This window comes from Pygocentrus nattereri, chromosome 15 (genome assembly GCF_015220715.1).
Source record: "Pygocentrus nattereri isolate fPygNat1 chromosome 15, fPygNat1.pri, whole genome shotgun sequence".
NCBI classification, from domain to species: Eukaryota; Metazoa; Chordata; class Actinopteri; order Characiformes; family Serrasalmidae; genus Pygocentrus; species Pygocentrus nattereri.
Genome location: NC_051225.1, coordinates 18,577,812 through 18,718,706, shown reverse-complemented (window position 1 = coordinate 18,718,706; position 140,895 = coordinate 18,577,812). Strand labels below are relative to the sequence as shown.

General features: G+C 40.4%; 5 protein-coding genes across 11 annotated transcripts; 2 read left to right on the top strand and 3 right to left on the bottom strand.

Moving 5' to 3' along the window:
• Positions 1-20,737: 20,737 nt before the first annotated feature.
• LOC108439433 (glutathione hydrolase-like YwrD proenzyme) lies at positions 20,738-33,735 on the bottom strand. 4 transcript variants are annotated; one of them, XM_037545044.1, is made up of 12 exons: positions 33,095-33,735; positions 32,933-32,992; positions 32,580-32,733; positions 32,334-32,487; positions 30,643-30,849; positions 29,143-29,295; positions 28,882-28,969; positions 26,928-27,099; positions 25,946-26,102; positions 25,479-25,649; positions 22,959-23,043; positions 20,738-21,570 (listed from the first exon to the last, which is right to left on the bottom strand). In XM_037545044.1, the coding sequence occupies exons 1-12, from the start codon at positions 33,099-33,101 to the stop codon at positions 21,329-21,331; spliced, it is 1,650 nt and encodes a 549-aa protein (XP_037400941.1). In that variant the 5' UTR covers positions 33,102-33,735; the 3' UTR covers positions 20,738-21,328. The 4 variants fall into 4 exon arrangements, with proteins under 4 accessions (XP_037400941.1, XP_017573340.1, XP_017573341.1 ...); XM_017717851.2 differs by having other exon boundaries at positions 32,933-33,045; positions 33,296-33,735; XM_017717852.2 differs by having other exon boundaries at positions 32,933-33,045; positions 33,649-33,735.
• Positions 33,736-35,159: 1,424 nt separating this feature from the next.
• On the top strand, positions 35,160-37,485 carry tm4sf4 (transmembrane 4 L six family member 4). The gene is made up of 5 exons (XM_017717871.2): positions 35,160-35,445; positions 35,765-35,854; positions 36,130-36,269; positions 36,513-36,696; positions 37,024-37,485. Exons 1-5 carry the CDS (start codon positions 35,272-35,274, stop codon positions 37,033-37,035), a joined length of 600 nt encoding a protein of 199 aa, XP_017573360.1. The 5' UTR covers positions 35,160-35,271; the 3' UTR covers positions 37,036-37,485.
• Positions 37,486-38,877: 1,392 nt separating this feature from the next.
• Positions 38,878-80,545, bottom strand: wwtr1 (WW domain containing transcription regulator 1). 3 transcript variants are annotated; one of them, XM_017717855.2, is made up of 7 exons: positions 79,804-80,545; positions 61,286-61,428; positions 57,392-57,505; positions 48,671-48,933; positions 44,433-44,557; positions 42,961-43,073; positions 38,878-41,268 (listed from the first exon to the last, which is right to left on the bottom strand). In XM_017717855.2, the coding sequence occupies exons 1-7, from the start codon at positions 80,214-80,216 to the stop codon at positions 41,087-41,089; spliced, it is 1,353 nt and encodes a 450-aa protein (XP_017573344.2). In that variant the 5' UTR covers positions 80,217-80,545; the 3' UTR covers positions 38,878-41,086. The 3 variants fall into 3 exon arrangements, with proteins under 3 accessions (XP_017573344.2, XP_017573342.2, XP_017573345.2); XM_017717853.2 differs by having other exon boundaries at positions 44,433-44,560; positions 79,804-80,216; XM_017717856.2 differs by lacking the exon at positions 57,392-57,505 and having other exon boundaries at positions 41,087-41,268; positions 44,433-44,560; positions 79,804-80,216.
• Positions 80,546-88,435: 7,890 nt separating this feature from the next.
• On the bottom strand, positions 88,436-91,970 carry commd2 (COMM domain containing 2). Of its 2 annotated transcripts, none has more exons than XM_017717858.2 (5): positions 91,873-91,970; positions 91,177-91,254; positions 90,985-91,067; positions 90,685-90,858; positions 88,436-90,182 (listed from the first exon to the last, which is right to left on the bottom strand). In XM_017717858.2, exons 1-5 carry the CDS (start codon positions 91,895-91,897, stop codon positions 89,985-89,987), a joined length of 558 nt encoding a protein of 185 aa, XP_017573347.1. In that variant the 5' UTR covers positions 91,898-91,970; the 3' UTR covers positions 88,436-89,984. The 2 variants fall into 2 exon arrangements, with proteins under 2 accessions (XP_017573347.1, XP_017573346.1); XM_017717857.2 differs by lacking the exon at positions 91,873-91,970 and adding an exon at positions 91,462-91,692.
• Positions 91,971-101,909: 9,939 nt separating this feature from the next.
• On the top strand, positions 101,910-120,022 carry pex6 (peroxisomal biogenesis factor 6). The gene is made up of 17 exons (XM_017717859.2): positions 101,910-103,157; positions 103,240-103,409; positions 103,514-103,597; positions 103,801-103,906; positions 105,102-105,238; positions 105,417-105,528; positions 105,844-106,046; positions 106,288-106,474; positions 106,623-106,699; positions 108,113-108,245; positions 113,183-113,388; positions 113,660-113,721; positions 113,904-114,012; positions 115,131-115,247; positions 115,351-115,428; positions 117,111-117,250; positions 118,273-120,022. Exons 1-17 carry the CDS (start codon positions 101,928-101,930, stop codon positions 118,407-118,409), a joined length of 3,288 nt encoding a protein of 1,095 aa, XP_017573348.1. The 5' UTR covers positions 101,910-101,927; the 3' UTR covers positions 118,410-120,022.
• The last annotated feature ends 20,873 nt before the right edge of the window (positions 120,023-140,895 follow it).

The following is a 140,895-nucleotide window of genomic DNA, read 5'->3' as shown; positions in this document are numbered from 1 at the left end:
ATTTTTCTGACAGTTTTCTGACAGACATTACCCGCTGATTTATCTCACAGATTCTTTTTCTTTTTGACCTGAATGACCTTGTTAATCTCACTGACACACAAGTACTTTTGTATCTTAATTCCACTACACAGTGCAGCCCAGAGGAGAATAACTGTTTCCCTTTCAGGTTTCTTCCATGAGTTTCTAGGGCTTCAGCATTGCCTTTGGTTTGCTCATTAAGGATATGGGCATGGATTTCTGCCCAATTTTTCTGTTGAAAAATTCATATATAAATAAAACTGAACTGAACTGAATGAAACAGTTCATTACTGTGACTGCAGATGGCATCAGCTTCTTGCACAAGTCGCAAGTCACCTATTTACCTGTCCTAAAGCCATGGAAAGCCACAGACAGATTCATAGCATGAGCACAGCTCAATAAATTGCCACTCACTTACTAAATATTTTTGGGCAAAATGGTCGGTTGGCTGTCATCATTACTCTAGAATCAGGTCCAGCCCCACAGCATTAATGTATTTGTCAATAACCCCTGCTTCTAGATCTGCCAAAAAAACAGATGTAAATCTCATAGCCTTGCTGGACAAACACTTGAGAATGCTGAAGAACTGAGTGAGATTTGCTTGTGTCATCTGGGATTAACCTTTGGTATAATCTGGTATTATGAAGAAAGCCGTGGTTTGAACTGAGTGAGTAGCACGATTACTGACTGCCTTACGTAACAGAGCGTTTTTTCCCCAGTGGAAAATATATCCAACTATCCCTACATTTGCTGCCTGCTAGGTCTGAGGGGATCTAAGAAACAAAACTACACTTGTGTCCTGAGAAATGTCTCTAATATGAAATTAAAAACAAGAGCAATACTCAACCATTCTGTAGTCATAGATTCATGTAGAACAAACACATTTTCTTGGAGAAATGCCCAAAAACATACTAAATGTCTCTAAAAATGTTTTGGGGGGAAAAAACAGCACAAATCAAATTATATCACATAGGGTTATATTTTAGCCACACTTCAATGGATTAAAAAGACATTTCCTGATGGATATGTCAAAAGACTTAAAGACTAAAGCAAGTTTCAGATTTCATATATGGACCTAAATGGGATAAATCATTCAGAACTTAATTAAATAAAATACAAAACACTGTCAACTATATATATATATATAAAAAATCCATGATGACAGCAAATGACCTAGAATTAGACTTAATAGTAAAATAAAATAAAATGCAAAACAGTGGCATTCAACAAACCAAAGACCAAAACTTGCATCTAACAAACTACACTAAAATTCTGTATCTGTTATCTGTGGTTTATGGTATGTCTGGGGTTTTTATATCTAAAAATAAGGCCAGATACCACACCAGGTTTTAACTCTCCAGTTGCCTCATCTAAGTGTGTTGCTTATTTGAAATTTAGTCAGGATAATGAAGAAGAGAACTCTCACTGAGCAGCAGGTTTCCTCTTGAAAAGCTTCGGATGTGACACTGATTTTCCTCTATTATAATTCATGTGGCATTTCCCACAGCATAACTCATACGAGCGACCACATCCCCCACACCCCTTCACACACATGGACACATACAAAACACACAGTCCTCCACCACGGATTTCCCTCCTTAAAAGTGGTGGGCAAATTCCAATGCGCTGATACACACTCCACTGAGACAATGACAATAGAAAAAGGTTCATAACACACTGACATAAAATAAGTTAGAAATTCATAAATCCAAACACGAACAAAAATACCTTAATTATCGTATAATTTTCTATTATCTAATATCTAATATCTCCAATATTTTTTCACCTTTTCATGAAATAATACCATTTTATTACTTTAATGAGAATCATGTCTAATGAGCATATAAAAGTCCTTATTCTCATTTTTCAAGTGCTTACAAATAAAAAAGCAGATGTGAAAGAAACCTCACGAAAAAGGAAGTATGCAACAACTGGTCTACACTAGGCAGGGTACAGCTACGGACATAAAAAGATACAGCGGAAAAGTCCCCAGTAAGCCTGTACTCTAGAAGTGTCTACTTACACTTTTAATGTGAAAAAAAAAATGTAAAATTCACAATACTGTGACTCCCATCTGATAAACACGCTCCTATGTCTGTTACTGTGAGTTATGATTCAATATAATCTTTAAGTTTGCAAAAGTATTCACTCAGCCATCCAAATTATTGATTTCAGGTGTTCCAATCACTTTCATGGTCACAGGTGTATAAAGCCAAGGCCTGCTCATTGCTTCTACAAACATTAGTGAATTCCACCGTAGTACTGTGATAGGATGCCACCTGTTCAAAACCAGTCGTGAAATGTCCTCATTACTAAATATTCCACAGTCAACTGTCAGTGGTATTATAACAAAGTGGAAGCGATTGGGAATGACAACAACTCAGCCACGAAGTGGTTGGCCACATAAAATGACAGAGATGCTGAGGTGCATAGTGCGCGGAGTTCGCCAACTTTCTGCAGAGTCAATCACTACAGACCTCCAAACTTCATGTGGCCTTCAGATTAGCTCAAGAACAGCGTAGAGCGCTTCACGGAATGGACTTCCATGGCTGAGCAGCTGCATCCAAGCCTTACATCACCAAGCGCAATGCAAAGCATGGAATGCAGTGGTGTAAAACGCCGCCACTGGACTCTAGAGCAGTGGAGTCGTGTTCTCTGGAGTGACCAATCACGCTTCTTTGTCTGGCAATCTGATGGACAAGTCTGGGTTTGGCGGTTGCCAGAAGAACGGTACTTGTCTGACTGCATTGTGCCAAGTGTAAAGTTTGGTGGAGGGGCGATTATGGTGTGGGGCATGTTTTCAGGAGTTGGGCTTGGCCCCTTAGTTCCAGTGAAAGGAACTCTTAAAGCTTCAGCACCAAGAGATTTTGGACAATTTCATGCTCCCAACTTTGTGGGAACAGTTTGGGGATGGTCCCTTCCTGTTCCAACATGACTGCACACCAGTGCACAAAGCAAGGTCCATAAAGACATGGATGAACGAGTTTGCTGTGGAAGAACTTGACTGGGCTGCATAGGATCCCACACCTTTGGGATGAATTAGAGCAGAGACTGCAAGCCAGGCCTTCTCATCCAACATCAGTGTCTGACCTCACAAATGCGCTTCTGGATGAAGGTCAAAATTTCCCAAAAACACACTCCTAAACCTTGTGGAAAGCCTTCCCAGAAGAGCTGAAGCTGTTATAGTTGCAAAGGGTTGGCCGACATCACATTAAAACCTATGGATTAAGAATGGGATGTCACTCAAGTTCATATAAGCCAGACGACCGAATACTTTTGGCAACATAGTGTATGTCCATGTTGAGGGACTGGCATAATCAAATAACAAAGCCACCATTAAAATGTTCCTGAGTTCGAGTGGAAATCCCCTTGACACCTACTGATTTATCAAATCCTATGATATAACAAACCTTCCGCTGTTTTACAAATACAAACCTAAATGATAGATTTCCAGTATTTAACCCCCACAACTCCCTATCTATTACTTATTACAAAAAATGCTGTAATAAATGCCAAACATAATTGCAATTACAGAGTCACCATAGGCAAATCATACAACTGGGCCGTTGTCATTCTTGTGGGCTTCTTCTGACCTTCTCTCTTCTTCCGCCAGGATCTTCAGGGGAACGGGTAGACTGTGTAACAGAGCTCTCGTCCGTTCCATGTGGAGAACTAGTGTAATGGACAAAAACACAAGACAACCTCAAAGTTTTAAAGCCTCTTTTATTGTTACCCATATGGCTGCCGTGGCAAACACCAGTCGGACCTTTTTGAGACTCTGCAAAACAAATAAAAACAATTGCGATTATCTTGCACTGTTCAGGGTGGCCAACTGATGGTGTAGATAATGACCAATTTATCTATGATACCCTATTTATTTGAAATAACTTTGTTTTGAAATGAGTTTGACTTACCTGCTTGTTCCAGCATGGCAGCCTAGGGGGGTCATGGGTTATGTAGTCTTGGGGTTGTACTACAAGTGGAGTGTTCCATCTCCCATGCTTGAGCAGGGGGAGGGGGACCAGCTTTCATGGTTCCAAATGGTATTGTTGCAGTATGAATGTTTTAATATTAAATGTTTTATATTTATATTAAAATATTGATTAAATAATAAAACAGTTTAACTAAAGTAAAATGTATAAATATAATTTGAATTTGTACATTTTAAAACTTACCTGCAAACTTACCTGTGGTTGGTTGAATCCAATAGGTTAAGGGGTTTGTAAAATGGAGAACTCTGCGATGTTTTGTTAGTCAGGGGGAAGCTGGCTTGGCATGCAGATGTGTTTGTATGGCCATGGTTGAAGGCATTTTTTGATATGAGTTGATCATTTTGTTTTGTTTTCCCTTTATTTTCATTTTTCTTTTTCTAATTATTTATTTTTGGGATTTTGGAACACCGTGCACTTTTTACTGTGGACTTAATAAACCTTCCTGCATCGAAACTTCCAGTTTTCCAGTTTTTTTAAACCTCCATTCAGTTATCCTGTAACATTTTGGTGTCAGAAGTGGGATCGGCCTCAGCTGAGAATAACAGGAAGTAAAGATGCCACCCAAGTCCAAGCAAGACAGAGGAGCAGTAGAAAGACGGGAGCTGGAACAGGCAGAGCTCTTCAGAAGACCAAGCAACCGCTGCAGCGCAGGACTCCATGCAAAGTGAGGCAGCAGCAAGACCAGCAACCTGCACAGAGGGGATAATTGCAGAACTGGCAAGTATGATAAAAGTGCTGGTTCAGTCCCAGGTGGCACGGGATGAAAGGATGTCACAAGTGGAGGCAAGGCATGAGCAGCGGTGGAGAAGTGTCCAGCACCAGTTCCAGCAGCTCCAGGGCCACATGGAGAGTAGCATCCCAGCCTCTAGTGAACGAGGAAGTGAGGCGGCTTGTAGTAGACCAGTCTCACCACAGAGAATGCTGCCAATGGGGGACTTTAAGGAACCGAAGCTCCACCCATTGACTGAAGGTGATGTGGAACATTTTTTAGCAACATTTGAAAGAATTACAACTGCATGTCGCTGGTCAAGAGAGAACTGGGCAATACGTCTGGTGTCCCGGCTGACAGGCAAGGTGTGGCCATGGACATTAGTTATACAAATGACTATAAAAAAGTGGAGGTGATTTTAAAGAAATATGAGATCAGTGCAGAGACTTATAGGCAAAGGTTCCGAGCGACTGACATTTGGCCTGATGAGACACCATGGTTGTATGTAAGACTCAAGGAACTGATTGCAAAATGGACCAAGCCAGAGGAACACTCCGTTCAACAAATGTCAGAAATCCTCATCCTAGAGCAATTCATGAGGATGGTGAGCCCAGACATGGCAGTGTGGATCAAGGAGCATGACCCTGGAACAGCAGAGGAGGCAGCCAGACTGGCAGAGGTCTACATCTCGGCCAGTGGACTCCAAGACCTCAAAGTAAGTCTTTTGGGGATGGTGGGGTTCATGGTCATGCCCAAAGTAAAAGTAATGCATTTAGCAGGCAGTGTGGAATTATTAGCCTTAGTATTGTTCATATTACTCTTTTAAGATGTATTATGTTTTGCATTGAAAGCTTAATGGTCATATTGTACAATTCTAAGAGCTAAGAGTCAGCACATAAGGCTGTGTGCTGACTAATGGTGGAATACACAAGGACGTTAGATAACAGGAAATACCTCGAAGCTAATAGTAGTAGACCCTGGGATTAGCACACCACACATGTGGTTCATCTGGTCAGATAAGCAGAGCCATTGTCTGGAAAACGGGGGGAGTTGGTAAACACAGGGAATACCTTAAGCTGACCTTGCAGACGCACTCACGTCTCGAGCGCTTCCTTAAACTTTTATGATGTGGATTAGTGAGATGGCCTAACGCACACATTGGAGGCTGGGGTAAGGAAGGAGCGGTCATGCGACTATAAAGAGGGAGTCAGATGAGAAGGGGTCAGAGCTTACTTGGGAGATACATGATGCATGTTCTCTGTTTGTAACCTCTCCAGAATTCTGTAATAAAACCGTTTGTTTCACTTCAGTCTGATCTACTCGTCTCATTTATTTTGCATCAACAAACACGCAGGACTGGTTTCGTCCACAATTTGGTGACCCCGACGTGATGCAAAGGAGACCATTGGAAAAACAGGCTTGATCTTTCTCCTCCATTACTCATCACAGGCGCGCCATTTACTCAGGTTGGCAGAAACCTATTTAAATAAATTCTGCATATTGACAACTGCTAAATTATGGATGGGTAAAAGAGGTTGGATCAGGTGATTAAATTTAAAGGACTGAATTGGAACAAACATAAGGTAAAAATATACTGAGTGATTAATAAGGTATTGGGTCTGTGGTTTTTTGCCGGGAATTGGTGAACCCCTCCCGTCATCTGACGAGTGAATGGGATAAGGACTGGGTTGAAAGTCCCTGGGATTGGCTCTCCCTAAAACAGGGTTGGAGTCCCTGAGGTTCAAGTCCTCTAAAGTACCAGGTTGGAGACCCTGAGGTTCAAGTCCTCTAAAAGTATCAGGTTGGAGTCCTTGAGGTTTGAGTCCTCTAAAGTACCGGGTTGGAGTCCCTGAGGGTGGTCCTCTAAAGTACCAGGTTGGAGTCCCTGAGGGTGGTCCTCTAAAGCGCCCATTCGTAATAAGTTTGAAGTTCCTCACATGCAGCAAACCTAACGGTGACAACTGAGCATTGTGAGTCGAGCAAGTAAAACTTCGAAGACGTCTTGGTGAGTACCAGTTTTTGATCAACATGGCTGAATACAGTAAAAGAGATTTAGAAAAGAATTGGATAATACAGTTAGGGTGGGGAATTGGCAATGGAAAACATTGGAGAGACAGATAATCATTTTGGCTAAAGCGGTTTATGACTTAGAGATAGACCCAAAAAAAAAAAAGTGGAAAAAAGTGAAGGCAGAAACGGAGAAACTGTTGAGAAAATGGATGTTGGATAAAGAACTGTCTCCCCATGACCAGATTTCTTTGGGACAGGCGTTAAATGATTTTACAGCTAGAGCAATAAAGGAATTAGACGAGGCTAAGGCAGAACATGAAAAGGCAGGAATGTTTAAGAAGGGAAAAGCCAGGAAGAGGTTATCAGATGCAGAACAGGAAATAGCTAAGGTCAAAAGGTTGAAGTGCACATATAATGGCAACCTGGATAGAATGGTAAGTATCCCCAAGTATCCCCACCCTCCTATGATAGCCTAACGCCAGGCATTTTGACATGGACACCTGAGCTAGAGCAGGCGTTCATTGAACTAAAACAGGAACTAGTGCATGCGGCTGACCTTGCTAGACCAGACTACACCATGAAAGGAGACAGGTTATCTCACCAGTGCGGGCAAACCCATAAAACACAAGGAAGAGTTCTTAGCACTAGAGAAAGCGATACAACTACCAAAACAGGTTGCCATCATAAAGTGCAAGGGACATCAGAAAGGGGACTCATTGGTGGAAAGAGGTAATGAGGCAGCAGACAAGGCAGCAAAGGAAGCAGCAGGTTATAAAAGAACGAAGTTGGAAGATGGTGTTGAAGGAAGGTGAACCATGGGAACCAATTCCGACAGGAGAAAAGCTCAGGCAAGTGCAGGACCAGGCTAGCCCAGAAGAAAAGACTATTTGGCTGGATAAAGGTGGTAGAAAGAGTGAATTAGTCTGGGAAGGTCCCAATGGACTTTGGTAAAAGCAGGGCTGGGAGAAGCTCATGGGTTGGCACAAGTAGGAAAGGTACAGATGAAGGAAAACTTGAAAGGATGGTGGCATCCATTTCTAACCGCTATGATAGCCACACATGTAAAAGAATGTGAAGTATGTAATGTAAATAATTTGGCAAAAAACTTGCAAACCAGGGGTAGGAAAATGCATTCAGATAGATTATACAGATATGATTCAGACAGTCAGGAAGTACAGGTATCTGTTAATGTTCATGGACGTATTTTTGGATTGGGTGGAAGCGTTCCCCACTATGAGGAAAGATAGCAAATCAGTCTGTAAAATGTTGATCAATCACTGGATTCCCCAACACGTGTTTCCCAAAAGAATTCACTCAGATAATGTTACTCACTTAATAAGTAACGCCTTGGCATGGGTAGAACAATTATTAGGCCTATAGCTTCTTAAATGGTAAGATATCTGTACATTAGTCACGGCGTGAAAATTGGCTTTGAGAAATAGTCGGATTTGGCTTGATAAAATTTGGGGAACACCCCGGCCCAGGGAATTTGGTAGATAAAGTTAATAAAGAAAAGTGAATGGTGGCAAAAGCATGCTATAGTAATGTATGAATGAGTCGACTTTAAGGAAAATGCTGAGCTCGTTCTGTGTGTGTGTGTGTGTGTGTACACGAAGCTGGACTTCGTCTGTGTGTCAGACCCTCCTTTTCTGAGTAAGACGTGTGTGTGTGCAGATATGGGTCTGTGTGTGTGTCTGAGCGCCACCCCTCCCTCTTCTCTTTCTGGGGGTGAAGCGTTTATGTTCTCTGACCTGCTGTGTGTCTATAGAGTAACTTTATGAGAGTTGAGGATTGACAAGGAATGATATTTGCTTTATTTAGTTAAAACTTAAGGAGCCTTTGTAGGGGACTTTGCTGAAAAATTAAAATAAATAAATAAATAGATTTATGAGCGTCTTATATGGAGGACAATTAAACTTAAAATCACTAGTTAAAGTAAGTAATGTTTATAAAATTTGAATATTATTAATGTGAGGAGGAAAAGTCGTATAGATGAGGAGTCCTATGTTTTGTTTTACCTTTATATGGTTATAAACAACAATGAGTCTTCTTTGGGAGACAAAAGAGGACCTTTGATTATATCGTGGACATCTAAGAGTTAAGTAAAATCTATGAACCTCTTTTCAGAGACGTCGATAAAATATATATATAAATGAGATGAGCTCCCAAGAAAGGACAGAATAGTTGAGGAAGTAAATAACCACTGTCCTGACAGATAAGTGTATAAATGTGTGCATTGTTAAAAGAATGGATTGGGATTAACTCTTTGTTGTGTCATATTCGCTTTTGTTTGAATAAGCAGGAGAGAGCCAGATGACTGTGGGCGGAGAACCAGTGCATTACCTAACCTGAGCTCCATTGAAGACATCTGTGGGTGACTAAGAGGCTACTGTTTTATCCACAAACTCTTTCACAAACTTAGAAATTAGTATTTAGATGTAAGTGCATTTAATTCTAGCTAGCACTGTTTATAAATCTTCAGTGTGTGTTCATTTATTGATGAATAAAGAAATTTGTAATTAACAGTAAGGGTTAATAAGGGAACTGTTAAAAAAGACAAAAAGCAAACTAAGGTGTCAAATGTAATTACTCCGGTTGATGTTGTGCGGAAGAGTTTATGGTGGGAACACAGCCTGCCATAGGAGGTATCAGGAGACTTTTAGCTAATCTAAAGAGATTCTACAGAAAGCTGGACTAAATTGATATGTGGGGACTGCTGAGAATGATCCAGAGCTGTTTTCTGCAGTTTGAGGTCGAATGTAGAGAGCATTGAGTGATACATTTCCAACAAATGCGCATCCTGATAATATTCTGATTGAGCCACTGGGACTGAAAGAAAACCCGAGAGCTTATGTTTCAAGAGCCCTTTAAGTGTGGAGAAATTTTACAGGAAATGATCCGGATTTGAATCAAATGGAACAGTCCATTTTGCGAGCCAAAATACAGAAGAGGTTGCCCCTACCAGTGACGAGCAAACTGGCAGAGGTGGTTGGCCTTGGAAGTATGGCAAAAGGTGTGAATACAGATCATATAGCCAACCAGGTGGGGATGACAAGAAGAAGGAGAAGAAGCAGGCTTTGGTCAAATAGAGTCAGTCTCTGCTAAATCAGCTATCATCACAACAATAGCTGAGTCAGGTTCAGCTCTAACTATCTCAGCTATCATTGATACCTCCAGCTGTTGCATGCTCTGATGAAGCACATGGGTTAGCTTATGTTGCAAGAGGGGAAGTTAGAAGTAAAATCACAAAGGCGTATGGGTTTTGGGCACCATACTTACTTGAGCAGATTGATTATGTCATAGGTAGGTGCACAATCTGTTGGAGAAATAATGTTCGGAAGGGTATGATAGTTCCTCCTGGTCACATTCCGACTCCAAGGGGTCCTATGCATGAGTTGTTGTGGATTTTTGTTGGCATCATAAAACCAGTTGAAGGGAAAAGATATTTATTAGTGGTAATAGCTTTATCAGTACCTAAATTTTGTGTAAAGAAGTCATAGGTAGATAGGGACTTCCAGATCTCCTCAGATCATGGGAAAGAGGTTGTGGATAAGGTAGTAAGAATGATTTTGCAAAATTGGGGATTAGACAACATCTTGGAGCAGTTTACCACCCATAAAGTCATTTGTGAAAAAAATGAATGCTAGTTTGAAAAATCGCATTGCCAAAATCTGTCAGCAGACATGTTTAAATTGGGTAGCAGCACTCCCATTAACATTAATGATGAAGACGAGGATGAGGTGGAAGAAGGTGAACTGGTGGAGGAATATTCGTTTTGAATATTTAATCATTTTATATTCATTCTTAGTGGATCTGGCATTATCTTATGGAGTTGTGATTCGCATATGATGTGTCTGTTGTTTTTGCCAAAGACTCGCTGTTGTTTTCTTTCCCTTTTAGAAAGAAAGGGGGGAGGTTTAGTGTTTGGAGATCGGGAAGAGTTGAAGGGGTGCACACCTTCACGGATGGACGATAAAAATGGACTGAGAGACTCTGAATAAGAAGGTCTACACCCAACACCATCAACACCACTTGGGGAGTCGACATGTGGAAGAGTTTCAGTCTGATACACTGATGTGTTCATATGTCTTTGTTTGAATACGTTGGGACCTCAGATGTCTTATGTTTTCTTTTCTTTTCTTTTCTTTTCACGCGTTAGGGAAATGGGTTTTAGGTTTGTTATCGGGTCCGATAGGTCGACTAGCCCGCTAACGAACATTATTTTAATTTGTTTATTTTTGGGGTTCCATATGTATTAGCTTAAGTCAACTGCATACATATTGAATTTTTCTTTTAACGTTGGACTGGAGTTCCATAAAGGAGGTTGCTTGTGGCAGGAGAACCGTGAGAGAATTTTTCCTGTCCAAATTGTTTGATGGAAATTTCAGGAAAGTTGGCTGCCTGACAGGTTTTTTCGCTCTCACACTCCAGACAATGTCCAGTTGTTAAGCAAATATAATGTGTTATATGTGTAGTCGCACTCATGTTCATCTTTTGTTTTTTGAGGCCCTGTATAGCCACGAAGGGGGGAATATGAGGTGTATAGACGATCAACTACGAACAAAGACCGTTGTATTAGTAGATATGGGGGAATACAATTAGACTACACCCTAGGCAGCTCCACAGCATGGATATTTGATTTGTCATTAACTGCGCAGGTCAGAACTCAACATATAGAGGTTACGATGTTATGTCTGAATGTTGACCTTTCGGGTGAAAGGTCAAAAGGGGGAATTGTGGAATTATTAGCCTTAGTATTGTTCATATTACTCTTTTAAGATGTATTATGTTTTGCATTGAAAGCTTAATGGTCATATTGTACAATTCTAAGAGCTAAGAGTCAGCACATAAGGCTGTGTGCTGACTAATGGTGGAATACACAAGGACGTTAGATAACAGGAAATACCTCGAAGCTAATAGTAGTAGACCCTGGGATTAGCACACCACACATGTGGTTCATCTGGTCAGAGAAGCAGAGCCATTGTCTGGAAAACGGGGGGAGTTGGTAAACACAGGGAATACCTTAAGCTGACCTTGCAGACGCACTCACGTCTCGAGCGCTTCCTTAAACTTTTATGATGTGGATTATTGAGATGGCCTAACGCACACATTGGAGGCTGGGGTAAGGAAGGAGCGGTCATGCGACTATAAAGAGGGAGTCAGATGAGAAGGGGTCAGAGCTTACTTGGGAGATACATGATGCATGTTCTCTGTTTGTAACCTCTCCAGAATTCTGTAATAAAACCGTTTGTTTCACTTCAGTCTGATCTACTCGTCTCATTTATTTTGCATTAACGAACACGCAGGACTGGTTTCGTCCACAGCAGCTAGATAAGTCTAGTAAACAGGAGGTGAAATGTTACTATTGTGGGGAAAAGGGACACACCAAGCCATATTGTCAGGCTAGGAAAGCTAAAAACAATGCTATAGGTTATGTGCCAAGACCATCCTTGCCACACTCTGCTCAGGTGACACCCGAGAATGTTGTTCAGGTCCTTGTTAATGGGCAGGCAGCCCAGGCCCTAGTAGATACAGGAAGTACACAAACTTTGGTCCTAGAGAGCCTAGTTCCTGAGGCGGAAGGGAGTGAGCAGGTACCAGTTAAAGTTTGTTGTGTACATGGGGATGTTAAGGTTTACAACACAGAAGTTTTTCTAACAGTCAATGGTCAAACCTTTTTTTTTGCCAGTTGCATTAGCCGCCAATTTACCTCATCCAGTGGTGTTGGGCCAGGACCTTCCCATTTTGGGTGATTTGATTTCACAGGTAAAAATATGTAATGTAGTAACAAGAGCCCTTTTGCTGACTCTGTGATTGAGAGTGAGCCAGTAAAATTCCCTAAGTCCATAAGAGAGAGGTGCAGAGAAAAAGTCAGGGACACTGAATTGAGCGGTGAGGATGTTTTGCCAGCACCACCTGTTACTATAGATATGCAAATTCCAGAAGACATAGTCCAGTTGCAGAAGGTAGATCCTACACTGCATGGTTGGTTTCAAAAAGTGTCAGAGGTTGATGGAGTGAGGCAGGGAAAGCCACAGGTTTTAGCCGATGAAAAGTATGTCTTGAAAAAGGGCATTCTGTACCACGTAAAGGGTGGGATTGAGTCCTTAGCTGTGCCAGTACCTCTCAGGCGGACAGTAATGACACTAGCACACTCGGTTCCATGGGGTGGACATCTGGGCAAATACAAAACACTAGCCAGAATTGGTAGCCGTTTTAGTTGGCCATTATTGTATACTGATGTGTGTGAATTCTGTAAAACCTGTCCAGAGTGCCAGCTTACCTCGGGGAGAGGGGTTGCCCATGCTCAGCTACAAAATTTTCCGGTAATTGATCCACCATTTGAAAGAATAGGGTTGGACATAGTGGGGGCCCTTAGAGAGGAGTAAGAGTGGGAATAGGTACATCCTTGTGATCTGTGATTATGCCACAAGATACCCTGAGGCTTTTCCTCTCAGAGATATAAAGGCGAGACAGATTGCTAACTGCCTAGTTCAGTTGTTCTCACGAGTCGGGGTACCCAGAGAAATTATTACAGATCAGGGCACCAATTTTCTCTCTGAACTTCTTAAACAGGTCTATCAGTTGCTGGGTATTAAAGGCATTAAGACCACACCCTACCATCGTCAAACAGACGGTTTAGTGGAAAGATTTAACCGAACTCTGAAGACTATGCTTCGCAGGTTCATCTCTCAGTCGGGAAAGGACTGGGACCAGTGGTTGCCATATCTGCTGTTTGCATACAGGGAGGTACCCCAAGGGTCCACATGGTGAACAAAAGAATGTGGTCCAGTATGTAATCCAGATGCGGGAACGTCTAGAGCAGATGACATCACTGGCTCAGGAGAACATGACAAAGGCTCAAAAGAACCAGAAAGCCTGGTATGACTGTAATGCCAGTGAGAGATCCTTGTCTCCAGGCCAGCAGGTGCTGTTACTTTTGCCGACCAGTGAAAATAAGCTCTTGGCCAAGTGGCATGGGCCATATGAGGTACTTCGCAAGACTGGCAAAGTGACTTATGAGATCTGTATGCCTGAGCAGTCTAAGCAGAAGCAGATCTTTCATGTGAGTCTCCTTAAAGAGCTCCATCCAAGATCAGAGTTGGAGGAGGTGCACCTGTATGTGCGAGCTGTGGGGGAAGAGGAGGAACCAACAGAGCAGTACTTTCCTACCGGTAGCAGCTCACAGGCAGTGGATGTGTTTCATCTACAGCCATTCCAGCAACAGCAGCTGAAGGAGCTCCTGGACCCAGATCTGTTTCAGGAAAAACCAGGATATACTAATGTGGTCCACCATGACATTACTCTCATCGAAAATGCCCCCGCACGAAAAAAGAGCTATCGCATTCCTGAACGTTTGCTCCCTGCTCTGAAACAAGAACTGGACATTATGCTCTCCATGGGTATTATTGAACCTTCTACAAGTGAGTGGTGTAGCCCAGTAGTGCTAGTACCAAAAAAGGCTATATATCTACTCTGGCTATAGACATCTGTCCCTCATGTCCCTTACACTTCACAATTGACACCCTCTCTGGTAGTGAGATTACTTCTGCCAATTCTTCCATTTCAGTTTTATGCTTAATCTGCTTGCTCCCTGCTGTCACAAATCCTCTCTGCCACTGCTTAAGTTCTATGTGTACTGCCCCCACCGCGTATGCTGAGTCTGTAATGATGTTCACTGTCTGCCCCGTTCCTATTTTGAGTGCCTCTATCAGCCCCATCACTTCCGCTCTCTGTGCTGACTGCTGTCCTTTCAATCTTTCTGCTTTCACTGTCTCAAACTCATCTCAGTCACCTCTTACCACTCCGTATCCAGCCAACAGGTTCCCTTTGTCGTCCCTGAAACAACACCCATAAGTAAACAAATTAACTGCCCCTGGTATGATTTCTGTTCCCAGATCTGGTCTTATTTTCTCGGTTTCTAAAACTATCCTCTCACACTCATGTGACTCTCCTTCTCCCATCCTTTCTGCCATATTAACCCCTACATGTGTGAATGTGAGGTTTGGGGCTTCGAGTGTTTTACAGTCTCTGTTGCCTCAGAGTGGTGAGTGTGAAGGTTTGAGATTTCACATATGCCACTACACTGTGTGTTGTGAGGTTAAATGGATGTCTCATGACTGTGTGCTGTTTTCTGAATGATTTTTGCGAGTCCTGCTGCGTGTTGTGTGCATTCTGGGTGGCGTTTTTCCATGGCATCTAATAAAATGCTCAAATACAGGAGTACCTGTCTCTCTCCCCATTTTTTCTGGAACAAAACTCCGTTAACCACACCATTTGTTCCAGAAACGTCCAAATAAGTCTCTAGTGTGATCTGGTAAGGCTAAATCTGCCACCTGTGCCAAAGTTTGCTTCAACAGTATGAATGAGCGCTCCACCTCAGTGTCCCACTCGAGTTTGCCCTTCAGTCCTAGAAAGGCTAGGGTCTGACAGTGTCTGGTTTTGGGTGGTGTAAAATGGTCGTCCTATGTTCAGCTGAAATATTAGTGCGGGTGCCTGAGATACTTGTTTGCGTGCTACCTGTAATTTGTCCTTAGAAACTTTGTACCCCTTGTAACTCAATCGCAGTAAGACTCGTCTGGTGGCCTCTAAGCAGTCTGCTGCGTTGGCTGACGCGATCAGGACATCATCCACGTACTGGATGACTGTTTTGGTTGGGCAGTTCTAAACCCTGCAAAGAGAAAAACCCTGCGGAAGCCTGGTATACTGGATCTGGTAGCCTCGGAATATAAAGGAGACGCAGTCACGGCATTCTGGTGCTAAAGGCAAACAGAAAAAAAGCATTAGCCAGGTCAAGACATGAAAACCAAGTCTGCGAGGGCGATAACATGGTAAGCTTCAGGCTTATGCGGATATTGAGGGACCCAAACGGGTTGTTTGTCAATTCAAAAGTGACTGGCTTGCACCTTACCCTGCCCACGTCCACGTGAAAAATTGGCATCTGTAGCGATGCCAGGGTTGCCGTAGGAGTTGGAGGTGTACTATGTTCGGACTGCAGTGTGTATGCTGGTGGGTTATTTAATTCTGTTGCATGACCTGCTTCTTGTGTTTTTCTGACCCCATGTTTAAATCTGCCGCACTCCTCGTGTCTGTATTCAGATGCGTGCCTGCTTGCCAATTCACTGCATCCTGATACCGTTGTGCTCTTATTTTTTTGCTTTTTGCCCTTTGTTTGTTTAATTTCTAGTCAGTATCTAGTATTTAGTCAGTATCGCTGCCTCCTTAATTTACTCATCTAACGCATCAATCTCCTTCTTAATCTTACGTTCCTGGTTTCAAATGTACGTAAGTAATTTCTTGTGGCCATCTAAGGTTAAACCTGAATCTTTAACTAAGGTTTCTAGCCTTTTTCACGTTTTATTTTTCTGTTCTCAAGTTTTTTCATCCGCCTTTCCCTGCGCCTGTGCCTTGAGGATGTGTTGAATTTGCTTTTCAATCACACATTTGACCTCCTGGCCTTTCTCTCTTCCCTCTGTTTTATTCTCACTGTCCATGTTTTTATGTCACTGTCTGTAAGTCTTTTATATGTCAAGTGAACACTATAGAGATATAGAGATATAGAGATATCATTTTTTTTTATTGTTTATTTTTTTACAAAACATGCACTACCTTTTTCTGTGTTCGGACTCTAACCGACACTACCTTTTTCACCTCACTTAAATTTGCATGTCCTGCCCTTACACTACGGGTTAGCTTTGTGCCAATCTGTATTTTTCTGTGGATTCACAGTCCCAAGGAAAATACCAAAACCTGACTACCGCATTCAATGGACTGTTACTGCATCCGATAAAGGGCTTGTCACACCCGGATACCATACCTTTATTTCCTATTCCTTCCTTATTTCTTTACCATATAAACCTTTTTTTTGGTCCAAAAATTCACTTTTACTGCATACAATCACAAATTTACATGGAACACACAGTTACAATCATTCCTGCCTTAATTTAGTATACTCAATGGCAGAATTTTGTAAAAAAAGGCTTCTGCTTACCTTTCAAGTTGACTGGCCAGTGGCAGGAAGATTGTCACGCAGTGTCACCCTTATCCCAGTTGATCCTTTCCAGATCACGTCAGGGTCCCCAAATTGTCGAGTGCGGTCTACTACCCCTCACTTGACAGCACTCGCGTTTTCGTTGAATCTGGTTACAAGGATCAAAAAAACAGACTATATTCACTAGAGTTGAAGTTCCAGCAGTTTTATTATTATAAGAGCTCTGGGAGCTTCATCTGGCATTCACAAAGTCTGCCAGACAAGGTCTCAGTCCAGGTGTGCAGAAATACATTTTATAATCAACCCCCCCCCTTCATCATGTGGGTGGGAGGACAACCGAACCTGAGCCACAACAATTTGCTCTTAACACTCTACCCCCCCGCATATTCCCGTGACACTTGCCTTTTTAGATTTCTGATGCTGTGGTTTTGATGTGCTTGTCACTTCCCTATAGTCTGTTTCCTGTACAGACGCTGAACATAATTTTTAGAACTTTTAGAACAAACTGTCATAGACCAAAAGGTTACATGAGGATCTCTTGTGCAGCTATGCACGTACACACTTGAGCGAAGCGGCCTACTCTAATATGCTGGTCCCTATAAGCATATTCAGTATACTATTACCCAGGAGTAAATAATACTCTTCTTCTTCTTCTTCTTCTTCTGCTTCTGCTTCTTCCAGCTGCTCCCTTTAGGGGTCGCCACAGCGGATCATCTGCCTCCATCTTGCCCTATCCAATGCCTCCTCTACTTTCACACCAACCATCTCCATGTCCAACTTCACTACATCCATAAACCTTCTCTGAGATCTACCTCTTCTCCTTCTACCCGGCAGCTCCATCTCCAACATTCTTTGACCAATATATCCACTATTCCTCCTCAACCTGGCCTCTCTGGCTTTATCTCCAAACTGCTCCACCTTCACTGTCCCTCTGATCTACTCATTTCTAATCTTGTCCATCCTTGTCACTCCCTACGAAAATCTCAGCATCTTCATCTCCGCCACCTCCAGCTCAGCCTCCTGTCTTTTAGACAGAGCCACAGTCTCCAAACCATACATCATAGCAGGACGGACTACTGTCTTGTAAACCTTCCCTTTCGCTCTTGCTGCTATCCTTCTGTGACACATCAGCCCTGACATCTGTCTCCACCCACTCCATCCTGCCTGCACCCTCTTCTTCACCTCTTTTCTACACTGTCCATTGCTCTGGATGGTTGAGCCAAGATATTTGAAGTCATCCACCTTACAACCTCTACTCCTTGCATTTTCACCTTTCCACCTGCCTCCCTCTCATTCACACACATGTATTCCGTCTTATCTCTACTGACCTTCATTCCGTTCCTCTCCAGTGCAAACCTCCACCTCTCCAGATTCTCTTCCACCTGCTCTCTACTCTCACCACAGATTACAATGTCATCTGCAAACATGGTCCATGGAGCCTCCTGCCTGACCTCATCTGTCAACCTGTCCATCACCATTGCAAACAAGAAAGGGCTCAAAGCTGATCCCTGATGTAACCCTACCTTCACCTTGAAACCATTTGTCACTCCAACCTCACCACTATCTCGCTATCCTCATACATGTCCTGCACCACCCTAACATACGTTTCAGCTACACCTGACTTCCTCATACAGTACCACAGTTCCTGTCTTAGCACCCTATCATATGCCTTCTCTAGATCCACAAAGACACAATGTAGCTCCTTCTGACCTTCTCTGTACTTCTCTACCAACACTCTCAATGCAAAAATTGCATCTGTGGTACTCTTTCTGGGCATGAAACCAAACTGCTGCTCACTGATCTGGATCTCTCGCCTTAGCCTTGCTTCAACAGCTTTTTCCCATACCTTCATGGTGTGGCTCATCAACTTTATACCTCTGTAGTTACTGCAGCTCTGCACATCACCCTTGTTCTTAAAAATGGGGAGCAATACACAGCTTCTCCACTCATCAGGCATCCTCTCACTATCCAGGATCTTGTTAAACAACCTGGTTAAAAAGTCCACTGCCTTCTCTCCTAAACATCTCCATACCTCCACAGGTATGTCATCTGGACCAGCTGCCTTTCCATTCTTGATCCTTTTTAAAGCTGCCCTCACTTCCACCTTACTAATTCTCTGCACTTCCTGATCCACTATCTCTCCCCCCGTTGTCCTCCTCTCTCTTGTTTTCCTCATTCATTAGTTCTTCAAAGTACTCCTTCCATCTACTCAACACTCTCTGTTCACTCACTAGTACACTTCCTTCTCTATCCTTTATCAGCATAACCTGCTGTACATCCTTTCCAGCTCTATCTCTCTGTTTAGCCAAATGATACAAATCCTTTACTCCTTCTTTACTGTCCAGCCTGTCATACAGCTCATCATAGGCCTGAGCCTTTGCCTTTGCCATCATTCTTTTTGCTATGCGACTAGCCTCACAGTACTCCTGCCTACTTCCTTCATCTCTCTGGTTATCCCACTTTTTCTTAGCTGCCTTCTTCTTCTGAATACTCTCCTGGACTTCCTCATTCCACCACCAACTTTCCTTGTCTTCTTTCCTCTGACCAGACGAAACACCCAACACATTTTTGCCAGTTTCTCTCACCACCTTAGCTGTAGTTTCCCAGTCCTCAGTTAGCTCCTCACTGCCCCCAAGGGCCTGTTACAATTTTTTCCCTGAACTGCCTGCAACCATCCTCCTCCTTCAGCTTCCACCATCTAATCTTTGGCTCTGTCTTCACGGTCTTTCTCTTCTTTGTTTCTAATCTCATTCTACAGACAACCACTCTATGCTGCCTTGCTACACTTTCCCCTGGCACCTCTTCCCATCACCTCTTCATCCCCTCTGTTCCCTTCACCAACATGTCCATTGAAGTCTGCACCAATCACTAATCTCTCCTCTCTAGGGACACCATCTACCACTTCATCTATCTTACTCCAAAATTCCTCTTTCTCCTCTAACTGACAACCAACCTCATTCATAATCACACCAACCGCCAACTTCAGGCTCATGATCCTGTCTGACACTCTCTTTACATCCAGAACACTTTTCCCAAGCTGTTCCTTTAGGATTATCCCTACTCCATTTCTCTTCCTCTCTACACCATGATAGAACAGTTTGAATCCACCTCCAATGTTCCTGGCCTTGCTTCCTTTCCATCTGGTCTCCTGGACACACAGAATATCTACCTTCCTTCTCACCATCATGTCTGCAAGCTCTCTGCCTTTACCAGTCATTGTCCCTATGTTCAGAGTCCCTACTCTAACCTGCACACTCCTGCCTTTGTTTCTCTCTCGTTGCTGTCTAACCCGCCTTCCTCCTCTCCTCTTTGATGGTCTTCGACCTACAGTAGTCCAATTTCCACCGGCACCCTGCTCCGATCCGGTATGGCAATCATATTTGTGATCCGCATGATAGTTTTGGTGCAAGTTTTACACTGGATGCCCTTCCTGATGCAATCCTCACCATTTATCCGGGCTTGGGACCGGCACCAGAAATATACAAAGTACACCCCTAATGGCTGGTTTGAGTAAATAATGCTATACGAGAGTAAATAATGCTAAGCATGAGTACATAATGCTAAACAGGAGTAAATGATGCTAAATAATTATATTTCCACACTATCTAAGGCAGGCCTACATATTTGAAGATGTACTGTAAGTAGAAAATCATTCCCATAGTTATGGTGTAAACTAACGAGAAGGATCTGTAAGCAGATAATTATCTGTTTTTACAATAAGTATAATACATTTACAAAAAAATACCTTGGGTAATTCAACAATCATGAGTACGGTCAGAAATGTCTTCAGAGTGTTCGTTTCATTTTAATCAAATACAAATCTCTCTTCTTTTATAAGCTCCCCATTCATCTTGTATAATTCCACCATTCCCTCATATCTTTAGATGAATTCCCCATTCATCTCCTTCAATACATGTCCACTGTTTTAGTGAATCACTGATGCTGTTGTTTACAACCAAAAGAAGGAAGTCTAAATGTCACCCTTAAAATAGTACTAAAGACAAAACACACAGAAAATGGTTCAGCTGGGAAGAACAGTTTAATGCTCGAAATACTCAACAAGAAACGATGATGTATATTTTATCAAATATGAAAGAAATGTTAAAATTCATTATCATTATCACTTAGAATAGTCAATACTGATCAATCCAACATTGATGCTCTTACTAGTTTGTACATGTAGTATATAGTGGCTCCTGAATGTAACCAGTCATGTGTATATTAGTACACATGACTGGTAACATTCCCAGAAAGCATAAAAAGCTTCCACGTTAAGTAGCAGCATGTGAGATGGCATGTTGCAACCACTCAGTATTGCTATTGTTCACTGCACCAGCCTCACTGCTGAACTCTAACAATGGATTATCCAATGGCCCAGATTCAAAACAGTTCTCCACAACAGATGCCACCAAATATTAACAATTTATTACAATAAAAACATTTGGGATTTGAAGATAAAGTGTGTGACAAATTAACCCTGATATCAGACATTAGAGATTCTTTTAGACCAGACTTCCTATTCTCTAACTAAAGACCTTCCAGGAGAATTTAAATCACAGGATCTATGTCCATCCACTTGTGGCACTTTTCATCACATCATTAATATGGTTAATATCCCAAAGCACATCCATCTGCTCTAGGGTCTGACCCAGCCCACAGTACCCTCTCTGACCCTTCTGGTTTTTCGTTGGTTGGGTCCCACCACGTTCCTACACTGATGACTTGCCCCCGTCCAAACTGTGCCCGTTCATGACCTTCTATTGGCCAGTTGACCACATGGCCCCGACCTCTGAGATCTTCAGCCACTCGTTGCTCCACGCCATCCTCCAAATTAAGGTGCCACTTCTGTGCTGCACAAACAGTTAAAGCTTCTAAATGATGTATGAATTTTTAGAAACAGTATTTATATAAAACACAGTAATGAAAAAAAATGCAATATGCAGCAGCTGTAGATATTTATATATACACATACACATACACACATCACTTTTTTTGGAAGAAAACCCAGTACCTCCAAACAGCAACTTCACAGGAGAAGAAATAACCTACTTTACTTTTAATGTAAGTCAGTGGAACCAGATTTTTTTCCCAGGGCATTTTGAGTCATTTATTTTGATCTATTCTTCATGATGTTTATACACAATGTAAAGAGCAACAGGCATTTTCAAATTATTTGCCAAATAGTGAAAAACAACAAAAATAGAGACTAAACAGGCTTTAATTTGGTCTCATTTCTAGGTGTCTGTGACAAATACAGACTGTTACACTGAGTTACAATCTTCTTGTTAGATGTGGCAAAATTACAGTTACATAGAGTTAAAAATTACAGTTATATAGAGTTACAACTTCTTACATTATATACTGGGCTAATTAGTATACACAGTTCTTCAGCTTGTGTGATTTATTAGCCCTTAAGTATTTAATTACATGGATGACTACTATCCAAATGTTATGTCATCATATTTTCATGAGGATTAGGATAAGGATCACTGATATAACTGCCATTACAAGAATATCGATGGAGTTGGAACAAACCTTGTATCTCCATTTTTCAGTTTTTGGCCTAAATTGAAAATGCCTGTTGCTCTTCACGTTGCGTGTAAATCTCAAAATAAAAGCACCAAGACAAATGGTTCAAAATTAACTGGGAAAAAATTCTGGTTCCATTGACTTACATTAAAAGTAAAGTATGTATTTTCCTTTTCATGTAAAGTTACCATTTTGGAGAGGTTTTGTTCCATTCAGCAGCGATATAATTCTTAGACAAGCTTAATATAAATTAGGACCCTTGGCTGCAAACAAAATGGTTTGTCAGTTCAATCTACAAACAATTTCATGTGGTACCAAGCAATTTGAATGGCTTTACTCAGCTCAAATGAATACTGTAATAAAAACAACCAGAAGGAAATTTTTTTGTTTAGATTAAAAAAAAAATGTAACATCTGTGCATACATATGCCACAATATGCAACATCTGTCCCTGTTCCACTTTTTACAGTCTTTGTTCTGCAGGTTCAATATCATGAACCACTAACACAACAGTCTGATTTATATTTCCACATAAATAACTAGGTCAAATGACTAGGAGGGTCTTTCCATGTATTAACACTGCTTATCATTTTCAGAGAGAGACCACCATCACAAATTAGCCTTGTGGAGTGTAAAAAGTGGATCAGAGATGTCTGTGAAGCACTGAGCTTAAGTCTAACAGCAGTACCTTCCACCTCGGAGAAACTTACCAGCCTGGTCAAGGTGTACAAACACACGTGGGGCATCAAGTGCAACCTGAGGATTCATGCCAAACTCCAACATATTGAGCAATACCTGAACAGGGAATATTCATTTTATCTTATCTTTTAATCAGAGGTAGTAATATAATTTAATGATCATTTTAGCCATCGTTTGCTACACACATTTAACCTGATTCAACCTCAGCACTGACACCAAAAGTCTGTTGTAACATAAATTTACTATAGACTGTTCTAATAATAATATTCAAGTATAATAAACTCATGAATATGGTTTCACTCAGTTTTATGATTATCTATATTACTATGGTCTAAATATAGAATTTCTCAGAATAAGCAGTAGTTCTGGACTGCAGATCCAAAAACCAGCCTCGCTCATTATATAGTGTACTAAGCTGGGAGGCCTGCCACCTGCTTAACTAGTAGCATTAACTGGTGAACAAGTTCAGGTATCTGGTGAGCTATTTTCTACACAGCAAAAACTATGAAAAGGACTGATCTGTGAGACAAGAGTCTTTCATGCTCACTCACTTACCCTTTCAACATTGTGTGTTAGTATACACAATCAGAATACATGGTACATTTTATTCCCCCATATTACAAACAATGTAAATTTACTTTAAAAGGTATGAAACTGTCCTTAAGACCCAACTGTGCACTTTAAATGACTTTTAAAGGTACATTCACTTTCAGGGTAAACAAGCATTTTTTACGTTTTCATAAACTACATAAAATACTGAGAATGCACACTTGAGGGTGGCCACCCCAGCAAAATGAGGTGCTGACTTTAACTTTAGTTTTTAGACTGACTTTTTAATCCTTTTGCTCTGAATGACCCTAAACCTTAATTATGTTTGTATCAACAAATAATTCAATATTCCATTTAGTCACTGGCAAAACAAGCATAACTTCCTGCTCTAAAATGCATAATTGTGGCCAAAATAAGGGTTTCAGCTAATTTAGACTATAAGTCAAAAGTGGTAGGCAGTACATGACTAGCAAACACAGCTTCGAAGAGTTTTACACACATAAAATCACAATGTTTTTCATTAAAACATATTTTACTTGCAGAAAATATATGTAGAGTAGTGAAAGGTGGCACATTGCCTTTCAGACTTTGGGACTTCAAAACAATGGGATCTAACTGCTCATCATGTGGCCATGAGGGACAGGGATGCAGCCTCACTTCCTGCTCTAAAATTGTGGCCAAAATAAGGGTCTGCCTATGAACTAAAACATTTTGTGTCTATAGCACCATTAAAACATGGGAGAGGTTTTTACTTAAAAGGTAAACTCATTATAAATCAAAATCTTTCATATAATCTTTACATGTACTTCTTTTTCTAAGTATTATTTTCACAAGTTGAAATTTAGGAGTTTAGGGTTTGGGACAGCTGTGTCTCAATAGAAATACCTTATAAATAATAATTTTGCATATATTCGGCTCATTAAAATCTCAACTAATGTGTATATATCTATGGTCTGAAATCTTAATTGCTTTTTAAAGTATTTTTTGTTATTTTATTTAACTGTGATACCACAGTTTAAAATTGGTCTAGATAAATTTGTATTACAAAAAAATAATTTGGCTGAGTCTATTCCAGAAACAGAAACTGGGGAAGCGTCCTATATAAGGAACAGTCTCATTGCTCCTGAGCCTTTGCAAGAAGTAAGGTTGGATCACCCCTCACAGTGTAAAAGGAAGCCAGTCTCATGGTGAAATGACTGGAGAACCAGTAATGACATCAGAAGTAAAAATAAACTGTCACAGAGCAAATGCACTGAATTGTAAAATATCTTGGTTAATATATCTGCCATTTATGTGGCATCTGACACCTGTGTCATTCAAATAACTGATGCACATTGGAATGGAGAAGGAATGATGAATGAAATGAAAGAAAATAGTGTGAGGAATATTTACAGTACTGTGCAAAAGTCGTAGGCTGTGTAAGAAAATTATATGAAAAGCTATTTATTTTGACAGTGTAAACAAAATGTTAATATTAAAAGAATATACATAAATAACATAGTTATTTTATGTCTGCCAGTGTGTTAGCATAAACAAGTCCAGTATTTACAGTTATCATCAAATACCTGCTTCAGTTCATCAATATTCATAAAGTTAAATCAGGTGTGCTGGTGATGGAACTTAATACATCCATGCAATGGCTGGAGTGCACCAAGGATCAGGAACCAATCTTGTGATTCATTTGATCTTACACTGTAACTATGGTAATGTCTATTTACATGTTATTGTGTTTTACAGGTACAAATTCACTTCCTGTCAAGATAAATAATTAAAAACAATTTTCATGGTAAAAATTTACGAACAGATAATATTAATATCACAATGAACAGACATGTCTAACACAAGTAAAATTCTAATGGTTCCATATCCTAGCGTCTTTGGAAAAGGTTAAACTCTAAGCCTAACCTTATGATTAAGACACAAACAGTCATAAAATCCGTTCTTTATAATGGTTGAATGTGTCTATGGTAAGGTAGCTTTACCTGCACATGACCCTGAGGCTGCATGAAGCCTCCCATTACCCCATAGGAACACAGAAGGCGGCCAGAGGAAGCCTCAGTAAGCATGGCTGGGATTATAGTGTGGTAGGGCCTTTTCTTAGGACCTACACAGTTCACATGATCAGGGTCCAGAGAGAAGTTAGCACCTCTGTTCTACTCAGCAAAGAGAAAGAAAGGAAGAAAGAAGGAAAGAAATGCACTTGACATTGGACTATAAATCTTACTGTGGGGTAATGACCTCACTGTTATTCTTTGGTGAACTAGTGTTTTTCCCTATAAAAATCTGACTCATTTACTGCACATAAGTGGTGCAGCATATGACACAGTGCATATTGGTATTGTTAGATATTACAAAAGACATATCAAGTTCAAACAGGGTCCTTCACTGTCCTTTTACAGACCAAGACATAATCTGGACACAATACACGTAGTTTCAACATGCAACCTACTTGAAGTGAAAATCCACAGTTTCGGGGGACAAGGCCAGTGCCAAATCCCATGTAGTTGCTGTTAACAAAGGAGCAGGCGTTCCCCTCTCGATCCACCACAGTGAAATACACCGTGTCACTTCCTGTGGGAATCCCACGCTCACACACACTGTTGGCTCTGTGGTGAGTGAGAACTATTCAGGGTCATTCACTTCTACAAGTGCCAAATTCTTAAGCAGGAAAACAAGCAAATCTTAAATGAGGATTACTGTCAGCAATTGTGATTGAGAAATTTGTGATTCTGAAACGCCACAGGAACAGTATGAGTTATGTAAGGAAGCAAAAAAAAAAACTTGCAGAAAACTTGACCTCACTGTTATTCTTTGGTGAACTAATGTTTCTCTCTATAAAAAAACGGACTTAATTACTGCCAAGTGAGTGGTGCAGCATATAACACAGTGCATATCAGTACTGTTAGATATTACAAAAGACATATCAAGTTATTTAAACACTGTCCTCCATTGTCCTTTTACAAACTACTTTTTACAGATAAAGACTTCATCTGAAAACACACACATGTAAAAAAGTATTTGAAATTTAATCGATTCATTCGTTGTTGTGTTTTCTTACACCTGTAAACAACTGCCAGCTCAGAGTATAAAGTAAAATAGAATCTCTTACTCAATTAGTGTACAGGTTGTAAGTACATGCCCTGTTCTACACACCCACACTAATGTCAGTTTAGATTTCCTGTGGCCAACCGAAAGTCTAAAGTCTGCAGTTTATGATCCCCACCTCAGCATCCTATCACAGCGTCATGGCAGGGCGACAGAAAGGAGGGACAGACCAAAGGGGAAGGGATGTGTCAACAATACTATCTAAAGTAAGCACAGTGCATGGCACTAGCTGGTACTAGAGAATGAGAGGGACAGAGAGGAGGGGGGGTGGGTTGGGGGTCGAGAGATACTCTCAATAAAGTAGATTCTAAGTGTTCTAGTCTTACTTGTTCATTTGAATGGACTGGGCTCGCTGCTGAGCGTAATCCTTGGACAAAAGCCCCTCTATAGGCACTTTCACCTGGTCAGGGTCAGAGCTGAAGTGCATGGTGTCAGTCATGCTCAGTTTCAGTGCTTCAACCAGGACATGCAGGTAGTCAGGACTCATGTGGCCCATATCTGCAACATAAAATGGTCTTCAGATCATTTCTGTTGTAAAGAGCCTGCATTGAAAAATGGAAAACGGCGAAGACTGATTTGAAATGTTCATGAAGAAGTTTCTTCTCAAATTTCATAATGTTTTTTAAAGAATTGTTTGCACTTTTGTGTTCTTGGGTGCACAAATCCTAAATAAGTTAAGTGATACATTTTAAATCCCACAACCGGGGAAATTCCACCTCCACATTTAACCCATCCGTGAAGTGAGACACCATATACACACTAGTGAATACACACACACTAGGGGGCAGTGAGCACACTTGCCCGGAGCAGTGGGCAGCCCTATCCACGACGACTGTGAAGCAGTTGGGGGTTAGGTGTCTTGCTCAAGGACACCTCAGTCATGGACTGTCGGTGCTGGGGATCATTTCCCTAACCTCCAGCCCATGACTGCCCCTAGAAAACAATAAGAAAACACTGGTAATATCAGAATCTTTGTAAAAACTGCATTAGAGGGCTTTAAAACAGTTGGTGAATGAGGCTTATAGTCGTTATTAATCTAAACTGTTGTGTTGCTTTATTGTCATCTGCTTTAACACATTTTGTTAAACATTTCTTTAACACATTTTGCCCAAAAATGAACATTTTCACCTTATGAGCTATTAAAAGTTAAAAGCATTAAAATTATTTTATGTTAGCTTACTTTACTGAACACTTTTTAAGTCTGTAGGCCTTTAAAAAATCTATATATATATATATATATATATATATATATATATATATATATATATATATATATATATATATATATATATATATTTTTTTTTTTTTTTTAGTATATGTTATACAGTACATCTCATAGAACTTATATGAAATCTAATAATGAGGCTTTGTGAATCAATTCACAATCTTTCAGGAGAGAAATCCGATGCAATTAATAATCACCCCCCCCCCCCCCCGCAACACACACAAACACCCACACACAAAATTCATTATACATTCAAAAGACATATTTTGCTTTTTCGTAATTTTTAACTAGAATACAGTGCCTTTGTGCACACCTTTGTTTGGCTACATCACCATGTACCAGCGGGGAGGGAAAAATTATATAAGACAACAATATCATGTTTTACTCTCCTCTCCTATCACTCCTACTTATAATTAAGAGTAAAAATGCTCTACGAGCTCAGAGACCCTCCCTGATATAGTGTTTCACTTGCAGACAAAACACAATGCAGAATAAAAAGGTTATGATTTCAGGTTCGCAATAATTCTTAATATAAAATGTTGCGTCAATTAAAGACACAATTTGTTTATAACATTTATCAGTTGAACAACAAAATAAATTCTCACAATAAAAGGTACTTGACTGTTACTGGGGTGGTACCATCGTGTTTTCAGTATCTTTAGTTAAAGAATGGATTTGTACTATATTTTGCTGTTGTGTTTAATTTTTTTTGTTTTTGTTTTATTTTGTTTCTTTATTGCATTGACTTCAAACAACCTCTCCTGACTTTAAATACAGAACAGTAATGAAAAGGTAAAAATATTTATTTTTTCCCTGGAAAAAAAAAAGCAGTGAACCTTTAAATTCGTTTAAGGAACACAGAACAGTCCCCATGTTCTGACTGTGTAAGTTTTCAGTGTATATTTACACTTTTTATGGACATTTTAAAGTGCTTCTCAAATTTTGCAAATATACAAAAAGGGTCAAAAGAGATAAAAGCCCTCAACATTCCACAATGACGTGTTTTTCCACATGAAAAGAAAAGGCTGAAAACTCTTTTAGAACACTCTTTGTACCTTTGATGGGAAAATTTTCAAGGATATTAAGGGCGATGAGAGCTGCCATTCCCTGACTGTTTGGAGGAACCTCCCAAAGTCGCACCATCTGTGGGAAGAATAAATGAGTGCCATTATTCAAAATCACTATGCTTTGCTTGCTGTTCAGCATGTGTTCAGCAACTGATAACAGAGTGGGCTAATAAAAAGGCTGGGCTGCAGTAGGAGAATAGCACAGTCAGAGCTGATTGCCCTCTCTGCCTCTTTTTCTCTCTCACCTACTTTATAATCAGCATAAATCGGTGTGATCTCAACAGTGACGTGGTTCTTCATGTCATCCAAGCTCAACACCCCACCGTTTTCCTTCACGACATCAACCACCGCCTCAGCAATTCTTCCCTCATAGAAGCCTGCTTTGCCCTGCAGGGCAAGCTCCTGAACATACACAGAATACACAAACAATACGGCACGACAACTACCATAAAAACCATGTAGGGGTATATGTCAAATGCTATATGTCATTAAGAACAATAAGAAAAGGTTAAAGGAGTGCTTTCTAGACAATAAGTGTATGTTATCATTTTATTAATAGACTACTGATTAATCCATTTCTAGTATTAATAATTAATACAGTTCATTAACCTTGGCTACATTCAAATCTGTTCAAATGTGAAATATCTAGATCATTAAAAAGACTGGAGTTCTTGAATTTGTTTAATAAATTGGATTTCAAGATCAGGCTCTTACAGACAGGAAGGGACATCCCTGTGTGTTGGCAGTTCTTAATAGTTAATCATAGGATCTGAGTAGAACTGATCAATTATATAATCCAAGGTGTGGTTTGATTGCGCATTCCTCTGAAAACGTTTTTACATGTTGGACATTGAACTGTCCTCTGATAAGTGGAAATGAATAACTTGTCAGTTGAAAAAGTGTTAAACTATTAACACCTAAACTTAGCTATTTTCACTAAGGTTAAACAAACAGAGACAATACTGTAAAGAGAAGTGGTTTAGCTCACACTTATCGCCACCAATAACAAAAGCACATTGTATTTTCAAAGAATTCTTTCAAAATTCAAAATTCTGTCAAAAGAGAAGATCCTAATCTTTCAGTCAATACGACATTTATGTTTATAAGTTTTGACGTGCATATATATATATATATATATATATATATATATATATATATATATATATATATATATATATATATTTTTTTTTTTTTTTTTTTATATATTTTTTTTTTAAATAGAACAATAAGTAAAAGCATTTTTTTGTTGAGACAGAATGAAAATGTACAGGTAAATGGTCATTTATATTTACAGGTAATTTATGATATTACTATGTAATAATTTTATTACTAAGTTTATTAATTACTTTTCAAAATGTATGTAAATCTTTGGAATAATTCATCATTTGTCTTATTTTTTAGAAAATAATAACTTGTACAATGTAGCCTTAAATCTTACAAATTAAAAACTTACAAACCTGTCAATGTACTGTATATTACACTCTTACATCTAGCAAGATTTGATGATTTCTTTTTAAGTATGAAATTAATTATTGAAAAGCTATGAAATCGCACAGGAGAAGCACACTAAGTTAATTTTATACATTTATCTGCAGTGGGACATTTTTTATACATCCTGAAAACATTGATGCCAAACTTATGAGTGATAGTTTTCAAGAACTTTGCAACATACTTTAATTATTACAATGCATTGAGCACATTTCACATCATGTGATAACTGATAATATTAAATTGATTGATTGAGCATACCTGAAGGGTACATGCGAGGCTGGGATTGGTCATGATTTGCCCGTGTTTGGGCGGCTGGTTGTTAATGAGAAAATCTGCACCCAGTTCCCTCCCAGCTGCTCTCAGGGTTTCAGTACCCCTGGCCCAATGGTATGCTGCAATTTTGGCCACAGGGAACCCCCTCTGAGCCAGACCTATTGCTGGCTGCAGGAGGTCAGCTAAAGACAACTACCAAGTTCACAAAGCATAACATGCAATTAAAAACATTTCCTGATTCAAGAACATGATGTATTCTTGTAATACCACAAGAACATGTTAAATAGCTACATACTCAGAATGATGAGAGGTTAAAGGGCACAGTGTGTCCATGCAAACCATAACAAAAAGAAATCCATAAAAATAAATTGGAACTCTTCCATTGATGAAGACATGGAAACTCTGACTCACACTAGAGACTTTGGAAATTCTGCAAAGTACAGCCTTCTGCTGTTGTGAATATGTCTAAAATTAAAAACATGGGCGTGGGGGCCATTTGTTGTTTCACTAGGAGCTTTATTTAAAACTCATTGTGTTGTGAAGCACTAGGGTATTTCAAATAGCAGGCATTCCTTTTAAGCACTGACACATGGGCATGGGTGGGGTCATCCAGAGTTAGTTAACTTAGATGAACTTCATAAAGATAATTTGCACAAAACTGAACTGTAAAAATAACTACAGTACAGTTTCCAGCAAGTTACTGTATTTTTTAGGCACACTCTATAATTTCCATTTCCAGAATAATGTTTTTTTAGGCTGAATATTAGTGAGGCAGGACAAACTGAAAACCTGGGACATTTATCAGCTTGAGCCTCTGTATCTTCATTGTAAGCCCTTTTCCCTCTGTCCCACATGACTAATAACATACTGGGGGACAGCTACTCAGGAGGCTTAAGGGTGAATACTTTTTTGTGTTTTGTTGTGTTCATTATTTACTCGTACATCAACAATACTAATTACAATTATCAATAGTATGTCCTGGTCAGTGGACATTTACCAACCCATCACAAGGAGATTCAGAGGCTTAATTGTGTTACATTTCTCTGAAACAAATAACCTGATTGTTTTTTCAAGAGCCTTAAACCAGACTGGACAGTTTTGGCTTGAAAATTTGAATATTTCAGCGCAGGATCATCCTGCCTGTGTTAGGATTTCCTGAGTTTTGCTTCTGAATAGTTCTAAGGGAGATTTTAAGCTTTTTAAAAAATGTATCATGTTAGATTTTGACATGGAGATCATGCTAAAAAGCGGTGAAGAATGCAACATTTCTGAAAGTGTCTCGGTTTAGCAGTATTCACTCTACATTATACAGTAGTCTATAACAGATATTAGAACCCTATCAAAAACAGGAATAAAATCAGTTTTGTTTTTAAAAAAGTGACCAAGTGATGATAATAATAGCCTACAACTGTGAGTCTAACCTGGCCACACCATTGTAAACATTCTGACCCCTGCCCCCCAGACTACATCTGTCATATTGACTATTGTCACACAACTGTTATTATACAGTTTCAAAAAGCACAAGAAAAAAATCTTTACTCCAAAAAGAGATAAGCTTCTGGAGTGGTCATGCAGTGTGACAGTAGACTATGTTTCATCAACTTCTCATAACACACTATAATACAATATTAGAATATGATGGGCAATATTAAGACTGAATATTATGGATGGAGTACCTTTTTACTACCAAACAATGCCACCGTGTCACACCAACATGCCGCAGCTCCAGGTACCGTGACGTTGAGTGCATGGAAGGTGGGAGGGGGGTTACTCTGACTGAAACCATGCCTCTCCATCAGCTCCAGGGTTTGAGCTGTGGGGCTCCTGCCACTGACACACAAAAGAAATTTTCAGCAACCATTTGTGTTAGAGATAGGCTGCTGCCAACTACAGCTGCTTTCTCGTTGTACTCTTTTTCTCACCTTCCATTAAGCCCTCGCACCTGCCTGGTAACAGCATCATAGAAGAGGCAGAAAGCATCTCCACCGAGGCCAGTGCTCATAGGCTCTGTCACACTCAAGGCAGCTGCCACGGCCACAGCAGCATCGGCAGCGTTGCCGCCTCTCTTTAGGATGTCTGTGATGGAGAGAGTTATTTTAGCGGGCCAGACTACTTCTTAAAATCCTAGCTCTTAGTACACCTAAGGACTAGATGTCCCGGAGAGCTCTGGTGGGACCCTCTTAAGCAGAGCCCCTCTGAGGTCTCCCTCTGAATCTTACGTAATCAGTGCCACATTAGCTATATGACAACATTCACAGATATGTGGAGAGCTCACCTAGTCCAATGTTAGATGCAAGAGGCTGACTGGAGGCAACGCAGCCATTTAAGCAGATGACTGGTGAGCGGTGAGAGGAGAACACCAGACGGTCTTTCATTTTCATTTATTTACTTCAGAAGAAGAAAAAAAAGTCTTGTTGAAAAAGTCAAGTTGACTGACCATCCATTCTTTTACAGTATAGCACACTCTGCTCAGCCGTTGGTAGGTACTGGATGTTAAAAACACACAATAAACTGACTTTAAAAGTAGGGATATGTCGTGGGGCACTCTTTAGCTGTTACTCCATGCTAAGGAGCCTTAATCGAAGAAATCGGTGTCATGTAACGAACACTGAGGCACCCATACACTGATTTGACAGACCTGTCTATAGTGGCTGATGTGAGGAGTACTGCTGTTTGAATACAGTAATAGTAAATAAATATAGTTATAATTGGCTGGCGTAAAAAAAAGCCCTGCCGTTTATCTTTGAACGCCACCCTGCGCAAACCTGCTCCTTCAACAAACACGTCCTGAATCGATGTGATCGGTGTTCGATTCAAGAAGGCCAGCAAGCTCCTTTACTAGCAAGGCTGCATTAAAATGCAAACAAAACAACATTTTCGTTCAGTATGTAACGAAAAATTGCATTGTTGTTAAATATACCAGTCGAGATGAAGTGAACAGGCAAAAATAAAGGTTTAAGAAAGCAATTATTATCCTGATCCACGTCTTACCTTGCACTCAGTTCCTGCAAAGTACGAAGTCTACTTACACAACAGCGCAATAAATGAATGTGAGCTGCTGCAGTGTAACCCGGCTATGGCGTTCGTAAGCTGGGACTAAGTAGAATATTGTTTTCTGAACCTACAGAAATCTGTTTCAGCAGAACCACCACACAGATGCTTATTGATCACATTGCTTGTTCAAATACTAGTTCAGATACTTGACTAGATCTACGTTCTAAAAGAAACAGCCCTGCTAAAAAATCAGAGACCATTAAACGTTTCTATTGGCTTCTTCCAATAGCTACTAATGGTATTTTATGTTTTCCCGATGGATTGATATCACAGTGTAAAGGATTCTAATGGTTTAACAGGTGTTCTGGGGATGTATTTTGATAGTGCCCTAATGGGATCAAAAGGTATTCTTTAGGAAACTAGTGATTTCTAATAATAACTCCTAAACCATTAGAATGGTGTTTTTCAGCAGGGAGACAGTGTGTATCTGTATGAGAAACAGAGATAAGGACTCCTTATGGCATGTTAGAGCATAAAATTAATCAATATGATCGAAAGATATTATAACATGTGAACCAAATGACAACAGCGATGATCATGCTATTTATTTTGTGTAATTCCATTAAACAAAACAAATAATACTGTAGTTGACTGATATTACAGATGGTGCCAGTAACTTTGTAATGCTTTATTGTGTTTTCATCTATAAAGACAGTTTTAACCAGTGGTGGACTGTAACGAAGTAAATGTAATCTGTTACTGTACTTGTTTAGTTTTTTTTTTCATGTATCTATACTTTACTGAAGTTTTTCCATTTTTGATGAGTTTTTACTTTCATGCCACTACATTTCACTTAAATTTCATTTAAACTGTCTGCCTTTAGTGTTTTGTGCTTATGATCATTTTAATAGACATCAGCGTCACCTATTAAAGACATTCTATTAAAAGATTGGTTTACCAAGAGAGGCACTAGAGTATTTTCACCTAAAATGAGTTCATGAAGTTAGTCTTATTACAAAAATGATAACAGGACATTAGAGCCATAATTAATCTTTTAGTACTTTTACTTTCAATACTGAAGTACATTTGAAGGTAAATACTTTAGTACTTTTACTCAAGTGGAAGTCTAAATGCAGGAACTTCTACTTTTACTGGAGTAATATTTTAACTCTACTTTAACTCAAATACATGGTTTGTGTATTTCGTCCACCACTAGATTTAAGGCCTGCATTTGTCACCTTGAACAACTGCTATCTGTGCCAATAAGAATTATGGGCTAACTCCGTATCTCTCACCCCAAAAGGAATTTTGCTAAATGAGTGTCAAACAGTCTTAAAGTTGAGATGAGCACCCACTAAAATAGCAGAACAAAGCAGAGTGACCAGTGAGAGGGCAGGGACCCACAGTGGTAGAACATTAACAGACAGATCGTTGTCATAGTGCAACGGTAAATCTCTCATGGAAGTGGTGACATCACACTGCGATGGTATATATATTCACACAAGCATACAACATACCTCAGACAAACAGGTACCAGAAACTGAAGAGGACCCTGGGATAGAACAGACATTTGGACAATCTTGGACTGTCATTGATTACAGCTTGAAAAAAAACTGAAACATGTGTTCTGGGAGTTTTGCTAGGTGCTTGGGGATCACCCTAATTCCTCTGGCTATCCTTTGTGTCCTCTGCAACATCCTGCTCTTCTTCCCTGGAGGCAAACCTGCTGCAAAGAATGAAAACATTACGGATGAGGTCTGGTACTTTGGAGGAATACTGGGCTCTGGTGTACTGGTGAGTGAGCTGATCTGTTAAAAAAAAAATGTTGGGATTTGCTGTAAAAGTATTAGCAAACAGGTCTTTTCCAGTCATATAAATCTGCATGAAGAAAAAGTGCATAGTAGATAAATGATAATTATCAAATTGTACAGTTTTTAGGAAAAAAAAGAAAAACAAAATTACATTCTGTCTGAAGCCAGTGTTAACTTGAATGATTTCAAAATGTTGTGTTTATTCTCTTTTTTTACTTTCTATCTTTTCTACTTTCTACTTTTTCTACTCTTTCTACTTTCTACTTTTTTACTTTCTATCTTCTATCTTTTTTTATTTAAAGATGATCTTTCCAGCGCTAGTCTTCCTGGGCATGAAGAACAATGACTGCTGTGGCTGCTGTGGCAATGAGAGCTGTGGAAAAAGATTTGCGGTGAGGAGTCTCTCACTCTCTCTATCTCCCTGACAAACCCACTTCTCACCATCACTTGCCCACTCACTCAGCTGCGAAAAACCACACTTAGGCAAAACTACTCAGATGCCAAGGGTTCACTGTTCACATGATGCTTTAGAAATCACCATTATTAACTCTGTTAAGTGCAGGCTTAGGCTTAATTTAGGTCTGGAGAAACTGACACACAAAGCTTTTCTGTCATCAATGACTGGCTTTTCTGGTAGCTTATTGTCTGTTTTTTAATTTCTCTCTAGATGTTCTTTTCTGTCATCTTTGCTGGAGTGGGGCTTCTGGGAGCTGGTTATTCTTTCATTGTGTCAGCGGCTGCCATCAATCGGGGACCCAAGTGTTTAACACTTATCAATGGCTCATATGTGTACCCATTCGTTGACGGGTAAGTACATTAAACAGTAACAGTAGTAATGTAGGGTAACAGGTAGTTTCAAATGATGTCAAAAACAGAAAAACTGTTTTTACTCTGAATTTTTTAATTCTGAAAATAGTTTGTATTTACTTTAATATTTGTAATTACTATTAATTCATACTGACACCTCTGGCTCAGACATACATAACTGTAAGATATTTTTGGAGAATTTTATTTTCTCTTTTTTTCTAAATGCCTGTTTTATTCTTTTAGTAACTACCTGGGCAACCACACTCTGTGGGAACTGTGCTTGGAGCCTTCAGGAATTGTGACATGGCATTTGACGCTCTTCTCCATGCTGCTGATTATGGGCTTGGTACAGGTGGTGCTGTGTGGGTTCCAGGTCATCAACGGCCTGATTGGAACAGTCTGTGGAGATTGCTGTGGATGCTGTGGGGTAAGATGAAACACTTAGCAATCTGTTACTACTTATGAAGATCTAAAGAGACACACCTGTACCTAAGCCTCTACGCAATGGCACAGGTACACAAAACAGAAAAGTTGCTTTGATTCTCTTGGTTACATACAAGCTTAGAGGTCTTCCTGTATTAGATAGTGTACATTTATCATTAACAGTTACACAGCAAAACCAACAGTATCAAAACAACTTTTTTCAGTTAACTGTACAGGTCATGTACAAGGCTGCTACTGTACAGCCGATAGATTTTTTTGTGACGTTGTTGTGCACTGACTCAAACAGACTTTTTTATCTTTTCTCCCACAGGGTGGAGATTAAAGCCTTCAGAAGTAACAAGATTTAACATGAGAATAATATGTTAATAACAATGTTAAATGTTTTTCTCCCCCACTTTCCCTTCCAAGTCCAGTTTTCTATTTATACTGTTCATATTGTTCATTCTCTTATATCTCCCCTCTATTCATGTGCATATTTTGCTTGAGGCAAAAGAGAAAGCTAATGAAGGCAAAAGAGAATTCTAATATTCATTTTAAATATTTTTTTTAAAATCCCTATCATTTTGATTTTTGTTTGCTTTTTTTTTAAAAACTGCAAAAGTATTTGGAATCTAATTTATACGCTGCTTTTTACACAGAATGACAGCACTTGCTGTATGTGAAATTGCTGTATGTACTGACACTAATATTATAGAATGTGAAAATTATACATTTGTTTGAATACCTGGTACCAAATATATTCTTCAGTAATAAAAATGAATAAAAAGTAAAACATAGAGATTGTCTTCATTTTCACTCATCAAGTCTTGTTCTTCAGGCAAAACAGGAAACAGTAGTGCCAGAGAAGCAGAGTGATAGGACAGGATGTGGTAGTCCCTTTGGGGGATTCCTCCAAAGGCCTGAATTTTGAGAAGAAAAAAAACAACAACAAAAAAAAATCATCTGGCCATCTTCAGTAGATTCTGACTACACAAAAGACACTACTTAGTCTTTAAAAGCTTTGGAAAATCTTATATGTATTACTATGAAATACGCTTTCAAAAATAGAATCTAAGCACGTTCTAATGACCGAGTTACTGGAACTGGGCTTTCTAATTTGATTAATGATTGTAATTTTAAAACTTTGTTCCACACTATTCATATCAATAAGCAAAACACTGTTAGCCAGCTACACTATGTAAATATTGACTTTTTCCCTTGTCCCTTACAGTTAAGCCTTTGTGTTGCTGTTTTATTATTCGATTTTACAAGGGCAATGATGTTCCTCTTTATGACAGAAGGCACACTGCCAGTATTGCACCATAGAAAACATTTATGGGAAGCTCAGCAGCAAAATGTGTGGTCTTCATTAGGCCTTTAATCAATGGCAAGATATTCTTTGTTAGCAGGAGACTGCATAATAATAGACAGCACATGACCTCTCAGCAGATGAAATGGTGAGTTATTCATTGTCTGAACAAAGTGCTTAAACTGCATGTGACAAAAGTAACTATGATAACCGGCCATAAAACAGTATGTTGATTAGACTTTTATGTGCAAACATTCAATGCATTTTACTTTGAGATCCTGTTCAAAAACGCTTTGCTTCAACTTTAATTCACATGGGGACTTCACCGGCATATACATGATTATGGTGCCCTCTGGAGGACAGTAGTATAACAACAGCAATAGAAAATAACTTTGGGGCGGGGCATTATAGAATATATATGCAAAGCATGCTAGTATGAATTAAAGCCCTTTAAATTAAGCACATTAAAGCCTTTGAGCCTGAACAGTAAATAAAGTCAAATGTGAATCAGCAATTTTTCTTCCGTGCTGCTAATCCAGATTGCGTACCGCAACCCTATCTGGAGTAGCTGTTAATGATGTAGATGTTGATGATGACGATGATGACGACTGTAGGGGTGGGATGTGGCCGGGAGGGGGGAGAGGGGTGGTACAAGATATTGTTGGTTAGTATGATTTTCCCCTCAACCCCGTGAAAACGTTTTCGAGTGAACGCATCATTCTCTCATGAAGATTACACGAAAAAACAATCGTCTTTTGGGCAGCATGATAAGGTGAATTGTGCTTAATGTTACTAGGTACATGAACAGCCAAGGTACAAGGTACTGTAGGCATACTTCAGGTTGACTTTAAAACAGCAAAACATACACAAATACAATCCATTTGTGGTAACACCATTTATTTTTTTTTCCTCAAGAAGTTACACGTCATCGTCAGATATTTCTTTGTGAGGTTATAGATCTCAGAATCATCTCCATACTTCCCCCAAATACAGTAAACTGCCATTTTGTTTCAGTGTGTATGTGGGTTTTCCGAGCCACAACATGCTTTTAACCAGCATGCTTTTAATGTCCACATACCCTGGATTCTAACAAAACCTCCCCATGCTACTGTTGCTAAGCAGCGTGCTATACAACCATGTTAAACATAATGCTACAGAAAACTGCCAATTCCATACCACTCAATAAACTACTCAAAAACAACGTGTTCCACACCACGTTTCATGGCCACTCAGACTGTGGCCTTTATTCATTTTCATACCCATGTTCACTCTGAAAGACACATCACGAAAATGTATTGCTTTAACATGGTCAGATGATCAGATGCGAACACCATGCCCATTGATGACCTGTATGCCACAATCTCCCTTAATCCTCAAGCATCCTCTGCTTTAGAGCCCTGGAATAACACCTCATTACTTGGAACTACTTGGAAGCCACTCAGTAGCTGCTCTTTGTTATGAAGGAACTCAACTGCTCAGCTGTTGACCAAAGGCTCAAAACTGTTTCACAAAGTGAGACGCTGAAGAAAGGGGACATCTGGGTTCCTGCATGTACTCACTCTTCTTACCCAGTACTTAACCATTCGATCCTGTCTGAAGGATGTCATGAGCTCAGTTTGACCTACAATTACTCCCTACCAAAACCCCACAGATTCACCTCTCACCCCCCACCCCCCTCACTGTCACCAGTATACAAAATAACAATATGCTGCTTAGTCACTATATGGTGGGTCTACATGCCACCAAAGCTAGGAATAGAAAACAATTTATTTAACATCCAATACAAAAACATTAGGCTGATATAGAAAATGTCACTGGATCAGTTGGGCTTAAGAAACAAAGCAAGATCATCTTTTCACCCATGCTGATCCAGTTTGAGTGTTCTTTCAATCCCCCAAACTCAGACTCAATAATCTCTGGCTTTAGAAAATACTATTTTGTTGCATACTCCCTGCAGATACTATGGAAAACTGTTCACCACTGCACTGGAGGCAGGTCCTACTATGCCAAAGACCATCAGAAAGCCTCACAGTACAGTGAAGACACACAAAGCAGGAACCTTATATGAAAATCTTAACTTCAACATTTAAGATCTAACTCAATCCCTCACTGATTTGTAGTGCTTTGAAATTTCAATTTCATAAAAAAAATCTAAAACTCTAATAAAAATCATAGCTCTTGATAAATACTAAAATGCAAACTCTATATCAAAAGTCATAAAATGCACCAGATGCCAAGTGACACATCTAGGGTATATTACAGTTTAAAAAAGGAATACTGTAGCAGTACATAAAAAGTACATGGTATAAAATGGATGTCTACAAATGCACACTGTCGCATTTCAGAGGCATGAGCTTACTTGATACACTAGCTAACGGTAATCAGCTTGAATACAAACTTGGAAATGCAGACAAATTATTGCTTCTTTAAAAATTTAACTGACTACAAAGTCACAACTTAAAGCTTTTAGAGTCATGATGAATACAGTAGGAAACATATTTGGTATCTGTAAAGAAAAGGAAACCAACTTTGTTCATAAGGCCGCTTAGTTGAACAATAAAGCACCCCAATGTTGAATTGGCTGATGTTTCTGCCAACATCACTGAAGCCTATACACTCTCCATTTTATAGCGGAGACAGTAGCTCCCTCTGCTGGTGGCCATCAAGTGTCACTGAACACCACCTGACAGCCACACTCACTCTATGAATAACCACATTTCCCATTCATGTCCATAGACAGAGGAATGGCATATTTGATCGACCTACACACAGTGGAGGTAAAACTCTACTTTATCCTACAGTATATACAAAACAATCCAACTTTTGTTCTATTAAGCACACTCTACCTGAACAAATTTGATTGACACATGCTCTTTTTTTTGTTGTTCTTAGGCTGAACACTTTGGTTTATATTGCCCTCTTTGCTCAGTATTTCAGAGAAAATTTCAGTGACCAGGAGTGGTCAGAAATGGAGCAAAATAGACATGTTACAAATAAGAGAGCTGGGAGAGACTGATTGAATTAAAATCCATAAAGGTAGCACAGGTGCTAAAAGTCCTTAGCCTTTCTTTGGCCTGGCACAACTTTAGAGCCAGGTGAGAAAGGGCTCATTCTTGTTCAGGACAGACTCCACATCGTTGAGGATGGGCATGAGGTCTGTGCCCTCCAGAGTGCCCAGGTCTACATTTGTGCCTGGCATGGAGTCAAGGAAGTCAGGGAACCGGCTTTGCTGAGGCACGTTCATGTTGACTGGCACCATGCTGTCTCCTACAGATAGAGGTGAAAGCCAGTTTGGTTAGTCTCAAATTCCCTTTGCCTTTGCTTATAAAACCATATGAAATGTCCTAAAACATCAGATTTTCATACAAATCCTAAAAGTAGATAAAGAGAACCCAGTTAAACAAATGACACAAAAATATTATACTTGGTCTTTGGTTCATTGAGGAAAATGATCCAATATTACAATATTACATTTGCGAGAGGCAAAAGTACGTTTCCGCTAACTGTTGATCAGTCCTGCACACCGGCTTGGAGGAATTTTAGCCAATTCCTCGGACCAGAACAGCTTCAACTCTGGGATGTTGGTGGGTTTCCTCACATTAACTGCTCGCTTTAGGTCCTTCCACAACACTTCGATGGGATTAAGGTCAGGACTTTGACTTGGCCATTCCAGAACATTAACTTTATTCTTCATTAACCATTCTTGGGTAGAACGACTTGTGTGCTTAGGGTCATTATCTTGCTGCATGACCCACTTTATCTTGAGATTCATTTCATGGACAGATGTCCTGAAATTTTCCTTTAGAATTCTCTGATATATTTCAGAAATGATTGTTCCATCAATGATGGCAAGCCGTCCTGGCCTAGATGCAGCAAAACATGCAGAAACCATGATACTACCACCACTATGTTTCACAGATGGGATAAGATTCTTATGCAGAAATGCAGTGTTTTTTCTATTTCCAAACATAACACTTCATTTAAACCAAAAGGTTCTATTTTGGTCTCATCTGTCCACAAAACATTCTTCCAATAGCCTTCTGGCTTGTCCACGTGATCTTTAGCAAACTGCAGATGAGCGGCAATGTTCTTTTTGGAGAGCAGTGGCTTTCTCCTTGCAACCCTGCAATGCAAACCATTGTTGTTCAGTGTTCTCCTGATGGTGGACTCATGAACATTAACATTAGCCAATGTGAGAGAGGCCTTCAGTTGCTTAGAAGTTACTCTGGGGTCCTTTGTGACCTTGCCAACTATTACATGCCTTGCTCTTGGAGTGATCTTTGTTGGTCGACCACTCCTGGGGAGGGAAACAATGGTCTTGAATTTCCTCCATTTGTACACAATCTGTCTGACTGGATTGGTGGAGTCCAAACTCTTTAGAGATGGTTCTGTAACCTTTTCCAGCCTGATGAGCATCAACAACTCTTTTTCTGAGGTCCTCAGAAATCTCCTTTGTTCAGGCCATGATACACTTCCTGTTCTTTAAACAAAATAGGTTGCCCACTCACACCTGATTGTCATCCCACCTGACTCCAAATTCACCTTCAAATTAACTGCTAATCCTACAGGTTCACATACTTTTGCCACTCACAAATATGTAATACTGGATCATTTTCCTCAATAAACAAATGATCAAGTATAATATTTTTGTGTCATTTGTTTAACTGGGTTCTCTTCATCTTCTTTTAGGACTTGTGTGAAAATCTGATGATGTTTTAGGTCTATTTATGCAGAAATATAGAAAATTCTAAAGGGTTAACAAAGTTTCAAGTACCACTGTGTGTGTGTGTGTGTGTGTGTGTGTGTGTGTGTGTGTGTGTGTGTGTGTATATATATATATATATATATATTTATATATACACACATACATAAACACATATACATACATGCACACACTTTTCAAATTAACTTATGGTGAGAGACTACATTGATGACTACATTTGATACAATTCACTTTACCTGTGTCCATCTCCTCCATGTTGTTGAGGAAGTCCTCAGGAGTAGTGGGGATGCTATAGCAGCCCAAGCCCAGGCCACTGTCTGTGCTCTGCTCACGTGAGTGGTATGGTCCACTGTGGAGGAGGAAGTGGGGAGAGGGTGGGAGAAGCATTCACTAAACAACAAGAAACAATTGTCATGACCAGTCTCATAGCCACTTGTCCTCTGACAACTACTCCACAGAGCCCTCTCCCCTCGTTAGTATTTCTGCCAAGTCCAGTCAAGCATCAAAACTTCCCCATACACTAGAAAGGCCATGAAAGAGGCTAGTGTGGCTGTAGCAGTGTACACTGAGGAATAGTCCACAGTTTTAAAGCCTGGAGCACAGAGCTAGAAGAAGTAGGCCAGATTCAGCATTAGGTCTGAATGAGAAGCTTTATAGGAAGTGGATGGCTTTCACTGGAACACTCTGACTTGGAACATACTCCGAGAGCACAGAAGAAAATTTGATTCACTGACGATCCCAAAAGACACTTGGGCCCAATCCCATTTCAGCCCTCCCCCTACCCCTTAGCCCTCAGCCCTCTGTTTTGCACATTCGTGTCTAGGGTCAGGGTTTCCCAATTATTGTTAAGATAGAGGGAAACGGCAAAGTGTTAGGGTTACATGGCCCTCCAAACAGAGGTTTTTCAGAGACTCCAAACTGAATGTTATCGAACAAAAAAAGAAAAACTGTCAAGATGGCTGCTCAAGCAACCAGGTAAAAGCCACAAATGTATTTTCTCCATTAAAAAATTACAATAACCATGTATTATCTCAGTTTAATGTCGTTTCAATGCATCATGGTTGTTTTCTTCATAACAAGCACAAAAATCGGTAATAGCATGGTAATGTCTCGGTAGCTAGCTAGCTAACTTTCCCATTACACCTTAAATAGTCCAGCAGTGTTGACGCCTGAAGCGCCAGAACATAACTGCTGCACCATTTAAGGTGGAACAGGAAAATTCGAACAAGAAGCTAGTGAATATCTGATTTCAGCTTCATATAACCAAAGAATTATCGGTGGGTGATAAATAATTGCCCCCCTCTTTGAAAGCTCATGATTCCCTAAATGTAACTAAAGCCCAGCAGTGAGGAGCTGAACTTTAACATCTTCTGCTGTCACTGAAGACGGGCCGGAACGCCTACAGTGTAGCGCTAGTAGCTGTTAATGTTTTGTTCTGAAGCCATGTTTTTTTTTTTTTTTAATTTTTGTTTATTTCAGGGTCCCATTTCATATAGCAAGATTTCAACCACTATCCCTTGTAACTCAGTTCCAAGGGGTTATGGTGACATTCAAAAACAAGGGGTAGAGGTGAAAGGAATAAATGGGATTGGGAAATCTATCATTTTGTTGCCTAGCTATGTCTAGTGTGGATGTAGCACAGCATTACCAGCAGAAACATAACTGTCTGAAAGACCAACTTAAAGATTTGATAAGAAACAAAGCTTGCCTGTTCAGGAAAGGGTCTGAGCCACTGCTAGGCATGCTGCCCTGGTTCATCGGAGCTGGATTGATGGCAGGAGCCACGGACGCCATGTTGTCTGAGTCCATGGGCATCTGTCTACAGAGCGCCACCTCCTGAGGGAAAAGAAACACTGTAACCTGGTTTCAATGCATGATATGAATCTGTCTAACTTACTTTTACACAGCACAAGCTCAACTTTAGCATCCTCATATTTTGCTAATTGGTGTTCAGAAATGTGTTTAGAAGATTTTAAACCATTAAAAACAACATTGGCATGGTGGGTAGCCCGGTCACCTCACAGCAAGGAGGGCCATGGTTCGAGTCCCCGGTCAGGCGACCACGGTCCTCTCTGTGTGGAGTTTACATGTTTTCCCCGTGTCTGCGTGGGTTTCCTCCGGGTTCACTGGTTTCCTCCCAGAGTCCAAAGACATGCAGTCAGGCCATTTGGACATGCTAAATTGCCCCTAGGTGTGAATGTGTCTGTCTGTCTACCCTGCGATGGACTGGTGACATGTCCAGTGTGTATCCTGCCTTTCGCCCAATGACGGCTGGGATGGGCGCCATTGCCCACGCCCCGCCCCCACCCGCGACCCAGAAAGAGAAGCAGCTTAGAACAATTTTAGAGTCCAAAGCATCATTTGCTGTAAAAGCATGCATGATGACAACAATTTTATCAAATATTTAGAGACAGACTCTGAGCTGACCCTGCAGCTCAGAGGGTGTTTTCAACCAATCAGTTCACAAGAGAGCAGTATGTGTCTATGTGTATGTACATCTCTGCAGGTAACAGGATCTCCATGTCACCTTGGGCTCTCAGCCTGGCTGACTCATGGCAGGTATGCAGCAGTCCAGGTAAATTTCCCTTACCAGCTCATATATTGCATCTGTCCTGCAGCACATGCCATTGTAAAGTGTCAGTTTAAGATAAGGATGAATTCTCACAACAGACAAAACATATTTATGTAACAGGATTTTGGGCTGCAAAGTCTGAGAGCAGAAAATTTCATGTCCCTGCTATGCAGGAACAGTGACTGTGAAAATGTGTTTCATGGCACCATTTGTGAATGTGCTTTAATTGAACTCAGTGCTATGTTTTTAGGGCGTAGGCCACTAGATGAACAGCTGCAGGACTGCAGTCCTGAGGAAAAAAAAAAAAAAAAAAAAACAGTGGAAATCTTCCAGTGCCAAAAGTTGACATGACTTGACTGACTCATCAATTTTAACATAGACAGGCCAGGAAAAAACACAGATGTTTTCACCTTCCCTCTCCCTTCTCTCGCTCTCTCTCCCACTCTCAAAAAAGCTTTTGTGGAAAGTTCTCTGTCTAAAAAGAAAAAATTTGCCTTGGTGTAGTATGTAAAAATACATCCAAAGAACGTCTGGGTGAGCTAAACATCTTCGGTGTGAGTTAACACTACAGGACCTCACAGACTGCCAATTTGGCAGCCTTTTCATAAACAGTCCCACTGACAAATCACTGATGCTCAGTATAAACACTCGTCATGTAAATCTGCCCTGTTTCTCTGTTATGGGCTAGTGCTGTGCACCAGGTGCAGCAAGAACAAAATGTACCCACCACCAGACCACCAGGGGGCACCAAAACAGATTACCCAACCCTTGTGGCCAGTGAGGGTGAGGGGTTCAAGTCGAGGTAGAAAGTTAACACAAACAAGGCCTTTTTCACTCACAACCTTCTCTGGAAATAACTTAGACACATTGCTGCTGTTAGGAACAAGTGTTAGCAAGGAGAAAGAGGGAGGAAAGGAAAGGAAAGATGACTGACTAAGTGATTGCGATTAGGTCTCTCCTGTCCTGGGCTGCATAAACAGAGGGGAGACTTCAACAGGATGCCTGCAGAGCACACAGCAGAGGGGTAGCACTGACTCTCCAAACAAAAGGCATGTGGCTCACATGTTTTTATTGGATGGGGCTCTGTGCTTTTCTCCCTCAGACTCTAAGCCACCCCCTTTCCAGGCATTGCATGTTGTCTGATAACATGAACTCAAAGTGTGTGAAGCACACCAACACAAACAGTGTACTTATCAAAAGTGTAGGGAGTAGAGAAAGACATCCCACTCTTTGGCTTAAAAGAGCCTCAATATTTTTGGTTACTATACAATGACAGAATATACATATACATACATATATCCCACATCTGTATTTTATGGGACTAGCACAAACAGCAGGCTTCTATAAATTATTCTTAAAAACAATAAAGCTGTTCCATTTTCATCAGTGTTTTAGTTTTTCAGCTGTGCTAGATGCATGTTTTTCATCCATCAAAGCACAAGCCTTTATAACCAGTTGCATGAGTGAAGTGTAAAATTCTATAGAGTAATAATTATTTTATTGGTCCCCACATTGTATCCAAAGGTAACCTCTTTGTTTCTCTCGTTACCATATGAAATCAAAAAATTTTGTCAAGAACACCTATGAAAACAAACAAACAAAAACAAACACACACACACAAACACACGCACATATATATATGGTTGGTGTAGTATATATATATGGGATAGTGTAGTGTGTATAATTATAATATAATATAATATATAATATATTATATTATATATATATATATATATATATATATATATATATATATATATATATATATATATATATATATATATATATATATATACACACACACACACACATACATATACACACATACATATACACACATACATACATACATACATACATACACACACACACACACAACCCCAATTCCATACGATGATTTAACCTACATTCAACTGAATACACTACAAAGACAAGATATTTAATGTTTAAATGGATAAACTTTATTGTTTTTTGCAAATATTCACTCATTTTGAATTTGATATCTGCAACACATTCCAAAGAAGTTGGGACATGGACATGTTTACCACTGTGTTACATCACATTTCCTTTTAACAACACTCAATAAGCGTTTGGGAACTGAGGACACTAATTGTTGAAGCTTTGAATGTGCAATTCTTTCCCATTCTTGCTTGATGTACGACTTCAGTTGCTCAACAGTCCGGGGTCTCCGTTATCGTATTTTGTGCTTCATAAGGTGCCACACATTTCCAATGGAAGACAGGTCTTGACTGCAGGCAGGCCAGTCTAGTACCTGCACTCTTTTACTATGAAGCCACGCTGCTGTAACGTGCAGAATGTGGCTTGGCATCGTCTGGCTGAAATAAGCAGGGACATCCCTGAAAAAGATGTTGCTTGGATGGCAGCTCAAAATCCTGTATGTTCCTTTCAGCATTAATGGTGCCTTCACAGATGTGCAAGTTACCCATGCTATGGGCACTAACACACCCCCATACAATCAGAGATTCTGGCATTTGATCTTTGCGCTGATAACAATCCAGACAGTCCTTTTCCTCTTTGGCCCGATGTCCATGATTTCCAAAAACAATTTGAAATATGGACTCGTCAGACCACAGGACACTTTTCCACTTTGTGTCAGATGAGCTCGGCCCAGAGAAGCCGGCGGCATTTCTGGGTGTTGTTGATATGTGGCTTTCGCTTTGCATGGCAGAGTTTTAACTTGCACTTGTAGATGGTGAGACAAACTGTGTGCACTGACAGTGGTTTTCTGAAGTGTTCCTGAGCCCATGTGATAATATCCGTTACCGAATGATGTCAGTTTTTAATGCAGTGCTGCCTGAGGGATTGAAGGTCACGGGTATTCAATGATGGTTTTCTGCCTTGCCGCTTACTTGCAGAGATTTCTCCAGATTCTCTGAATCTTTTGATTATATTATGGACTGTAGATGATGAAATCCCTAAATTCCTTGCAATTGCATGTTGAAAAACATTGTTCTTAAACTGTTGGACTATTTGCTCACGCAATTGTTCACATCCTTGCTTGTGAATGACTGAGCCTTTCAGGGATGCTCCCTTTATACCCAATCATGTAACACACTGTTACCAATAAACCTGTTCACCTGTGGAATGTTCCAAACAGGTGTTTTTTGAGCATTCCTCAACTTTCCCAGTCTTTTGTTGCCCCTGTCCCAACTTCTTTGGAACGTGTTGCAGGCATCAAATTCAAAATGGGTGAATATTTGCAAAAAACAATGAAGTTTATCCATTTGAATTAAATATCTTGTCTTTGTAGTGTATTCAACTGAATATAGGTTATACACATATTATACACATATGTATATACACATACATACATACATACATACAAAGTCACACATACACAATCTTATCCTCACCTGTCTCATCAGTTCTTCCTGCCTCCTCTGAATGCGCTCCCTCTCCAACTGAATGCGCTGCAGTCTCATCTTCTGCTGGTGTTGCTGCTGTGCACTCAGGGAGTTAGCCATGTTCATCATGCCAGGCTGAGTGCTCTGCTGCTGGGGAACAGAGCCACTGGAGCCAAGGGCCTGAGACTGGGCCTGCACCTGTGCCTGCTGCTGCTGCTGCTGCTGCTGGACATGCTGGAGATGCTGTTGGTGGTGCTGATGCTGTGACATCACTGTGAGGAGACACAAAATGAACTTTAAATGACATTTTGTGCACAGGGTTGGCTGTTGACTCTTGGCTGTTTACTGGAGACATCACAGGAAATTTCAAGGGAGCAGTGGACGTCAGAAGAGCCACTCACCGTCACTGCACACCAGTGAAAAAGTGAGAAAGTAGTTATGGACAAAGAAAGATGATCCAGAGATGACCTGAGGCGCCTCGGCACACAACAGAGACGCACACACACTAAGACGGCTCCCAGACACTGTCAGCACAAGGAGTGTTTACCGTTAAAGATGACGCAAAGCTCTTCTTCAGACAGTTTCCTCACTTGCTTACACATGCACACACACATAATGGCTCCAGGAAGAAGACAAAGTCCAGCCTGCACAGCAGGATTGGACTGGATCAGGGCAGCTATGCACTCCCACACAAACAGCAGGCCCACTTACTCTAAACAGCACTGCAGATGTGAACAGGCAAGGAGCTAAAGCACAGATTTAAGTATAGTGGAACACTATAATAATATATACTTCCTGGGGGTAGTTGATAGCAAAAGACTTTCAATGCTGTGCTATTCAATACCAGCATTCTGCATTGAAGCGATAGGAAAACCAATCAGTCCAACAAATCTGTCATAGGAGAGTGGAAGAAAGTTTCTAGTGAGCTGTTTTTATCAGCTGGAAAAGCACAGTCACAGTTTTTGTAATAGTCATCATTTAAGAAAGAAAAGATTGTTTTAGCTGTCTGGTGACGAGTGCTCGGCTATCCCATTACAAAAGCTAAAACAAGTGGCCAACGACAGTGCTAAACATCGCATCATTCAGACACCAGCTAGCAGAAGTCTGGATTTCTCTATTATGGTGTAAACTATTTAGTAGTTTAAGGGATGAACCGCAAAATATATCCGACGCTCGCTGTGCAAAAAGCATTAACTGCAGTGTGAATCTCTCATACCAGAGTATCCTTTTAGCTACGTTTAAACTGAATTCACTTTTTTTGTTTGATCCACAATATCATCAATTCGCCATGTTCAAGTTAGCCAGCTGCAAAAAAACTAGTCTGGAAAGATGGCGCTCTCCCACTTTCCAATGCCTCACAGCTTCCTCAGTTTACTTTCGTTTAACTCAGGGCTGTAACTCACATGAACCCACTTCTTTCTTTCATTTTTGTTGCTTGGGAATGCACTAATACTAAAATATGACTGAACGGTGTAACACACTTTGGGGTTGTGTGGTGCAGACATGATTTAATGCTGCTAAAGCTTGTTAGGATGATAGTAAAGAAGTGAGTTCACTGTAGGTCAGTACAGCTACGCCACTGATCTCATCACTCACACTTGGTCACAGGAGAACAGATCGCCGGTCGCTCCACTCAAACATGGAAGGTATAACTCCATGTTCCAGGCGTTTCTAAAGACTCAGTTCACTCATCGCCCCCTTGCTCTCTAATCATGTCGATAAACTCGGAAGTGCATCCTCTCCTGCCGACAGCAGAGTAGTGTCACTCCCCTTGCAGTGAAAACACCACCAGGTCTGTTGCTGAACGTGGGAGTGTGAGAATGGTGTACTATATTGAAAATTTATCAAACCCTTATAATCGCTCTATCGAGGAAGAGTTATATTGCGATAATTATCGTTATCATTTTATTGCCCAGCCCTACTTGCTACCTTAAAATTCTGAGTGAAGTGAACTTGTAACAGTAAGTCAACGGAACAAAACTGTGTCTTAAATTTTCTTATCATATCACTTGAACCCAAAACTTGAAGGCAACATTTAGTAAATGGCAGTTACAAGCCTAAAATAAAACATGTTTAATTTAAAAGGCCCAAAAAGAGTTCAAGTGAATCTTTGTTAGCTTGGCGCTAACATAGCGCTAGAATCTGCACTAGAAAAAAATATTGTAAAGGTGTATAAAAAAATTTTTTTAAAAAAAAGGTCTGTACATTATGACCAGAAGACTTGACATCAAGCCAAGTATTAATTCAATTTAACATACAAGTTATGTTAATTTCTTACACAAAGCAGATGGAGACTTTTGTTTATTCAAAGCAAACATGACATAAAAGCTGAAGTTGACCACTTGTCTTGTTTGTTCTGCTTCAAAATGAATGTCCTCCTACTTTGAACAGACAGTGAGAAAAGACGTCATGCTCCAAGGACAAAGCAGACAAAGTTTCAGCACAGAACAGACCTGATCTGCCAAAACCAGGCCTCCCAGACTGCGCATCAGACAATTTTATATAATCACCAAAGCATCTGATTTATTGTGATATATCCAGAACTCCCCCATGAACTTTACCCCACATGAAGTTTATTTTTTCAGCGACTAATAAGGTAAGGTTATTATGCAGAAGTAAGGGATCTTTCCACTGAGAGGAACATTCAGTGGATGGTATTTACATTACAGTTTTAGGCTCGAGCCACAGTTCATACAAAGAGCACGCTGCCTAACTTACAAAGGGTTTGCCGTCTGCATACGTCTCAGTCTGTGCGGTGTGTTTATCTGTTGTGTAAACGGCTCTCACATGGAGAAGGCATTCCTGTAAAAGCCAGATGTGCACAGGGGAGGCACGTCTGAGGGTAGAGAGACCGGTCCTATGTTCCAGCTCCATTTTGGCAGCACCTTGTGCATAAGCATGAGCTTAGCATTTTCCAGCCTGATGGGCGGGCAGATCTCTAGGACTCTAGAACATTAGTGTTTCAACAGCATTTAAACATAGAGAACTTGGTCTTAACTTTTCCCAAAAATTTAAATTTTGAAGGAAGACCTAGTAGCTAGGAGGTGAAAAAGAGATGGATGTTATCATCAAGTAGAAAAAGGAGGGGAGAAAAAAAAAAAAAATCCACAAATCCATGTGCTCTCCTTTTGTGCACCACAGTTATACTATAAATGGTTTTGGCTTCAGGGGATGCTTACATAATGCATTGAACAGCTACTTGAAAGTTACACATGAACTGACCAGTTTTCCTGTTAGATTAAATGCTAGCATCACTCATCTTGGCTGAAAAAAAATAAATTAAATCCAGTATTACTTTGATAATCAACTATCTACCTAAATAGAACTGGTTCTTCACATATCAGTGAATGGTTAACAAACATACACGTGTCTAATTGCTGCTGAAGGACTGCTCATTATAAAACCATCTAATGCTGCCATGTTCCATCTACACCCAAATCAGTGTGGAACACACTGGATTTTTTGTAAATTCTGTGTCTTTTGGTCTAAGAATTTATAAAACCAAGCTCAGCCTCTGGAACAACACCACTGACAATCCTGCACTTATTCCAGTCTATAAGATATTAAAACTAGAGAGTATTTGGCAGGTAAGACTAAAACTAAGACCACCTTTTACGGTAACAAAGAGGGCTCTCCTTCAGTAAGAAAAAGTAGTAATTTATAATAAGGAGGTGTGGGATTCACATGCAAGTCAGGGGTCAGAGTATATCTCAGAGACACACACGGTGCAGGCATCACACACTGGTTTGAGTTCACCTCGGGGGCAGTTCACGCAAGATAACAGGGGAAACACAGATTTAGTATATGTTTTAATGTTATACATTCAATGCTTTGGACATTCTCTCATGCACGCTTTCATTCCAGAAGTCTGCATGCCTTCACCAAAATGCCTCATTCATTAGGACCAGCAAACTGTATAGTGAAGCACAGTGGGACTGTGCAAACAAAAAGCCAGTAAAAATTAATGATTTAGCAAAGTCTTATTTACAGAACAAAGTAACTTATTATTTGGCCTGTGTGAATTTATCAATTTACAGTCAGATTAACTACATTGATTTATTGCATTCATACATTGAACATTCACAGCCTACTGTTTAACAGAAGTGCCTCAACTTCAGCAGAACCATTACGCCACTGGACAGTACCGATAACAACAAATACTTTATGTATATACAAAATATAATCTTAGAAATGTGAAAAATCTGATTTTGGCAATAATTCATGCTTCAAAAGTACTTAGATACACTTAAGCAATTTGATTATACAAAAACCTCTACATGCATTCTCATACCAACAACTCGCATGTCCAACTGGCCTGACTGCATGTCTTTGGACTGTGGGAGAAAACCGGAGAACCCGGAGGAAACCCACGCAGACACGGGGAGAACATGCAAACTCCACACAGAGAGGACCCTGGTCACCCGGCCGGGGAATCGAACCCAGGCCCTCCTCGCTGTGAGGCGACAGCGCTACACACCACGCCACCGTGCCACCCGTAGTTGTAATGTTATGTAGCATTAAATTAAGTCTACGATATTTACTGCGTCCAGGGCAGGTCTTCTTGGACGCACTAAATCACGTAATTATTGGGCTAAAATCTGGTTAATCTGATACAAGACATCGGAGTATACTATTTCCACAGTCAAATAAGATGTAAAAATGCACCAAATTATTCTGCTGAACTTGATCGTACAGATCATCATTCCTCAAAGCCCTTCAAGTGAGCTGTCTGGCTAAGGAATGCGCTTGTTATATTAAATTGATTATGTGCCTCGCTATCTGTTTTAGTTTAAACTCACTACTACACACTTGCAATTTGGTCGCCGCCTTGCTGGCATCATCAATTTTTGCATATTTTTTTCATAAACCTTATACTAAATTCCATGTGGCAAACATAAGGCCCACAGACCAGATCAGGCCCATGACAGAATCCTATCCAGTCCCCATAAGCGGGTGGCACGGTGGTGTAGTGGGTAGTGCTGACGTCTCACAGCAAGAAGGGCCTGGGTTCAATTCCCTGGCCGGGCAACCAGGGTGCTCTCTGTGTGGAGTTTGCATGTTCTCCCCATGTCTGCATGGGTTTCCTCAATCCAAAGATATGCAGTCAGGCTAATTCCACAATCCAAAGATATGCAGTCAGGCTAACTGGATAAGCTAAATTGACCCAAGTGTGAATGGATATATGTCTGCCCTGGGATGGACTGGTGACCTTCCACCCAATGACTGCTGGGACAGGCTCCAGCTCCCCCATGAACCAGAAGGATAAGCGGCATTGTGTGTGTGTGTGTGTGTGTGTGTGTGTGTGTGTGTGTTATTATTAGCCCATTTCACAATGCACGGCACTGCAGCGTAATGTGTGCTCTGACTTTGCTACCCCAACAACAATCTATGGAACATTATACATTTTATACAGGCCACCATTTACGTTGTTTTCTTTTCTTAGCCCAATATGTTAAATTGCAACAAACAAGTCATCATTGTGTATTAAAATGCATAGAAGTGCATTCTCTGTGGAGAATAGGCACTTATTTTCACTACTTTCACAAACCATGCAAGTTAACTAAGCGAGTCCAAACTTTGGCTATACGCTGCACTGCAGTTTCAGTCTAGCCCAGGGTACTGACGCCCTCACCACTAGTTAGCACTAAGTGTCCCAACCAACCACCATGACGGAAAGCACGTGTCAGGAGAGGAGTGAAAGAGCATGCCAGCTTATCTTTCTCCTTGCTTAGTCGTGAAAGCAGGGTGAGGTACACAGAGAGAAACCAGAGAATAAATAGAAGAGAAAAGCGAACAGGGAAACGGCAGAACTTCAGGGTCAGAGAAAGATCAACAGCTGAAACACAGAGGAAACAAAGACAGACGATCATATGTGTTTGAGAAACTGAGGAGGAGGAGGTGGAGGAGGAGGTGTTGGGGGCGGTGAGACAGTGAGGCCTGAGTTGTGTATCACTGCCAACAAAGGCCTTCTTGTTTCATTTATTTCCCAGAAACGGCGTCAGCTGTCCAACAGGGTCAGCAAAAAAAAAATGAATGGAAAAAAGCTTTCCGTCCCAAAAATCTGTAAGACATTAAAACCCTCAGTGTTCCTAACAAGGACCAATAGTGCTTAATCAACTCATACAACTGTGTATACACCAGATGACTTTGTATTTATCCATTTCATTAACTTTAAATCTTAGGAGTTGTACGTTTTGCACAAAAAAATTAAATCCCATGTTTACACAATAGGGGGTAAAGTGTGTTTAAATTGGGCCCTGCAAGAGGTACATTAAAAGGGGTCTGTTTGCCTCTGCAAGTGTGTGAGTTTATGTGCCCAAGAGACAAAGAAGCCTCCAGTTAGTGGACAATAGTTGTGAGGGAGTATGGATAACTATATGAGAGTATGTGCTAGACAGGTGGGGAGCATGAGGTTTGGGGTGTGGAGTAGTCCTGCAGCAAAAACACACTTTGCACACACAGTGTGTCCCCCCACTTCACTTCTCTCCTCCCTTATGAAACTTTGGCCTTACTTTCAGTTTAACCAATTTCTCCTCCCCAGTAGACACACAGCAGCGTGCACCTCTTGTGCCTGCCTCCATATAGAAGGTCCCACTTTATATTAAGTGTCTCTAATAACTGTGTAGTTACATGTGAACATAATAGCAACAAAAATGTAATTACTAATGATTTAGTTAATGTTACACATGGAGTACAGAAGTACGCCTTATGTAATTTCACACGTGTATCAGCTTCAGTTTTGCCCCATATAATTAGACAAGTGTATCTTAATAGTTGTAACAGCCTATTAATTAATTTGTCATTACCCTTGTTCCAGCAGCTCCAACAACTGCAACACTTAGTATATAGTGTAACTTACACTGCACTATAGGATAGCTCCTGTGTAGTTGTTATAAAGGTATAGTGTAATTACAGAATGCTATTAATCATTGTGATGTGATTGGGTCACTTTTGTAATAACACCTATTCCACAGTAATTCTGTAAAACAAATGTAAACTTATGTAAAACATACTTCTTATAACTGCTGGAAAAGACTTCTGATCTGTACTGTATCAAAATGATACAGTTGTGTAATTACATAAGGCAAAACTGAAGCTGATACACATGTGCAATTACATAGACTGTACATCTGTAAACCATCTGTAACATCGACTAACTCATCAGTAGCTACATTGTTGTTGCATTTCTTATTCACCTGCACAGTTATTAGAGACACTTAATATAAAGTGGAACCATAAAAGACAATTAAGACATTTCATGTGATGAGGCCTTCAACCGTAGGTCTGTCCAGAAATCTTGATTTTTCTGTTGTGGCGCTGCACAACGTATCGAGAGTTTGAAGTTTTTCCCATACAACTTACGGATAACATGAGCTGAATATGGACCAAAACACTGACTCTACAGAGTTTCTGGGGGGAAACACCACCCACATCACAAAGGCTCGGCCTGAAACAGCTGCCTCCAGTTTCAGACACACAGATTATGTTTGTTGTGACAGTAGCCATTACTGCCTACACACTCAAAACACTGTAATTTGATATCTTCCATCATCGCCACTCTCATGAAGCGTGTGTTGTAGAAATTCATCATAATAATGATATGAACTTATTGTACAGCCCCAGACTATAGCTTTTTCCATCTTTCATGGCAAAACATCATTTGGAATTAAATCTTTACCATCAAGTAAAAAGTTTCGAGAGTTGATTTCAGAGTTCGTGTGAATATGCAATATAAATACGGTAGACTGTAATTTGCTATTGTCAATTAATGTTATGTATGTCTTCATAGGTAATATCAAATAACCGTAATTCCAAAAAGGTGATCAGGGCAGTCTAACTTCTGAGTAACTTAATTCAACCTCTGTAACCTCTTCAGTTTGCACTGAAACAAAAGTATGCAGATAATGACAGGGTAAGATTTGAGTAAGGGAAATGCTACTCTAAGCCTTTAAGGGAAGACTATACTGCTCACCTACTGGGGTGCTTGGCCCCCTTATTGGTGCTTGCCCCAGGCTCTCTCTCCTTTGAACAGCAGGAGAACCAAAGTCTCTTGCCTCAGGGGAAAACCATCACAACATCTCACTGTTCCACATCCACATGCACAGAAACATACAATACAAAGACTGAGACAATGGAAGAGGCCTATCTATATCTAACACATCTAACACCTATGCAAACACTTTTAAATATATTCTCTGAAGTATTCTTATTTGTATATGCATAAACATATATATATATACACATGTATTGTGTGTACACACACACACACACACACACACACACACACACAGCATGCATATTTAAAAGCACACGGGTAATGCCATAGTAGGCCTTAATCACACTTCTTCAGATGATCAGTAATGTGATTCCGTCTACAACACACCAAATTACAGTTGTGATTTTGAGACAGAATGGATCAAAAAAATCAAGTGCAATGATGATCACGTAAGACTACGGGGTCTTCCTCCCATCACCCTCTACTTCAAGTCCAGATTACAAACAAGCCAAGCATGCTAGAGCAGGTCCACAAGCAGAGGCTTATGTATGTGTGATCCTCTCTCATTGGGTAATGGTGAGGGAGAGAAAGGGGGTTCTGAAGGAGTAAGGGGATAGTAGGGTGGGATGGGAAGTGTTGAAGGGTTGTGGGGCAGGGCAGATCATTTAGCAGATCAGCCTGCCTTGAGAAAGCTGGGGCAGGTGCGCGGGGGGTTGGGGGTATACAGTACTTACTGAAGCGAGAGTCCACACGCGGGTCGAGCCACGATGTGCTCTGGGTTTTGTGGTCAATGAAGTAAATTTCTCCCTGAGGGGTGACTGCCTGCTCCCAACCTTCCGGCAGCTGGCCTGTTCAAGCAGCAACAGCACAACAACAGCTCCAGATCAACCAAGTGTGCTTAGAGTGCCTCGCTTAAGATTTGCTTTGCGTGCCTCTGAAGGCTTGAGTTTATCAAAGCCAGACTAAGAAGAGAGTCAAAATCATCAACAGGACGTGTACTCTAGATCTAAATTGAGATGTGACTTTCTTTAATCCTGAAAAGATTAGCTACTGTCATAGTCAACATGCTGCAACACAAGATCCAGCCATCTCTGTTGCAATGTTTGGTGCCAGTATAAACTCTGGGGGAGAAAAGGTAACATGTCAATCTTTGCACTCAATGAGGAGAACAAAGAATTTGAAAAAAATTCTATCAAAACAACAAAGGCAGTGAGAAATCTTTTCTTGACAAGTGTGGGATGTCAGCCAGCATTGTTCTGCTGGGAATGTGGGGGAGGGAGAGAGGGGATGGACTGTACACACAGAGAGAGAGAGAGAGAGAGAGAGAGAGAGAGAGAGAGAGAGAGAGAGAGAGAGAGAGAGAGAGAGAGAGAGAGAGAGAGAGAGAGAGAGAGAGAGAGAGAGAGAGAGAGAGAGAGAGAGAGAGAGAGAGAAAAATGGACTGTACACCCACACACGCAGAGAGAGAGAAGAGGAGATGCAGAAGAGAATGCAGTAGAGAAGAGAAGGAGATGCAGAAGAGAAGAGAGGAGAAGATGGTCCACTGTTTGTTACCCATAACTCTCAATAACTAAAGATGCAATTTGTTTGCGAGGGTGGTTTATCTATACCACAAAACAGTTCATAACACACCGACAATGACAACATTACAGCATGACAACCAAGGTACTGAATAGGGTGTCACAAGACATAGATAAGTGACTGAGTCAGCGGTTTCCATTTGTTTCCTTCCTGAGAAAATGCACTATATGCACTTTTAATTGGAGTTAATCATTTCACAGTGCTGTTGAAAACAGGCTTCAACAGTCATATTTGTGAACTATTCTGCTCGGGCAGTCGTTAAATCCATTCTGTAATGATATGAAGCCAAACTGACACTTCTTTTTTATTAACTACCCCGAAACCAGTTTACAAAAAGGCAGAGAGGCAACACATCTCAAGTAATAAGTTATTTAAACAAGTCAAACAGCATGGTGTGCACAACATTACTTCAGGCTGAGCGCTTCCATTCACATAAACACAAGCCCGGTAAGAGCACAGGCAGCAGCTGCCTCCTTCTGCTGTCTGTATTGAATCAGCTCCACAGTTCCCTTAGCTCTTTCTTGTCATCAAGCATGCTCTAAATTAGCGTTGCACAAAGTAACAAAAGCCAGGTGCCTACTCAATATTACAACGCAGTAAACAATATGAACTTTTTAATTCTTATTTTAAAAAAGACTAAAACTATGTTGATGTGTTCTGCCTTGAGGCACATCAAGTTGCGCATGCCAATTTCTCTTCAATGGGCCCATTAGCATATCTAAAACATACAGGTCAAGAGTTTCACGATGTAATACAGGTGACTAAGGTATAATGAGCAATAATAGCTGAAAACAACTAGCATATTCAATATGTGTGATATGATTATGTTGACTGAATTTTTTCGGTTTAAAAAACAATATTAGGTTGCTTCGGGGCTTGGAAATCCTATAGGCATGGAAAAGCCTACAACTCCGCACACACTTAACATGCTTGTGTTTTGTGCAGCACCCCCAAAGCAGCAATAGCTGTTAGGTTCACTGTGATAAAAATGCCATGTTAATTTAAATAGTACATGGTTACAGCAAGTGTTGAAAATATACATGCATATGAAAATAAAACAAATACAAACTCCATCCTAAACCAAGCACATACATCTTTACTAGGGTCTAAGCTATAGTAACCTTCAGTAGTTTTTTTAGTGGTTACAATTAACAAATCTTGATACCTTGATACCACTGCAAACACCCCCATCAGACACCCCAAACACTTCCTTACTGTCTGAATACTTCTCCTCTTTCTCCATTCCCCTCCCTCGCTCATTCTTAGTTCATTTCAAGTTTCTTGTGCTGTCAAAACTTGGGTTATAGAGTTTGGATCATTAAAGAACAATAAAACAGGAAATTGAACAATGTACGGCTTGTAAAACTTCAAAAACGAAAACTGTTAAGACTATACATTAAACATATGAACTGCGTGGGGAAGTGTAGTTTCTCTTGTTCTCTTTCTCTGGAATCCTTTGAACAGCTGGCAACAAAGCGTAGACACACCTTTTTTCCATTTCATCACAAATCAGGATTTGTGAGGAGAAAGAGCCAAACAAGGCAAACACATTTGGAAGTAATTTGCTGTTCTGGCTTCAAGAAGAGGAAAAGATCTCGCGCCTGTGCCACTAGCCAGAGGCTCACTTTGTCTCCAGAACAGACGAGACAACATCTCACGCTACAGACTCCTGCATGACAGGTCTTAACACTATCCCACAGTGCCCAAAGACAAGCAATCAAAAGAGTTTAGAAATAGAAAATATTTCAGCTCAACTCAGTAGAAGAAGTAGGACAGAATTTAACATCAGCTAGGTTAACTCGCTCGTTAGCACAACTATCGCCGTGACCCAAACCACACACTTCAGTACTTCACACACTACACTAATCGAATGCGCTTATAATGGTATATGCGCCATTTTAACACATTTTTACTATTTGCTATTATGCGATTCAGGAACCACACATTTTACCAAGATATCTTCTTCATCCTGTGATCCGACAAGTTTCCTCTTCACATGCTCCAGCACGGAGGATGTGCTCCCGCGCCAGCTAAAGGTCGGCTTCACAAACAGCACAACTGACAACTTTGTTTTCCTGAGTTTAGCTCCACACTTTTGAGGATTTTGTTCTGTCGTCGTGCTGTTGTTAAGTCTCCAGTGAGCGGTAATGACAAAAACGTTTCTAGTAAGTGCGAGAAAGACACGTGGTGACGTCACCAACTAATCGACTACTAAATTAGTTGTCAACTAATTTGGTCGTCGATTTTAGTCAAATAACCGTTGCACCCCTAGTGACCACCAATGCTATTGTGTCCAGGTCAACTGCATATACGTCTATGTTTCGTGCATAATCATCTCTCTGCAATGTCAGAAACTGTTGTGGTACTTTGAGCTTACCTGTCAAATAATGTGCAGTAAAATTTTGCAAGCAGTTTTAGTGTTTGTTTAATATGAAAAGGAAGCTATCAACACGGTATCACTCATAGCATATGCATTTTAAACTTACAGCTATGAATTTATTTTATTTGCCTTAACCTGTAATAGAATATTCTGTCTGACTTTAAAGCATAATTAACCCTTAGACAATCATTTATTACTTTCATTTTGATATACTATTTAAATGTAATTAAATATTGTACTTTATTAAGAATTGTGCAATTAACAAAAAGTTATGCTATGAATTACATTTACTTCCAATTTAAAATCTGTATCAAAAGCTTCAAGTCTACACTTGTCAATATCAGAAAATTACAAAAACATGGCAAAGGCATGTGGTAAAGGACTGCTTTAACTTCTGCAAACTACAACAAAATTTACTTTTCAATAACTTTTCATCAAAGTCAAATGATAAATATCTAATCTTCTCATTACAAACCCACGTGTAGAATCTGTTAGAATCCACCTGTTAGAATCCTTCAGTTTTTGAACAAGCTACGAGTAGGAAATAATGAATAACAAACATCATCATGCTCTTCTTGATCTTATGGCATGGATACCTACAACATCTGTAGGTAAAAGTCTGGAGGAGAAAGCAGTTGGACAGAGTGGTATGAAAAAGAAGCCTCACCAAGGTTTGGCTGGGACAGGGCCATGGAGCGCTGCTGTACACTGCCAGTACTGCTGGTTGCCTGAGTGTGCAGGCTCATCTGATTCATGCTGGCTGTCATGGTCTTCCGAGGGTCATGCCACGTGGTGATTTTCTCCACATGACTGCACAGACACACACAAACACACACAAAAAAAAACTTATTACCAAACAGGTTGTGGGACGTTTCAATAGAAACTATAATGTCTTCAAGGACATTTCAAACGATATCCTGGTTGTCAGTATTGAATGTTTCAGTTGAAAGTTGACGATAAATTAGCCTAACCAACCATTATTGTACCTTAAACTACAGTAACAACACAAACAGGTCTTCAGAAATGTCTGTATAGATTCTTAAAGAAAACCCAGGCGGCAGCGTAGGGCAGACATCAAAGGACAGTACAGCACTCTGTGTCCTCATGCCCATGACTAAATGCATGAAATTCTGGCTCCTCAGCATTTCTCCTTAGGTCATGATTTCATCTGTAGTCATGGTTACACTGGAGAGCATGTGCTGGAATGTGGCATTTCTTGCACATGGTATACAGCACATTGCTGCTGTCAGAACAAAACCTTATATCCCCATTTTGTCATTTATTAGTTTGACAGCATTTGCCTGTTGTCTATTACATTGTGTGTAAATTTCCTGATGAATGGTCAAAAAGAAATGGGCCAAAATGACTCAGAAAAATGTCAGGTTCCGTTGACTTACATTAAAAATAAATAAAAGTAAGATTTTTCATTCGCTTGTTATGATTTTGAAGATACAAGGTTTCCTTCTGACAACAATGATATATTCTACATGAAATTCTAGTTTCACAAAATCTTTCACACCAACTCACTGTTTTACTACTTATTTTTACAATTCATAACTTGCAGCAATTTGAAATGACCTGACACTTTTACTGTTGCTCTACCATCAACTACACTTCGACCCCAAGAACACCAGGACCTCTTATGAACATAAAATTCATAGCACTAATCACATAGTGCGAAAGGGGCTTAGGACATATTAAGTTTCAGCTTTTCAAGTTTTCTATCCACAGGATTAAGGTTCCTTAGCTGTACGGGCTTGTTTGTACACAAACCTTGCCGCGCGAATGAATCCAAGGTGTGGCAAGCCAGTAGAGGTAGAGTTAGTCACTGTGCACACAAAAGGGCCTCAAGCCCTGTGTGACTCACTCAGGCCTATTTACACAGCAAAGGGAAGATTAGTCGTTTCCTGCTGATCTGAGACCTGACCTTGGCAGAGCAGGAAACCTGTTCTCTGGGGCACTATAACAGCAACTAATCTCTGACGATTGTACATCATTTCTAGGGATTATATACGAATATACAATGCTGGATGCATAACAATACACATATACTCAGGTATTGTTATGCCTCTAACAAATGCACTGAAAAAATTACTTTCAGTACATTCGTTTTCAGCGTTAGAGACACTAGGCTAGTATATAGACTGAGATAACTAGTAAATAGTTAAATTTTCTCTGTCATATGTATTTACGTGTTGATGTGGGCATAGGCCAGATGTTGTCAGGAACATAGATTCATGAGGGTGGGAATAAACTAAGCCTAAAAGTCCCCCAAAACCTCCAACTAAGCACTTAGATGTGTGCAGAACACAAATAAGTAGTAAATATAAAAATTAACTCTTGTAAGGAAAAAAAGTTTTATTAGCCAACAACAGCATTTCACTAGCTAGTTTGATTTGCTTGTGTTGTCGATTGTACTCTACACATTTAAAAGAGCCCAGACTTGAGATATATGGGGTCAGGGTTTTAGAGGGGCCTAAAATTCTGGCCATAAAACTAAGGTGTGTAAAAATGCCTGAACCCATACTCAAGTAAAATATTTGACTCAAGTAAAAGTACATAAAAAAAGAAATCAAAATAATAGTTCTTTATTTTTAAGATTGTAACTACTGATGATTTTATTCTGTTAGTTTAGCATCTGGACTGTATGCTGTTTGACTGTTACTAATGTTTCTTATTTTCAAATTTAAGATTTTTCTGGAAGAAACTGTAAAAAAAAAAAATTAGTACCTAACAAACTTTACTTCCTGTTGTTGAATATACTAAGAAGTTTCATTCCAGTACTACACAAACCTCTACACTTTTTTTTCTTTTATTTGAGTCATTATTTCAGATTACTTTTACCTGAGTATAGGAGTATGGCTATAGACATGACTGTCCTGTTGGTGTTGGGCGCTGGGACAGAGCCAGAATGTAAGGAGTATTTCCAGGAGGGCCTTTGATTGTGTAAAAGACGTCAGCAGAAGGGCTGATTTATGCTACTGGGTTTCAGGCAGGCTGCAGTGTCTTCTTCACTGGGGGAGATTTAGGAGCGGGGGTGGGGGTGAGAGGGGATTATGAAGCTGGCAGAGAGGGGCCTCAGGGCCTGGGTGGGGCAGCTATCCTGCAGCTGTGAACAGGCCCCACAAGTCTAGAGCTTCAGGCCTCTCAGGTCAAACCCTAGGTCTGCTATGAGGTTTAATGCACAACACAAAGTTATGAAGAGCATTTTTTTACTGAAGGTGATAACTGAGGTGCTAGGCCAATATCGTCTGTATTGGCATAACAGTATTGCTGTCACATTGAAGTACTTGTAATTTAATTTTAGTTTTAATTTAGTTTAGGTTTCTCTCCAGTTAAGGTTTACACAATATTCCACTGTAACACTGTTGGTGTAAAACTGAGAAGAGAAGAAAACAGAACTGACCAGTCCTAACCAAACAAGTTATGTCAGGTTTGTAAGACATTCTTTTATCGTAGAGTAGCAGTACTCAGAAGGCATACGTTCATAAACTTTAATAGTGGAAACTTAATGCCAAAATATATTTGGAATACAACTACCCACTCCCACAAGAAAAGTATACATTTTGATGTTGGAGAGAAAAAGCCAAACAAAATGAAGCAAGCATTAAGATCAGGTGACGCATGGGCCCCGACTGAGCTTCACGTGGCCATGTTTGTGCGAGAGCAGTGTACTGTTTACAGAAGAAACCCACACACACACACACAGGAAATTCAGAGAAACAATGGCTGGGTGCTGAACCTTGGGGCAACACCAGGGCTGAAAAAACACAGCGCCCCCACCCCCTCCCACCCCCCGTTTGGCCTGACGCACTCACATCGCAGCCAGATGGTTCCAGCACCTCAGAGCTGGACTTCCTGTTAGTGTGCTAGCACTGGAAAATAATACACTGATCTGCCTTACAGAACATACAAACACACACACACACACACACACACTTTGTAAATAGATAATTGCAATGCATAAGTTACAGTATACAATAATTTTAAATCCTGGAAATTGTTGTACGTGTAGTTTATAAGATTTAAATCTGCATTGTACAAGTCATGATTGTATACAGAAGAAATCAATAATACAACAGTTGATTAAAAACTTTTGAACAGTAATGTACACACTGAAAATATCACAATATACATATTCATGTTTATTTCTTGCAAGGTAATGTGCCCTGCAATTGAAATGGTTCTGCTGTTCTTTAAAAACACTCCATAAATGTTCCTAAAAAGAAACAACCTTGAAAGTAAGAAAAAAAAATATCTGATCATCCATCCAAAGATGTGAATGCAAGCCAATTTAGAATGAGATTCCCCAGCAACAAATATATTCTCTTGCAACACACAACACACACACACAAACACAAACATTTCAGTCATGCGTCAGTGTGAGATGTTTAAAGGTAGACAAGAAAGAGCAATTCACACAATACGACATAATCTTGACTGCACAGTCTCACTCACACCCCATCAGGAAACTCCAGAATAAGAGCCTTTATCTCTCACTCACTCTCTACTAAACAGCAGTAGTATGGCCTGAGATACTGTTATATTTAAACAGGTCACCAGACTAAATCTACAAGAGGGCCAACTCAAAGTTCTGTGTGACACTGAAAACACAAATGGCTTATATTAAAGATATTCAGCAGGGAATACTTCACTGGATGATCATGACTAGAACTAATGACAACAGTGTTTTATTCCGCCATGTTCGATTCTACTCAGCACTCCAATAGGACAAATCAGCGTTATGTCACAACACCAAATAACTTTCTTCTGGGTGTAAAACACAGATGGTACACTGCAAAACAAGAACTGACCTAAACATGAAGCAACTGGATTTACAATTCTAGTTTTAAACATAATTCATTCCCCACCTGCTCAAGGCAGCTGGATCAATTTATCATAACCACTATTAACAATTTAATGTGTTTAGTCTTCTTGAGCATCTAATTTGGCTATCTAGCTCCTTGCTTGCCAGTTAATATAAAGTCAATATGAATCGGAAATCAAAGTGCATTTTTCTACCTTAATGTGACATTTATGGAGTGAAACAGGCTATTTGGTCAGGAAACAGATGTGGATGGCACATGATTTTATTCTTCAGAATTTGAATGGATCATGAAAAACAGGACTTCCACAATGAACAACTACAAAGAGGTGATGAGTACTCTCGCTGGTCACTTGGTCAGGGTAAGGGAGAGGAGTAAAAATATGTCTACACATGTCTACATTTACCATGTATCAGGTGTACAAATAACAACGCTTCAATTTCTCTCCAGCCACACAGTCAGTCACCACTAGCACAAATGCTAAAAGCATTAACTTCTTATAGCATAGGTCACCTCAAACTCTTTATAAATTAAAATTTTTAAAGCTAGAAAATCAATATACTGTCCTAGTTTACAGACTAGGGCACTTATTCGTTGAATAATTGTGTGATGTGGAAAATAACCAAGATAAGCAGTTAAACTTAACAGACAGCATGTGAACTGAAGCTTAATCTTATATAAAAAGGTTATGTCGATACTGGCAATTAAACACAGTAACAATATCAGTGATGGTGATACCAATATCCATCACCAAAATCATGAAGCATTTTCTTATGTGCACACACTTTGGCTCATGAAAGCACACCAGAGGACGTAACTTAAAATCAGATCAGTGGAGTGCGTTGACAAGCAGCAGTAACAATGCTCACAGAAAAATCTATAAAGCAAGCACTTTGTGCAAAGATTAAGTATAGACTAGGTATAAGGCATTAGTTTCACCAAAATCATACAAATACACCAGCCCCTCAGCTGAATGTCCACAGCAGTCTTGTTTCAATGATCACTTATCTCTCACACTGCAGTCAGTTACACACTGAGATAATGTTAGTGCAGGTTGTTATCGAGGGAGGGGACATTAGAGAATCATATGAAAAGAGCTGCTGGTCTGTTGGGTAATGGCATTTGGCTTTTAGCCTTGGTTTAGCCTTTAGCCTATCAGCCCATTAGCATTGCTATGTATTGTACCTCTGTTGGTCTATTTCATCACTCCGCAGCATGGTCTTGCACCTTTTGCTTCAATTAGTTCTTCTGTTAATGTAAATTACTGGAATACTTACTGAACTCCAGCAGAGTCTGGCACTCACAGATGTAAGATGGAGTGAATGAGATGCACTAAGGAGACAAAAGACTTGAGAAACTCTGATGTGAAACAACATTCAGCGCTGCTTTTGGCAGGCCAGAGAAGCTGCTGCGTGATCACACAGACTATAGGTTTACCTATGTATTTTCAGTTCCATTCAGTAATTATACAATAGTAAATACTTATTATATATGGTAAATGAACAAAAATTGGTTAAGCGCCTGAAATGTTCACACACACACCCACACACACACACACACACACCCACACACACACACAAATGGCTTTTGCAAAAATAGAACATTTTAAAAGTCTACATTTTACAAGTATCTGGACAAGTTAAGTTAGATAATGTTTATATCAGTATTAGTACTCTGTTTTGGCCAATACACAAAGATTAAGTGTCTTTGTTATTAAGGGAAATGTGGTAATGGTGAGTTTCTAATAATAGTATATCGTTATCTTTACTTTGGCCAAAAAGCTATAATTGACTTAGGAATTAAGAATGGAACTGAGAATGTTAAACAACATTTACCATGCAAGGTAGCACAGACCTGATGCCATGTTGCTTAAGGCAATTTCACCTCATGCATGAGAGCTGAGAAAAGCTGTTTTGTCTGATATCTGAAACCTGATGCTGTTGTCTGGGGGTTTACTAAAATGTACAGAGTACCATATAGGCAGCATTAGCTAAGAACTACATTATTAAAGGACATTTACCTAGAAATTATTATTATTGTTATAATATCCCAACCAAGTTTGTAATCACCTGGCATTTCTAAAGAAAAATTACAGAAAGGTTTGGTTGTTTTTTGCAGTATACTCTGACAGCAGAAGACAGTTGGACTGAAACAGCCTGTTGTCTTTGCCAGTATAAGGCCTTGCAGGTGCAGTTGAGGGCTAAAAATAAGCAGCAAACTGAAGATCCTCAGACCAGGAATAATCCAGCAGCTGTCGCAGTCTCAGGATGCCCAGTGCTGAGCCTTGCTCCTCGCATATTCACAGACTTACATGCAAACATAAGCAAAGATATCACTCACACCCAAACACTACTACAAACACATGGCAAACAAGACTTCCTTTAAACAGTACACAAAACTTAATACAGAACCTTCTGGCTTTTAGCACACAAATGTAGTCTATTAATAGTGTTCAAAGCATTTCTTAAAGTGAAACCCTGTTCATTTTTCACTGTTTATCAGTATCACTTAAGACTAGCCTCTTAGTCTAAACTATTCAAGACACTTTCTAGTTACCAAGTTCAGAGTCATTGAGGAGTTAAGTGCTTAAGCTATGTTTGACCCTTATAGGTTGACCATCCCTGCCTGTGCCATATATCTTGGGTAAAATGGTAACCAATTAGAAGAGCGATCCATTCCATTTAAAGGAATAGAAAAAAACATGCAAACACATTTCAGGAAAGATGAAAATAGCAAGCAGTTATGAGCTCAACTGACCTCCAGCAGAAACTTTTGGGTACAATCGAATATATTGCCAGCCCCTAGCATCCTTGCCACAACTAATGGCTATTTCAACTTCTAATTACAAACTGCAGATCCATGGCAGACATGAAAGCCTATCTCACTTACATCTGGGCTTAGGGTACAGACTGAAAGCTCTGGGAATGAGAATGTGCCTGTAGCCATAGCAACATCAACAGCCACTACACAAGGTTGGTTTGGGAGACCTCAAGTGTAATGTTATGCAGACACTACAATCGACTGCACAAACCCAACACTGACGCTTTGTTTTGCTTACGAAAGCAGTAGTCTATGAAGTAGTGCTGGGTGGTATATTGTCTATGCGTGTCATTTATAATGCATATCAAATTGTTTTCAAAGAACCATTCAATATTCATAAAACCAAATAAACAGCACTCATTTAAATGAGCAAATACAGAAGAAAAACAGTGACACTGCTAAAATCATGTTTGTAAGCCATTCTTTAAGCAAAAAGTACTAGCACTCAGGAGGAATGGGTTAATTACTAATGCAAACTTGATACTGTACAATCGCCTGATACCACAATATACTTGGGAAATTTACATACAGTACCAAGAACTACTATCAAGGCTTTGTAACCTCAACTCTCCTATGCACAAAGGTGTATCATGGCAACTGGTTAGAAAAGAATGGCTTTGCTTTATATGCTAACAAGTCCCTAACCTAATAGAAGTAAAGTAGGTCACATGTACTTTTACTGCTGAACTGTTAATCCAATGTAACAAGTGTCATGCAGCCCACTGCTTGTGACTGAAGGTCCAGAGAATGAGCAAGCATGGTAAAAGAGGGCGTAGGCTGAATCAGTAGCATCCTCCACATTAAGACTGACCAAGCAGCGGAATGACACCACAGCACTGGTATGAGCACTTTTCCCCACTCAGTGGTACACAATGAAAACAGGAACAAAAAGGAGAGGATCCACTTTCCTAGTAAAGCCATTCTCAGGTTACTAGGGGATTCCCCCCTGTTGCTAGCACAATAGCAATTCCACTCAAAGGAGAAAGGGACACTGAGGCAAAAGATGTCGTGGGTCTCTCCAAAAGACGGATCATGAGGGGTCAAATTTAGATGGTCTGAATTGTTATTACACAGTAAGAGGCACCAGCTGGAAATCCTGGAATCAGAACTATTTAATTGAATTTGAAAATGTGAGGGAGGGGAGGCAGGAAGTGGAATGCGCTACTAATTATAGTCATCTTAACTGCATCATGCTGCCAGGGGAGAAGAATGGAGCAGGAGTTTGGAAGCTTCCCCAGGCCTGGGGCAGGCAGTATGCATTGAGCTGATATTCTAATGTAGTGTTTCATGAATCTTGAAATTAATAAAAGATGAGACTAACCAAAAGACCTCATCTGGGAAAATTAGGCAAGGAACAGCAAGGCAGAGAGTACAGCTTAACTGCTTTCTTGTTTGTACACACCAAAACACCAAAATATTTGTATGGTACAGTGGAAAGTTAAGGCAGTTCCCTCTCAGATCTTCCTCAGCTGTTGGAGAGGCCTGGGGGGTGACTCCTCTTGTTACTGGTTAGGACAACTGGCTGGACAAGAGTGGCCAGGCCCAGGCAGCAGCTGTTGACGGGTAAGCTAACTATAGACTTGGCACAGATTTGCTAAAGTTGCAAGAGAAAGAGCAAAAGATCAACAGAGTAAGAGACTTCTCCGAGCCTCTATGATAGTATAGTCAGTCATTCACCTTGCCACCCCACCAAAACAAGAAAAACTAGATCAGGTTTTGAAAGCCTGTACATTAGTGCCTTTGTGTGTTCTGTAGCTTCTTTGGAGACTGCAAGTGTCAAGTGGAAACCAGCAACATACAAGGTGCTCTACAGAGCTCAGTGCTCTCTACTGCCCTGTGATCCAATATGTCTGTTCTACTGTTTCTGAAGATAGATTCATGACCAAAAGGACAACGACACTGATGTGGAGATGTTACATGATGAACCAAAAAAAAAATTAGACGTGATTATGCTGGGTGAGTCATAACTATTGGCTTTCCAATTGGAAATACCACCCAAGTCTTACAGGAAACTAGAGGGCTGCTTCATTCAAAACAATAAAAAGCACTAGTGTCCTTCTGTTGTTACTGTAAGGTGAGTTTCATGCTTGTTGTTCCATGAAAGTTCAATGACCCTGCACCAGCTTCTCGAGTATATCCAAGTAAAACTTTGTTTGCAATCTATGAAGTCAACCACCTGCAGTTTTGCTTGTGTTGTAATGGGAACTGAAACAAAAGCGTGATTTAGGATGATCTAATTAGGCTCCATATTATGCTATGGCTGGACCGCTTCCCGGTACGTCAAACAACTCAAAGATAACCTGACCCCAGACTGTGGTCCAACAAGCAAAACGTGGGGACAGGAGAAGTGTGTTAGTCCGATCTCACTTCTCTCCAAGCACCAGGTCTCTTTACCATGCACTTTTTTCAGAAACCCACAGAACTCATGAAGGTCATAACCATCTACAAAGCATTTTCATTTCTTTCATTTCATTTAGCCAGGCAGAACAAGAGTGATCAGGTTTTTTAGGTTTAGTAACAAGGCAACAATGAGCACAACAAGGGAAAAAAAAAACTTTAGTGTATTGTCAAGAGAAAGTTTTAAAAAAAAGTTCAAAGTTATAAAGGGTGTAATAATGGCAAAACGTGTATAAAAAATGTATAAAGTTAAAATTCGAGTCTGGCAGGGTCTGCCTGCTCTTTCAAAACACGACAGTTGTTTTACAAACAGAAAACCCAAATGTTTGTTTGATAACATGTTGTGGAGGAACAACTGTCACAATTCTAAATTCCAGATCAATACATTGATTAGGTATGCATAAAAGGTCTGCTTCTTTGTGTGCGAGTGCATGTGTGAATATGTGTGTTCAGTGGCTAAGTGGCCTTGAGGAGGAGCTGGATCTAAATGGGTAAGCAGGAATGTTGTGGTGTTGTGGCATGCTCCAAGAGAGGCCAAGCCTGAGTCGCATTTTCGACATCACCCTGACGACAAGGCATTACCAGCCGTACATTCCTGGATTAGAAATTAACATAAAAACAAGTCCTATGCTTCCAGCCTGGAAAAGGCTCCTGCACTGCAAAGTTAATTGTTGACTGCTTCTACATGAATTACCTTTGGACTGCTGCATGCACAAAACTGATTCAACTAGAAACAGCAAAAAAGAACTATTACATCTAAAAAAAACATTATATATTATATATATATATATATATATATATATATATATATATATATATATATATATATATATATATATATATATATATATATATATACATACACACACACACACACACACACACACACACACACACACACACACACACACACTTACTTAAATTAGGATTAATATGTTTATAGTACAGTGACTCTGAATTTGATCTCTGTGCTGTTTAGCCAGGGGCTGGGGCTGGGGCTAATAAACCTGAGAAAGCCAGCATTTTAGAACATTAAGTAAGCTGGTGCACAGAATGTGCTGAATATATCAGACGCGGCAGCACTGGTACAGAAATCCCACAGCGTATGGCTGCCAGGGGGATCTGTTAGCTGAACCAGATTGCCAGACAGCCTCTGCTAAAGGACGGCCTGGAAAAAGTGCTCCGTCTGCCATGGAAAACACTGAGTGCGCAGCTGTGTGAGCCATGTGGGCTTTTTTTCCTCCAAGATAAAGAGCACACCGTCTGCTGCCTGAGAAGTGACCCCAGACTTGGACAAGGTATGTGCCCCAAGACCTGAGCAACATCAGCCAGCCAGAGACAGCAAGAATCTACAGTCTGCGGCAAAATCCAGAACGATTTAAAAGAGATTTAGGTTCTTCTTATACACTCAAGTATGTTGTATTGGTGAATAAATAAAAAAAACTGCCCAGAAATAAAATAACACAAAACCAAGAGCACAAAATGATCTTAAAAGGTCTTATTCTTTAGGGCATATGCTTTACAGTCCATACAGACAGTCTGAAGCACTCAGTAGCACCACATCCACCCATATGTTAGCAGACAAAAAACAAGAGCCAGCTGAGAGCTCAGACTGGGTGTTGTCTGTACGGCTCTGTGAATTGTGCTACAATACATCCAGTGAGGGATGTAAAACAAAAGACCATTTCACACAAAACCCCCATCAACTTAGGATGGTACACTAGCCCCTTTCTCTTATCCAGTGAAAGTACAAATAAAAAGAGTGGATTGATATTAGCCTAATGCCCCTGCACAAAGCACTCATTGTTAATAATCCCACAGCAGACATGGGAATGAACCCTGGCTCCGCAGAGTAAGCCCCCACCTCCGTCTCCCTCTCTCTCACATACGAACACTCTCTCTCAATCTCCTGCTTCTTTGCAATTTAATATATCTGGCTTACCATTATTAATTCAACTGCACTTTTTCCCCATTTGCATTAGTTTCTAACTCCCTACTACCAGGTCTTCAACATTCCTCACTAGAACAAATCGGCTTTCTGCAGCTGCCCTGCAAATATGAATGATCATATTTTTTCACCCAAAAATTTTTTTGTTTTTTTTGTATTCAAAGCAATTCCATAAGAGGGAAAAAGTGTCACCTCTATTCATTGCTGAATGCTTATGGTACCCAGCCTTCAGTGCAGTGCACTATTCCTAGTTACGAAACAAATTCTAATTGCATATCAGGTAATTTGACAAACAGCATCTGCCAGAACTAAGCAACGGATCATGTGACCACACACGTACCAGTTTCGCAATAAGAGATTTAGCCACACCACAGACGAGCTGAGACGTGTTCTACACAGCAATGCCAGGGCAGCTGACACCAAATGTTATACGGATGTCAAGAGGACATAAACTGACTGGATAGTTCTGGAGGAAATGTTTGAGGCTTAAGTTGGGGCTAAAGCTAGCTGTTCCAGTGCATGTGGGCATAATCTGGCTCTAGCATCAGAAGGCCCACAGGCCACGTCAGCTCTGGAAGCACAGCTATGCAGTTGTACCAGTTTTATTTTCGACTCCTACAGTTCACACAGGTGTCCTATCCCTATAAAGAGAAAAAGCGACTTAAATAACTTTGAGAAGTGTTGCCTACAAGGCTTGTCTTCACACGAAATGGATAATCAAATCAGACCGGACCCTAAAGTTTGATGGGACCAAGTTAAATGGTCTAATCACACATCAGCAAAGTCAACAAACTCAAGAAATTCCATCGACCTATCCTTTCCACTGTCTCTATAGCCAGCCCCATTCATAACATGCACTGTGGCAACAGGAATGTGGCTGTCTCCATTAGGGTTCAGAGAGATCAGGCACATGGCAAAACCCCTCTCAACAGCCCTTTCTCACTTCATAATTGCATTTATTCAGTGATCGGACAATAAGAATTAGCTCATGGTCAAATTGCCCTTCAATGAAGGCTCCTTGGCAGCCAGGGATGTGTCACACGTGACAGGGTGACACTGGTGTGAATCAGGGCAGACCCCACCCCATGTCAAGCCTATTCCCCGCTGCTCTCTCTGATCAACTCCAAAACAAATGTGGCTGCACGCATCGGTGTGCTGAATGAAATGCCAGTGGTATAGAAAAGCAGGCGAGGGTTGCTGAAGGCTTTTCTCTGCCGCAAGAACAATACACCCACATAGCTGCTGCTCACATTCCAGACCCCATGAATAAGCAGAGAGAGAGAGAGAGAGAGAGAGAGAGAGAGAGAGAGAGAGAGAGAGAGAGAGAGAGAGAGAGAGAGAGAGAGAGAGAGAGAGAGAGAGAGAGAGAGAGAGAGATGTAGGGAGGAGTCAAAGACTCTGTCAACAACTCTGCAGAAGGGTCTCACCTTTCAAAGCTCCTCCTAGTTACAGGAACTCCCACAGAAGGGCAGCCAGCGTCAATAGGGAGGGAGAGATTCTTATGAAGACTTCAACAAACAGACTCCATTTTAGAAAGCAATTTTTCAAGGTACAAATGTTTAGCTATGCCACTTTTTGACAAAGGCAAATTATTCAACTTTAAACCATGATACTTTAAATGTGAAGAGTTTTTAGGGTAGACATAGAGAGAAAAATTAATGCTTGTTGAACTCCTTCCTCCAGACAGCTATCATGAGCTCCTCACGAATGCAAACAGTTTTCTGCATAATTATAACATTTTGACTTCTTCACAGCTGTGAAGGCTACAGACACCTCCCAATGTTATTTAGACTGGCAAAAACAGGAACATTGCCATACATAATTCATGATTCTGTATGTCAGTGTTCAGTGTCTTAAAGCCCCTTTCTCATCACCAAACCTACACATATACTCAACAATTTTCTCAGAATACGACTTAAAAAAGCTTGTGTGACACCTATACAATGCAAAGAAACATGGAAAAATGTGCAATGTAAAAGGGGCTTCTGAATAGACAGCCCTCCATTCCAGCAACATTCTATTTTTGACCTTTTGAAGCATAAATTATGCTTTTAGCACCACTTTCTTTGCATATGGCTGGCTTATTTATTCTCACACACACTCTTTTTGGTGCAGTTAGTCATATTGTTCAGTCGGTTTTCCCCTTGCTGCAGTCTTTGAAGTGACTCATGTTTGTTGTTTTTACTCCACCAAAACCCCAAAGAGAGGCCACTTTGTCCCTCTAGCCATTATCCCAGCAAACAAAAGGAAATGAGCAGTTCCATATCCTGTGGACCGAGCTCTCTCTTTCAACTGCATATTGGAAAGGGGAGCACCTCTCAGAAAAACAGCTGAGCACACGTGAAACTCTGACATGCAGCATACGGAAACGTATAACATTAAAATACCTAAACACAAGACTAAAATGGTTCAGTAGTCCCAAGCCAGAAAAACACAGTGAGAGATTAAATTGTTACAGTTGTTTTATAAAACAAACACAGAAATTGTTGAATTAATATGAATCTGAAACCTAAATCAGACATGCTGGCTAAATCATAAACACAAAAGAAATGTCACAAAACGGTTAAAAAATAATTCAACTAGAGACAAACAATTACTGAAATGATTTAAACTAATGGTGAAGTAGGACATTGTGTGCAGCCAAGTTTACATATACCTCATTGTGAGGTTCAAACACAAGAAATACGGTTCTTGGAAAAGTTCTTGGGCTCTTCTGTTTGATGTTTGGGGTTTAAGTCTGTAAACTGACAGAGAGGTGAGAGCACATGAGTGTGCGTGTTGTAATCTCCAGTCTTCTCTGGCTAAAGGCTCTCAGCTGTCTTCCCGTAAGGGGACGTCTGCAGAAGGTCAGCCGCACCAGCTACAAAAGTCGATAGCTAGCCAGAGACCCACTTCTTTATTTAAACATCATAAAGCACAGTGGCATAGGGCTCAAAGGAGCAGCACTGTGGCGCGTAAACAAAGATCTCTCTGTCCAACACCTCCAGCTCCCATTCAGCCATTTAAGCAAACTAACTTATATTGGATTATTGACTGATCTGAGCACAAAACTGTTTGCTTGCATGCACACACACACTCTCTCTCTCTCTCTCTCTCTCTCTCATCTTGCCAAGCTCGCATTAATTCAATCAAGGCTGGCCCTCAGTGCATTATAAATAGATCATCTTATCTACCAGAATATAGCACTCTGAGGCAAGGATCACACATTGCTCTAAAGGGTCTCTTTGTTTCTGAGTGCTTGTAGTGATGCAAACATGGCACAGGCGAGATCTGAGCAAGTGCAAATTCACAGTAATAATTTTTCAGTCTGAAACAATAAAACAAAAGTAAGAGGTATACAGTGTCCTGCTCCTGGGAAAATCTTCTAAAGAAATTTTTAAAGCCCACAGATCATAAATAGCAGGCTGTTTCTATATGTTGTGTCTCCATTTTCTCATTCTCAGTGGCCCAGGCTTGGTGCAACTTCGACAGCAGTCCGTCACCTGTTGTGAATAAGAGTGGCAACTTGTCACAGAGCTTACTGACCACCTCATAAGGACACAGGACTCTCCAAGCTAAACATCCGGCATGCAACTCATTACTGGAGATCTATGTGTTGTTGTTGATTCCTTGAAGATTTCACGTAACTAAAACAAATCAACCAATTATGTTCTATTGCTATTTAATCCATCTCTACTCCAATCGATTTCAACAGTAACCCTTTCTGAAAACAAACAGAAAGCAAGATTCTTTTGTCTGAAAGTAGCTCTGTTTAACTGTAGGAGTGAATACACAGGTCACAGATTGACAGCTTTAAATTCAGCCCACATGACATTTCCTTCATGTGTAATTGCTTTCATACAATTTATATCTGAAAGTCATGCAAGGCCCAGAGGCGATTCAAATAAACTACAAAGCTACAAAGGGTCCCTTGTCTTAATAACTGCCATCACTGGAGGAGAAAGCCAGCCAGGCAAGCCTTAGCCATCCAGTGCCAAACAAAGATTCATACCCATTGAAGTGATATACTGGAGTGGAATAGCTTCCAGTTAGCTCAAAGAGATTCTCAAGTACCCTGTGAGGGCTCCAGAACCATGGTGAGCATGGCCAGCATCTTGCAGACACCAGAACAGACAAAGAAAACCCAGACTGGCTCTTGCCTCCACAAACCAAACACATTTGTTATGCCTGCTTCACAGATAGCAGCAGGCTGAGATTCCATTAAAAATTCTCAGAAGCTCAGAATTCTCCCTGCAGCCTTGTTTTTTTTTTTTTTCTTTATTTTTTGGAATTTCTATTTACTTTTACCTCGTGTGCCTGATACAATGGACAGTCAAGGGCAGTCTGCATGCTACAGCCCCCAGATAAGCTTTAGAATGGGAGGATCCACAGTGCATCACCTAAATTAACTGTACCACCTCTGTTGGGACATGGTCTTATTCTTTACTCTTCATTCTGTTTATTGTCTTTTTATTTTAATTTTCCCTTAGTGAAATACTTCTTAACAGTCTTCTTACCTGGTCTGTTCATGTCATACATATGTGCACTCACCAACACATCGTAGGTGTAACATACTTGGTGAAATAAAGTGATTCTGATTCCGAAATCTGCACACAGCTAAACCTCAAATAAATAGTGGGGGGAAAATGAAGTTTTAGGAAGCCAACTGCCTATATTCTTTTAGCTAACCCAGCAGTCAGTGCCTACAACAAGGCACTTTGGGTAACTAGTTTCTCTTTTTTTGGTTTAAAAAACGTCAGCAGATGGTTTGCAGTAACATTTGCAGCTCAAATGACAGCCCTCATTTCTGTGATGCACTGGGCTTTATCAAAAAGCCTCTTGCATCACATGTTCCCAAATCTGCTTATACATTCAATAACTATTACTTATTACCCATTATCAGAGCAGGCGTTCCCTACTCAGCTGGAGACGAAAACCTAAAAATCAAAAACTATACAAGTTTCAGTATAAATGTCTGACCTGAATACAAACCCAAAATATTTCTAAGAACTTCTGGTAACTCAAATTTAATTCAGATCTCAACAGGAACAATCATCCAGTCTTAACAGAAACAGTCACAGGCCAGGCACAAACAATGATTGTACTAACTGACCATACACAGCTGAAAAACAATTACAGAAAAAAGAAGAACGTACAGAACAGGCCTTGAGGATGCCAAGCTTTCTGAGGTATTACAGAGATGCTTGATTACAGACACCCTCAGCATGAAAGAGTTCTGAAAAATTCAAATGTCTCATAATCCCCCTTCTTCACTTTGTGTATTTAAAAGGCTTCCAGAATCTTAAGTGAGCTACAATCTCTGCTCTTACTGCCCTAGTGAACATAGAGGTTGTAATTTCTGATTTCCTCTACAACACCAACACAGCTGCTGCTCACTGCAAACATTTCGTTAACTTCATTACTTTTTTGTTAAGTGTCCAGAACCAAAACAGGTTTGACAATGTATAAATATCAATGGGGGATCTGCAGATTGCACATTGATGCTTGTGAAGCTAGTGAAAGATGTTTTTGGAGATGTGCATATAGAGGGGTTGGGGGTAGTGAAAGACTTAAATTTACCAAAGAGACGAAAGACAAGTTATATCACTATGTTACAGTGCAAGATCATACAATCTGTGTCAATACTATCTGTAGTTCAATAGGATAGCATTGTATTTTCAATGCTTAACTTCTAAAGTAAGTTACTGTCAACTGTCCTTCAAAGGAAATAAGTTCATGGATATTGTAAGATAATCTTTTGTCAATGTTTAAAGTCAGGGTCGGTGGCATGGAGTAGTAAGTAATAATATGGAAGACTGAATACAGGGAAGACCATTATTTCAGGTATTAATAGCCTTCCTCAAAAACACCCACAGGCTTTCCAAGGTGTGCAGAGGCTGCAGCGGCATTTACTGAAACACTAATTACCAATGACACGCAGACTTTTGTTTTCCTGAATGTTTAATTGCAGGGTGGAGGGAGGCCCAGCACAGCAGCTTTGTTGATGGTGGAGGTGCCAACTGAATGTGTGGCAGGCACTAACATGTTTGCTTCAAATGCAGCAAGTCTGTTTGGAAAGAGAAGACAAGGAAGATGATGACCACACCATGGCCATTTCTACTTCTGAGGAAACCCTTACATCCGCACAGATGCCGAAACAGCACCAGTCTTCTGAATGTGTGCCAAAGCAAGTCACTTAAACCTTTCTGCTTTATATACAGCACCACACCATAATACATATAGTGTTATGAGTGATGTTGCTACAGGTAAAACTATATCATACATTAAATATATACATATATATATATATATATAAAATCAACTTGATGCAATCAATAAATAAATTTGGATTGTTTTAATCCTAAACAACTAATCTGATCGCCCCTATAGGGAAATAATGGGAAACTTTCAGGGCAGCTATTTTAAAACACATTTAAACCTGATGTGGATTATTACAGTGTCCTAATCTCACTCTTTTATCACCCCAGTTCAAGCTGCGGGTGCGTTGGAGGAGGTTCTAAGTTTACGAATCTTACAGTGGACATCCCACTGAGCTAAGCACAGCCTTAGTGACTTATCAACTGTACCAAGATAACCATTGTGTCCCCAGGGCTTAAGAAGAAAAGAGTTGCTTACCCCCTCAATCCTACAGGGAACAGACTCAAAATGTTAATTTACAATGGGCCGGACCAGGACGTTCATGTTAGGGAGATGTCAAGATGGGGGCCCCACAGAGATGTGTTAACAAACCTTTTTATCAGGGTGAGAAAGAGTCTTGATCACTGTGTAAAAGTTGTAGGACATGGTGAACTGGTGTTTTTACTTTACTGACCCACCCAGATAACATGACCGCGTTTTCTGCCAGCACACCTTGATTCGCACTACCTGACCAGAGATCATAGCTAAACTCGATCTCGAGCTCTGTTCATCTAAGCATTACAGCCTACCTATGAATGCCTGTCCTAAGAGAAGTGGGTCAATAAAGTGGCTCGTTTTAAAGAGAAGTATTAAATAAAAAAACACTACATTGTCACCAGCCGACACTTATGGTTTCGATACCTGTATCGGAACACAAGAAGTGGTATCAGGTCATCTCTAATGTTCAACAATGTTAGCGCCTGTGGGCGAAACATCTGACAGATTCAGTTGGTTTTCATAAGAGTTGGGAAATTCATAGCTATAGTAAAGTTCACATTAGAACAATTTTAAACTTACTTGAGAAAATACTTCTGACCGTTGGAAGTGTAGGCCATCTCCCATCCAGGGGGCAGTGGCAGCTCATCAGTGACATCGAACGACTGGTGACGGATGTGTACGTGATGAGAAGGGTTCGGTCCGGCTACTGCCCCTGCCCCAGGGCCGAGCTGCAGGCTTGCGGGGGAGGAGTGCGAGCGCACGTGCTGCGCCGCCAGCCTGGCCGGTCCGCTGCCCGAATCCGTGCTGGACTGACGCGAGTGCGAGCCGGAGTCCGGTTCCCTGAAGAAGGACTCAGGCAAGTGTTTCTTCCTCCAGGAGCTTGGCCTGGGGTTCATGACCGCGTTAAAGAGCGCCTCAAGGTCCGTGTCCGGGTCCTTGGCCACATGGATGACTTGATGGCCCGGCAGAGGCTGGACTGGGTTGTTGCTCATTTCGCTCGGCGGAAAAAAAGTTGGGAGAGGGGGAGAAACGACGGTGTTCTCGCCTCAAAACACCCAGGCGAAGCTGCTCAAAAAGAAGAGAGGCCTGTTTTCACCAAAACAGTTTAGGCCTGCAGTGATTTTTCCCCTAACTTAAGAAAGTCAACATAAGGCTGAAAAACATCTCCTATGGTTGTACAGATGAGTGTTTCAAGGTTATCCGCCTCTGCTCCTCTGTGCCTGCTCTACCGCTGCTGTCTCTCCAGTCGTCGGAAACTTTGTAAACTCAAACTTTTTTTCCCACGGAGCTTGTGTCAGCACGTCCTCATGAATATTAATAAGGCCACGCCTGGAACATTACCATGCACTTTAGTTACCGCAAATCTATTCAGTGACGAGTGGATTATCCTGGTCTAGACAACAAGACAAAGCAGCCTACTTTTGCTCAACTTCTAGGCGTAAAGATATTGTTTTATGTAGTAACGCCCAGTTTTCTCAGTTTTATACAAACGTCCCCTTTCAACTGAAAATAAAGTGAACGTCATAAAATATAATCAAAATAACAGAAAACAACTAAGATAGTTCATTAGCTTAAAAATAACTAATCCTATTTCAACTGAATTACCGCGATAACAACCGCTAGTAAAAAAGCGAAATGTTCTCCTTTTTATTTTCAGCATTCAGCTAGAAAAAAGTGATTTATTTTATATTGATTAATACAACGATAAAACGTTTACTGCACCATTCTGCTTATTTAGATACTATTATGGGTGAAGTGCTGAAAGAGTTGTTGTTTCATCAGAGAAGAAGAATCCTCTCCCTGCACATAGATTTTAAGTAATTACACTACTGAGTGCACCCTTCATTTCATTTTCAATCAAAATGACTATAAATACAGTGTACACATTTTTCAGTTGAAAAAAAATAGAAGCATAGAAACCTCTATGAAACTAAATTAAATATAGACATTTGCCAGTATTGGATGTGTCCATCTTTGCCTTTATTACAGCTTTCTTTCTTTTCAAGGAAACCTGCAGTAATATTTTTCCACACCTCCCAAACGCATTTGGTGATGTTGGGCTCTGGGGTGGCAAGTCTATTGTTCTGCAAACACCAGCAGAACTTGTTTAATTTGTTTTATTTTTTTGTTAGTTTTTTTTTGTTGTCTATTTCCTTTTCTCAGAAAAGGCTTCTTGACAGCTACACATTTGTTCAGATCCATAACATTGACTTGTCCGGTCACAGCACACAAATATAGAGAGAAAAACATGCAGATTATTTTTAGATCTAAAGCAAGAGTGGAGCTTGATTTATAGTTTTGTTTCATGTCTCCTGACAATACTTACTACATGGATATTTCGCTGCGTATGCAGCTTCAGACTGAGATAATGTATACCAAAAGAGTCACCCTGTGACCCCATATGTGATGTCACAAAGGCTGTAACATCCCGTCACTCACTGCAAACTTTCTCTTTTCTCTTCTCACCATCATACCGACCATGCAGCCTGGCAACACCATTTCATAGTGTCAGAGTTTCGAAACTCTTTTATCTTCTATGGGCTGTTGTCATCCTCTGGACTCCTTGTCCAACTACACCTCAAGCATCTCTGTACTGGGGAACAATCTTAGCCACCAACCTTCAGGCAGGGATCTCAGGTTCCAGAAGCCTCAGCCAACCCACATTGCAATTGAAAGTTTTTCACAATATGGTTAGATAACATGCCACTACTAACATGGTGCTGGGAGTTTGTACCATTCATGTATTACCTTGAGATAGACCACTTCCATCAAGCAGTGGTTAACCCCTGAATATAAAATCATGTTTCTTCAGGGAGGTTGCACTCGATGCCCTAACATTCTTGAGCTAGTGACAGCCTTTCTCTGACTTATTCCCTTCTTGCCTTGGATTGTATCACCTCCGCAAAAAGTGCTGGGTGACCCTTGCACGAACAGTGCCATTACACTGCTAGCTCAATAGCAGGAGAGACAAACAGGGCTGGATCGTGAAAATGACACAATGCTGCCTGCTTCTGCCAAGAGCAAGCAAGTAAAATGATGCCAACTGTACAAGCCAGAGGCGCCGCGGAAGAAAAGCAAATCCATGGCTGGTCAGACTTGCCACGTGTGAAGTACATCTGTAGGCTGAGACAGTTGATTAACTCTCCTTGAACATAGCCCACATGAAGTCATTGTTACAGACCTTAAGTAGTAAGACAGCCAGCCAGAAGAGCCCTGTAGCCCTGCTGAAGCCCATAGGGCACACTTTACCTGCTATGGGGAGGAGTTTGACATTGACATTCTCTTCAATGTCAGCGTCAATCATAGAATTCCCTCTTGATTCTATCCAGGTGGAGGACTCAATAAGAATCGTTCATCTTATGTCAGAGCCTCAATCTTCCTCGCCAGTGCAGGACTCCTGCAAGACAAAGCAGGTTTCCATGGTAATGCCAGAAAGGCAGATATACAATGCTGTGAAGTTTTCTTGGCAAAGCTTACATTGGACATCCCAGTGGGCCAACACCAAAATCAGTCACTAAGGCAAAATTATTGCTAATTTTACAGCCGTCTTTCAATGTGCAGAATGTAGAAACGTCTTCTAGGCTTTTGCAAGCCACATTGAAAGATGGCTGCAAAATCTCCTTTCTGGTGGATGTGGAGGACTCTTACTCCCTCCTGGCATGCCATGTGTGGCATCCATGCCTGGAGTTTCTTGATTTTTGAAAACAGGCCAGTAACAGTCGATGTGGCTCATGCTGCTAGGTAGCATCATCAGCAGCAGTGGTCTGCAGAGATTTTCTCACCAATTCTGATTTTTTTGTTTGACTGTTCACATTATCTTTTAAATGTGACCGATATGAGACAGTCTGAATATATCATGCTCTGACTTCATGCGTAAAAGAACAACATTGTATACAATACAGCATATGCTTCACATCGCATGCTCATCCAAAGATGAATAATCATGACTTACGAACTAACGAATGAATGACCAGTTGCTTCCAGATGGTTTGGTTTCATCTTCACTTCACTGACTGACAGCTGGGCTCATCACACAGAATGTGTTAGAGCTTGCCATAAAAAGGGCATGTTATCCAGCCGTGGATCAGTAAGTAACACATTCCAAATACGCTAGGTAAATTGTATTAAGTACCTTCAAGACATTACTTAGCTTTGACATTAATGGCCTCCGTAATGCATTTTCCATTCATAATCATGCCAACAAAAAAGTTCACTATAATCTGTCATTATAATTATACCATAAATACACTGCTCAAAAAAAAATAACATCCTAGATCTGAATGAATTAAATACTCATTGAATACTATGTTCTGTACAAAGTTGAATGTGCTAACAAAATCACACAAAAAAAATCAATGGAAATTAAATTTATTAACCAATGGAGGCCTGGATTTGGAGTCACACACAAAATTAAAGTGGAAAAACACACTACAGGCTGATCCAACTTTGATGTAATGTCTTCAAAACAAGTCAAAATGAGGCTCAGTATTGTGTGTGGCCTCCACGTGCTTGTGTGACCTCCCTACATTGCCTGGGCATGCTCCTGATGAGGTGGCGGATGGTCTCCTGAGGGTTCTCCTCCCAGACTTGGACTAAAGCATCTGCCAACTCCTGGACAGTCTGTGGTGCAACGTGGCATTGGTGGATGGAGCGAGACATGATGTCCCATATGTTCAATCGGATTCAGGTCTGGGGAACATCTCTTCATCTTCATTTGCAGGAACTGCTGACACACTCCAGCCGCATGAGGTCTAGCATTGTCCTGCATTAGGAGGAACCCAGGGCCAACCGCACCAGCATATGGTCTCACAAGGGGTCTGAGGATCTCATCTCGGTACCTAATGGCAGTCAGGCTACCTCTGGCGAGCACATGGAGGGCTGTGCGGCCCTCCAAAGAAATGCCACCCCACACCATTACTGACCCACTGCCAAACCGGTCATGCTGAAGGATGTTGCAGGCAGCAGATCGCGCTCCACGATGTCTCCAGACTCTGTCACGTCTGTCACATGTGCTCAGTGTGAACTTGCTTTCATCTGTGAAGAGCACAGGGCGCCAGTGGCAAATTTGCCAATCCTGCCGAATGCCAAGCGTCCTGCACAGTGTTTGGCTGTGAGCACAACCCCCATCTGTGGATGTCGGGCCCTCATACCATCCTCATGGAGTCTAATCGTTTGCGCAGACACATGCACATTTGTGGCCTGCTGGACGTCATTTTGCAGGGCTCTGGCAGTGCTCCTCCTGTTCCTCCTTGCACAAAGGCGGAGGTAGTGGTCCTGCTGCAGGGTTGTTGCCCTCCTATGGCCTCCTCCACGTCTCCTGGTGTACTGGCCTGTCTCCTGGTAGCACCTACAGCCTCTGGACACTACGCTAACAGACACAGCAAACCTTCTTGCTACAGCTCGCATTGATGTGCCATCCTGGATGTGCTGCACTACCTGAGCCACCTGTGTGGGTTGTAGAGTCCGTCTCATGCTACCACGAGAGTGAAAGCACCACCAACATTCAAAAGTGACCAAAACATCAGCCAGAAAGCAGAAAGGCACTGAGAAGTGGTCTGTGGTCCCCACCTGCAGAACCACTCCTTTATTGAGTGTGTCTTCTTAATTGCCAATAATTTCCACCTGTTGTCTATTCCATTTGCACAACAGCTGTGAAATTGATTGTCAATCAGTGTTGCTTCCTAAGTGGACAGTTTGATTTCACAGAAGATTTACTTGGAGTTATATTGTGTTGTTTAAGTGTTCCCTTTATTTTTTGAGCAGTGTATATAATGCACAAACTGAAAGAGAATTGTATATGTTATGTATGACATCTTTACATCATTGTGTAATTTTATTCAATTAAACATTTAAAATTATAATATCTCTCCACACAGCCATGCATGTGGACACAATGGGCCTCATTCGTAAGCCATAACATACACTTTCTTCTGGATCCTGAATAGTAGCTACCTGTGACCACATTCTCTGTACTTTATAGCTATTTTCTCTTACTTGGCAATCTTTATCACTTGAACCAGAAGACTTTAAAGCTTTCTTTCACCTGAAGCTTGCAGATAAAATCAGCTGGCCTCATTTTTCTTTTTCTTTGAAAGACTGAAAGCTTCAAAATATCAAACCAACATTCTACATGACTGTTAGTATCCCTTGTTCTCTTGTTGGCCTTTGTTCTCAGAGGCAAAATGCAAGATGTCCCCAAGGAAAAGACCCAAGTATTGTACCATCAACTCATTGCCAATGCCTATAGAAGTTATCTTCCTCCAAGTCCTATTCATTGACAGATTTTGTGAGCCACTTCTAAGTAAGTGTTGATATGCTCTTTATTAAAAAGGTCTCAGAACACTTTGGATTAAGGCCGAGCTGAAATGATTCTTAATGTGGTGCACACATTGAGACACAAATATCAATTTGGAAACACTGCAATTTGAGCATTCAGTTTGAAATGATTGTCACACTGTACCCATTTGTCAGGAGCATAGTATGTAGAGTGTAGTTAGAATCCTTGATTGGGTGTCTTGGTTACTATTCTGCCAGTTGCATCAAGAAGTAGAGATGTGCTCTTCTTGTTTCTGAGGTGTGACACAAGGATTTCCAGTCCTTGTTTGGTGTACCTATGCACTGCAAATGGATCTGCTTACAAGCGCTGCATATATCCAGGGGAGCTGTGAAAGTCTGTCACACAATTGCAATGTATTTTCTGAGTAATCATGAGCTCCATGGCAACAGTGTCATGTAACCTTGAGCTCTTTTGGGTTTTAGATGAGATGTTTTCAGACCATTCATTGTAAGGCATTCTGAAAGGTTTCCAGCTATCAGCTCTGCAATTGGAGTTTAACTTTGTTGGATGTAATAATAATTACTTACACCAAGCCTGCCTTTGCAATTTTGCCACAGCGTGGGTGAGCAGCCCAGCGAGTGCCAAGGATGCTAACATTTCTGTATGGTGGCTCTCCAGTTACTTTTGTTGAATGTTTCATCCTTAGTTGAATCTGTATTGCACGTGTCACATATCAAAATACAAAATACATGAGCCAGGAAAAACAATGAAACATCGAATAAATAAACAGAAAATCGAATAAATAATTTAAAAGATGCCAATTCTTTGATTTGATTTAATTCATGAACTTTGTCAAATGAAATACTAGTTAAACATTCTGTGCTGCACTAATCTATTTCCTGGTTGGTCTACCCAATCAAAAGTTAGATTGCTGGCAAGGATGTATACACTACATGAATGAAAGGCCCATACCTGCAAGCTGTAGTGGTCAGTCTGCTGCATCACTCATGCCATGCTAAGGCAACATGTGTGAATCAGGCATCAGAATGTAAGGTGGAAATGGGAAAATTCAAACAAGAAGCTGATGAATGTCCTTCAGAAAATGCTACCAGCATTGAAAGGATAATTAGGATATTCTGATGGCCCAAATCAGCTTATAAGGGAGTAAGAGTCTGTACTGAAATACACTGAGTGCAGGTAAACTTGTAGAGCTTGCCCAAGTAAACTATGAACAGAAGGGAAAGATCTGCTATGTTTCAGTGAGTAAGAGATGAAGAACTTCACCATAGATTTGCAGGGAAACCTGTTTCCTGTTTTCTGTTTCCTTCATTCTGTACATGGAAACACATTACCATGCTGGCAAAGCGTGCTGGTTTGCACAATTTGTCTTCCAGTGCTTGGATAGGCTCCAGCACCCCCATGATCCAGGAGGGCAAGCAACTTAAATTTTGTGTGTGTATTTTTATTTATTTAGCCTTTACAATTTTTATTTATTTGCTTAAGTAGACATAAAATATGAAATACATAATGTGCCATAACTTTTGCACAGGAGATTTTTATGTTAAATTTAGCAAAAAAAAAAGTAATTGAGGGTTAAAATGTGTATAAGCGTGTTCTCTGCAGATGATGTGTATGAATTTTCACAATCAACAAACCATTTAATTTGGCTGGTGCACCCAAACTTTAGCGTACAACTGTATTTATATGTACAAATAAAAAAAACTATTTATTGTACTCCTTGAATATACTTTGACCTACATATACAAAGATTGTGCCTAAAGTCAGTTCTCATAGAAAGAAGGATATCTGTCCATATGGACAGCTGACTTGTACTGAGCTAATGTTGGGTCTCTGGAGTAAACTAACCCTAAACTAAGACCACATACTAATCACAACACACATCACTGATTAGGGCAGGGGGCTCCATCCAAATGTTAAAAGCCATTTTGTCCTTTCAACAAAATTCAAACTACCTTGGGTGCCACAACATTTTATGTCCATTTTACTATCTTGGCTGTAAATAGGTCTCAGTATGTACTGATGTACTAGTATAAAATAAAAATATAAACACAAACACAGATTTACTTTGCATTAAGCTTTACTTCAGCTATAGCTGCATTTCTCGCATCTCCAGCAGGAAACCTTTCCGGAAAAATTGAATCGTTTCTTGTTAAATGTCTATCAAGGTTTGATTTTTACAAGGCAGAAATCTGCTTCTTGTTCAAATTTGCTCGTTATACCTTAAATGTCCAAGGCACCAGAATGTAACTGCTGCACCATTTAAGGTGGAACGGGAAAATTCGAAGAAGTTGGCGACCGATAAACTGACATCTGACATAGTGTTTCGTTGGTTAAATGTATCAGAAAACCAGCTGAGTGTGCTCTCTTGGCCTTTTTGTTAACTACTAGCTAGGCTCTTTGTGACCAGCGGTAGCTCTACATTAATGCCAGCATTTGTTAAAACTGTGTTAGAAGTAATGATCAGCAAAACTTTATTTTACTGCAAAGGATAATTATTTGATGTTTACCTACCAATCTAATTCTGCTGTGGAGCCACAACAGGAGATTGAATTAGCTGCTACAGCTCCACCTCATGTTGCCGACCCCTGGTGAAAAACCAGCTCTCACTCCCCCTCAGTACATTCTGTCTCTAAGCACAGATTTAGTGACCAAAATCCTTCCAGAAATGCAAATGGGTCATTTTTATCATTTAAATGTTTCTTTTAATGAAAACAGTTTTAGAAACAGTAAGATTTGAGTGTTTCATTGAGATTAAGGTCATTCAATGTTTAGTGTGCGCAAGTGTAAATGTAATTTCAGGCCTTTTTCTAGCAACCACAGATGATAATAGATGGACAAGCATGGATGAGCACAGCATAGAACCTAATTTCATGTTTAAATGACCATTCACATTGACCAATCACAGAAGATGCATATGTGAGGCAAGATTTAATCATTTTCACATACCACTTAGTCCTGCCTGCTACTGCACCCTCAGCCTCTTAAGTCTTTTAAAGAACGGTATAGGTGCATTAAGCAATGAACATTGGTAAAACGTTGGCACTTCCAATGGAGCAGTCATCTTAACTAACCCTAACCTTTAGCTTCAGTTCTTCGTTAGCATTTATATAATAGTTGTGAAACTGCAAAAAACATTTTCACCCCATTTACTAGTGAATGATTAGTAAATGAACCATTAGACTCAAGAAACATAGAGGTTACCAAACCCCATTAAATCAAAATGAACTTACAATGCTCTTCACAGGAAAAAAAAAAAAAAAAATCACAATTGCATTGTTGCCACAAGATTTAACAGACAAAAAGCACACATACAACAAATAACATAATTCGTTTACTTATAAAACACAATCAGAAGAGCATTTTGTTCTTGATAATGGATTAACTACTACAGTGTATGCGAAGACAAGACATGTGCTGCTTACCAAAGGCATAGAAAGAAAACGCACCACAATTTTAAATGTTCTCCATCTTATTTCAAATGAATTTTTAAGTTCAGGCCCTCTTGCTTATGAACTGGTCCCAAAATACAAAAATATTCTGAAAGGAAAACATTGACAAAAGCACTACAATCAGCAGTAATGTGTGTGTAATGACTACATAAAACAAGCCAACATAAGACACGAATTAAAACATGGAAATGATTCACCTTTAACATGGCTCACTGCTTTAGTAAATAAGACAACCTTTGAGTTAGTGTGTTGTTTTTTGCTGACCACCCCATTCTAGTTATGACTCAACAAAAAGTCAATCAAAGTCTTTAATAGAAAACCTAGGAATTTGTTAGTATTCAGTGCAGCCCTGTGGAGTTCACACACACACAAGCTACTTCTCTCCCAGGGTCGCGGAGGGGGTGCTGGAGCCTATCCCAGCTGTCATCGGGCAGAAAGTAGGCTATTCCCCGGGCAGGTCGCAATTCCATCACAGGGCAGATGTGGAGTTAACACAAGATTTCCTAATTTCCAGTAAAGCCCCTAGAGTACTGCTGCATTACACTTTGCTGTTTATCCAATAGCAACAACCTGACTTACTTAACTATTCAAAAAAAAAGCGCAGTCCAGAGAATTAATAATCAATTGTTTTTATACTGAAATGTGAAGGAGCAATTTTCAGGAGCTACAATTTTATCTATATCCAACTTTATTCAGCACTGTCTTTAGAAGTTTTAGGCGGGGAAACAACTAAATAATGCAGAAATGGTGGTCTGGCACAGTACATGCAGCGTTCAAGCCCCAAGTCTGGAACAATGAATATGCTGGACTTCTATGTGCAAAAAAATGCCTGGAACTTAATTCATAGAAAACAACCGCATTTAAAGTGTAATGGCATTACTAATCATAAAAATTGCAATTAGGTATTTTCCCCAAACTTTCCAGCCCTAACCAGGACCTTGACTGGGGAACACTGACTTAGATGACATTCTGGGCCATCTAGTGGCCACACTGTACAGTGCCACTATGCAGTATTATTTTATATTGCGGAGAATTCGGCGACAGTGGTTGCTCTTGACTTCAGCAAGAGCACGCTCCAGCTCCTGGAGGAGATGCAGCAATGTGGCAGGGTCTGTCTGAAAAAGACGGGCAGTCTGTGTCCCTCCACTCTTCAGGTGTAGCTTCATAGTAACTGTAGGTTTCACTTGTTGTCTAAGAGCCCTGCTAGCCAACTACAAAGACAATAAGGTACATAAAATAATGCACATTAGTCGCATACACAAACATGCATATCGATAAAAAATTAGACAAACACTAAACCATATACTGACTTTTCCATACTCTGGACCAGTAATGTGGTAAGATTTTTCCCTGTACAACTTCTTCAGTACTTATTCAAACTTTTTCTGTTCACTAGAAAACAATAACACAATATCTACATACTGATGTTGTGCTGCTTCTCTGCATTTTCATGCTCTGATGTGCCTTTTAGGTAGTTTATTATTATTATTATTATTATTTGCATGCAAACAACTATGTACTATTTTGAATTACAAAATAGTTTTTAAAAACATACAATGACAATTTCTTAATGTAATTACAGCACAAAGTGTTGAGTCAGAACTATGGTTTAGGTCAATTCCACAGCTCTTTTACCAATACCTAAAGAATACTTTCATGTTTGTAGTTCTTGACTTTTTATAAGAATGGCTGCATTAGAAATATAAAGCATACCTGTACGTCAAGCCGCCACTCAAGGTTCTGATAGTGAGGCAGAGAGGGAGCAAGCTCCCCTAGAATCTGCCGTATTTCTTTCCTGTTTTCTAAATATAGTTGTAGCAGGAGTTTATTCAGTTCCTCAGAAAACCCCAACACTAATACAGAGTCCTGGAAATCCACATCAGAGATCTGTGGGGACACATATTACAAGGTTAGTAGTACAATATACAACACAAATTGATGTGCCAGTGCCAATGATAGTTTGCTTACATAAACTGTAAAGTCTGCAGAAGCAGAATTTGTGGAACTACTCACCATAAGCTTTGAACTTTCAGTAAGAAGATACATCAATCCCTCAACTCCATGCTGAATTGTCTCTGATGGCACATTTAGCTTTCCTACAGCATCATTCACAAATATGTTTGGGTTAAGCGACAAACAATCCTGTCAGCACTGGGTTCTATTTGCCAGCAACGAATGCTAAGCAATTCAAACAGTTTTACTTACTCGCTGCTCCCTCATAAATTTTGGGGTTTGATCCTTTCTTCAAAAACTCCACGGCTATTCTGCCGAACTCGCCAACAACTGCAGAAGAGACGTTATGTGCGCATATGGGTTAGATTCGCTACCCAGTAAGTTATTTTCAAACACTTAAAATGTAACAAGAACCTGACATAAGAACACAAATCTGTCGCTTATAGCAGAGCTTTTTATTTTTCATCTTCAGTCCAGCTGAACCTTACAGGTTAGCTATGTGAACTTAGCTAACAGCTAACTACATTACCCACTTACCCGAAGAGTCCACCTCTGGTAAGAAGCCCAAATGCTCCTTATGCTCATCAGAAAAAACTAACAACATAGCTGCCTTTATGATACCCTAACAGCACAACACCAACAATTAAAATATGCAAGTGTTACGCTTACATTATAGAGTGACTATCTAGCCTGCCACTGTCTTTCCCTCTAAGTCACATGATCACAAGCGCACAGCAAAAAGAATCCGTCTAGAGACAAATGGCTAATACGACAGTTCTGCTTTCGCAACGCAGAAGCCACACCAGAGAAATTTTACGTTGAATTATGTCGTGCATGTTGCTACCCAGCTGCACCCCCGCCCCGCCAAAAATATCAGGGGCGGGGGAAGTAGCTGAGTTTGCACTGAATCAACATTGAAAACACACTAAAACTTTTAAACAGACTTACTACGCTTGACTAATGTCATGTGCATATTGTAGTCTGCCAACTTTCTTCAAAGACGAGCAAAATAGTATTAAAAGACTTGAAAACCACTTTGAGTCTAGTCAGTGTGACATTAGTCTCTCTACATGGCTCTGGCATGAATGCTGGTCCGTTTGTGCGTTTTTAAGGATGCTAGCTAGAAGTGACGTCGTGCGCAGCAGCTTTAGCTCCCATGCAGCAATATTCAAATTTCGGATCTTTAACGACCTCGTAATCCAGAGGATCCAGAGAAAAATGTTCACAGTAGAAAACGTATCAGCTCTGGAACATTTTTGATTACCACAGGATGCAAACCCAAAAGCTCTATTCATTTTTCTCATAAAGAAATTCCTTTTAGACCCGGATTTCTTTATATGGGCATAAGAGCAAGGCGCCGACTACAGAATGACCATACGATTTCATATGCCTGTGCAAGTCAATGGAGTGAAAATTGTCTGTCTGATTTGATCACTCATCACTTGGCTTCAAAAAAAGTAGCAGCGCTCTATATGATTTGTACTGGAGGAGCACTCTGAAAAAAAGAAATTAGCATCTGAAAGGACCGGCCGTTTTTGGTCCGTTCATGAAGAGGAACCAGAGAGTGGATCACCTGTCCTGTGGAAAGTCTCAGTCGCAGCAAGAGCGCTCGGTGCAGAAAGACAGAACCACTCTCGTAATCAATCAAAGAGTTTATTAAGTCTTCTGCACAAAGAAAGAAGGGCACTCCTTTTATACAAACACGTCCTGCCCTGTTGCGTACAAGCAAACAGGGTGGACCCAAATAAGTTGTCTAACAGTCATGAAATGCTAAGCTGACACTCACGGACCACCGGAACTGCCCAAAGGAGGGGGGCTTCTGCTCTGTGTACGATAATCTTACCTACGAAAGAGAACAAATGGTTCTGGACAGAATGTTGTCCCGATAAGAGGAGCAAGTTGTTTGTGCAAACTGCCAAGGACAGTAGCTATGCTTGCTGCACGCCCCCGGCCTGGGCTTAGAAGGGGCCCGGACGGGAGAGAGAATAAAATTTTAAGTAGCCGGGCCTCTATCACGTCCGAAGAGAACTGGAGAAGGCGGGCCCTCTTCTGATTGTATCCAGATGAGCACGGTATACGTCCAAAGGGATAGCCTACCTTACATCACCCATCATTCAAGTTTTACACGGGGCTTTTAACGGTTGCCACAGTCAGGACTGAGTCATGGTTTCTAAAAACTTTACAAGACCGACTGACTTTAGTGAGTAGGTGTAAAATATTGAATAAAATGTTGTTCTGCATGACTGGCTTTATTTTCACTCTTACATTTAACATGACGCAAGTTTTCAAGTGGTTTGCCGATATTTGGATAAGCGAAGCTTGTAAGCCCCGCTGTTGCGGTCATGTGTATGTTGTAAAATGATGTTATGACGAGCTTTATTAAATACTAAAGTGTATAAAGGGCCCGGTCATTTGCCGGCTCTGATTCGTTCCGCTAGTGATTCTACCATACTGCCATAGTACACTTATTATATTCCTGAATGTAGTACAACCGGTAGTGCATTATTTTGACATGTTTAGTATGGTAGTATTTGGTTCTTAACACAGCCTTGGATTTACCACTGGCTTTTTCATTAAAGTAAACCTGAAACTAAAATTGGCCTTTTTCCCCACCTTGTTAGTTCTTGATCTTGGTCATACTCAGCACAATCCAACCCACCATAAAACTGAATAGGCAAAATCCATGTTCTTTGATCAAAGTCTGACTTTTGCCAGATCCAAAAAAGATATTCTAGATATCAGTCTGCTGAATGTGCACAAATACAGCGCAAAAATAATAATAACCAATAATCCCATATTTCACCCTCATATCTCAGTGTATTCTCTGAGTTTGTCAGAAATATATAGTCAGACATATATATGTCTGTGTTACAGTGATACAGTATAATGCAGCAGAACCAAATGTAAGGTTTTTTTTTCAAGGGTCTAACAGTAGAATATGGCTTGTGTCCATTTTTTAGATTATTTTCCAACTGCTATCATTGTGTTCAGTGTGTCTTCATTTTGCTTCATGGAAGGTTTATACATGCGTTTAGGTTGGCATTTATTAACATTACAGAATTTTTCAGATGCTCCTTCTGGTCAGTGTCTGCACTTAACTGCTGTAGCCAGGGCTTCTCAATGAAGGCATTGCAAACATGGTGTTATGATTATCACCCAGCACAACACACTTATACTTCTGTTGTGTGTTCTTGAAAAATAACTAAAGAAATAAAATAAATGGATACTGGAAGCCATGTAAACAATACATTTTGATGAACCACTTTCAGAGATTGCATGTTAGACAACTAACAATGTTGGCAATTAGCTAACTAACTCTATTTAGTTTGACTAAATCCAGCAGAAAATAAATTGTATCTGCAAACTTTCCCAAGATTTCCAAAATGAGATTACATGTAAAAGAGAGAAACTCTGAAAAGTTGACTGGTAGGCTAAATTCAGCTGCTTGAAGAACTTTAGTCCCTTAATTAATGTAAGACATTGTAGACAAAATGTTTGCTAAACTAATAATATTGTTAACACATCCACACTTAATGTGATCTGATGTTGCCCTGTCTGATTGGGGTGCCATCACAAGCTAGTGTAATGTTTGCTCACTCTGCAGGGGACCTCTGCTGGCTGATTTAGTTTCCATGTGCTTCATGTAGAAGGGCAAGGTTGGGAGATTCAGGATTCAAGAGTTTTATTGTCATATGCACATTGAAACAGGCTGTTATACTGTACAATAAAATCTTACTTTGCAAATCCTCTGTTCACACAAACACACACAAATGAAGACATAAATAAGTAAACTTAGGGATGAAACATTACTGTACGCTACTGTGCAAAGAGCATGAGAGTAAAGTTACATGTACAGTATTGTGCAGAGATAAGCTGGGACAAAAGTAAACAAAGAGGGTCTGGGACTGGTATTTGAGAGGAGTGGGCAGGGAAACTTTGGACATCCATTCCCTTATGCTCTGGACAGTATTTTCAGCAGCAAGGATTTCCTTCCATGTCTTCCTTTCATATTCATTATTCCCCTTTGCCCTTTTCTGTCTTCTTTTGTTTGTAGTGGGAGGAAACAGCTGCAGTAGCTGCACTGATGCACTCTGGGATTCTAGACCATTGGGATGGTAAGATGGACAGGATGGGCTTGCAGCCAGTGATGTCATGGTTTGGAAACCACAGGATGAGTCTTTGACCCTTCTGCATCCTTTTAAAACAGGGCCCCTGAGCACTGAGGATATCCTGGATAGGGAGAAGCCATCAACTTGCAGTGTCCCAAAGTATGCTTCTAAATTGACTTCTATAACCCAGGCTCCATGTAAGAGGCCCCCTTTTAGCCTTGTGTATCCAGCTCTTGATCTGAATATAGAGCCAAATGGACAAATCAAAGCCAGGGAAGGTGGCTAGTGTGTACAATTTAGAGACAAGTTAGGACACACTTTCTTTGCGTCAGTAAATAGCAATGTGAAGCAGGTTTTGGCTACAGGGATCAAGACATGCTAGGTTTAGGATGTTCCTGCTGAGGAACATCTTCAGAAAGAGACGCTGGCCAGCTTCTACAGCACCATGTATATTATAAGTGGCCCATCTCTTTACCAAACATGGTAAAGGTGGAAACCCACGAAATAGCCATCTTGTCATTTTAAGGTGCCCATGAGGGATGACCACAAAGAGAGCTACATGTTTCCAAAATATGTAGCAGAGAAAGCATTATGCTGAGTGGTTTTGTGTGGTGTTCTTTGGCTGCTATCTATTAATTATTGAAGTAATAACTGAACTGAATTCATATTTAAATCAGGCTTTCAGTCAACAGACCTCAGAACTGCCTCAAGAGCTTCATCCAGCCATCCCAAAATTTTTGTGAGGAGTATTTCCTAGAACAGACAGAAATACAAAAGAAGTCAACCAACTGAATAACATTTTTCTAACTTTCTGAATTTCTCTAATCCTTAGCCAATATGAAAAAAACTGCCTCTCTGTTAAAGTACAAATACAATACAACATACTGCCACATTAGAATAAACCTGATACATGGTGCATGACATAGCTTAACAGCTTCAACAGCAATTAATTTAAGGTAGCCGTGGATTTACGGAAGCAATGGATTTAAGAGATCAGTGAATTTCAGTTACCAGTGTATTTATTAGCATAGCAACCACCTAGCAACAACTTAGCAACAACCTGGGACACCATAGCAACCTAGTGACATCTAAGCAACATTTTAGCAACCATCATTTAAATGTTTTAACATAATCCTCTGTCTTTTTCAAGCCAACTTTTTCAGTTTTTCTGTTAAGTTGTTCTTATTGTTCTTCATAATCTTCTTACTACATTTTTTATTCTGATCTTAAAATATTAAATGTTTCTCGTCTCGCAGTTTTTTAACTAGAACAACAAATTTTGCAGGATCATAGGTCTTTCTGTGATGTAAACTCTTACCTAGATTTTTTTTTTGCATTTTACAGTCTGTGCATGTGTGAAACAGACTGCAATACCAAAAATAAGCAAGCAGCATTGCCAAAACACTTTTGAAGTAGTTGTCATTAATACTGATAAAGAATAGGCAGGTATCATCCCAAGCTTGTGCCTCCCCTGCGAAAAACGTACTTGGCATACATCACTCATCACCTGCCACATACTCATGGTCACACACTGGTACACTGGGTGAAAATTGCACAAAGACACACACACACAGAGTGAGTGAGATAGACACACAGTACTAATATAATATGAGAAAAAGACATGCAACAACATTACTATAATATGATTAATTATAATTGAAATAATTCATTAATTATGATTAAAATAATTCATTGTTTAAAAAGTCTTCTAGCTGCACAGCGGAAATCTGATTATTGCCTGACTCATGTAGACTTGGAGTTTCCCCATTATCTGATTACTCAAGTGCATGTATATGCATTGATCGGATTACTGACAAAATCAGATTTTCTGCAGTTACGTACGTGTGTGTGTATATATATATATATATATATATATATATATATATAGAGAGAGAGAGAGAGAGAGAGAGCATATATATCCATCCATCCATCCATCCATTATCTTCCGCTTCTCCGGGGTTCGGGTCGCGGGGGCAGCATCCTAAGCAATGAAGCCCAGACCTCCCTTTCCCCAGCCACTTCCACAAGCTCTCCAAGGGGGATTCCGAGGCGCTCCCAGGCCAGCTGGGCGATATAGTCGTGCCAGCGTGTCCTGGGTCTTCCCCGGGGTCTCCTCCCAGGTGGACTCGCCTGTGACACCTCCCGAGGGAGGCGTCCAGGAGGCATCCTAACCAGATGCCCGAACCACCTCAGCTGGCTCCTCTCGACGTGAAGAAGCAGCGGCTCTACTCCGAGTCCCTCCCGGATGACTGAACTTCTCACCCTATCTCTCAGGGAGAGTCCAGACACCCTGCGGAGGAAACTCATTTCGGCCGCTTGTATTCGCGATCTTATTCTTTCGGTCATTACCCAAAGCTCATGACCATAGGTGAGGGTGGGAACGTAGATCGACCGGTAAATCGAGAGCCTTGCCTTATGGCTCAGCTCTTTCTTTACCACAACAGACCGGTAAAGAGCCCGCATCACTGCTGACCCAGCACCAATCCGCCTGTCAATCTCCCGCTCCCTTGTACCATCACTCGTGAACAAGACCCCGAGATACTTGAACTCCTCCACTTGAGGCAAGAGCCTATCCCCGACCCAGAGAGGGCTCTCCACCCTTTTCCGCCTGAGAACCATGGTCTCGGATTTAGAGGTACTGATTCTCATCCCAGCCGCTTCACACTCGGCTGCAAACCGATCCAGCGAAAGCTGAAGTTCGCGGCCTGATGTCCCCAATAGGACCACATCATCTGCAAACAGCAGCGATGTGACCCTGAGGTCACCAAACCGGACACCCTCCATCCCTTGACTGCGCCTAGAAATTCTATCCATAAAAATTATGAATAGAATCGGTGACAAAGGGCAGCCCTGACGGAGTCCAACTCTCACTGGGAACGAGTCTGACTTACTGCCGGCCATGCGAACCAAACTCCTGCTTTGTTTGTACAGGGCCTGAATGGCTCGTAGCAAAGAGCCATGTACCCCGTACTCCCGAAGCACCTCCCACAGAATACCCCGGAGAACACAGTCGAATGCCTTCTCCAGATCCACAAAGCACATGTGGACTGGTTGGGCAAACTCCCATGAACCCTCCAGAATCCTGGAGAGGGTGAAGAGTTGGTCCAGTGTTCCACGACCAGGGCGGAACCCGCACTGTTCCTCCTGGATCCGAGGTTCGACTATAAGCCGGACTCTCTTCTCCAGTACCCCTGCATAGACCTTGCCAGGGAGGCTGAGGAGTGTGATTCCCCTGTAGTTGGAACACACCCTCCGGTCCCCTTTTTTAAAAAGAGGCACCACCACCCCAGTCTGCCAATCCAGTGGCACCGCCCCCGATGTCCACGCAATGTTGAAAAGGCGTGTCAGCCAAGACAGCCCCACAACATCCAGAGCCTTGAGGAACTCAGGGCGGATCTCATCCACCCCTGGAGCCTTGCCACCAAGGAGCTTCTTAACTACCTTAGCGACTTCGGCCTCAGTAATGGACAAGCCTATTCCCATGTCCCCAGACTCAGCCTCCTCACTGGAGAACGTGTCGGTGGGATTGAGAAGGCCCTCAAAGTACTCCTTCCACCGCCCAATGACGTCTTCAGTCGAAGTCAGCAGCACACCATCTCCACTATATACAGTGCTAGTGGCACACTGCTTTCCCCTTCTGAGTCGCCTGACGGTTTGCCAGAATCTTTTCGGAGCCGACTTAAAGTCACTTTCCAAGGCCTCACCAAACTCCTCCCATACACGGGTTTTTGCCTTGGCGACAACTGAAGCCGCAGATCGCTTGGCCTGTCGATACCTGCCAGCTGCCTCTGATGTCCCACAGGCCAACCATGCCCGGTAGGACTCCTTCTTCAGCTTGATGGCATCTCTCACCTGGGGTGTCCACCACCGGGTTCGAGGATTACCGCCCCGACAGGCACCAACTACTTTACGGCCACAGCTACAGTCAGCCGCTTCAGCAATGGAGGAACGGAACATGGCCCATTCTGAGTCAATGTCCCCCACCTCCCCCGATATCTGGTCAAAGTTCTGACGGAGGTGTGAGTTGAAGATCAATCTGACAGGTTCTTCTGCTAGACGTTCCCAGCAAACCCTCACTATACGTTTGGGCTTGCCTGGTCTGACCGGCATCTTCCCCCACCACCTGATCCAACTCACCACCAGGTGGTGATCAGTTGACAGCTCAGCTCCTCTCTTTACCCGAGTGTCCAAAACACATGGCCGCAAGTCCGATGACACGACTACAAAGTCAATCATTGAACTGCGGCCTAGGGTGTCCTGGTGCCATGTGCACTTATGGACATCCTTGTGTTCAAACATGGTGTTCGTGATGGACAAACTGTGGTTTGCGCAGAAGTCCAAAAACTGAACACCACTCGGGTTCAGATCAGAGAGGCCATTCCTCCCAATCACACCCCTCCAGGTCTCACTGTCATTGCCCACATGAGCATTGAAGTCCCCCAGTAGGACAATAGAGTCTCCAGGAGGAGCACCTTCAAGCACCCTTCCCAAGGACTCTAAGAAGGCTGGGTACTCTGAACTGCTGTTCGGTGCATAAGCACAGACAACAGTCAGGACCCGTTCCCCAACCCGAAGGCGTAGGGAAGCTACCCTCTCGTCCACCGGAGAAAACCCCAACATACAGGCACCGAGTCGAGGGGCTATGAGAAAGCCCACACCTGCCCGCCGCCTCTCACCATGGGCAACTCCAGAAAAGAATAAAGTCCAGCCCCTCTCAAGGAGATTGGACCCAGATCCCAAGCTGTGTGTTGAGGTGAGCCCGACTATATCTAGCCGGTATCTCTCAACCTCGCGCACCAACTCAGGCTCTTTCCCCGCCAGTGAGGTAACGTTCCAAGTTCCAAAAGCCAATTTCAGCAACCGAGGATCAGAACGCCAAGGCCCACGCCTTTGGACACTGCCCGATCCACAACGCACCGAACCCCTACTACTGCCCCTCCCATTGGTGGTGGGTCGATGGGAGGGGGGACTCATGTAACTCCTTCGGGCTGGGCCCGGCCGGGCACCATGAGTAAATGCCCGGCCACCAGACGCTCGCTGGCGAGCCCCTCCCCCAGGCCTGGCTCCAGGGTGGGGCCCCGGTAACCCTGTTCCGGGCAGGGTACACAAGTCCTGCTTTTGTGTCTTCATAGGGGTTATTATGGATCACACTTTGTCTGACCTGTCACCTAGGACCAGTTTGCCATGGGAGACCCTACCAGGAGCTTTTGCTCCAGACAACATAGCTCCTAAGATCATTCAAGCACGCAAACCCCTCCACCACGATAAGGTGGTGATCCAAGGAGAGGGAGCATATATATATATATATATATATATATATATATATATATATATATATATATATATATATATATGGGTCATTCCACTAGAATGGTTCAAATTGGACTTTGACATTTTCAAATTTTTTGCTTAAATGTATCATTGATATGTATACCTCACAGTCAAACATGTAACGGGGTTGAGTGTGACGGGGTTGTGATTTTTGCACAAAATGGCCGCTGTATACATACTGTATACCAGAGAGAGAGCACATGGCATGCATGAGATTCAGAATTAGCATATAGTTTTGAAATAAAAAAAAACTTTTTTTATAAGTAAAAGTTTTCTATCTTTTTTTCGTGTGACGGTGTTGAGTCACTGAGTTTGGCGACCACAATATCACAAGATAAATGACCAAAATTAAAAGAATTAAAAGAAGGAAGCCACTTGCCTGTCTTTGCTGTCCTGTTGTCCAAAAGACTTGAGTGATGTCATTTCTTGATGTATATGGATCATATGGATCATACCATTGTTTTTGTGGGGGAGATTCATTTGTGTTACGGGGTTGAGGGGTTACTTAGGTACAGAACTAAATAATGTGATTTTAATAAATAATTATCAATTAATTTTGAAAAATAATATCACAAATAATTAAACACAGACAGTTGTTTAGGTTGACATCAAAATATATGGACTTTTTTATAGTTGTATTTGGTATATTCTAAGTATACTTTCGTTGAAGGCCATGAGGGACATGACAAAATAGGTGGTGTCAGCAAAAATAAACAAAGTTCTCATAAAAAGATCAAATTAAAAAAAATACACTGTATTAAAGGAGATATTTCAATGTATGTGTAAAGCTGTTAAAATATAGATTTTTGTGACCCAGTAGATAAAATACACCTAAAGAGGAGATGAGGACTCAAAATGTGCCATTTCCATGGAATGACCCATATATGTATATATATCTATATATATATATATATATATATATATATATATATATATATATATATATATGGGTCATTCCATGGAAATGGCACATTTTGAGTCCTCATCTCCTCTTTAGGTGTATTTTATCTACTATTTTATATATACACACACACACACACACACACACACATATATATATATATATATATATATATATATATAGAGAGAGAGAGAGAGAGAGAAAGCATATATATATATATATATATATATATATATATATATATATATATATATATATATATATATATACACACACACTCTGTATATGTGTATATGAGTAAAAAAACACGGAAACATCTACAGAAACACTGAATCGGTTAAAAAAAACCATAGCAAGTGTTGGCAGAAAAGGAATGAAAGTGATTGGTTGAACCCATTCACAGTGCATTGTGGGATATGTAGTTGATTCTGACATTAAGTACAGTCCTGTACCTAGGATATTTTGTTCGTTTTTTAAATGTTTTTTGCTCCGATTTCATTTGTATAATGTCATAATTTATCTCATTGCTAACTGTTTGGGTTGTATGGTCTTTATGAAAGGATTTTTCTAAATGTCTATAGAGAAAATGAATATCATTTACTCTTCTGCTACCGGTGGGGGTGTCGTTGTAATGCGGTAATGCGCATGTACGCGGATTCAACATGGCGACCTACATGAGACTGTTTTGCCTCGAACACTTTCCAGCGCATTTACACCCGTTACGCGTAGCTGTCAGTAAGTTACAGTTCACTAGAGTCTTTCCGAGCTGCAGTGAACTCAGCTGTGCGTTGATGTTAACTGTTCGTGAAACTCAGCCGTCCAGGAAATCGGGCTTTTTAGTTTGCGCCCATGTAACAGCGGAAGAACAGATTGACGGCAGTGCGCTGAGTGCCTGCAGTAACGACAGCGCTCTTGGGGTTTATGTGAGCAAAACGTTTCTCTTACACTACGAACTTCAAGAAAATATGAGAGGAACTGTCCGTCCACTGCAGCTTTTGCCTCTTAACAGGATTGTTATTGGCGCTCGAACAAAGCAAAGTTTTAAATGGGCATCATCAGAGAAGTTCTCCAGCGTTCTGCTCGTATTGGCATCGTGTCATAAGCAGACGTTGATGGCACGGCAAGGCGATGTGTTGGTTTTGCCATACCACCCTTTTCTTGGCGATGATACCACACAGATAAATCAGTACATGTCAGATCTGGTTGTGTTGGAGTGTACGCCAGTCACTCAGGGAATGATTACCATCCACACTAGCGTTGTGGTCTCTGATTGCAGGGATCTTCTGCTTAGTCATGCCATGCTGGACCTCTTTGTCAACCCTCTGAGCAGACCTTCAAATTTATCCCTGTTTGCTTCTGACTTTGCCCACTATGCAAACAGTCTTGGTCCAGGGAGCTCCTTGTTGAACAATAAACTGTTGATCTCCTCTGGCTTCACAGGTTTTCTTCAGGCTCTTGAGTGTAGGCTAGATGTGAAGGTTGTTGATGTTGTCAGGCTCTACAGGCAGGGTAAACTGAGCCTGAGGGTAGAGCAGGGTGCTGAGGTGGACACGGACAGCATGATTTTTGTGAGCAAGAACTTGTTACTGAAGCTGGGGTTGTTCAATGGGGAATGGGTTGTGTCTGCACTGTGCCCTCCTTTGGGGAAGGGAAAAAAGTCTTCGAGGACAGAACTAGTGCAAAGTCCTGGAGGAGCAGAAAATGAAAGCATCTCAAAGTTTACAGCCAAGGCCAGAGGGGATGTCCACCTTGCTAAAATCATGGCATTTAATTGGGACAGGTTTACAGACATGGATGCTGGTGATAATGTGGGTTTCATCTCACCTGTTCAGTGGTTCAACATGTCAAATGGAGAGCCAATACCAGTTGGGAATAAGGCTGTCAAAATAAAGGTGAGCAGTGTTGGATCATGTATGTCTGTATTTAGCTGTGATAATGCATTGATAAACACTACTCTTGAATTGATTTGTGCAGAGATGGAACCAGGCACCATCAGAGACGAGGTTGAAACTATCAGCAAGTGCATGCTGCTCTGCTGCGCCTTCATATGCCAAAGAGCTTCACATTGAAGCTGTCATATCTCCAGATTATAACTCTTATGGACCCTTTGACGATATTCTCTTTAAGCACTTCACTACACCAAGGTTCAGATTATCCTGTATTAATACTCATGCCCATGAAATGTTTTAATGGTGTGTTATGTGTGTTTAAAGTTTTTTCTTAATTTTCCCTCTTATTTGTGTTTTAGGCTCGTCCAGCAGGGATTGATGCTGGGTATCCCAGTCCAAGGATGTCCTGAATTTGTGGAGAGCAGCACTGATGGAGTCACAAGGTTTATATTCTCTTTTGCATATTATTACTCATTTTTGCATTCTAGCTTGATTTGTTTTGAAATTGAAGATTCAAGGAAGTTCAAAGTTCATTGTAAAGGTTGTAGAAGCAAAATAGCTGGATATATTGCAGGATATGTTTGCTTTACCATGCAGTCATAATGCATTACAGTTTATTTCTGTAATCCATTGATATTCCCTACAGGTGGCCAGTCTTATATTTTAAAGTGAAGCAGGTAACAGGCTTTTCTGAAGAGGAAGGAGAGGTGGCATGTTATCTTGCAGATACAGACCACACCTCTTTGTATATGGTAAGGGTAAACTCTGATACAACTCAAAGTAAAGCTTGCCACAAACAGCACAATGAATTCATATTGTCTTCTGAAATTGGGAGGCTTTGTCTTAAAGGGCCTGTTTCCTATATGATTCACCAAATATAGTAAATACTCTCAAAACTTATTTTCTGCACGTCAACCATTGATTTCTCTGTAAGAATAAAACATGATTTAACACTTTTTGTGATAAACTGGATGTCCGTTTCAAGCCAGATCTAAACAGCCAACAATCATTGCCAGGCATCACTAATGCCCTTGTGGCTGAATGGAATCAGATCCCCTTATCAGCGTTCCAGTATCTAATGGAAATCTTTCTTGAAGAGTAGAGGACGTTACTACAGCGAAAGCAGGATCATCTCCCTATTAATACCCTTCATTTTTCTTGATTATGAATTTGATTAGCTTGAGTCTAAAAGAGGGGTGTAACAATACACTTAGTTCACTGTTGAACTTGATTCATGATATCAGGTTCACAATTCAGTATTCTCACTGTGTTTTTTAACAAAATTTGAATGAACTGTGAAGTGTGACATCACTTGCTGATGTGTATTAAGATGATTGTGGCTTAGTGTCCAGCAATTTAAGTGCATTAGATGGCATTATACAGCAGGTTTAATTATTTTATTAAGTTATTTTTGAATGTTGTGGTACTTTAAATGGCAAATTATTATTCTTTCCACATCTACAATTAATCCAACACACTCATGCATAGTTTCTGTGCCATTTGGAAAGTTTATAAAAATTGGCTTGTTCAGAGGAATGATGTCAACTTGCTAGTGTGGCAATATTTTGTTTTGCAAAAGAACCGCTAGATGTGTTATACATTGTCTGAGAAAAATATAGTCATGGTTTTAAACGCATCACATTAGAATTATGTGACCATCTGGGAAAATGCAAGTGGTAGGGTATGGCTCTGTAAAGCTCACATACTTTGTTGCTGAATTTGGGTCATGGTAATATATCATGATTATTCTGCAGTAAGAATTTTAGCTAAATTTACATTATTGTACAAGCTTTCCACATTGTCACATCACGCATCACAGTGTGTTGTCACAGTGTATTGCTACACCCTTAGTCCTGATACTTTTGGACATTAACTGTGCTGTGTAATTGTGAGTTTATGTGTGTATATGTATACTTAATGAAAGCTTCTGTTATTGGTTGTCTGCAGAGAGGCTCTACCAATAGCCTAGCACCGTGTTCCATTTTGGAGGTGGGTCCATCATTCTGGACATGTCTGTCCCCTCCAGCTCTCTCAAGCACTGTTGAGCAACTTGTCACGATCATACAGCCTCACCTGACTGAAAGGTCAGTGTTCTTGCACTATGAATTATAAAAGGAAACAGTAGTGTTCTCCAGATGAAAAAACAATAGTTTTTTCAATGCCTAAAATGCCTTATACATCCAAAACAAAAGTGAATTTCTGAAGTGCTTTAGTTCTTTAGGGTTTTTAGTTTTTGCTCATTGTTTTCTTTGTATGTAAAAGGTGTGCTTTTTGGAAGCGAGGCTGCTCTGTTCTTCTCGTGGGTCCAAATGGAAGTGGTAAGGTCACAGCGATCAAGGCAGCATGTAGGAGGCTACATCTGCATCTGCTGAAGGTCTCAGTATACTCCTTATTAAACCAAAGATTAAATTAGTGTTCTGAACCACCTAATCAGTCTAAATTTTTGGTTGTGGTATTCTCAAAACTGGATTTCTCAGTAAGTTGGATAATACAGTGAAGGCTGTTTAGTAGAAACGCCCCTTAGTTCTTCTGTTGGATAGACTTGTTTGCCTACTGTAAAACCTTGTGAAATATCTGGTGGTTCCTAAGGTCTTGGATGAGAATCTGTAAATTTGACCATCCACAAATATAGCACAACACATCAAAACTGTAAACACACTCTGACAAAATTACTCGTGTGTTTTCACAGGTGGACTGTGTGACCCTATGTGGAGACACTGCAGCTGCATGTGAGTCTAAGATGAAGGCAGTCTTCCACAAAGCTGAGCTCCATCACCCTTGTGTGCTGTTGCTAAGGAACCTGCAATTACTTAGCCAGCGGCGAGATGGCACCGAAATGGACTCTAGGGTAGTCTCTGCTCTTTGCCAACTCATTGCTGACAGCCACTCAAGGTAAAGTAACAGATTTTGCTTTTGTGTAAAATTTTTGAAAGATCTTTTCTTTCATGCTTTGTAAATTGACACAAAAGACAAAAAGCTTTGGATTAAAGGTGAAGAAAAAGTGAAAGTATTGCTACAAACTGTAGGTGCTGTTAAACATATGCAGGAACAGTTATTCCAAGCAATGGAGACACTTTTCTTCAGAGAAATGTCAGCCTGCCCTGCCAATGGAATATGTTCTCTCCCATTGCAGAGTAATCGTGGTTGGCACTGTGAGTGACCAGCGGGATGTGTTTGCAGATGTGATGGCAGCCTTTGTGCACCAGGTGGCAATGGAAAGTCACTCAGAGGAGCAGAGAAAAGCCATTCTTACCAGCCTAACTGAAGACATCACCCTAGCAAAAGATGCCAGTCTTGCCAAGATTGCTAAGCAGACTGCGGTAAAAAGGCCTACTAAGGCATTTCCCACCTTTTTATACATAAAGTGGCAAATTGTCCCTTAGTAATGACTTAGTAATTCTTTATCATGATTGCTTGTTAAGTGTGGATCTCATCTTGGTTTCATTGACCATTGTACTCTCTCTGAAGGGCTTTGTATTGGGGGATTTCTGTGCACTCCTCACCAGTGCTGGAAAAGCAGCTCACCAGCGGCTGATGACAACTTAGTGAGTTATTCACTTCTTGTTTGTATCATTATGGAAACTGTTCTGCATAACTACTTTTGTAACATGTAATGTCACAAAAACCTAAGACATGCATAATCATGTCTATATAGATCAGGTCATTGAGTTATCACAAATTTTTTAGACTAATGTGAGTCACCCAGAAATCAACATTGCCTTTTTTTTTTAAAGAGATAAATAACAAAACATGATCTTCCACTCCCACTTTAACACCTAAAAATTGACTCAGTCAGTGGTTCAATCACCAAAGAAAAGATGAGAGGTGAAAGAGGACAACCTTGTCTTGTGCCTCTTTTCACATGTATAACTTGTGACATTTGTCCGTTGATTAAAACTGTGGCCCGGGGTTCGGAATATAAAAGTTAAACTAGGTTAATAAAATTTGGTCCCAAATTAAATTTCTCAAGTGTGGCTAAAAGAAAGGCCCACTCCACGCGGTCAAAGGCTTTTTCTGTGTCAAGCAACACAGTAAGAGCTGGGTGTTTAGATGTAACATTGCCTTTTTAAACTTTGTAGTTCCTGTTTTAATGTCCCTGGTTATATTAAGCATGATCCATAATATTATATAATTTTGTTTTGGAATAATCTTTTACCAATTAGCAGTTCTCATGGTGTGATTTTACCCACCTCTCAATATCTGCTGCAAGGGGAAAAATATTCAGTAATAATACAAGGTTTTACCTCTCCCTCCCACCACCCCCACTTATCACTGAGTGATAAATCCTGTACCTATGCTATTTTGTTAATTTTTCAGATTTTCTTTGCTCCGATTTCATTTGTATGTCATAATTTATCTCATAACTGACTGGTTGGGTTGAGTGGTTAAAACTGTTTATGAAAGGATTTTTATAAATATCTATAGAGAAAATGAATATGATTTACTCTTACAGCTCGTACGTCACCTAACCAATTATTTATTATTATACTAATTATTGCTCACTTTTTCAGTAAACCATGTTGCAATTGGTAGGAACAACAGGACTACCTCATTTGCTAGATTTGAGCAGGTGTGGAATCTTCTATTTTGAGATTTTAAGTCATTATTGTGAAATATCATCTCATTATTTTGAAGTTCTAAGCCATTATTTTGAAAAACTAACGAGAAACAATCTCAAAAAACGAGAAAGTTTCACAAAGGTACAATCTCTGTCAGTTTAGAGACCTTCCCTCATATCATATTTCACTTGGAAATACTTCATAGTATGGGAGGAACATGCCTTTGAATTTTGGTTTTACATTGACTTTAAAACAAGCAGCTGGTTATGTAGCCTAAAATATTTAGTCCCCATGGTCCAGGCACTGTATGTTAACGTGAAAGGAATATAAATAAAGAGTGCATTTCCTTTGGTCTTTGGGCCTTGTTTTATATACAAACCTGTTTGGTTTGCTGCGTAGCTATCCACATGGAGCCAGTGCTCAGGAGGAAGAGGACCTGTGTGTGTGTGGTGTGACTATCATGGCTGCTGACTTTACCAAAGCTCTGGAGTCCTTACAGGAGGCCCACTCCCAGGCCATTGGAGCACCTAAGGTAAGTTTGCTTTAGGACCATTTGAACCCAACACAGCAAAGCACCAGGGTTTAATTCTCTCATGTATATGCTACTTAAGTATTTAACTGTGGTTATGTAAGTAGTGGATGACTGCCAGGGTGGTTATTACCAAGAGAAGTGGATGGTTTTCTAGCTGTGCAAGCTGCAGACCAAGAAATTACAGATTTGAGCAACACATTTGGGTAATTTGCCCTTGTGTAAAGCCTCAGCCCCCTTTTGGATGAAAACGGCCCATGTAATTTGTCTGGCCTTTCTAATTTGACAAATTCAGAGATCTTTGACAATTTAATAGCATAAAATAACAACACTCTACTAATTTATAGCTATTAGGAGCCCAGATCCTATGGCCAGTCAGGCAAATTCCACTGTAACAGTAGTTATTTAGAAAAGAATGAAAGAAATTATGAAAGAGTTATTGAGTGTCGGGCTTTGTCTGCTTCCATCAGAATGGACAAATGGCCCTTCCCAGTGGCTGGAGGAGTGATATTCACAATATGATTCACTATAGTTTTAGACAGTTCAAGTTCAAACAAAGTTTAGACAAATATTTAATCTGCCTGCTCTCGTCTATGCTAAACAGTCACCTCATGACATTAGTGTGTGACATAGTCAAGCTTATATATATTCAAGTCACTCTACAGTCTTCCTCGATCCTCGAACCTAGATCCACATTATAGAAAATTCCTGTTTTTGTTAGGACAAATCTGTATTACAGAAGCTGAATTTTTACATTTTATTTTACAGCTTAAGTTCGGAAGTTTTAACAGTTGAAGTCGACAATCAGTTGTTATATCTGGTAACAATCAGTTGTGCATGGCTGAAATGTAAATACATGATCAAAATAATGTGTAAGTGTAAGGTACAGCTACCACCATTAATGTAAGAAGGTCAAAACAAAACTAAAGTGCAATAAACTAGTCATTATAAGTATTGTGACAATGCTCCATGCTGTTTTTTAAAGCATCACTGCTCCACAGTTTCAGTGTCTTATTTCCCAAATGCTTTAGCTGATAGTACTGACGTTACTCTTCCTAATAAAAAGCCACAAATTCAACTCCTCGTTATTCAGTGCATCACTGTAATATTATATTGACAGGTTTTGATCAACATTAACATATGAAAGTAATAAGAGCGGTCGGTAGAGATTGTGTTGAAGTGTATGAAAGTTTTAAAATGCAGAGTTAGAAAAACAAAAAACACTAAATAATGTAATGTCATTATGCTAATAGTGAAATATGCAGTCTGTCACGGCTGCCTTAAAACAGTAGAAACTAATAGTTAAAACAGGAGTTAGGACACTTAGTGTCCTTAGTCTTTGTGTTCTACTGAAGTTAGGACCGTATTAAGGAAATTTAAGGAGGATCAGAGTCTAGAGAGTTTAGGGCTAGTTTAATTTTTAGGGTTAAATAAGGATTTGGTAATCTGGGTTTTATTTTAAATCAAGTTGTGCTACACCACTTAATTCATTTTTAAAATGAATAGATCTGTAATTAAAGTCTTAGGGCGGCATGCTGGGTACCGCTGTTGCCTCACAGCAAGAAGGGCCTAGGTTCAGTTCACCAACTTGGCGACCAGGGTCCTTTCAGAGTGTAGTCTGCATGTTCTCCCCGTGTCTGCGTGGGTGTCCTCCAGGTGCTCCAGTTTAGTCCACAGGCCAAAGACATGCAGTCTGGCCAGTTGGACATGCCAAGTTTTCCCTAGAGTGATTGTGTATGTCTGTCTCTCTGTCTGTCTGCCCTACGTTGGACTGGCGACCTGTCCACGGTGTAGGGGTGCGGGGAAAAAAATAGATTCTTAGAAGCATCATGATGCAGACGTGAACGATTTGAATCGATTCACAAATGTCAAAGCGATTTTCTAAATTTTAATTTATAACGTAATGTTGACGGAACGCAAACGGGTGGAACTTTAAGTGGGTAGGCGCAGCACCCTGAAAGTCTGTAGCGGCACATAGCAAAAACACCACTGGATGAGTGAGAAATCCGACTGGCACCCTCTGCATTAAAAGCCAGGTTAGATCAGGAGTCACAACCCAAATGTGAAGAAGAGCCATTTTGTCGTTTCAACAAAAATTAGACCACCTTGGGAGCCACAACATTTAATGCCCACTATGTCTGTGTGTGCCAATGTCCCAGTATAGGCTAAAAAATTCTGAATGAAAACACAGACTTACTTTGCTCTGCTTTTAGCTCAGCTATAGCCTCTTTCCTCCCCTTTCCATCAGAAAACATTTCCTCAGAAGTAGAGCAGCTTATTGTAAAATGTCTCTCATCATTCGGCTGTTTTACAAGGCTGAAGTCGCTTCTCTACTTTCTTGTTCGAATTTTTCCAAAAGAGAAGCAACTTCATCTTTGCAACTTTTTAGATTTTGACAGCCTCTCACTGCAGATTTAACATTCCAGGAAACCAATTGCAGTGCTTATAAATGCGAATAGGTCTCTGAATGTTTGTCTTGGCTAAATCTCTTTCTGCCTTTTAGTAGCTACTATCCAGGAGAGACTGTGTTGCTAAGTGACCTGCAGTCTTGTTGAGAAACGGAGCTTTCGCTCTGTGTTGCATAAGACCCGTCTCGCAGATATTTTGCTGACACGGTGACCCCTGATTCTCCACAACATGACCAAATCCGAAGTTATAAAATCACTAAAGAAAACGGGCAGGACGACGGTAACGTGCTGCGTGTACATCCATTATCACAGGATATTGTTTCACCGTAACAGCGCATTTTAAAACAGTTGAGTGGCAGCAGCATCTCAGTGAATGAGAGTCTTCCAGTTCACTTACATCACTTCCATCTGATTTACTAATAAAAGATATTTGAAGTAAATGCAATGTAGATAATTACAAATACTTTGCTTTAAAAGTACGAAGTTGTCACGCAGTGAGAAAAAAAAGAGATCCTGTATAGAAAAAAAGATGCATCAATAATCGTTTTATAATCTCATCGCGGTCCTTGGAATCGTAATCGAATCGTGAGGTGCCAAGAGATTCCCACCCCTACCAGGATGTATCCTGCCTTCTGCCCGAAGTCAGTTGGGATAGGCTCCATCACACCCCACGACCCAGAAGTAGAAGTGACTTAGTTTTTTTGTGTGATTAAAGTCTTTATCAGTGATACGAACTTTGTGACTACCCAATTTCGACTTGATTTGGGCTGTGTGCAACAGTGGTATGTTGCTTCCAATTCTCACTACCTGGGCTGTGCTAGAAATTGTTTTTTTTTTTTTTTTTTTTTTTTTTTAGTATTAAAAAGGCTTTACAAATACATTTTGTACAGCAAATTTGATAAACAGAGCAGAAACAATCTGTTCAATTCGTATTAACAGAATAAGAACTTGCGTAAAACTAACCACAGGATAGAAAACAAATATTGATAAAAAAAAATAATTTATAATAATTAATTTATAATAAATAAATTAATGAGTTTTTAAAAAATGTTAAATGTAACAATTAGCACATTTTAACTACTTGAATTTTCAGTTTTTGTGTTTAAAAAAAAAAGGCCAAACATTCATTTTGGAATGCTAACCAGTTGGGAGAGTTTTTAAAGATTCTGTCTTTATGTACATAGTATTTAGACAAAATGGTAAAACTATTAAATAAAAATTCTGAATTTTATTTTGAACTATCAGTAGCAATACCGGATTGAATTTATATTCAGATCATTTTGATTTAGAAACCCTGAGCGGAGGACAAACCAGTTTTTTATAGAGAGCACAGACAAACACAGATCCAGCTATACTTTAAATGTTCTGCTTTCTATAATTGTGTTGTGTATTTTGTATTTAGTGTAAAATAAACATGGAGTAGAAAACCACTCACTCATAGGCAGGCTCTGTGTAGCAGCTTAGGTGGTGCTTTTAAGCAGACATTGTGATAGTATTCCGATGACATCACAGTAACACTGCCACCATTTTTGTACGCAACATCAGGTTTGTTCAGCAGTGCTGTGGAGGTTTGTAATGAGAGAGCCATAATCGATCCAGCAACAGCAGTTTAACATGTTTTTATCACTCTTTAAATCTCATTTTTAAAGTGTATTAACTGATATATAGATATTTCCTTGATTTTTATCTGATTTGTTGTAGTAGTGATATGAAATGAAAGCTGAAATCATAATGGCTCAGATTTCCTGCTGCATTACTAGTGACCCATCCCAAACCACACACTAGCACACTAAATAGTGTGTAAAAATAGCACATATACAGAAATGTGGCCATTAGTGTAATGTAGTGTAGGCTAAGGACAGAAGTGTATGGACGTGGTGTTAGATCAGCCAGTGAGACGTGTTTAACAGCTGCTTTACTGTGCTGCATGTTAGCTGCTCATTAAAGTGAAGGTTTAAGGTGCTGGAGCCTATCCCAGCGGTCATCGGGCGGAAGGCAGGATACACCCTGGACAGGTCGCCAGTCCATCACAGGGCAGACAGACAGACACAGACAGTCACTCACACCCAGGGGCAGTTTAGCATGTCCAACTGGCCTGACTGCATGTCTTTGGACTGTGGGAGGAAACCAGAGAACCCGGAGGAACCCCACGTAGATAAGGGGAGAACATGCAACTCCACACAGCAAAATTTTAGCAAATTTGAAATGCATCCTGGACAAGTGGTAAGAAACTCCATTGTATCACACTGTTTGGCATATTTTCTCAGTGCACAGCTGGCACTGCTAGAGAACCATCCCATACCATCCTCATACCTCGGTAAGAACCACCCTGGTGGTCAGAAGATACAAAACGCAACTATGGGTGGTTTTGTTATATAGCTTAATTTGATTTCATTCAAAATAAATATACAAATCTTCCATTGATGGCCTAACTAGCCTTTCTGTTACTAATGACATTTGCATGATGGAAACAATCAATCTGTTTAGAGCGCTACAGTTCAGGAATTAAAGTTTGTCTTTTGTGAATGGCAGATCCCATCTGTGAGGTGGCAAGATGTAGGGGGTCTGCAGCATGTGAAGAAAGAAATCTTGGATACCATCCAACTCCCTCTGGAGCATCCAGAGCTGCTCTCGCTTGACCTGCGACGCTCTGGTCTCCTGCTCTATGGGCCACCAGGCACCGGCAAGACCCTGCTTGCTAAAGCTGTGGCTACTGAATGCTCTATGACTTTCCTCAGGTGAACATGCTGCATACATTTTTGTGCAGAGCATGTATGTTTTCCCCATTCCAAGATGTTTGTTCTTGTGCACTTATTGCTTTTGCCTTAAACACACTGACACAATTCATCATTAATGAGTTTGAAGCTTGTGTCTTAAAAAACTCAAACTTGATGAACTGTCAGTATTACTTTGCTGAGGAACAAATACTGTGATTGTTTCCTATTTGGAGCTTCATAGTGTCATAGTTTCTGGGAAGTACATGACTAAGATGGTTGCTTTTGATTCCAGTGTCAAAGGGCCAGAGGTCATAAACATGTATGTGGGCCAGAGTGAGGAGAACATCAGAGAAGGTAAGAATCCTTTTAGGGAAATGTACTCATTTGTTCACTTGTAATTAAATGCCTGTGAACCCTGAACAACACGCTCTGAGTAAAACCTTTCATATATGTTAATCAGCAGATTTGTACAGAATCAAAAAAAATCCCAAGTTAAAAGGAAGCCTTTTTTTCTTTTTCCTTTGTGTCTTCATAAGTGTTTAGCAAAGCTAGGGCTGCAGCTCCTTGTATTGTCTTCTTTGATGAGCTGGACTCTTTGGCTCCTAACCGAGGTCGCAGTGGAGACTCAGGAGGAGTGATGGACAGGTCTGTTGCACAAAGAGTACTGGTTAATACTGAATAATTCAACACCCAGGCTCTGTAAAACCTCCACTGTAAGCTGTTTTAATTAAGCCATTTTGCGTATATTTGTTTTGTGCTTTTGACAACAGAAATTGTTGCAAACCAGATTTACAGAAATCTGTTTTTAAAGGCTTAAAGAATTATGTAGAAGTGTAGATGCACAACAATGGGAAATGAGTACAGACTTCACAATAAAAACACCAGACAGTAAATGTACAGAACAACAAAACCTCAAGACAATAAATGAACAGAACAAAAAAATACACATGATGCTACTAAACAAAAAAGCTGGGCTCCCATAGCAGCATTCAAAGATTAAGATTTAAAGAAAATATGCAGGTGCAGGTGTACAGTGACTGTTAAGGGGTTGTGGGATCAGTGTGTTCAATAACCTGACCTCCTCATGGATAAAGCTTGTGGTGGAATGAAAGCTCACTTACCTTTTACCAGATGGCAGAAGCTTTTGACTCTCTCCAAAGTTAGACCCTTTAATGTACAAAGGTGAGTGAATGAATAGCCTAAATAAGGTAGAACGGTCACTAAGTCATATATCATATCATATATATTCACAGTGAGTATGATGGCCAAGACTGCAGTGTTTTTTCAGCAGAGGATAACGTATTTATGAATAGACTTTAGCTTAGTTTCTGTTGAGTGTGGGAGTGGGACAGATGATCTTGGTTTTCTGCAGGAGCGGGAAATCTTGTGGGTGTGGGATTGAAAAAACAGTCCTGTGCAGACCAATAGTTTGAAGCACTCTGGTTTGAAGCACACCATTGCCTGGCTCTGACAAATGTTGAAGATGTTGTTTAGGTATGTTGTCAAGGCCAGCAGCCTTGCATGGGTCCACTCTGGAAAGACATACACCTTTGGTGTTATGAAAGTGTCCATTTCACATGAAAGTGTGCATAGTTGCACTTTGCTGATGTGATTTCCCGGGAGCTCACAATGGATATTGGCGTAAATGAAGTCCAGTGTGTTTGTTACATGAGTCACAATAAAAGCGTGCTAGTAAAATTTAGGCAGCCCTCACTAGCTGATTAGTATGTTCTGGTTTCTGACTGTCTGCCTTACTGTGGTAGGGTTGTGTCTCAGCTCTTGGCTGAGCTTGATGGTCTGCATTCTTCCAGTGATGTCTTTGTGATTGGTGCAACAAACCGTCCAGATTTACTTGACCATTCGTTGCTTAGGCCTGGCAGGTAGGAATACCGACTGACAGCTTCTTTACACATTCAGTTCATGAGTCACAATATTTCTGTTTGCTTTTGCAATTAAGTATTTATTTTGTGCTTTTCTTCTCAGATTTGACAAACTAGTCTATGTTGGGATCAACGAAGACAGGGAATCGCAACTGCAGGTTCTCAAGGCCATAGTACGAAAGTGAGTCCTTTAAAATGATCTTTTAACCTTGCCAGACTATTTTCAGGACTAAATTCCACATTGTCAAGAGTAGTGGTTCCCAACCCAGTCCTCTGGTCCCCGGACGGTCCATTTTTCCTCTATACAACCCCAATCCCAATGTTGTGTAAAACAGAAATAAAAACAGAATACGATGATTTTCAAATCCTTTTCAACCTATATTCAATTGAATACACTACAAAGACAAGATATTTAATGTTCAAACGGATAAACTTTATTGTTTTCTGCAAATATTCGCTCATTTTGAATTTGATGCCTGCAACACGTTCCAAAGAAGTTGGGACAGGGGCATGTTTACCACTGTGTCACCTTTCCTTTTAACAACACTCAATAAGCGTTTGGGAACTGAGGACACTAATTGTTGAAGGTTTGTAGGTGGAATTATTTCCCATTCTTGCTTGATGTATGACTTCAGTTGCTCAGCAGTTCCGGGTCTCCGTTGTCGTATTTTGCGCTTCATAATGTGCCACACATTTTCAATGGGAGACTAGTACCTGCACTCTTTTACTACATTGTTGTAACACGTGCAGAATGTGGCTTGGCATTGTCTTGCTGAAATAAACAGGGACGTCCCTAGAAAAAGAAGTTGCTTGGATGGCAGCATATGTGCAAGTTACCCATGCCATGGGCACTAACACACTCCTATACCAGCAGAGATGCTGGCTTTTTAACTTTGCACTGATAACAATCTGGACAGTCCTTTTCCTCTTTGGCCCAGAGGACACGACGTCCATGATTTCCAAAACCAATTTGAACTGACTTTGCGTCAGTCCATCTCAGTTGAGCTCGGGCTGTTGGTATATGGCTTTCGCTTTGCATGGCAGAGTTTTAACTTGCACTTATAGATGGAGCGATGACGTGTTTTCACTGACAATGGTTTTCTGAAGTGTTCCTGAGCCCATGTGGTAATATCCGTTAGCGAATGATGTCGCTCTCAGTGCCGCCTGAGGGATCGAAGGTCACGGGCGTTCAATATTGGTTTTCTGCCTTGCCGCTTACATGCAGAGATTTTTCCAGATTCTCTGAATCTTTTGATGATATGGACTGTAGATGATGAAATCCCTAAATTCCCTGCAATTGCATTTAACCTGTTCACCTGTGGACTGATCCGAACAGGTGTTTTTTGAGCAATTCTCAACTTTTGTTGCCCCTGTCCAAAAGGGCTTTGGAACGTGTTGCAGGCCTCAAGTTCAAAATGAGCGAACATTTACAAAAAACAATAAAGTTTATCCGTTTGAACATGAAATATCTTGTATTTGTAGTGTATTAAATTGAATATAGGTTGAAAAGGATTTGCAAATCATCATATTCTGTTTTTATTTATATTTTACACAACATCCCAACTTCATTGGAATTGGGGTTGTACATAATGTATTGTGAGTTAGGTCGGCACAAAATGTGGACTGTCTCTGGGCCCTGAGGACCAGGTTGGGAAACACTGGTCTAGAGAGCATTTCTGCTTCTCCATGTTTGCTGGTGACTTAGGATGGTAAAGCTTAGGTTGTGCTGAAACCATATGTATATGTATGTGTATGTGTATGTGTGTATATTCAATTGAATACACTACAAAGACAAGATATTTAATGTTCAAACGGATAAACTTTAAGTGTAATACAAATGTTTGTGCCTGATTGTGTCTGCAGGTTTAAGGTGGATCCCACTGTCAACCTCTCAGACATAGTGGAGCAGTGTCCTCCTCAACTCACAGGAGCTGATGTGTATGCACTATGTTCAGATGCCATGATGTTTGCTATTAAGAGGAAGATTTTGCGCATCAGTGAAGGTTATTTAACTGCATGCTTTTACTATTAATGTTCAACATTCTAAGTCCATTTAAGGTGAACCCATTAGAAATGCACAGATACAGCAGTACAGTCTTTAAATCAATTAATCCTTATTAAAAACACCATGTCATCCATAATGGTTTAAATGCCTTGCGCAGGAAAAATATGGCCTGTCTGTCTTGTATTATACCAAGAGCAACACTTTTTTTAAAGGTCCCATAGACATGGCACTTTTGTTTCTCTTCTGGTTGGTTGCGAAAGCAATGTTCATTCTGAACCAGTTAGAACATATTGTTTTACCCAGGAGCTAACCTTGAACTTCACTTCCTTTCACCTGAGAATTTTTTAGTAAATGCATCCTATGATGGTTAACGTTGTTCAACAATAATGTAATTTGGCTTTTAAAACAATCTTCTGAGTTCATTGAGCATTCTCAAGTTCACGCTACATATTTTTTAAATAGCATTAAAGTTATTGACCAGTTATATGGAGCTGAATGAAAATGTCAAAACAAAGGTCACTTCCCACCACCCTTGAGTGGTTCAGCAGTGAGGTGAGAATGTCATTTGTGTTAAATGTCACCATTTTGGCATAATGCTCTCCATTTTTCATCTCCTCATTAACTGAGACACTATAGCGAGATAAAAGGAAACCCCAGTCTTCACTTGACATTTGAAACACTTTTACTTCATTGAAAATATTCCATAGTGTTTTAATGCTTTTCACAATATTTTGTTGTCATATGCAGTACCTGATATAAAAAGCATTTTAATAAGGAGCAATATAATACCATCGTGATCATCCAGGCCTAGGCTTTTCATTGGAAAAGTGATAACAACAAATCAAAATCTTGTTGACAGTACAAGTCTTTTTTTTTTTTTTGTCTTGTTCTCTTTCTCTTGTTCCTTTGCCATTCTTCTTCTTCATTTCTTCACTTCTCTGATTCATTCATTTGTCAATCTCTGTCCCGTTCATTCCCTTGGTCTCATGCTCCCCCTTTTTCTCTTTCATTCATGCCCAGGTCTCGAGTCAGAGGATAGTGTGCTCACACTGTGTGCCGAGGACTTTAGCCAGGCCCTTGATGTCCTGCAGCCATCTGTGTCTGAGCAGGAGCTGCACAAGTACAAACTTATCCAGCAGAAATTCACCACAAAGTAACAATACCCCTAGCACCAATGGGTGGAGTTGGCCGTTGCTGCATGTACCACCTCATTCTGTGCATTGCTGGGATGCGCTGTCCTTACATGTAACTTACTGTAACTTACATGTAGTGTTATTACTGGAATAATTGATAACTGGAACTAATCACTGTGTTGATCTGAGAATTGTTAAATTATCATAAACTTTAGCTAATCTTGGAAATGCCCTTTAAAATTCAACATTCAGTGAATGATTGTGCTGATAAGCTCTACTTCTTTGTTACTATAACACTATGCAAGCAACAGAGAGGCTCCCAAACGTAGGAAAGGTAGTGGATGTAATTACTGGTTGGTCTCCAGTGCCCACACTAATCTGTATGATAAATAACAGTGAAAGGCTTTCCTTGTGGAATTTTTAACTGGATAATGCTTGAGTGCTTGAATGGAAGCCATTCATTAGTCTCCTGTAGTCTGTATTCATTAGTCACCTGTAGTCTGTAGTACTTGTATACCAAGGTTTTTTTCACCTTCCTCTTGGAAAACTGAAAGTAAGGAGGAAAGTCCTCTCTGTAAAAACATGTGCTCACAGGTAGTTGATGAAGTGTAAACAGATTTACCTATTACAAGTTTTGAGATGAGAGCAAGTCATCCACAATGCTCATTTTTGCACCATAACTCAAGAGATTTTGATTTTTTTTTTAATTTATTTAATAGGCACACTTAAATGGATATTTGGTCACACTTTATATTAAGTGGTAATGTTCTGTAATTCATTGGAAAATTAATTTGCTATGCAAATGGTTTGTATATGTGTTGGCATATGTTAAGCGAAATGGTCTACAATTTACTAATTGTTTCTCTTTGTTGTATATAAAAAAGCTTCTTTGAAAGCAAAATAAAGAATATGAAGAGAAAACAATTAAAAACAATGTTCATTTCACTTTTCAGATTAAGTAAAGCTTTACTTCTTGGTCCGTTCTTTTGTTATAACATACTTATTACAAAGGACAAATAGGACAGCTTAATATAAAGTGTTACCTTGTTTATTTAATGAAAAAGTAAGTATGTAAAACCTATAGAGATGAAAAAAGTAAACGTATCAGATTCCTGCAACAAATCTATATGTCATGGTGACATAAGAGCTAGGAAGAAAAATAAAAGACAGTATAAACACAAAGGACAGAATTTCAAATAAGAAAATAGTTTTGATTTCATATGTAAACTTCCAAACTGTGCAAGCTTATTTTTTTTTCCAACCTACAGTGCTTTCTGGCATTAGTTCCAGTGATCTAGTCCAAGGTGGACTAAGTAACAGGAACTAGTCAAGTACTGGTACATGTTTTGCCACAGTAGTTTTTAAGTAACATTCGTAATGGCCATGTACATGTATAATTATCACCAGTAATGACTTGTAAAACTCTATATCAAATGTTTTGATTTTACCACGTTTTACCATATATTGTATATCACTGTATAAAATATAAAGCATTTGTGTGGGATTTATGACAGTTCATACTAAACAGTGTCTTTAAATACTCACTCTTGAAGACAGTTTGCTTGTATGCTCGGCCACATGCTTTTCCATTTGGGCCGTATGTTTGATTAATACAATAGCAATTTGCTGTAACAAAAGCAGTAGTTGTTTTAATTGTCTCAGTACTTCATCTGTCATAGCTATTTAGATGATAAGCCCATTGGTGCCGTTTATCAGATTTCACAAGCCAGTGATATTTGCACTTTTTTCCCCTTTTTTTCTATAGCCACTATCATTCACAATCATTTAGAACAAATCAAAAACTGACTAGAGAACAGAGGAGTAGAAATCACTTCTGTTCAACCAAGTGTTTGGCACTGAAATGAAAAATAATGTACAGTCACACTCAGTGTAGTGTCATGAACCATAACAAATGTGTATTTTTAAAGAGAAAGGATGTACAAATGGCCATGTGTGGGGTAAAGATGGAGCCAGATTTCAGTCGGGAGGTCTGGACCTCTGTGGTGGGTCTCTTGCTTTGACAACAAACTCCGATCTCCTCTTTGGTTGGCTTTTGCTTTTAGTTCGTTGATTTGGCACAGATTTATAAGTTAGTTCCTCAGTATCTTGGGCTTCTTCCATCTCTACAGCAGGTAGGGTTACTCGCTGGGTCAGTGACTCAAGTGAAATGTGGCATTCGATTGCAGGTTCTACAATACAAATGAACAATGAGGTTTTTATGATGTAAAGGAACATGTTTTTAGCAGAATCTCCTCATAACAATGCCATTCACACTGGACAGAAATTCAAACTGGTTCAGTGTCATTTGGTCATACACTGAACATGATGTTATGTGAAAGTAGCATGGGAAACTGAAAAAGTCCTTGACGTACCTCAGTTCCAAGACTTCACACAATGTAAATTGGTTGATAATTGGTTGGCAATTGGCTATTAACCCTTCAGTGCATCAGCCAAATTTCTGTTGTCAGTGTTGTTGAAAAAAACAATGCAGCATTTTACTTAAAGCCACATTTAGAGCTGTAGGTTCTCCTTTAATTTGTAAAAGTAGTCAGATCTTTGTCAAATATGCATAGTTAATGAGGAATAAATGTATTCCTCTTTTATCCTAGTCTGTCAAAAGACACACAATCCTGTTCTAAAGCCACTGACGCACAGTATCAAACACCCAACAACAAAAAAATCTTGTTCAATCTTGTGACATACGTTAGGCACATGCTTCTTTACAGTGTATAATTATAGAATACTCATTATTTTTGTTTGTAATGTATGCCACTGTTCTTTATAAACGTCCCTCGTACTTGAGAGATGGTTTCACCCCGAGAGCCTGTTCACTATACCCTGAGGGTAATAACAATAGAGGATCTCAACTCGAAAAGAGGGGTTGACCTTACATGCAAAAACAGCTATATTTACCGCTTACGTGGCCTTTGCTACTTTTGTGCGCTTCATCCTTTTCCTTCTCATGAGGGTGACTTGAGGCCTCTTCAAGCCCGCGATGAGCAGCAGCAGTCTGGGTCGGGACTTGGTGAGCCAGCTTCTCAGTAGCGTCCCCTTGGGAAACCTTAAACAGAAAACAATAGGTAAGTCCACCACATTACTGAAATCAGTAATTATTGTTTTTACAGTCATCTGTACATTAGGGAATGTGTGTGCAGGATCTAATTTGCAGGGTTTGTATGTGTTGTGTTGAAAAGTAATGGGTTTACTTTACCTTAATTTATTTCTTATCAGTATTTTTTTTATATGAAATTTGTCTTGTATGCTGCAAGTGAAATGAAGATGGCCTGTGTGTGGTGTGTGTGTGTGTGTGTGTGTGTGTGTGTGTGTGTGTGTGAGAGAGAGAGATTTTAGCACATCTTAGGCAATATTTGTGAAATCTCACTGGTGAAAATTTCATGTATTTTAGCTGTAGTTTAGTTAGGTTAATTAATTCCATACATTTAACACTTGACCCAGCAATTTATAAGTAGACCTTTTCTGATTGTATACTAAGAAGTCTGTATGACTAAAGCCAGGCTGTCTAATCTGATTCCTAAACAGCTCTACCTTTTAACAGCTCTGCCTTTATAATGTATGATAAAGTCTGTATGCATCATGCATAACCTAGATTGCAAAGGCATGTTTAATGATTTCAAAACTTCTTACATCCTTAACAGCACAAAAGTGATTTTTTTTCTTATAACCTCTTTGTGCTGTATCTTGTTGAACTTGAGAATGTTATGTAAAGTGACAGCTTTCCAGCATAAACTTGACCATATTTAAACTGCCATATTTGTTGTTGCTCGACAATCCTGTCTAATTACATCTGCTTCTGGCTACTCATCTTGAAGTGTGACCACTGCAGAGCACACAGGGCCCAACATGTATGATGTAATGCAGTCTATCCACATTCTCATAAGATGATCAAACTGTCTTTCAACTTCATTTTTAAAACATTTTCCCTAGAAGACTGTGAAAATTTGATCAAAAACTTTTTGTGGTACTTTTGGATAAAATTGAGTTAATTTATCTAAATTCAAAGGCAACTTTGTTGAATTTCCTTCATTTAGCTCACTTACACAGCATGGATAATGAACTTTTCCTGGGATAACATTGCAATCCCTTCTAATAGGATCATCCTCATCTGACTACCATCTCCATATCAGATTCCTCTCCTTTTCCATGGTCAAAAAACCCCCAAAAAACAACAGAACAGTACCTCAACCAGTAACACTCCTCACCGAAGCACCATAGCAACAAGTTTAGCCTCCTGAATTGCGGCACCTTCAGACCCTGAAGTCTCTCATATTCTTTGGTAATAGCACTCTGGCAGATGGGGGGTAGCACTCTGCACCCCGAATAATGCCCCTTCGCTTTTATATATACATCCTAGCTCTCCCAGCCCCGCTAAGTTCTGACTGCTGAGCACGATGGAAAATATAAAACCTTCAATTGTTCAACTTTTGCTGGTCGAGCACAGCCCAACTGGCCAGAGAGAGATCTAGCAATGTTTAGACGTGCTAGGGCCTTGCTGAAGCCATTGTTGTGTCCTGGTGGGCTTAATGTTAAATGTAGCGAGCGCAACATTGTTTGTTTGTTTAGCTACCTTGTTTTTCTTCTTTTTTTCACAAGCCCAATTCTACCTTTCAGGAGATGGCCAGTCATGGGACTAGGGGTCAGAAAGAAGTCAGGGAAGATTATTTAGCTCCTTGAGGGTAGATTTGGTGATGTGCATGTTCAACAAAGAAAGCAGGACACATCCAAGGCATTTTTGCCTAATTTGCTTCATATTTCCAATAATTGAGGTTGAGCATCCACAATAAAAGGTCCTCCTTTGTGCTGAAGTGTAAGGTTGACCTTCTGTTGACCTTTCCATAAATCCATCAAGATTTTTTCACACTTCAGTGGGTCCAGAGCTCCAGGTCTACAGCTTTTTTGGATGTTGATCAGTTAATAACACATGCACACCCTCCAGAGCCATTCTGTAATATCCAAATATTTTGCCAGAATATGTCCTATGAAACATTAATTTTTAATTTTGTCTAAATCTCAGTGCTACGTTTTCTCTGCTTTCTCTGCTGCAAGTTGAACAGATGGCTGCTAGTGCCTCTTGGCCTTTATGAACCATGCTGCCAGAGGTTACTGGCTGAAATCCATGGCTGAGTCAGGTGAGCAAGGTAACTTCTGCATTCTTCTTCCTCATCTGCAGTGACTAGCTAACATAACACTGACTGACTATTCTGGTAGGAGCCTAGACCTGTACATTTGTCTCCCAAAAACACCACTGACATCCATAGGCCTCCAAATGAAGATTATTATTTGTCATATCCATGTTATTACACGTCAAATTCATGGTATCATTAAATTGTGATTGTGAAAAAAATTAAATGGCTAATTAACAAGAATTTTCTGCAGGAATAGGAAACAGATTTCCTGATATCATGTGGAAAACAGTCCAAAATAATGTTCAAGCTTTCAACAGTTCAGACCTTTTTAGGATTATCCACATGCAAAAATAGCATAATTTCAACAACTCAAAGCACACTCAGTCTTTCTGGTTTAAATTCACAATCCAAATGCAGTCCTAATTTGTACTCACGCTTCATGCCAGAACTTAACCTTATGTTAGCCATCTGCTTTGCTGTCTTGTAACTGGTTAAATGTATATTTCCATCACATCCTGTAAGAAGGAGAAAGTGGAAAGCAGTCCTTACCAATTGACCCCACACATTTGTTAGGTTATGCCCCCTGCGTCCCTGCAAAGGCACATATATGATCCTAATGGAGTTTTTTACTCTCACACTAGAAAGTTCAACCAGGATGGAAAAAACAAATCTGCTGTATAATAGGAGGCCATGAACTCCATGGGGCAGAGTTGGAGGGGAGGGGGGCTTTAAAAAGGAGGGCCCACTCAGCACTTCTCCCTGTGAGCGACAACAGATGATCCCAGCCTCTCCACCAATCAGAGGGTTCCCTGTGCCTGTTTCTATGACATCCGGCACTTCACCAATATTAAATGCTCCACCATTTTGACAATAGTGTTAAAGGTCAGCCAAACTGCTATCCACTCTGCTAAAGGAGAAAATTAAAACCCCTCCAAGTAAAAAATAAATTAATGAAGTGTTATTACCACAAGGGTCTTCACATTTTTATATGTTGGATGAGATTCTCACTTATAAAAATTATATTGCAGTTATGTCATTAACAGAAAATAAAATCTACCATTGACCATGGCGACATTTGTATATTTTCATTTGTGCTATAAGCCACAATATCAACTACTAGTATAGATGTTATTTGAAGTAAAACATAACTTTTCTTCAAAGTGCTGGTGTCACTGCTGGGATTTTGTAGCTGCTGCATATAGGCTGTAGTATCTTCTTTTCACTGTAGGGGGAGGTGTGACACTGCTTCAGGCAGGGCCACAGAGCTGAGCTGCTCAAGGCTTGGTGGGTGGCAACACAGCCAGACTCCAATCTGCAGCACTCACAGGGGCTTACCATAGGGTACTGCAAAGGGATGGAGAAAGAAAGAGAGTGGGAGGGGGGAGAAGAGAGAGGCATGGGGAAAGCCTGGCACTGCAATGCAGATCAACAAATGAGAGCAGAGAGAGGAGGAGAATGCAGGAGTTTCAGGGACGCCACCAGTTAGGAATGTGTAGGGATTCTCCATGGGATTCCCCAGAATGAAAGTGATCACATGCACCTGTTTATATAACTAGAATATTCCATGTTTGCATTGTGGCTGTAAGTAGTTGTTCAGAACACACATGCTTGTTTAACATTTGTCACAAATGAGGAACAGAAATTTTCCATTTTGATACAATAGCTTCCTTATACCAGCATGACCGTTCCCTCTATTTACTAATGGGGAAAGCCATGCCTTTCATATTTGTATATTACAGACCATGCGATAAAAGGACCTAGACATAGTTGGCTCACAGGGGAAAGGAGCTTAAGTGAAAAAAAGAGTGTCACATAAGGGGCTGAGGCAAATCTGCTTTGAATTTTTTTGTGTTGTTTTGTGCAACACAGTAATAACTGTAAACAACATAAATACTTATATTCTATGCAGTACTCAGGTAAGAAGTACACTCATGGTATACTGCAAAAGCATACACCTGCTGAAAGTGGACATGTTGTTTCCATAGCATCTTAAAGGACAGCCTTGGCTCATTTAGGCCTAATCCTATATCACCCCTCTCCCCTACCCCTTAGCCCTCCATTTTGTTCACATCTAGGTTCAGGGTGTTCCAATTTTTGTAGTGACAGAGGGGAACGGCAAAGTGTTAAGGCTACATGGCGCTCCAAATGGAGGTTTTTCAGACTCCAAACGGAGTGATGTGAGAGAAAAGAAAAACCTGGCAGATGGCTGCGTGACAACCAAAGAATCTCACAAATGTGAGTATATTCTCCGTAAAAAATTACAGTAACTATTGTATTATCTTGGTTTAATGTCGTTTCAGTGTATTATGCTCGTTTTCATCATAGCAAGCGTAAAAAAAAGTAAGCGAAAAGACTGTTAATGTCTTGCTAGCTAGCTAGCTAGCAGCTAATATCCCATTCCATATTTAATACACTGCTCATAAAGGGAACACTAAAATAATACATCCTAGATCACAATGAATGAAATATTCCAGTTGAAAATCTTTATTCATTACATAGTGGAATGTGTTGAGAACAAAATAACATAAAAATGATCAATGTAAATAAAAATTATTAACCCATGGAGGGGTCTGGATTTGGAATCATACTCAAAATAAAAGTGGAAAATCAAATGACTGATCCCACTTCTTTGAAAATTCCTCAAGATAAGTTAAAATGAGGCTCAGTAGTGTGTGTGGCCTCTACGTGCCTATATGACGTACGATGCCTGAGCATGCTCCTGATGAGGCGGCGAATGTTCTCCTGAGGGATCTCCTACCAGACCTGGATTAAAGCATCAGTCAACTCCTGGACAGTCTGTGGTGCAACGTGTCGTTGGTGGATGGAATGAGACATGATGTCCCAGATGTGCTCGATTGGATTCAGGTCTGGGTAACGGGCAGGCCAGTCCATAGCTTCAATGCTGGAGGTCATTTTGCAGGGCTCTGGCACTGCTCCTCCTGTTCCTCCTTGCACAAAGGAGGTGGTCCTGCTGCTGGGTTGTTCCTGTCCTATGGCCCCCTCTACTTCTTTTGGTGTACTGGCCTGTCTCCTGGTATCTCCTCCATGCTCTGGACACTGTGCTGACAGACACAGCAAACCTTGCCACAGCTCGCATTGATGTGCCATCCTGAATGAGCTGCACTACCTGAGCAACTTCTGTGGGTTGTGCTGTCACTGCAGACTGGCCGGGTTGCCTACAGAGCAGTGGTAGTAGCTATTAGTGAAGTGATGTTTTTTTTAAATATTTAATTAATTATTTATTGTAATTTGAGGGGCCCATTTCGTAGGGCAAGGTTTCAATCACTAAGTTCCAAGGGGTTAGGGTGACACTCAAAAACAAGAGGTAGGGATAAAAAGAAGAAATGGGATTGGGCCAAAGTGTTGAGGTAATGGGTTTATTTGAGATCTTGTACTTTTTTTTGTTTACAAAGAAACAAACATGTAGCAAGAGCAAATTTAAAAAGTTGCGGTTCAGTGAAAAAACATAATTTCTTCTTCTTCTGCTTCTTCTTCTTCTGCTTCTTCTTCTTCTGCTTCTTCTGCTTCTTCTTCTTCTGCTTCTTCTTCTTCTTCTTCTGCTTCTTCTTCTTCTTCTTCTTCTTCTTCTTCTTCTGCTTCTGCTTCTTCTTCTGCTTCTGCTTCTGCTTCTGCTTCTTCTTCTGCTTCTTCTTCTTCTGCTTCTTCTTCTGCTTCTTCTTCTTCTTCTGCTTCTTCTTCTTCTTCTGCTTCTTCTTCTTCTTCTTCTTCTTCTTCTTCTGCTTCTGCTTCTTCTTCTGCTTCTGCTTCTGCTTCTGCTTCTTCTTCTGCTTCTTCTTCTTCTGCTTCTTCTTCTGCTTCTTCTTCTGCTTCTTCTTCTTCTTCTTCTGCTTCTTCTTCTGCTTCTTCTTCTGCTTCTTCTTCTTCCAGCTGCTCCCTTTAGGGGTCACCACAGCAGATCATCTGCCTCCATCTTGCCCTATCCACTGCCTCCTCTACTTTCACACCAACCATCTCCATGTCCACCTTCCATAATTCCACATCTGTCTTTTAGACAGAGCCACAGTCTCCAAACCATACATCATAGCAGGACGCACTACTGTCTTGTAAACCTTCCCTTTCACTCTTGCTGCTATCCTTCTGTCACACATCAGCCCTGACAGTCTCCACCAACTCTATCCTGCCTGCACCCTCTTCCTCACCTCTTTTTTGCACTGTCCATTGCTCTGGATGGTTGACCCAAGATATTTGAAGTCATCCACCTTACAACCTCTACTCTTTGCATTTTCACCTTTCCACCTGCCTCCCTCTCATTCACACACATGTATTCCGTCTTGTCTCTACTGACCTTCATTCCTCTCCTCTCCAGTGCAAACCTCCACCTCTCCAGATTCTCTTCCACCTGCTCTCTACTCTCACCACAGATTACAATGTCATCTGCAAACATCATGGTCCATGGAGCCTCCTGCCTGAGCTCATCTGTCAACCTGTCCATCACCATTGCAAACAAGAAGGAGCTCAAAGCTGATCCCTGATGTAACTTAAAAAAGGGGACCAATACACTGCTTCTCCACTCAACAGGCATCCTCTCACTCTCCAGGATTTTGTTAAACAACCTGGTTAAAAAGTCCACTGCCTTCTCTCCTAAACATCTCCATACCTCCACAGGTATGTCATCTGGACCAACTGCCTTTCCATTCTTCATCCTTTTTAAAGTTCCCCCCGTTGTCCTCCTCTCTCTCTCATTTTCCTCATTCATTAGTTCTTCAAAGTACTCCTTCCATTTACTCAACACTCTCTGTTCACTCACTAGTACATTTCCCTCTCTATCCTTTATCAGCCTAGCCTGCTGTACATCCTTTCCAGCTCTATCTCTCTGTTTAGCCAAACGATACAAGTCCTTTACTCCTTCTTTACTGTCCAGCCTCACATACAGCTCATCATAGGCCTGAGCCTTTGCCTTTGTCACCATTCTTTTCGCTATGCGACTAGCCTCACAGTACTCCTGCCTACTTCCTTCATCTTTCTGGTTATCCCACTTTTTCTTAGCTGCCTTCTTCTGAATACTCTCCTGGACTTCCTCATTCCACCACCAACATTCCTTGTCTTCTTTCCTCTGACCAGACGAAACACCCAACACATTCTTGCCAGTTTCTCTCACCACCTTAGCTGTAGCTGTAGCTGTTTCCCAGTCCTCAGGTAGCTCCTCACTGCCCCCAAGGGCCTGTTGCAATTTTTCCCTAAACAAACATAACTCCTTAGATAAATAAATCAATAATCCATCGACCCATTAATTGAAGAATGTGGGATAAAAAGTGAGATGTTTGTGAGGTATGCGGTGAGAAACAAATGGTGGAGTTTATATACAGATAACTGACAAATCATAGGAAAAACCTGAACAGTAACAAGTGACCTATTAGTGTTCCAGTACATAAAAGTCCTCTTCACAGAGACAGATGGACATCGTATAGTTCAGTGGTGTAAAAAAACACTTGTAAACAGGTGTGTAGAAAAACTTGCATGGTCAGTTTGTAAATTTCCAAATTGACTAAGAATCGAACAGCTACTGAACCCAAGATGTCATCTGCCCACAGCAGCAATGATTTAATGATTTTTTAAAATAATAAAATTTAATTAATCAGGAGGAACATTCAAGACTTAACCTCTACAAAATTGCTGCCCTACAAAGCTAATACAAATCTTGAGTACACTAATACTACCACAGAGAAGCTCAAGTTATTTACATTACTTCAACAAACTGAGCCAGTTCAAATTATTTTCAAAATCTCAAAAACTTTCTACTTGCATATTAGACCTAATTCAAGTTCGCTCAAAGAAGTTTTGGCAGAAATAACCAAGCCTGTTCCGTCAATTATAAACTCCTGTCTTATTCCAAAAACTTTTAAACTAGCAGTAATTAGACCTCTGACTAAGAAAGCTAATATTGACACCTGTGAGCTGTCAAACTGTAGACCTACTTCAGGTCTTCCCTTCATGAATTTGGAAAAAGCTCTAGAACAACAAAGTTCCTCTTTACATTCTTCTTCTTCTTCTTTCGGCTGCTCCCTTTAGGGGTCGCTACAGCAACATAACATACGTTAAAAAGTTCAGTGTGGAAATGACCGGGGAAATTTATTTTTTCTAGTTCTGCTTAGTATGACATTTGATATGATAGACCACTTTACCTTACTATATAGACTAGAAAACCTTGTAAGAGTAACAGGAATAGATCTTTCCTGGTTCAGATCTTACCTGATTGTGAATGTAAGCGCAAACCATCTGTTCTTACAAAAATAAGGTATGGTGTTCCAGAGAGCGTTAGAACCTTCACAATATATATGCTACCACTGGGTACCATCATTAGTAAACATGGCATCAATTTTTTACTGCTATGCTGATCACACACAATTATATACATCAGCCAGTCCAGATGATGAACTTCAACTTAGTAAATTAAGGCCTGTGTAAAAGGATGGATGTTGAGTAACTTCTTCCTATTCAGACAAAACAGTGGTTCTTCTTGGTCCAAAAGCAGCTAAAAACACACTAATTTAACGCTTAAGCTTAATAGTTTCTCAGTTCAAGCTCATCTGTAAAAACCTTAGTGTTCTCAATTCTGATCTGTCCTTTGATGCACACTATTACTAGAATAGCTTTCCTGCATCTCTGTAATATTGCTAAATTAAGAAATGCATTATCTCTACAGGATGCAGAAAAGTTAGATCATGCATTTATTATCTCAAGGCTAGATTACTGTAATGCCTTGCAGTCTGGATGTCCCAGCAAAAGCCTTAACAAGCTTCAGCTAGTCCAGAACGCTGCAGCCAGAGTCCTCACAAGAACCAGAATTTTTGACCATATCAGCCCAGTTTTATCAACCCTACACTGGTTGTCAGTTAAATTTCGCAGATTATAAAATTCTATTACTGACCTATAAAGCTCTAAACGGACTTGCCCCTCAGTACCTGAGTGAACTTCTCTCCTACTATGAACCGTTGCGCCTGCTTAGATCACAAGGTGCTGGTTTACTACTAGTACCTAGAATTAATCAAGTTGCTGCTCTCATGCACTCAGTTAAGTTTGTTGACGGTGGAATGGAAGGGCGCTGACATCTCAGGAAGCCCTCATGTCTCTGTTCCGTTCTGGCTCTCCCTTTTAGGAGTCTCTGTTGCTCTCTGTTACATTGTATACCATGATCAGTCACTCTTAACAGAGCTAACTGTTGTGTGTTTCTTTACCAAACTGAACAACTGTCCATCCTGTGTGGTCTAATAATGTTGCTTCGTCTGCCTTGTTTGGGTGCCCATTGCTAGCCCATCTCCTGGAAAAGTTCGACCACCTTGGTGCTTCCTGCTGTATAACATTGTAAATCTCGCCTCCATGCCACTGACCTTCCTGTTGATGCTACTGCTACACAGATTATAACTATTTAATCATAGCTATTGCTTAATGGGCTTTTCCCCTTTTCTGTATTTTAATATTTTATACTAATGTTAAAACCTTGTTCCCTGTTCATTTTGCTCTTTTGTTATTGTTTGCTATTCAGTGTCGACCAGAGGAGGATGGGAACCCCTTTTGAGTGTTGGATCTTTTCAAGGTTTCTTCCTCTTGCTCTTGTGGTGTTTTTCCTTGCCACTGTCACCATTGGCGATGCTCGTGGAGGCTTGGACCTGGATTTTTCTGTAAAGCTGCCTTGCAACAATGCCTGTTGTAAAAAGCACTATAAATAAACCTTGACCTTACTATTACTATCTTTACTATATTTTTGGCAACTGGATGAGTGTGTGGTGTACGCCAAAAGAATGGTATAGGTCTGGATGCCTGACCCCTACAGTGAGGATGTATAGTAGCTCTGTTATGCTATGGGGAGCATTTTGCTAACAGGGTTCGGTCCACTTGTCCCTGCATAACATAATGTATTCTGTTTGAGCATTTATATCCTGATGGGAGTGGTCTTTACTGGGATAAAAGAAGTTTCATCTACACAGTATGAGGGGGCAAAAAATGGTTTGATTAGTTTGAAAATGATGTAAATCATGTTCTATGGCCTTTACAGTCAGCACACCCCACCCCAAACGAATACAGAAGAAAAGCTGGGGGTGATGTGTTAGCTGTCTCTAACACCATCATCAAAACATTAATTAAGGGAATATCTTTTGAAAGAGTGGTGGTCCATCCTTTCAGTACAGTTCCACAGGCTTACAGCATCTATGCCAAAGCAAACAGAAGTTGTTCTGATGGCTTGTGGAGGCCCACAACCTTACTGGGACACTTTATGTTGGTTTTTGTGTTAATGCAATCTTTTGAATTTGCATATTTTGAAAATACATAAGCAAAACTAATTGTGTTCAGTGTCACACAAGGTCAATGTCAAATCAACTTCTGTGTAATGATTATTGTTTTGATATTTTAGTTTACTTTCCCAAGAATTAATTAAGGAACCTGTAAGACTGTTCTAATTGGAGAGTGAAAGACCCAGGTGATTAGTATGAGACATCAACTCTTGGTTTAATCAAATATCTACCCCAGACTGCTGTGAGGATGAGACAGGCTCTGTGGTCCTAATCAGATTATTGCTCCCATCAGAGAGAACAGAGCACTTCAGTTACGACACTCCTAATTGCTACATTGGCAATTACACCAAAACAAAGCACACAAACAGACAGTTGTGGCAAACGATACAGGGTTTTGGGCACAAGTTCAGATTTATCTGTTATTTTAGAGTATGCATTGTGTTGCCTCCTTTTGTCACAATCTTGTAGCCAAACATCTGGAGGCTTTACAATGAGGTATGCTATTCTTTCATGATTACTGCTTTTTAGTGACATTATAGTTAGGGGTCATTATAGTGATTCTGGGGCTATAGGCAAAAGAGAGAAATGGGACCCCCTGAATGCACGTTTTAAAAAATGATGTCTTGGCAAGTGGAATCATTTTCACTCTAGTCAGTATATGTAATATTTCACATTTTTAAATGGATGAAAGCAGGGATGCATCGCTACAATTTTTTTCAGATCAAGTACAAGTACACATTTTTTTAGTACTTGCTGATACCACACTCAGTCTAGCTCATTTTAAATGAAGTACATTAGGTAGCTATGCACTTACTTATTGGTCACCTTTGATCAAGTAGTGCTGCAGTGGAGAAGCGGGGATTTTGTTCCTTGTCAGAAAAGCACTTCTGAATAGCTGTAAGTAAAGTACATTTGATAGCTTTGAACCCGGATCTGTCTTTTAACAACAGTTTCTGTAACACAGTGACAGCATTAATCACACCTGAGGCTTGTTGCACTGTAGTTGACTGTCTTCTAAAGCCAGACATACACTCACTGGCCACTTTATTAGGTACAAGCAAGGTACCTTGCTAGTAAAAGTTTGGACTGCCTTTTACCTTTAGAACTGTCTTAATTCTTCATGGCACTTTCAACAAGGTTATGGAAACATTCCTCAGAGATTTTGTTTATTTAGTTGAGTTACTGTTGCCTCTCTATCATCTCAAACCAGTCTGCCCATTCTCCTTTGACCTCTCACATTAACAAGGCGTTTTCATCCACACAACTGCCGCTCACTGGATATTTTCTCTTTTTCTGACCATTCTCTGTAAACCCTAGAGATGGTTGTGCGTGAAAATCCCAGTAGATCAGCAGTTTCTGAAATACTCAGACCAGCCCGTCTGGCACCAACAACGACGCCACGTTCAAAGTCACTTAAATTACCTTTCTTCCCCATTCTGATGCTCGGTTTGCACTTCAGCAAGTTTTCTTGACCACCTCTATATGCCTAAATGAGTTGCAGCCATGTGATTGGCTGATTAGCTATTTGTGTTAACAAGCAATTGAACCTAATAAAGTTGCCGGATGAGTGTACACTGTTCGATTTTAGAAATCTTGTTCTTTGGAGTCAAACTGTACATTGAATAGTCTAACATGTATGAACAAGTCCTGTAGAGTTTATTTTGTGCCAAAAGTTTTAAATAAAAATGATCAAATCCGGAGCCCAGCAGTCATTGGGCGGAAGGCAGGATACACCCTGGACAGGTTGCCAGTCCATCGCAGGGCAGACAGATAGACATACACAAGCACACTCACACCTAGGGGCAACGTAGCATGTCCAATTGGCCTGACTGCATGTCTTTGGACTGTGGGAGGAAACCCATGCAGACACGGGGAGTCCATGCAAACTCCACACAGAGAGGACCCTGGTCGCCTGGCCAGGGAATCGAACCCAGGCCCTCCTTGCTAGCCTAGCAGTGTCTGCTAAAGGGCTGGAGAGCTAGGAGAGCTTTGCAGCTATTAAATCTTCTGATGACCTACAGCTCCACATGGTTTCAACTATTCTTTACCTTAATACACCTAAGCAGCTTATCAATTGAGAAGCGTGCTGATCAGGTGTGTTGGGTAAGGAAATCCTTGAATCTGTGGTGCTGTGTGTCGAGGGAGATAACGGTAAGGTTGCACCAGCATAAACACGGTAAATGATGAAAAATAATGCTTATTACTGACAGCTGCAAGTGACTGCTGCTGTGAGATGCTGACAGGCAGTGATGTTTAATCTCTACAAATGGAATAAACTTTGTCATGGTTGGCCTGTGTCAATCACTGAAACCGGATTTATATTTCGGCATCCCCATTTACACAATGCTGCTGCTCCAAATCACTGTCTTTACATTAATACAGTTAACTCACTTTAGATATTTAAGTAGTTTAGTTCCATTATCAGTATGGCTCTCCTAGTTATCCCTAGAGAGCACTGCTAGACTAGTACTAGCAGTTGAAAACTCGAAAGGTGGGACAGCTTTGTTCAAACAAGTTTATTTTCATCAGTTCCAAAATAACAGCTATATGTTTTAGTCAGGTCAACTCAGGATCCATAAACATGTAGCAGCACTCAATATGACCTGTTGAGAGCGATTCATGCTGAGTGGTAAGACCTGTCACTGCAAATCAGTAGATCAGTGTAGTTGTGCCGTCATGTAGTCAGTACTATGTTCTCATGCCCATATTAGGAACTCCGGGTGAAAAATATACCCTGAACAAAACGTATTGGGTTTTGGACACTTCTATTCAACACAGAGTGCGGTACAGGTGATTTTCCGAAAAACCTGGCCATAGAGAAAGGAAACTTAGACCCGGAGTTCCCAATATGGGGGTAACAAGGACTACAGAATGGTGCACAACTACAGTGGTCCGCCCGGACGACTACAGTGGTCCGCTGGGCGGCACGGTGGCGTGGTGGGTAGCGCTGTTGCATCACAGCGAGGAGGGCCTGGGTTCGATTCCCCAGCCGGGCGACCAGGGTCCTCTCTGTGTGGAGTTTGCATGTTCTCCCCGTGTCTGCGTGGGTTTCCTCTGGGTTCTCCGGTTTCCTCCCACAGTCCAAAGACATGCAGTCAGGCCAAATGGACATGCTAAATTACCCCTGGGTGTGAGTGTGTCTGTGTCTGTCTGTCTGCCCTGCGATGGACTGGCGACCTGTCCAGGGTGTATCCTGCCTTCCGCCCGAAGACTGCTGGGATAGGCTCCAGCACCCCCCCCCCCCCCCGCGACCCTGACGGAGAAGCGGCTTAGAAAATGGATGGATGGATGGATACAGTGGTCTATAGAGAGTGGAGATACATGCCCTCTTCTAAGGCCCACCCCCTGTTAAAAAGTGCCAGAATTCAGAAGAAAAATTCAAGAAGCAAAAAATGTCTCAGCAAAACCAGCAAACAGAAATAATGGAAGCAAAAGCTGGTAAAATAAGTAATAAATACACTGATCAAAAAAATAAAGGGAACACTCAAATAACACATCCTAGATCTGAATGAATGAAATATTCTCATTGAATACTTTGTTCTGTACAAAGTTGAATGTGCTGGCAACAAAATCACACAAAAATCATCAATGGAAATCAAATTTATTAACCAATGGAAGCTTGGATTTGGAGTCACACACAAAATTAAAGTGGAAAATCACACTACAGGCTGATCCAACTTTGATGTAATGTCCTTAAAACAAGTCAAAATGAGGCTCAGTATTGTGTGTGGCCTCCACTTGCCTGTGTGACCTTCCTACAACACCTGGGCATGCTCCTGATGAGGTGGCGGATGGTCTCCTGAGGGATCTCCTCCCAGACCTGGACTAAAGCATCTGCCAACTCCTGGACAGTCTGTGGTGCAACGTGGCGTGGATGGAGCGAGACATGATGTCCCAGATGTGCTCAATCGGATTCAGGTCTGGGGAACGGGCGGGCCAGTCCATAGCTTCAATGCCTTCATCTTGCAGGAACTGCTGACACACTCCAGTCACATGAGGTCTAGGATTGTCCTGCATTAGGAGGAACCCAGGGCCAACCGCACCAGCATATGGTCTCACAAGGGCTCTGAGGATCTCATCTCGGTACCTAAGTGGCAGTGAGGCTACCTCTGGTGAGCACATGGAGGGTTGTGTGGCCCTCCAAAGAAATGCCACCCCACACCATTACTGACCCACTGCCAAACTGGTCATGCTGAAGGATGTTGCAGGCAGCAGATCGCTCTCCAAGGCATCTCCAGACTCTGTCACGCCTGTCACATGTGCTCAGTGTGAACCTCCTTTCATCTGTGAAGAGCACAGGGCGCCAGTGGCAAATTTGCCAATCCTGCCAAATGCCAAGCGTCCTGCACAGTGTTTGGCTGTGAGCACAACCCCCATCTGTGGACGTCGGGCCCTCATACCATCCTCATGGAGTCGGTTCTTAAACGTTTGTGCAGACACATGCACATTTGTGGCCTGCTGGAGGTCATTTTGCAAGGCTCTGGCAGTGTTCCTCCTGTTCCTCCTTGCACAAAGGCGGAGGTAGTGGTCCTGCTGCTGGGTTGTTGCCCTCCTATGGCCTCCTCCCCGTCTCCTGGTGTACTGGCCTGTCAGCTCGCATTGATGTGCCATCCTGGATGAGCTGCACTACCTGAGCCACTTGTGTGGGTTGTAGAGTCCGTCTCATGTTACCATGAGTGTGAAAGCACCACCAACATTCAAAAGTGACCAAAACATCAGCTAGAAAGCATAGGTACTTAGAAGTGGTCTGTGGTCCCCACCTGCAGAACCACTCCTTTATTGAGTGTGTCTTGCTAATTGCCAATAATTTCCACCTGTTGTCTATTCCATTTGCACAACAGCATGTGAAAATGATTGTCAATCAGTGTTGCTTCCTAAGTGGACAGTTTGATTTCACAAAAGTTTGATTTACTTGGAGTTATATTGTGTTGTTTAAGTGTTCCCTTTATTTTTTTGAGCAGTGTATATACCCAAATGAGCAAAAATGAGTAGAAATCTTTGATTTAACTCAAATTATTTGTATTTGTAACAAAGATTAGACATTTTTACGTTCAATATTTTGCTTGTAGATTTTTTTATTTTACTTGAAACCTTTGGCACAAAATTAACTCCATAAAAGCTAGCAATTTATATACTCACATTGTACGAAAACGCTCAATCCGTGTTGCATGTAACACAGCTCCTAAAGACAACTCAAGTAAAGCTATTTCATTCAAAATAACACACTGCATGCTGAGTACTGAGCAAAGCGGGTATCGGATGTTGGTATCTGTGAATTTTTATAAATACTAGTACAAGTAAACAAGCACAGTATTGGCCATACCTGATATGGCAGATCTTCCTGTACAACATCCGTAGGATCCGACCCTTCCTCACCCAAGAGGCCGCACAGGTGCTAGTGCAGTCTCTTGTCATCTCAAGACTTGACTACTGCAACTCACTCCTGGCTGGTCTTCCTATGCAGGCCATCAAGCCTCTGCAACTCATCCAGAATGTGGCAGCACGGCTCGTCTTCAATGTGTCCAAGTTCAGCCACGTCACCCCACTGCTGCGCCCCCTTCACTGGCTTCCTGTAGCTGCACGCATCAGTTTTAAAACCCTTATGCTTGCCTACAAAGCCAAAAACGGACCAGCCTCTACCTACTTGATGGCAATGGCGAAATCTTAAACTGTACCACGAGCCCTTCGAGCTTCGAGTACAGCTCGGCTTGACCCACCATCCTTCAAGGCACGTAGAATACAAGCATCAAGAATGTTCTCTGTACTGGTACCCAAGAATGAACTCCCCCTGACTGTCTGTACAGCAGAGTCTCTTGTTGTCTTCAAAAGCAGACTGAAGACACATCTCTTCACACAGCACTTAAACGAACATTGAATTAAGTATTGTTTGCAATATATTGTGCTCCACTTGTATATCATATTTTATTGTATTGCACTGTGTTTTGTAGTTTACTTTATTGTTGAATGCACTGTGTATTGTAATTTATTGTAACAGAGATATGTGCTCAACTCTGTTCCTTTTTTCTGGGTATCTACACTGACTTTTGTATCTAGCAGTACCTGAGCTCTGGACTGTCTTTTTCTCTAACCTATTGGTAACTAGCAAAGATACTTTCTCTAGATAGACAAAGCGCTTCTTGTAACTCACTCTGGATAAGAGCGTCTGCTAAATGCTGTAAATGTAATGTAAATGATGTCAGTATTGATGCATCCCTAGCTCTAAGAATACTGCAAGATTAACTTATTTCTAAAACATTTTACTTTACGCGACAATTTCTCTCAGTATTGGCAGATTGTTTTGCTTGTTTAAAAATATTTTTGAATGCTTTGGGGGCACAGTGATAAATCTTTTGCTTTTATTCCTCTTTTTGAGTTTCTCTTCTACACTTAAATACCTTTATTTGATTTTCCCTCTCAACACCTAGAAGATCACACCAAAGTCTCCTTTTTGTAATGTAGATTATCACTTAATTTCCCTTTCCATACCAATCCATCTTTAAACAGTTGTAATGACATGGAATAGTCCATTATAACCATGACAGAGGGGTGAAATTACTGCATTGAAATTACTGAAAAGTATTGCTATTTTTAAAATGTAGGGTTTCACATATTTTGGAATAGGGGATTCAACAACCACTTGTACAATATATCTAATTTGTATTTTCATTGGGCCCTTGGCTCATGAGTGCCTACCTTTATCTAGTGCAAAGACCACTCTTGATTTTAGTGCACAATTAAGAGCTGTTTCATTGCTGTTCTGATGAATTACTATTAGTCAAGACTGCATGCACACAGCAACTTTACTTGTGGTAACTCTGTACAAATAAACCTAATACAAGTACATGTACGCATGTACAATCATCTGTCTTCGTGTGTGTGCTACTGCAGACTCACGCATGCTTTGGTCCTTTAAAAGAGTCCAGATCATTCCAAAATATAAAACACTTTATTTGAACATTTAACATGTTTTTATGAGCAATCCATCTCATTGTGCTTTAGATTTGTATATTTCTAGTTAGGATAATGTGAGCAGAAAAATGACTTGCAGTGAATTTTGATTTTCCAGGCTAAGAAAATAAAGATATATCCATGAATTAAGGAGCATGACAGACAACAGATTTTGTATGATGGCTTAGTGAAAATGATTCTGAGGTACAAAGACTCCTTGTAAGTCTATTCATTGTCCAAAGCACAGAGGTATATCATTAAAAAGTGTGAGTGCTCTGAAAGAAGACACCTGACAAAAGAAAACAGAAACAGAACAGATATAGTGAAAACATATGAGAATACCAGTCCTTTCGGATATGATGGTGTGAAATGTTCTTAGTCTTTGAAACAATGTAACCTTAAATCATGCTGATTGGAACTTTTGTAATGCTTCAGTCCCATCTAGTAAGTTAATATTTATGTTAATATTTAACAAGTATAACATCTTATAATTTCAACTACTTGGATCATGGATTTCTGGAACAAAACAAAAATGCAACTCAGCTGTCTTTAGATTTATTTATGAATAAATGAATAAATTCATAGAATACGGTTTTATGTATTAGTGATAAAAAAAAACGGGTCAGTTTTCAGTTTGTCATTTAAATACAAAAACATACTCTTTAAATTTATATTAAAATAAAGATTTTTATTTGATGAAAACTAAAATATACACGGTTGTTCCATCTGTTACCTTTTAAACAATACTGTTAAAACACAGATTCCCAGCCTCAGTTGTGGGGTCTCATATTTTCATGTTTTCCCTACTCCAGCAGACGGAGAAAACGTTACAGTATACTACACAGCCAGTTCCTTATAACTGATAACAACTCATAATACTATATTTGAAAAAGGTACCCTAATCTAAGGCATCTCAAACAAAAATACGAATAAAACCTACAAACCTATGACCTATGTTTTTTTGTTCACATTGCTTACTATCTTTACATGTACATCCATTGCAGTTATTTACATAAAGCCACCTACATATAGATGTCAAGTGCAAAATCTGCAGTTCTTTCAAAAAGTAAACAATTTCATTGCTAGCAGTTTTTAAACATGATAACATGATTTGTTATGATAGTAGTAGAATGCATTTTAACAGTTATGAAACAAGAAGTCAAACAACTTCATGAATGCACATAGAACTATGATGAGAATTCTCTTTGGGAAAAGTTAAGGATGTTAACTATGTTAAGATGTCAAAAAAAACTGAGCACATGAATACAAACCCCATGCTTGTTTACAGTGACTAAGCTATACCTGATCCATGCATAGTTTCATTTCTTATACCACCAGAGCATGCTCTTCAAAAACATTATATTTTCCATATTGCTTATATTATTATTATTAATGGTCTTTATAAAAGTCACTTCAAGTGAACAGTATCTCAGTTTTGGATACTTCATGAAGATAAAATTGTATTCAGATGAATTTATCATATTCAAATAGGTTTGACAACGGTTTCCTCTGTTTCAAGAAATAAAGAGGCCAGTCTTTCAAGGCATTCAAAGATGAATAATCATTGCTCCTACTAAGTTACAGATGAAAGCTATCCATAATCACACTATTCAGTGGCAGTTCTGAATGTAAGTGTTTTTAATTTAAAGTGTATTATAGTTTGGAAATTGGTTTGAATGGTTTTATAGTAAACTATATAATGGAATTTTACTGTCACTTTACTGTCATTTTACTGTAATTTTCCATTTAAAACTGTCTGAAAGCAAATTTGCGTTGCTTTGTCACTACCTTTGAAAACCTGGCCCTGAAATTCATGGTCGGTGTGCAGTGCAGTTCATTTTCAGTTCGACAACAATTTAACAGTTTATAATACTACAACCCCAATTCCAATGAAGTAGGGACGTTGTGTAAAACATAAATAAAAACAAAATACAATGAATTGCAAATCCTTTTCAACCTTTCAAAGTTTTCAACCTATATTCAACTGAATACACTACAAAGACAAGATATTCAATGTTCAAACGGATAAACTTTATTGTTTTTTGCAAATATTCACTGATTTTGAATTTGATGCCTGCACCACGTTCTAAAGAAGTTGGGACAGGGGCATGTTTACCACTATGTCACCTTTCCTTTTAACAACACTCAATAAGCAGATGGGAACTG

Coding starts and splice junctions, on each gene's coding strand:
- LOC108439433 (XM_017717850.2), bottom strand. CDS start 33,038: ATGAAAATGAAAGACCGTCTGGTGTTCTCCTCTCACCGCTCACCAGTC. Junction 32,488..32,579: donor GTGCGAGGGCTTAATGGAAG/GTGAGAAAAAGA, acceptor TTTGTGTGTCAG/TGGCAGGAGCCCCACAGCTC. Junction 26,103..26,927: donor CAGTCCATTCAAATGAACAA/GTAAGACTAGAA, acceptor CACTCACCACAG/AGCCAACAGTGTGTGTGAGC.
- tm4sf4 (XM_017717871.2), top strand. CDS start 35,272: ATGTGTTCTGGGAGTTTTGCTAGGTGCTTGGGGATCACCCTAATTCCT. Junction 35,446..35,764: donor TACTGGGCTCTGGTGTACTG/GTGAGTGAGCTG, acceptor TTTTATTTAAAG/ATGATCTTTCCAGCGCTAGT. Junction 35,855..36,129: donor GCTGTGGAAAAAGATTTGCG/GTGAGGAGTCTC, acceptor ATTTCTCTCTAG/ATGTTCTTTTCTGTCATCTT.
- wwtr1 (XM_017717853.2), bottom strand. CDS start 80,216: ATGAGCAACAACCCAGTCCAGCCTCTGCCGGGCCATCAAGTCATCCAT. Junction 44,561..48,670: donor AGGAAGAACTGATGAGACAG/GTGAGGATAAGA, acceptor CTTTTCCCTCAG/GAGGTGGCGCTCTGTAGACA. Junction 41,269..42,960: donor CATGGAGGAGATGGACACAG/GTAAAGTGAATT, acceptor CTCTATCTGTAG/GAGACAGCATGGTGCCAGTC.
- commd2 (XM_017717857.2), bottom strand. CDS start 91,528: ATGTTGTTAGTTTTTTCTGATGAGCATAAGGAGCATTTGGGCTTCTTA. Junction 90,859..90,984: donor CTGAAAGTTCAAAGCTTATG/GTGAGTAGTTCC, acceptor GTGTCCCCACAG/ATCTCTGATGTGGATTTCCA. Junction 90,183..90,684: donor AGTGGCGGCTTGACGTACAG/GTATGCTTTATA, acceptor TTGTCTTTGTAG/TTGGCTAGCAGGGCTCTTAG.
- pex6 (XM_017717859.2), top strand. CDS start 101,928: ATGGCGACCTACATGAGACTGTTTTGCCTCGAACACTTTCCAGCGCAT. Junction 103,158..103,239: donor ATAAGGCTGTCAAAATAAAG/GTGAGCAGTGTT, acceptor TGATTTGTGCAG/AGATGGAACCAGGCACCATC. Junction 108,246..113,182: donor AGGCCATTGGAGCACCTAAG/GTAAGTTTGCTT, acceptor TGTGAATGGCAG/ATCCCATCTGTGAGGTGGCA.